Here is a 144,179-nt window from a genome sequence, read left to right as displayed (position 1 = left end):
GATATTGAGGCCACCCATGATGTGAATGATGTGGATTCTTTGAAAACGATCCCTTGACATTTTAAGTTAAAACATAAATGTAATTCAGGGGATCTGAAAATGAAAGGAATTGATCATGCAAATATGGGGATCCGTCGTGGTGACAGCATACGCATTCTCATGCAAAAAGAATGCCACTGGATTGTGACGTTGGGGATAATGGTTCCTGCAGGTCTTAATGAACAGCTCAGTTTTTCGTCATATTTATGAATTAGCGTCGTCTCTACACTAATGGTGCCCTGCTTTGAAAACAATGCATCAGCTCCTCACCAACACTTCAAACCAATTGTAGCCAAAGCATTAATGCTTCGACAAGTAGGTAATTTAAATGCCAATGTCAGTGATTGACAGTGGTATTTAAATGGTTAAAGGGGATCTGTCAGTAGGATCAACATTCCTATGCCACCTATATGGACATACAAGTCACAGAAAGTTGAATTAAATGATATCTACGATTTGATGTCTTATTCCAGAGAAATCCTCATTTTTCTTAAAATGTAAATGAGTTGTTAAGATCTATGGACCGGCCAAAGTTCTCCCTGAGAATCTGCCTCCAAAGATTATTTTAAAAGAAAGATGGTGTTACCAGTGTGAGACTTGTAATGACTGACCACCTGCTTTCCCGATCTACATGTCTCACACTGATAACGCCCTCATTCCATTAAAATTTACTAGACACAGATTCTCAGGGAGATCATCCATGGATCTTATCAGCTAATTTTCATATTAAGAAAAACGTGGATTTCTCTAGAATAAGAAATCGGATCGCAAATATCAAGGTATCACTTTATTAAATTTTCTATTACCTACAGTAGCTTGTGAAAGTATTCACCCCATAGGCATTTTTCGTATTTTGCTACCTCACAACCTGGAACTTTACTTGTTTTTTTGAGGGTTTGCATCAGTTCATGTAAAGAACATGCCTACAGCTATGAACATTTGGTTTTCTTTTTATTGTGAAGCAAACAACAAATAAAACAAAATAACTGAAAACTTCAGTGTGTATACCTAGTCACTCCCCTAAAGTCAGACTTCTTTTGTGGCAATTACATCTGCAAGTCACTTCGGATAAGTCTCTATGAGCTTTCCACCTCCGGCCACTGTGATTTTTGCCCATTCCTCAAGGCAAAACTGCTCCAGCCCCTTCAAGTTAGATGGTTTCCTCAGTTGAACAGCAATCTTCAAGTCTGACCATAGATTCTCAATTGGATTAAGGTCTGGCCAGATCCAAAACATTTACGCTTTTTCACTTAAACCACTCAAGTGTTGCTTTAGCAGTATGATTTAGGTCATTACCTTTTTGGAAGGTGAACCTCCGTTCTAGTATAAAATCACTGACAGACTGAAACAGGTTTTGCTCAAGAATATCCCTGTATTTTGCACCATCAATCTTCCCCTCGAGTCGGACCATTTTCTCTGTTGTTCCCCTGCTGCCAAAAAACATTCTCAAAGCATGATGCTGCCATCACCATGTTTCACTGTGGGGAATGGTATTCTTGGAGTGATGAGCTATATTGTTTTGGCATCAGACATAGCGTTTACCTTGGTGGCCAAAAAGTTCAACTTTGGTCTTATCTGACCACAGCACCCTTCTCCAAACATTTGGAGAGTCTCCCACATGCCTTTTGGCAAACTCAAAACAATCCTTACAATTTTTGTGTATAAATAAAGGCTTTTTTTCTGCCCACTCTTCCATAAAGGCCACCTTTTATGGAGGGTACGACTTACTGTGGTCACATGGACAGATACTCCAGTTTCTACTTGCAACGCTGCAGTTCCTTCAAAGTTATCGTGGTCTCTGTGCTGCCTCTCTAATTAATGAATTCTATGTCCAGGCTGAGAGTTTTGGTGGGTGGCCTTCTCTTCGCAGGTATGTTGTGGTACCATGTTCTTTCCATTTGATGCGTATGGATTTGATGGGTTTTTTGAGGGATTATCAGAGATTGGGATATTTTTTTGTAACCTAACCATGACTTGTCATTCTTCTGAATTCAAACTCTTGATTCTGTGTAACAGGTAACACTTATTTTTCGTTTGTCTGTTCTATCACCTTTTGGATACAGCTTTAAATACCTTTCTGGTGTGTTTCCTGCTGGTGATACACTGTGTTGGATTCATTTACTGTGCTGTAGATCCTAGGAGCTGCTAAGAACATTCAGGGAAAGCCATCGTCGAGTTGGGGCACCATTGCATTACCTTAGGGTGACAACTTCCAGGGTCAGGCAAGGACAGACTAGGGTGAGAGAAGTGCTTTTCCTAGTCTGAACAGGGTCCTGTCATGTTCAGTTATTTGTCTTCCTGGTTTGTATGTTACCCGTGTGAAAGTACTTTGACAGTTATAACATTTGTTCTTCTCAACAACTTTGTCCCTGACTTGTTTGGAGATTTCCTTGGTCTTCATGGTGGTGTTTGGTTAGCGGTGCCTCTTGTTAATGGTGTTGCAGCTTCTGTGGCCTTTCAAAAAAGGTAGTGTATATACTGAGAAACATGTAACACTTACATTGCACATAGGTGGATGTCCTTTCACTAAGCATGTGACTTATGAAGGGAATTGCTTGTGCCAGAAATATTTAGGGACTTAATAGGAAAAGGAGACAATACATATGCTCATGCCAACTTTTAGTTATTTGATCCCATATCTTAGTGTTGATGCATCACTCACAAAATGTGAAAATAGATAAACAGCCAAGGGAGTGAATACTTTCACAAGCCACTGTACTTGCCCATATAGATGGCTTAGGAGGGTTGATCCTACCAACAGATTCCCTTTAAACTGCAGTGACCAAAGCTAACTCTAGTTGCTGCTGTTACAGGAAGACTACAGCTATAAATGTATTCTTTTAATTTTTTTTCTTTTAGAAAAAGATGTTTTTAGCACCAGCAACTTAAAATGTAAAAGCCATCCAGTCTGTCAATTAAAATTACCGTTTTCCATCAGATCATAGATGACGTTTCTTCTTGCGGAGAGTGACATGCCTAGCATACTAGTGTAAGGAGGCTTATAAGCCATGCAATGCTCGTTTCGTAAACTGCAGTTTTAAAATTTTGACCTTGCTTGTTTCATGTTCTGGTTACCTTGAAATGTTCAGTGTTCTGCCATTTTTTTTAAAACGTTTCCATTTTTACTGTAAAGAAAAAAAAATTGCATAGTTATTCAAAAACCATAACACATTTAATCACTTGTAATACATGGTCATGTCAAGTATGAAGGTGGAGGTTAGAACTGACTGATTCTGTACTTTTCAAAGTGACAAGGAATACAGGAACGTAAAATTAAAAATAGAATTTCATTCTGACTTCTAAAGGCAGAAAAATGCAAAATGTCTTGAATAAAGCAATAAAAAAAAGAAAAAGTACTGGGCTATGTAATGTTTCTGATTGCAGTTCTTAGTCCTGTGCAAAAATAAGTACATAGTGTCTGCTTTCATTTCCCAGACAGGTCTCTGCAGCAGCTCTGGGAACTTCTCTGTTTATAGGCAGTGAATAAAATAGCTCTCTCTGCCTCTATTACAGCAGGAAATCTTATTGACTTTTAGGATTGCTACTTCCAATAGATGGTACTAGAGCTCAATTCCGCTTCCTCTCTGAAGAGGCAAATATTTCATTTCCCAGAGGAGCATTGCATGGCTTATAAGTCTCCTTACACTGGCATGCCACTCTCCACAAGGAGAAACGTTACCCTAAGATCCCAGTCATAAGCCTCTCATACAGCCAAATCAGATCTCATGTTTTGCACTGATGAGGAGCAACACCCCGAAACATTTAGTCAGCAAATTAAGATTTTGGTTTGGCTTATATCCTAATTCATATGGCAAGGCTTGTTAAAGGATTGTTATTGCCTTTTAGAATTGCTGTTTCCCATAGTTGTGCTAGAGTTCAAGTCCTCTTCCTCCCCTAAGAGGTAATTGGCACACCATAATATTCTCTGTCAAACTAATATGTTCCGGAGTTTCAGACAGAAGTAGGTGTAGGGTTATTTCCCAGACGCTGATGTGATTTCACAGTTAAAATAAAATTAGTTATAGTTAGTGCTGAGCAAATATATTCGGCTCTATTCGTTACTCGCACGAATAGTACTGTATTCGGGCTATTCATTACTTGGCGAGTAATTTGCTGTTCACCTTGGCATATTCGAGTGACCCACTCAGCATGTTTGGCACTTTATTTGCTTGCCAATAACAGTAATGCCGGCACCATCTTTGGTGTGGCATTACTGTGATTGGCTGCCTGAACACCAGGTGTTTGTTGCACTGTCATGTGTATGACAGTGCGGCAAACACCGCTTCTTATCGGCGGTGAAATCTTCACCGCCGGTCAGAGAGCCGCGGTTACCACGCTGTCAAAAGACAGCATGAGCGTGCATCTGTGATCGGAGTATAAAGTTCACCTCCGGTCACTGGGGTCAGCTGATGGAACTACAGCTCCCATCAGCCGACGCCTGTTGCCACTAATAAGAGTGAGTGCAGGAATGGCTGATGGGAGTATTCACCAGCCAGCTCCTGCACTATAAATAAATAATTTTAAAAAATGGTGTGGGTTCCCTGTATTTTTGATAACCAGCCAGGCAAAACTCGCAGCTGGGGGCTGCAACCCTCACCTGTCAGCTTCAGCAAGGCTGGTTATCAAGAATAGAGGTTGTCCCCATGCCTTTATTTTTTGAATTATTTAAATAAATAATTTAAAAAGCGGTGTGGGGTCCCCCCATTTTTGACAACCAGCCTTGCTAAAGCAGACAGCTGGGGGCTGGTATTCTCAGGCTGGTAAGGGGCCATGGATATTAGATGCGCCAATTCTGGCATTTTGCCCAGCTCTTCCCACTTGCCCTGTAGCGATGGCAAGTGGGGTTCATATTTGTGAGGTTGTGTGACCTTTGTTTTGTGAGGTGACATCAAGCCCACGGATTACTAATAGAGAGGCATCTATTCATTACTAATCCTATAGTTATATGGTAAATAAAGATGCCAGAATAAAGTCTTGTATTAGAAATAACACAAAACACAATTTTCCACTTTTATTTAAAAATAACAAAACACAGTTATACTTACCTAACGCCTAATTCCACTGAATCCCTTGTTTCCTGTAAGAAAACAAAAATAAACAACAACAATATCCCTCACCTAGTTATCATTATGTCACACGCTGTGGTCCATGTCTGGGGGAAAAACAGTTTTCAACCTGGACAGTGCCAAGATGCAACCGTCCAGGCTGAGAACCACTGGTGAATGAGCTGCTGCGAGCGCAGCCTCAGTGACTAGTGGTGTTGTCATCAAGGTTACCTCCGGTCACTGAGGCTGTGTTCTCAGCTGGGCTGAACTGCAGTGACCTCAGCACTGTGAGAAAAGCTAGTGATGAGGTCACCACAGTTCAAGCTCAGTGTCTTCACAGTAGATCACCCCTCTATTCTTGATAACCAGCCTTGCTTACACTGACAGCTGAGGGTTGCAGCCCCTAGCTGTCAGTTTTGCCTGGCTGGTTATAGAAAATACAGGGAAACCCATGCCGGGTTTTTCATTTATTTATTTATTTATAGCATAGGGGCCGGCTGATGAATATTCCCATCAGTCGCTACTGCTCTCACTGTTATTAGCGGCAGCAGGTGTAGGCTGATGGGAGTAATAGTCCCTGCCCTGCTCGTACTGATCGCCGGCAGAGCATGGGAGAATGATGAGAGTCGTCTTCAGTCTTCAGCACTATGCGCTGAGTAACAGTGCTTACTGTACCACTGCTTCTCTGGAGCTCGCCGTGTGGTACTGATGCGGCACTCGGTTGCCAAACGTGTGACACTCGTATTACACACATGGACACTGACATCTCCGATACCAATTTGATGTTATCGAGAGCGCTGTGGGAAAATTTCTATCAGCGCTCGTGCTAATGTCAGATAAGTGAAGTGGGTTCATTGGCTGTGAACTCCCAGGACCTTTCAGATGGCACTGGGAACTTTTTCATGCTTGCGGTGACGTCAGACAGGTCACCGCGAGACACTGGGCAGTGATAACACATGCTGTTCAGTGTCTCTGCTGGATGATAGGCTGTATGGTCGCATCATGCAATCATGCAGCCTGCCATCTAGATGTGGCAGAGTTAGACAGAGCGCGGGACAAATGGATTATCATCTTCTCTGTGGAAAGGTGAGGAATATTGTTGTTTATTATTTAAACTCTTTTGCAGAAGACAAAAGAATGGACAATGTTGTAAGTATGGTTTAATTAAGATTTATTAAAGGAGTCTGTGTCATTCTTTCAATTAAAGGACTTTTTTCTGGGTGTCTGTGTTTTTATACAATATGACTATGGGGTTAGTAATGGGGGCGTCTTATTGACACCCCTCAATTACTAACCTCTGGGCTTGATGTCACCTGACATTACAAAGGTGACATCAACCCCCCCAACTATCACCCCATTTGCCACCGCTACAGGGCAAGTGGTAAGAGCGAGGCTAAGTGCCAGGATTGACACATCTTAGACATGCGCCTTTTCTCGGCCGGCTGAGAGCTGATGTTTTTAGCCTGGGTGGGCCAGTATCCATAGCCCCTTCCTAGGTTATTAATATCAGCCCACAGCTGTCTGCATAGCTGTCATGCCCGCCATGTCTGTTATGCCGCATGAACCCTGGAGCAGTGTGCACGTGCACTGAACTATCATGCCCGTTATGTCTTATGCTGCAAGATCCCTGGAAGCAGTGTGCACACGCACCTCGTGACTGTTGTGCTGTAAGATGCCTGGAGCAGTGTGCACGCGCGCTTCATCTCATGGCTGCCTGCCAGTGCACATGTGTGTTTTATCTCATGGCTACACGCCATTGCTGTGTGACCAGCCGTCTCTGCTCTGCCTGCAGCAATCCTCTATGTGGTCCTGCCCCTGATCATGTGACCTTTCCTATGTTCCAGCACTGTCTGACCCAGCTAACCTCTTAGTGTTTCTGGAGCCCCTGATCATGTGACCTTCTCTATGGTCCAGCCCAGTCTGATCTAGCAATGCTCGCTATGATCCTGGAGGATCTGAACCGGAAGTCCTTCCCTGGTCCTGACCCAGAAGTGCAGGTGCTATGGTGCTATATCAGACCGCCCCTTCCTATGGTCGGGGCCTGAGTATCGTGTTGCTTCCCTGCATGGCTGCTTTGGCTGCTTGGTCTGCTCGGTCGCTCCCTGTATTCTGTGCCCCTGCACTCTGCCCTGTAGTGCTTCTCTGCACATGCTCTGTGCTTGTATTCTGCCTCTTGTCTCGCGCCATGTCTTGTGTTGTCTTTTGTGCCATGTTTTGTCTCTGCTATCCTTGGACTTGTAGTACTTCCTATGTTCTCTGCCTTTGCCTGTTTTCGCCATGTCTTGTCCTTGCTATGCTTTGCCTTGTAGTACTTCCTTTGTTCTCTGCCTTGCCTGTTTCACCATGGCCAGGACGACAGGAGAGGCCCAAGAACTGTGAGATGGCTGAATAACTCCCAGTTGTTTAATCTCCTCCAGTTCGTTCTTTATCATGCCTTGAACAGCCTCTGGAACCCGGTAGGCAGCCTGCTGGATGGGGCGTTGTCCGGGGGTTTCCACATGGTGGCTGGTTAGAGTAGTCTTCCCCGGCTTTGAGGAGAAAGCAGCAGCCCTCGGCTATAGTATGGCAACAATATCGTCCTTTTGTATATCCGATAAATGGGAGCCCAGGGGCACTTGTTCCAGTGATCCTCCCGCTTGGGCAACCTGGAGGAGATCTGGGAGATACTCGTCGGCGGCGGTATCACTAGGGGGTGGCAGACAGCTAGAACAGGCAGAGATCGGTCGTGGTAGTCTTTCAGCATGTTAATGTGGACGGTTTTCTGTCGTCGACCACTAGAGTCCAGGGCAATAACATAGTTAGTGTCATTAATTTTCTTGACAACCTGATAAGGGCCTTCCCACCCTGCTTGAAGCTTGTTGGCAGGGGAAGCAGTAATCATGAGCACTTGCTGTCCTTCCATAAATTCCCGGTTCCTGGCATTACGGTCGTACCAGGTTTTTTGTCTGGACTGGGCCATTCGCTGATGTTCTTTAGCAAAGGTAGCTAGCTGGGCGAGACTGTCTCTGAGCTCTAGAACATAGGGAACGATGAGCATTCCGGTATCTAAGATGTCTCCCTCCAAATGTTCTTTCAGAAGAGTGAGAGGCCCACGGACCTTCCGGCTAAGCAGTAGTTCGAAGGGAGAGAACCCTGTGGACTCTTGGGGGACCTCCCGATAGGCGAAGAGGAGATGTGGAAGGTACTTTTCCCAGTCTTTTTCAATGTCAACAAAAGCCCTCAGCATATTTTTTAGGGTTCCATTAAAGCGTTCACATAGTCCGTTGGTCTGCGGGTGGTATGGGGTGGTGCGAATGGCTCGAACACCACAGGTATGCCATAGGGACTGGACCAGATCTGACATGAACTGAGTGCCTTGATCCGACAATATTTCACTAGGAAACCCTACCCTGGTAAAGATGGTAACAAGGGCCTCGGCTACCTTTACTGCTGTAATACTGGACAGGGCCACAGCTTCAGGATACCTAGTGGCATAGTCCACCACGGTCAGGATATATTTTTTCCCCGACCTGCTGTGGTGGGCCAGAGGACCTATGATGTCGACGGCTACACGTTGAAATGGTTCCTCAATTATGGGCAGGGATTGCAGGGGTACCTTATGTCGAGCTCCTGGATTCCGCATTCGCTGGCACACATCGCAGGTGCGGCAATAATGGGCTACCGACTGCGAGACACCCGGCCAGTAAAAACTTTGGGTGAGTCTCTTTTCAGTCCTTTTTCTCCCTTGATGCCCAGCCAAGGGGATGTCATGGGCCAGTTGAAGTAGATGTGCCCTGTACTTCTGAGGGACAATGAGTTGCCTGGTCGTTGCGTCAGGGTTGCCCTGGTTACTGCCCTTTGTTACACGATAATACAGTCCGTTTTCTCGAGTGAAGCCATCCCCATTATCTCCCATGTGCCCAGTTTCTGCCTTTCGCCTAAGGGCTGCTAAGGTAGTGTCACCCTCTATTTCTCTCCTAAACTCCTCTCTGTCCCAAGACTCTCCCAATGTAGTAGCAGGGAAAGTATTGCTTACTGACTCTGATGCGGTTCGTGGTGGTTGCTCCCCAGTGGGGTCCGGATGACGTAATGCTTGAAGGGCCTGTAGTTGGGTGACTGCTCCCACAAATTGGCACTGTAACTCCCCAATGTCGTTCCCAAGGAGGATATCTGCAGGAAGTCCTCCCATAACTCCAATCCAACACAGTTTTTCTCCACAACCATAATCCAAACGCACAGAAGCTCGCTGTATATATTTGCGGGCACTCCCCGCCAGGACAATGGGAATTCCCGGACCCTGGTAAATTGCCTCGGGTCGAACCACACGGGGGTCAGCGATAGTCAAGAATGCCCCCGTGTCTCTAAATCCTGACACTTTGTATCCATCAATAAAGATATCCTGCAGGTGGCGTTGCCGTTGCTCTGAGTAGCTAAAGGACAGAGGCCGGAGTCCATACACTCCAGGAGGGGTATCTATGGTGCCGTGGTCGGTGGTGCACTCTGGTGGGGGTGGGGGTGGTGGTAACTCTTCCTCAGGTGTGGTGGAGTGTACAAGATGCACTGGACGAGGTGGGGCTGCGTGAGGCTCCCTCCGAATCCTGGAGGGAGCCAAACAGAAAATGTCCAGGTTACCCACACCCATAACATCTCCTATCTGTGATACCCCCAGGTCGTGGTCGGAACTGTTGGGGCCTAGGATTGTGAGGCGTGATTGTCATTGGCTTGCGACTAGGTGGAAGGGCAGATATAATTGGAGGGGGACGGGGCGCGGGAGCAGGCCGTGGTTCATTGTCCGGAAGCCTCCTCCATTGCGGCCGGATAGTAAGGGCTTCATCGGCCAGGGCTGCAGCTCTATCCACGGTACATGGCGTGCGCTCCCGGACCCATTCCCGTACCTCTGCAGGGCACTTGGCAAGAAATTGTTCTATAAGGAACATCTGTATAACATCTTCCACAGTAAAGGCGTTTTCTGCTTCCAGCCATCTCCGACATGCCTCGGACATCTTATGTGCATACATCCTAAACGATCCCCCCGTGGTGCATGGGAGGTCTCGGAACTTGGCCCTATATGAGTCTGGGGTGATAGCATGGTAATCCAGGATAGTCCGCTTTACAATGTTATAATCCCGGTTCCGCAGTGCATCAATGGTTCGATAAGCCTCCGCCATGCTTCCGTTCAGGAGCCCCACTAACAAACGCATCCTGCTAGAGTGGGGCACCTCCATCACAGCACACTGCTGCTCAAAGTCTTTGAAGAACCCCTCCACATCTCCAGAAGCCTCATCAAATGGCTTAAACTCTGTCTGGGTGATCCGTACAGGCTCCCGGATTGTTGGGGTTACACTCCACATTGCGTTACTCCCTCTTTCAAGCTCCATTGCTTCCTGTCTCCGCTGTGCCCGGTGGGCAGCCTCCTCCTTGTACTCCTGAGAGACGCCGGGGCCCAGAACCGCCATCTCTTCTTCGTACCACACCAACCACTGGCTTTTCTGGAAGGGGATCCCTGTCTCCAGTGCTCGTCCTTCAGACATCTGGGAGGAGGTGGCCGGGTTAGCGCCCACCAGTAGATCGATTAAGGCCTCTTTAGTCAGTCCCTGGTAGTCCAGGCCCAGGTCTCTGGCTCTCTCCTGTAAACTGCATACAGTCCAATTTCTGTACTCACTCTGGGTGGTTCTCCATTGGGTTACGCTCTGTTGATCCCACTGCTGCCACCAGTTGTCACGGGGTCCTTCTCTGGTATCACACAATCAACAGAGCAAGCGAAGAGTGAACAATTCCAAGACCTTTATTCAGGCAAAAATACGAAAGGGTCCATATTCAGTCCACCACACAAAGGATAAGATAGTCCAGAATAAGAATGCAGTCCAGTAACAGGATAAAATGTCCAGGGAAACGAGATTCCAAAACTCTAGCACCAGAGGATAAAATGGGTCCTTCTCTCTCTGAAGTGCTGTCTGAACACGATACTGTCCACTCCGGAACTGACTTGCCCAGCTCCTGTTCTCCCCCGACCCCCTTCCTTGTCCAGGGAAAGTCAAACAAGTTGAGGCGGTTTCCAGGCCCCCCAGAGAAGAACAAAGGGCCTTAGGGATTAATGCACTAGAGGGGGTCATCAAGAGACAGATACAGTGAGGCTGTAGACTTACAATGTAATAAGAAAAACACTATGAAAATAACTGAAATAGAAAAATAGGAATATACAAAAAATGACATCCACATAACATATCACACCATCACAACCAGTATAATAAATTCAATCAGCTAGGACCATATTTTTTGGACCATAAGACGCACCTGACCATAAGACACCACCCAAATTTTGGGGTGGAAAATAACAGAAAAAAGATTTTTATAAGATGGGGGTCCATCTTATTGTCCGAATTTAAGGTATCTTACCTGAGGGCCATCAGAGGTAGAGCGGGGTCACAGGATGCATGGTTCCTTCCTCAGGAAGCAGGCGGTGTCAGAAGTGGGACAATGCTGCAGTCCAGGGGTGTGATGCTGCGGGCCCGGTGTCAGCGGTGAGGCAGAGCATGGAGCAGGGTCCCTTCCTCAGAATCCCGGTGGCAGAAATGTGGCGATGCCCTGGCCCGGTATCCACGGCGAGCAGAGCCAAGTGCGTCACCGATTTCTTGGCAGCCATCTTCCTAAGACCGCGCGTGCGCAGATTAAGATCTCGGCGGCCCTGGGCTTCAGGAAAATGGCCGCCGAGATCTTAATCTGCGCACGCGCAGCCTCCTGCGACCATTTTCCTGAAGCCAAAGACCGCCCGCCGAGATCTCAATCTGCGCACGCACCGTCTCCGGCAGCCCACGGCTTCCGGAAGATGGCTGCAGGGAAACCATTGATGCACACCGCACTGCTGACACCGAGTCTCAGCATCGCCACACCTCTGCCGCCGATTCCGCTGCTTCACCACTGCCGCAACCCCCCTGGTAAGAGTGCGTTCGGACTATAAGATGCACCCCCCATTTTCCTCCCAAATTTTTTTGGGGAAAAGTGCGTCTTATAGTCTAAAAAATACAGTGTTTAGGATCATGCTAAGATTTCCTGCTGTGAAAGAGGCAAAGAGAGAAATTTTATTCAGTGCCTACGGAGACGTCCCCAGAGCTGCTGCAAAGACCTGTCTAGGAAATGAAAGGAGACACTACGTACCTATTTTGCACAGTACTAAGAACTGCAATCAGAAACATTACATATCCCAGTACTTTTTACTTTTTTTTATACAAGACATTTTGTATTTTTCTGCCTTTAGAAGTCAGAATAAAATTGTATTTTTAGTTCCGTGTTCTTGTATTCCTTGTCACTTCGAAAAGTACAGAATGAGTCAGTTCTAACCTCCAACTTCACACTTGACATGACTATGTATTACAAGTGATTAAATGTATTATGGTTTTTGAATAACTGCGATTTTTTTTACAGTAAAAATGTAAAAGTTTAAAAAAAATGGCAGAACAATGAGCATTTCAAAATAGCAAGAACACGAAAAAAGCAAGGTCAGGATTTTTAAACAGTAAACAACCATTTTTCACATATTAATTGCAATTTGCTTACGAATAGAGTTGAGCGATACCGTCCGATACTTCAAAGTATCGGATCGGAATGGATCTGCCGATCTTTAAAAAAAGTATCGGTATCGCCGATTCCGATACCGGAAGTCCCATTCAAGTCTATGGGACTTCCGGTATCGGAATAAGAAAAACCCTGTTTTTGCCTTGTACAGCCTCTCTGGGGTCTGTACGGGCCTTTCGGGGGGCTGTGCCGGCCTGCCAGGGGGTCTGTGCAGGCTCCGGTGGTCTGTGCCGGCCTGCCGGGGGGGCTGTGCCGGCCTGCCGGTGGTCTGTGCAGGCTCCGGTGGGCTGTGCCGGCCTGCCGGGGGGCTGTGCCGGCCTGCCGGTGGTCTGTGCAGGCTCCGGGGGGCTGTGCCGGCCTGCTGGGGGGCTGTGCCGGCCTGCCGGTGGTCTGTGCAGGCTTCGGGGGTCTGTGCAGGCATCGTCCGATGGGACTACAAGTCCCATCAGGCGATGCCTGCTACCATGACAGTGATTGACACATTAGCCAATGATGGGACAGTAGTAGTCCCATCATCCGGCTAATGTGTTAAATGTTAAAAAAAAAAAAAAAATACTACATACATACTACATGCATGCTACATACATACTACATGCTACATACATACTACATGCTACATACATACTACATATATACTACATGCATGCTACATACATACTACATGCTACATACATACTACATGCTACATACATACTACATATATACTACATACATACTACATACATGCTACATACATACTACATACATACTACATACATACTACATGCATGCTACATGCATGCTACATACATACTGCATGCTACATACATACTACATACATACTACATACATACTACATGCATGCTACATGCATGCTACATACATGCTACATGCATGCTACATACATACTACATGCTACATACATACCACATACATACTACATACATACTACATACATACTACATGCATGCTACATACATACTACATACATGCTACATACATACTACATACATACTACATACATACTACATGCATGCTACATACATACTACATGCTACATACATACCACATACATACTACATACATACTACATGCTACATACATACTACATATATACTACATGCATGCTACATACATACTACATGCTACATACATACCACATACATACTACATACATGCTACATGCTACATACATACTACATATATACTACATGCATGCTACATACATACTACATACATACTACATGCTACATACATACCACATATATACTACATACATACAATACATTCATACAATACATACATAGACATACAGTACATATAACATAGAGTAACATACTTACCAATACTTGTCACATTGTTCCCCGAAGCCATTGTCTTTTCCGGAATAAATATTAACATAACAAACCACAAAAATACTCACCCACGATCCGAAGCAGTCCACGAGTGTGTCCCACGACGATCTTGGGTAGAGAACTGCAGCATCAGATGATGCTGCCGTTCTCTACGGGCTGCAGGAATCCAATGACGGAAGGTAGGTATCCTTCCGCACTGTATTCCTCCGCCACTTAAAAAAAAAAAAGTCCCTAGTCTCACTTTATGCCATTGCTGCGTGGGAAATTTTTAAGTGGCGGAGGAATACAGTGCGGAAGGATACCTACCTTCCGTATTGGATTCCTGCAGCCCGTAGAGAACGGCAGCATCATCTGATGCTGCAGTTCTCTACCCAAGATCGTCGTGGGACACACTCGTGGACTGCTTCGGATCGTGGGTGAGTATTTTTGTGGTTTGTTATGTTAATATTTATTCCGGAAAAGACAATGGCTTCGGGGAACAATGTGACAAGTATTGGTAAGTATGTTACTCTATGTTATATGTACTGTATGTCTATGTATGTATTGTATGAATGTATTGTATGTATGTAGTATATATGTGGTATGTATGTAGCATGTAGTATGTATGTAGTATGTATGTAGCATGCATGTAGCATGCAGTATGTATGTAGCATGCATGTAGTATATATGTAGTATGTATGTAGCATGCATGTAGTATATATGTAGTATGTATGTAGCATGTAGCATGTATGTAGTATGTATGTAGTATGTATGTGGTATGTATGTAGCATGTACTATGTATGTAGCATGCATGTAGCATGCATGTAGTATGTATGTAGCATGCATGTAGTATGTATGTAGCATGCATGTAGTATGTATGTAGTATGTATGTAGTATGTATGTAGCATGCATGTAGTATGTATGTAGTATGTATGTAGTATGTATGTAGCATGTAGCATGTATGTAGTATGTATGTGGTATGTATGTAGCATGTAGTATGTATGTAGCATGCATGTAGTATATATGTAGTATGTATGTAGCATGTAGTATGTATGTAGTATGTATGTGGTATGTATGTAGCATGTAGTATGCATGTAGCATGCATGTAGCATGCATGTAGTATGTATGTAGCATGCATGTAGTATATATGTAGTATGTATGTAGCATGTAGTATGTATGTAGTATGTATGTAGTATGTATGTGGTATGTATGTAGCATGTAGCATGCATGTAGCATGCATGTAGTATGTATGTAGCATGCATGTAGTATGTATGTATGTAGTATGTATGTAGCATGCATGTAGTATGTATGTAGTATGTATGTAGTATGTATGTAGTATGTATGTAGCATGCAGTATGTATGTAGCATGTATGTAGCATGTATGTAGTATGTATGTAGTATATATGTAGCATGTAGTATGTATGTAGCATGCATGTAGTATATATGTAGTATGTATGTAGCATGTAGTATGTATGTAGCATGCATGTAGTATATATGTAGTATGTATGTAGCATGTAGTATGTATGTAGCATGCATGTAGTATATATGTAGTATGTATGTAGCATGTAGTATGTATGTAGCATGCATGTAGTATATATGTAGTATGTATGTAGCATGTAGTATGTATGTAGTATGTATGTAGTATTTTTTTTTTTTTTTAACATTTAACACATTAGCCGGATGATGGGACTACTACTGTCCCATCATTGGCTAATGTGTCAATCACTGTCATGGTAGCAGGCATCGCCAGATGGGACTTGTAGTCCCATCGGACGATGCTTGCACAGACCCCCGGACATCAGCACAGCCCCCCGGCAGGCCGGCACAGCCCCCCGGCAGGCCGGTACAGACCCCCACAGGGTGCACAGACCACCGGCAGGCCGGCACAGCCCCCCGGCAGGCCGGTACAGACCCCCACAGGGTGCACAGACCACCGGCAGGCCGGCACAGCCCCCCGGCAGGCCGGTACCGACCCCGGGCAGTCCACACAGCCCCCCGGCAGGCCGGCAGAGACCCCCGGAAGGCCCGAAATGACGGCGCATCATGATGCGCACACACCGCGCATCATGATGACGTCAGGCCGTCAATCAACTTTGAACTTCCGATTCCGATGCCGAATTCCGATATTGAAAAAATATCGGAAGTCGGTATCGGAATTCCGATACAGCAAGTATCGGCCGATACCCGATACTTGCAGTATCGGAATGCTCAACACTACTTACGAAGCCACAGCAGTACATTACTAATCTCTCAAGCCAAAGGTGACTTGGATTAAAGGGAACAGGATTGTGCTCAGTAACCTACACACACTGTCAGGTCGAAGCCGCTATACTGAATAAAATGATTCCTTTGTTGATGTAATTCGTCTTGTGGTTGTTGTTTAATCTTTACTCTTTGCTCTGATTAGTTATTCATAATACAGCCTGCTGACAGGTTACTGATCCCTCACTGATCTGCCCCCTAGTTTGCATAATGAATATTACATATATATATATATATATATATTGAAAAAAAATAAATCACATTCAGCAGGCAGGTGCCGTCACCGGCTCCTGTGCTGCAGCATGATCGCATGTATAATGTGCATTAAATTGTTTCATTTAGTCATATATATTTATTCTGAAAAAAATAAAGAAATCTTTCTCAAAATAGCGCCGGCCGCACCTGCGCAATAACATATATCGACGATACGATTGATGCTACTACGCAGGTGCTGGTGGTGCCATTTTGTTACAGGAAAACAAATTGTCTCCACCTAGTCCCTGGAAGGTGCAGACGTCAAGGTCACGTACCTTGCCTTGCGCCTATCTTAAACCTTACCTGTTCCATCCTTCAGTCGCTCCTATCTTAAACCTTATCTATTCCCTCTCCCACCCAGGGAGGTGTGAGGCTGAAGTGTATAGGCCTACACTAACCAGACAGACAGGGATGAAAGAAAACTACAATTATACAAATATACTCACAAAACAACAGAATAGAACACAGGGGCGGGATAGGTAGGATAAACCAAATAGGAGAGGCGGAAGATAAGCATGCAAACAAACTGCATGCAGGAAACACCTGAGCAATTCTCCCACCATCTACTCAAAACACAGAATTTCTCTTTCAACACCTAACCAGGAAGTCAGAACTATCAATGGCATTCCCAAGTGCCAGTGGCCAGCATATAACGTATAAATGAGGGGAGTGGCAGACAGTGAACGGCTGAGGCAACTCATCATGGAGAGCTGTATATCAGCCCTGAAAGGTGGTGGCCTTACTTCACATTGGCAAAAACTGGTGACAGGTTCACTTTAATGATATGCTCATGCTCCGGGTCGGCCTTTGGGGGGTAGGGTCTTCATGTGGTGCTCTGATTAGGTATTCAGCTATACAGGGCCGGTTTTAGGCAAAGTGGGGCCCTAGGCAAAGTTTAAAATGGGGCCCCAAATGCTAACATATTGCACATCACACAGAAGCATTTCGATTGTATTTACATGCGCTGAGTTCAGGCCGCTAAATGAGTGTGATAGACAATATTGAAGTCGTTCAATACTTGTTTCCCGGCCTCTTTCCACCATCTGAGAAATAATGATGGGGACAGAACGATCACTAATGGATCACTACTAACAGATCACCATACAGTATCGTGTTATCAGCAGCAGATCTACAGTTTACACCCCATAGTCATCCATATAATATAATCTGCCCCATAGTCCTCCATATAGTATAATACACTCCCCATAGTCCTGCATATCTTAAAATACACTCAGTCCTCCATGTAGTATAACACACTCCTCATAGTGCTCCATATAGTATAAAAAAATCCCAGTCATCCATGTAGTACAATTCACTTCCCATAGCATAATGCACCCCATAGTTCTTCATATAGTATAATGTATTCCCCATAGTCATCGATACAGTATAATGCAGCCACCCGATAGAGCATAATGTAGCCACCCCACAGAGTATAATGCAGCCACCCCAGAGTATAATGCAGCCCCACCATACAATATAATGTAACCTCCCACAGAATATAATGCAGCCCCCCTCTTATAGTATAATGCAGCCACCCCTTAGAGCATAATGCAGCCACCCCACAGAATATAATAACCCCCCATAGAATATAATGCAGCCCCCCATATAGTATAATGCTGCCCCTCCATAGAATATATGGCAGCCCCCTCATAGTTTATAATGCAGCCCCCCATTGAATATAATGCAGCCCCTTATATAGTATAATGTAGCCCCTCCATAGAATACAATGTAGCCCTCCTCATATAGTATAATGAAGCCCCAATAGAATATAATGTAACCCCCTCATAAAGTATAATGAAGCCCCCATACAATACAATCTAGCCCCCCATAGAATATAATGAAGCCCCCCATAGAATGCAATGTAGCCTCCTCATATAGTATAATGTAGCCCCATCATAAAGTATGATGCAATCACCCCCATAGAATATAATAAATATAATACAGCCCCCATAGAATATAATGTAGCCCCCCATATTATATAACACAACCTCCCCCATAGAATATAATGTATCATGTACCCCCCATGGTATATAGCACAGCTGCATAGTATATAACACAGCACCACATGGTATATAGCACAGCCCCACATGGTATACGGCACAGCACCATGGTATACAGCACAGCCCCACATGGTATATAGCACAGCCCCACATGGTATACAGCACAGCCCCACATGGTATATAGCACAGCCCCACATGGTATATAGCACAGCCCCACATGGTGTATAGCACAGCACCACATGGTAAATAGCACAGCACCATGGTATATAGCACAGCCCATATGGTATATAGCACAGCACCACATGGTATATAACACAGCACCATGGTATGCAGCCCAGCACCATGGTATATAGCACAGCCCCACATGGTATATAGCACAGCACCACATGGTATATAGCACAGCACCACATGGTATACAGCACAGAACCATGGTATATAGCACAGCCCCACATGGTATATAGCACAACACCACATGATATATAGCATAGCACCACATAGCATTTAACCCCCCCTCAGAGAATGGCCCCATAGTCCAGTACTCACTGTTACATTAAAAAAACAAACACAATCCTCACCTGTCCTTGTGCCCACACTGCTCCCGGCTCCTGTCTCCTGCACTGCCTGGCATGAAGTCCTTGCGCACCCGCAGTGTCAGAGGCAGAGTGGGGAATGATGGGAGAGGGAGCGTCATCTGACGCTCTCTCCTCCGTCATTGCTTTGAACTGTAGTGGCATCTATGACTCCGGTATAGTTCAATGCGGCGGCGGCGGAGTTGGCGTTGGCGGCAGGCGGGCCCCCCTGCCTCACAGGGGCCTCATAACGGCTGGGTGATGTGCCACTAGCTGGGAGCCCCTGGGGGAGCAGGGGCCCTAGGCAGCTGCCTGGTCTGCCTGCCGCCAATGCCGACCCTGCCTCTATATGGCTTCTGAAAGATCATTAATCCATCAGTCACCTGCCCCCTAGTTTGCATAATGAAAATTATATACAGCTCTGGCAAAACTTGAGACCACCACATCATAACCCTGTCATGGGCAGCCCATTCTCCAGACCTGAACCCCATTGAAAACCTCTGGAATGTAATCAAGAGGATGATGGATAGTCACAAGCCATCAAACAAAGAAGAACTGCTTAAATTTCTGCGCCAGGAGCAATGTGAAAGGCTGGTGGAAAGCATGCCAAGACGCATGAAAGCGGTTTTTAAAAATCATTGTTATTCCACAAAATATTGATTTCAGAACTCTTACTGAGTTAAAACATTAGTATTGTTGTTTCTAAATGATTATGAACTTGTTTTCTTTGCATTATTTGAGGTCTGAAAGCATTAGTTGTTTTTTTTTAAATTTGACTATTTTTCTTTGTCAGAAAAGAAGTACAAAATTTATTGCTTGGAAATTCGGAGACATGTTGTCAGAAGTTTATAAACTAAAAGAACAATTTACATTTTACTCAAAAATATACCTATAAAGAGAAAAATCAGACAAACTGAACATTTGAAAGTGGTCTCTTAATTTTTGCCAGATCTGTATATAGCTTGGAAAAAAAACAACCTTGCCTGCACTGCTGCATGATCGCATATGTAATGTGCATATAATTAATTTGTTTGACGGAATCCTGATATTTATAAAAGAAATAAATAAAAATCCGTTTGAAAATGGTGCCGGCTGCGCTTGCACAGTAGCTATCCTTGATCTGATAGCTGCTACTGCGCAGGTGCTGGTGGCCCCATCTAGCTAGAGAAAAAATAATAATTTTCTTCTCCAAGATGGCGCCGCCGGTGCCTGCGCAGTAGCAGCTATTGGCGATCCTCTAGCAAGACGACGCCACCGATCCCTGTACAAAGGCAGCTATTGATGATCAATGAGTGACCTTCCCCCTATTTTACATACTGATTATTATATGTATTAAAAAAAAAAAAAATCACACTTAGCAGGCAGGCGCCGGATCGCTAATAGCTGCTACTGTGCAGGTGCCGCTGGCGCCATTTGGGTGGAGACAACTTTTTTTCTCTAGCAAGATGGCGCCGCTAGAGAAAAAAAATTATGTATGTAATAATAATAATGTAATAATAATTTTCTCCTCCAAGGTGGCGCCGCCGGTGCCTGCACAGTAGCAGCTAATGGTGATCCTCTAGCAAGATGACGCCACCGATCCCTGTACAAATGCAGCTATTGTACAAAAATGGAGCCGCTAGAGAAAAAAAATTATGTATGTAAACTAAGGGGCAGGTTACTGAGGGATCAGTGACCTGTCAGAAGCCCATACAGAAGAATACCTTATCAGAGCACCAGTAACAGTTGGATGGGTGAGGGTGCCGGGTGTCGGACCTCCATTGATTTGCAATTGATGACCTTTCCTATGAATAGTTCATTTATAACTTTTAACCCTTATGGTATTTTAACCCTTATTAACATCCCATAGATGTTTTTTATAGTGTCCTCATCCCATTTTACCCTAGGGCATTGGTGCAGCTCTATGGTAGTCTCTCTGCATTGCAAATAATCAGAGAATAATGCAAAACAAGAAGGCAAAATGCATCATTACTAAGCGGCCACTAAAAGATTATAAATAATTTATTCGCTGAAGTATCTGGTAACTAAAACACTTATATGTTTCTCTTTTATTATGTCCACAAAGCACTTATGCAAAAGAAAGAAATTGGGTGCAGAAATGTTCTGTGCACTTATATTATACATTGATCTAATTTACATATACCATAGTTAAGTTTTATTGGTTTTCTTCTGTTCTGTCATTGACAAAGATTCTAGGCAAATATGAATAAAATACATAGTATTTATGAAGTACACAAAAGAAGAGCAGGAGAGATTTCTGAGCGTGCTCGCATCTGCACAAAAGCCATCAAGAAAGAAAAGGTTGGAGGTGAGCTGTGGCATCAGCTGTTGTGAATGGTGGATTTTCTGTTATTTTACTGTATGTAGAGGTGCTACCTGTAATCCTAGCTGGAAGGATAATGAGACTGCTGAAAAGTAATCTGTACAAAACATAAATGGAAAAAATATATAAAATATACCGTTAACATTATAGACCTGATAGGTCATTTAACGATGACACATTCCCTTTAATTGAGTGTAATCTGAGATTTGACAGCCTATACCTACTGCTAAATAAATAATAAGGGATGAAAGCACTAACGGGCTCACTTTTCTATAGCCAAGTTATTCAGCTGAGACGATTACTGAGCAGCTAATGGCCTGAAGTTCTCGGTATGTAACACGAATCTCCATCAGCGCCATCATTCCAAACCACTGCCTTCTACAGCATAGTTCCTTTACGGGTAATTTCCATCTTATACATTTATAGCATACCTACAGGATGTGCCATTAATGTCTGATGGATGCGAGCCCCACCTCTAGGACCTCTCTCTAGAACGACGCTCTTTTCTTGTGGTCAGTGTAAATGAGGATGTGCATATGCTGCTCCCTGTATTCACTTCTCCATTTGTCATCCCTTAATCCAGAAATTTGGATAATTCGGTGCAAATGGCAAACATTTTTTTTTTTTTTACCAAACTCAATATTACACTTATGTCAACTCCAAACAGTTATTCCTATCACACAATGTAAAAGGAAAATCACTAGAATACACTATCACTTTGTCATCAATGGGAGTCCACCTGATAGGGCCCTCAGAATCAAGAAGCCACAGTGCCCCTATAATAATGTCCCCATCCTCGGCCCCTTCCTGGTATAATATCCCCCCCATCCTGGGCCCTTTCCAGTAATAATGTCCTCATATTGAGCCTCTTCGTGTAATAATCTTCAAAGCCTTCATTGCAATGGTTTAATACATTGGCTGAAATCCTTTCGCCTCCTTCACTGCAGTATTGTAGCTGCGACCGTTCATAATGTTATCTACAATAGAGAATTTGGATTTTATCGGACGTTCATGGAAGCTGGATTTTTTTTCTCAATATTACTTCTTATTGCGCCACAAGTTCCCGTGCCTCCAGATTATCCAGTAGGTGACATGATTTTCCTCTTGTTACATTTATTTCTTTACTGTGACATCATTTATTGCATTATGTCCGTAAATAAATGAAACACAAACAGCACTTGGTGGAACGTGATGCGAAAATTGGCTATGGTACAATGGCCCTTGAAAGCTTTGTTGTGGAGTCTCATGGTGGTTACATTGCTCTATATATGCCAATGCCTCCCCTCTATCAATGATTTTACTGTGGAAAAGTATTAACATTGTAATTACATTGTTAGGAGCAGAACAGACCCCCAAACACCCTGCAATACAAAGGATCAGGTTAGTGGTAAAGATGCACCATTGGGTAGTAGTAGTAAATGCAGCAATATCTGCGTGGATATTTCTGCCGTTAATTTGCTGTGGGATTTCCATTGTAGAAATTATGCAGCAAATACATTATGTGAATGTCCCCACTAATAGTGGTGGGGGGCCTAGATCACCTAGGTATCACATTGGAGTCATATTGAAAGAGCTTTCCCTCACATCCCCCCATACACTTTTTACGAAAATCTCTCGGCCACCTATAAGGTGATTACTTTTAATGAAGGGCCTCATTTTGTTAGTAGTGGGGGAAGAAAACTTTTAGTCAGTCAGGGGTGATACAGGGAGAGGGGCTCAGTCAGTCAGGGGTGATACAGGGAGAGGGGGCTCAGTCAGTCAGGGGTGATACAGGGAGAGGGGCTCAGTCAGTCAGGGGTGATACAGGGAGAGGGAGCTGTCAGGGGTGATACAGGGAGAGGGGGCTCAGTCAGTCAGGGGTGATACAGGGAGAGGGAGCTCAGTCAGTCAGGGGTGATACAGGGAGAGGGAGCTCAGTCAGTCAGGGGTGATACAGGGAGAGGGCTCAGTCAGTCAGGGGTAATACAGGGAGAGGGGGCTCAGTCAGTCAGGGGTGATACAGGGAGAGGGAGCTCAGTCAGTCAGGGGTGATACAGGGAGAGGGGGCTCAGTCAGTCAGGGGTGATACAGGGAGAGGGAGCTCAGTCAGTCAGGGGTGATACAGGGAGAGGGAGCTCAGTCAGTCAGGGGTGATACAGGGAGAGGTAGCTCAGTCAGTCAGGGGTGATACAGGGAGAGGGAGCTCAGTCAGTCAGGGGTGAAACAGGGAGAGGGGGCTCAGTCAGTCAAAGGTGATACAGGGAGAGGGGCTCAGTCAGTCAGGGGTGATACAGGGAGAGGTAGCTCAGTCAGTCAGGGGTGATACAGGGAGAGGGAGCTCAGTCAGTCAGGGGTGAAACAGGGAGAGGGGGCTCAGTCAGTCAGGGGTGATACAGGGAGAGGGGGCTCAGTCAGTCAGGGGTGATACAGGGAGAGGTAGCTCAATCAGTCAGGGGTGATACAGGGAGAGGTAGCTCAGTCAGTCAGGGGTGATACAGGGAGAGGGGGCTCAGTCAGTCAGGGGTGATACAGGGAGAGGGGGCTCAGTCAGTCAGGGGTGATACAGGGAGAGGGGCTCAGTCAGTCAGGGGTGATACAGGGAGAGGGAGCTGTCAGGGGTGATACAGGGAGAGGGGGCTCAGTCAGTCAGGGGTGATACAGGGAGAGGGAGCTCAGTCAGTCAGGGGTGATACAGGGAGAGGGAGCTCAGTCAGGGGTGATACAGGGAGAGGGCTCAGTCAGTCAGGGGTAATACAGGGAGAGGGGGCTCAGTCAGTCAGGGGTGATACAGGGAGAGGGAGCTCAGTCAGTCAGGGGTGATACAGGGAGAGGGGGCTCAGTCAGTCAGGGGTGATACAGGGAGAGGGAGCTCAGTCAGTCAGGGGTGATACAGGGAGAGGGAGCTCAGTCAGTCAGGGGTGATACAGGGAGAGGGGGCTCAGTCAGTCAGGGGTAATACAGGGAGAGGGGGCTCAGTCAGTCAGGGGTAATACAGGGAGAGGGGGCTCAGTCAGTCAGGGGTGATACAGGGAGAGGGGGCTCAGTCAGTCAAAGGTGATACAGGGAGAGGGGCTCAGTCAGTCAGGGGTGATACAGGGAGAGGTAGCTCAGTCAGTCAGGGGTGATACAGGGAGAGGGAGCTCAGTCAGTCAGGGGTGAAACAGGGAGAGGGGGCTCAGTCAGTCAGGGGTGATACAGGGAGAGGGGGCTCAGTCAGTCAGGGGTGATACAGGGAGAGGTAGCTCAATCAGTCAGGGGTGATACAGGGAGAGGTAGCTCAGTCAGTCAGGGGTGATACAGGGAGAGGGGGCTCAGTCAGTCAGGGGTGATACAGGGAGAGGGGGCTCAGTCAGTCAGGGGTGATACAGGGAGAGGGAAATCAGTCAGTCAGGGGTGATACAGGGAGAGGGAAATCAGTCAGACAGGGGTGATACAGGGAGAGGGGACTCAGTCAGTCAGGGGTGATACAGGGAGAGGGGCTCAGTCAGTCAGGGGTGATACAGGGAGAGGGGGCTCAGTCAGTCAGGGGTGATACAGGGAGAGGGGGCTCAGTCAGTCAGGGGTGATACAGGGAGAGGTGGCTCAGTCAGTCAGGGGTGATACAGGGAGAGGGGGCTCAGTCAGTCAGGGGTGATACAGGGAGAGGGGGCTCAGTCAGTCAGGGGTGATACAGGGAGAGGGAGCTCAGTCAGGCAGGGGTGATACAGGCAGAGGGGGCTCAGTCAGTCAGGGGTGATACAGGGAGAGGGGGCTCAGTCAGTCAGGGGTGATACAGGGAGAGGGAGCTCAGTCAGTCAGGGGTGATACAGGGAGAGGTGGCTCAGTCAGTCAGGGGTGATACAGGGAGAGGGGGCTCAGTCAGTCAGGGGTGATACAGGGAGAGGGGCTCAGTCAGTCAGGGGTGATACAGGGAGAGGCAGCTCAGTCAGTCAGGGGTGATACAGGGAGAGGGGGCTCAGTCAGTCAGGGGTGATACAGGGAGAGGGGCTCAGTCAGTCAGGGGTGATACAGGGAGAGGGGGCTCAGTCAGTCAAGGGTGATACATGGAGAGGGGGATCAGTCAGTCAGGGGTGATACAGGGAGAGGGAGCTCATTCAGTCAGGGGTGATACAGGGAGAGGGGGCTCAGTCAGTCAGGGGTGATACAGGGAGAGGGGGCTCAGTCAGTCAGGGGTGATACAGGGAGAGGGGGCTCAGTCAGTCAGGGGTGATACAGGGAGAGGGAGCTCAGTCAGTCAGGGGTGATACAGGGAGAGGGGGCTCAGTCAGTCAGGGGTGATACAGGGAGAGGGGGCTCAGTCAGTCAGGGGTGATACAGGGAGAGGTAGCTCAGTCAGTCAGGGGTGATACAGGGAGAGGTAGCTCAGTCAGTCAGGGGTGATACAGGGAGAGGTAGCTCAGTCAGTCAGGGGTGATACAGGGAGAGGGGGCTCAGTCAGTCAGGGGTGATACAGGGAGAGGGGGCTCAGTCAGTCAGGGGTGATACAGGGAGAGGTAGCTCAATCAGTCAGGGGTGATACAGGGAGAGGTAGCTCAGTCAGTCAGGGGTGATACAGGGAGAGGGGGCTCAGTCAGTCAGGGGTGATACAGGGAGAGGGGGCTCAGTCAGTCAGGGGTGATACAGGGAGAGGGAAATCAGTCAGTCAGGGGTGATACAGGGAGAGGGAAATCAGTCAGACAGGGGTGATACAGGGAGAGGGGACTCAGTCAGTCAGGGGTGATACAGGGAGAGGGGCTCAGTCAGTCAGGGGTGATACAGGGAGAGGGGGCTCAGTCAGTCAGGGGTGATACAGGGAGAGGGGGCTCAGTCAGTCAGGGGTGATACAGGGAGAGGTGGCTCAGTCAGTCAGGGGTGATACAGGGAGAGGGGGCTCAGTCAGTCAGGGGTGATACAGGGAGAGGGGGCTCAGTCAGTCAGGGGTGATACAGGGAGAGGGAGCTCAGTCAGGCAGGGGTGATACAGGCAGAGGGGGCTCAGTCAGTCAGGGGTGATACAGGGAGAGGGGGCTCAGTCAGTCAGGGGTGATACAGGGAGAGGGAGCTCAGTCAGTCAGGGGTGATACAGGGAGAGGTGGCTCAGTCAGTCAGGGGTGATACAGGGAGAGGGGGCTCAGTCAGTCAGGGGTGATACAGGGAGAGGGGCTCAGTCAGTCAGGGGTGATACAGGGAGAGGCAGCTCAGTCAGTCAGGGGTGATACAGGGAGAGGGGGCTCAGTCAGTCAGGGGTGATACAGGGAGAGGGGCTCAGTCAGTCAGGGGTGATACAGGGAGAGGGGGCTCAGTCAGTCAAGGGTGATACATGGAGAGGGGGATCAGTCAGTCAGGGGTGATACAGGGAGAGGGAGCTCATTCAGTCAGGGGTGATACAGGGAGAGGGGGCTCAGTCAGTCAGGGGTGATACAGGGAGAGGGGGCTCAGTCAGTCAGGGGTGATACAGGGAGAGGGGGCTCAGTCAGTCAGGGGTGATACAGGGAGAGGGAGCTCAGTCAGTCAGGGGTGATACAGGGAGAGGGGGCTCAGTCAGTCAGGGGTGATACAGGGAGAGGGGGCTCAGTCAGTCAGGGGTGATACAGGGAGAGGTAGCTCAGTCAGTCAGGGGTGATACAGGGAGAGGTAGCTCAGTCAGTCAGGGGTGATACAGGGAGAGGTAGCTCAGTCAGTCAGGGGTGATACAGGGAGAGGGGGCTCAGTCAGTCAGGGGTGATACAGGGAGAGGGGGCTCAGTCAGTCAGGGGTGATACAGGGAGAGGGAAATCAGTCAGACAGGGGTGATACAGGGAGAGGGGCTCAGTCAGTCAGGGGTAACATAGTTAGCAAGGCCGAAAAAAGACATTTGTCCATCCAGTTCAGCCTATATTCCGTCAAAACAAATCCCCAGATCTCCGTCCTTCTAAATAACCTAGTAGCTGTTAGATACAATGTGTATCCAGACCTCTTTTATGCACCCCATGATCCTGTTTGCCTTGGCAGAAGCTGCCTGGCACTGGCTGCTCCAGGTAAGTTTGTAAGTCCTTCTCCATGTCAGATTTATCCAGTGGTTTCCCATTCAGTGTGTAATGGTGATATTGATTCCTTCTTCCCATGTGTAAAACCTTACATTTATCATTGTTAAACTGCATCTGCCACCTTTTGGCCCAAGTTTCCAACTTATCCAGATCCATCTGTAGCAGAATACTATCTTCTCTTGTATTGACTGCTTTACATAGTTTTGTATAATCTGCAAGTATCGATATTTTACTGTGTAAACCTACCAGATCATTAATAAATATGTTGAAGAGAATAGGTCCCAACACAGACCCCTGCAGTAACCCACTGGTCACAGCGACCCAGTTAGAGAATATACCATTTATAACCACCCTCTGCTTTCTATCACTCAGAAAGTTACTTACCCATTTACACACATTTTCCCCCAGACCCAGCATTCTCATTTTGTGTACCAACCTCTTGTGTGGCACGGTATCAAACACTTTGGAAAAATCAAGATATGCCACATCCAATGACTCACCTTGGTCCAGTCTATAGCTTACCTCTTCATAAAAACTGATTACGGTAGATTAGTTTGACAGGAGCGATTCCTCATAAACCCATGCTGATATGGCGTTAAACAGTTATTCTCATTGAGATAATCCAGAATAACATCCCTCAGAAACCCTTCTAGTCCAGTCAAAATACGAAAAAAATCCTTTACCCTGAACAAATTCCAAGAAAGCGTTTTATTGTTTTTTTGGTAGTATTACATGTAGGGAAAAACATACTAAAAGTTTACCAAGATAGGGTTACCACAAAGGGTCCAAATGTGACGTCAAAGAATATGGCCGCCAAAGCTGTAAAATGTTAAATGCGACTCGCCTTTCAGTGTCTATCATATTTCTTTTACAATTACCACTATTATTATATTTATTATTTAACGATTTATTTATCTTCTTTTACAGAGCTGAGAATGATGGAAAGTCAAGAAACTTGCCCCTTATGCAGCCATGAAGTAAAGGGTGACGGAGAAAGAGTGGTGATTGGTGCAAAAGGAGCTGAAGGGATCAATAAAGCCAGTATTGAGAGGGGCGTTAGCACTGTGGTAGCTGCTGAAGCAGTGGTGCACAACAGATGTCGTATGAACTACATAAACAAGAAGCAAATAGACTTGCATAAGAAAGCTACTTCCGTTCATCGTTCACCTGCCAAGAGAGGTACACGGCTGTCTACTGGATCCTATGATAGCACAACGCAGTGTTTGTTCTGTGGACATGAAGTGGTGAAGACAAAATCTAGTAGTGATTTCGATGACTATAGCTTTGTTAAAACGGATTTATTTGTAAGGTCCATCTTGTCACATTGCAAACAGCGTAATGATGACTGGGCAATCACCATTCAAGGGAGAATCGCGTACTTTGGGAAGGACTTACATGCTGCAGACTGTCTGTATCATCGTTCATGTGACATTAACTTTCGGACAAATTACGGAATTCCTATGCGACATGGTGGTGGATCTACTACAAAGAAACCGCGGGAGGTAGGGAGGCCGATGAACATGGACCAAGAGCAAGCGTTCTTGAGAATGTGTGCATTTCTCGAGGACAACGATGAAGAGCAACTGACTGTCACAGATCTTGCAAATAAAATGACGGAGTATCTTGTAGAAGGAGACAGTGCTGCCTATAGTAATAAATGGCTGAGGTATAGGCTGGAGGAGAGGTATGGCGATTCGCTATTCATAGCAGAGTGTGAAGGGTTGCCTAACATTCTAATGTTCCGTGAAAAGACCAGAATAATCCTGAGGGACTATTTCCGTAGTCAGGAAACGGATGAAGAAGCCCAGAAGAGAGCCATCATAGAGACTGCGGCCAAACTAATCAAGAGCGATATCAAGTCTAAGATCCCATCTTCAACCGATGAATATCTGAAGACTTCTTCGCTTTAATGTCAGTCTGCCTTAGATTATCTCCCCGAGTTTGCTTTGCTTGCTTGAAACCCTCTTCGTTGGAAAGGATATTCACAGGAAGGTCGCAAGCATTGGACAATCAGTTGTTCAGGCTGTACGTCCGCCACATGCAGATTAATTTTTCTGCACTGGTGTACCACACGGCCAATCCCTGATTGTAGGCTGGCTGTTTCATTTGGTATTTATGCACCTGTGCAGCTGCCATTTTACTTGGGTCCGCTGCACCCTGGATTAGTGCAGATGCATTTCGGCCTGTCTGGTTTGTAACTGAATTTTTTGGAGGATTTTTTTACTCTTTTTGAGGTTTTCACTGTAGTAGCTCCATTGCAGCTTGGGTTAGCAGTCCAGTTCCATCATCATTTCAGGTCTCGATTTCTTGTAGACAGTCTCTCAGCCATGGGATATTGTTAATCATATTCGGAAGTTCAGCGATTCGAGGAAAACGCTGCCGCTTCTGTTGGCCAGGATGTACTCGGTGGTACCTTAGACAGACTGGATACGGCACTGCAATTCGCTGTGGACAACGTCGATCATAATATCATCACGTTAGATGGGAAGGGGACTTTCCACGGCATGGGGATGGTAGCTACTGTGACTCCAGGAGGGAAGGTCAGTCGCACTGTTCTCAGACGGAAGACTGCGGACTTGGAGATAGTTGAACAAAGCAGAGTTGATGTAAGGGAATACCGTTTCACAAAACACACTCGCTGAAACATAAAATTCAAGCCCTTGCCATTTCTCGACGCCATTGACCATCGTGTTGATGTATTGTGGGAGATCTCTTTACGCTTCAAACAGCCTGCACCGAGCTGGAATGGAATGATGCACATGCTACATAAAGACTGTGATCATCCGGGGTCGTCTTCGTTAATCTTCCTGCCCATCATTGACATGTATTTCGGAGACAAGTCATGCATCTTCTCTACTCTTGAGTATCTGTGCAACCTTGCTGATAAACATCGATCCGCTGCAGTTGTTACATTCGATCAGCCACTCTACTGGATAGCGTCAGAAATCAAACACGAGGTGCCTGAAGACGAGATGTTGTCCTGATGCTCCGGAGCTTCCACACATTGATGAATCTTATGGGTGCCATAGGAACGTTGATGGATGGGAGTGGAATCAAAGAGATCTTGGGGACAATTTACGGTGACAATGCTGTGCAACACATCATGACTGGAAAGGCAGTTCAGCGTGCAGTTCGTGGCCATCTAGTCCTTGATCAGTGTCTTACTCAGCAAGTTGCAGACAAAGTACTTTGCGACCATCTCGGTTTTGCAGACCTGTTGCAAGAACTTGAGCAGTTGTATGCTCGGACAATGACAGGGGAGAGTGACTTGAATTCAGTCATCACTTCTACCTGCCTTAGTGAAATTATCCACCTCTTGTCCACCAAAAGAAACGGATTATCCGCTCACTCTCGCACCAGTAAACTATGGCTGAATTACCAACAGATGGTTGGAATTGCAAGGGAGCTTATCGAGGCCGATCGTACAGGATCCTGGCTGATGCACCTTCATGCTGTAGCAGAATGTTTGCCCATTCTTGCAGCTGCTGGGCATGGGAACTATGTGAAGGCCGCCTACCTTTACCTCCAGTCTATGACCACTCTGGAAGATGATATGCCATCAGTCTTCCATAGATTTATGAATGGCTTTCATGTTGTAAGGCGGACTGATCAGTACTGGGCAGGCCTGGGTTGCGACCTAGTCATCGAGCAAGCTCTGATGCGCTCCATAAAAACTGCAGGAGGACTCACCAGAGGAAGTGGAATGTCCGAACATCAGAGGGCCTTGTGGACTCTGTCTGTGCCAGTGTCCTCTTCTTACAGTGAGGCAATGCAGGATTTCACTCACCAGAGCTTTGTCGCCAGTGAACAACACAAGGAGGCAAGAACGTCAAGGACGAGAAGAGATCATGAAGACCTGGAGAAAATTGCAGATAATCTCGAGACCTTTTCACCTTTCTCTGATGAAGTGTCTCTTCGCAACATTATCACCGGTGTCAATGCAAATAAGGATGTGAATGTCCGTAACCTGTTCATCATTGGCAGAGAAATAGTGGCAACAATGGAGGGTCAATCACTGTTTTCAGTTAAGTACAAGCGGTCAATGAAAGCCAAGACCCTGGCATCCAGTGAGGCTATTGACGTTGCTAAGGACAAAACAATAGACCCCGCTCTTTTGTCCCAAAGGTTTCTTGTGGTGTCTCAAACTGTTGATCTATCCCTTGATGAGGTGATGGCCTATGAACTTTCACCATACCCACCATCCCTCTTTGAGGCAAAACATCTCTTACGGAAACCAAACAAAGCATAACTGATGGCTGCTATAAAAGAACAGAGTTCAGATGACGCAGTACTCAAGGATGTACCAGAAGTGGAACATTATGTTCTTGACGAAGGTTCTCTTCTCCATCGACTGAAGTGGTCAGAAAGAAAGACATATTGTTCAGTCGCTGAAGACTATGCATCTTTCACACTAAAGCACTATGGCAAGGCTACGATAGTATTTGATGGTTACATTGGAGGACCAAACACTACCTATATTGGTACCACATTTGCTATGCGCCAGTCCTGTGGAACAGACCCCATCACTATAGAGTCCCTAAATATAAGAAATAATGGCTTGTCTATTACATAACTTAGTTCTCTTAGTACTTGTGGGTGTATGCCATCCAGGGTGATTCAGGGAGAGGGGCTCAGTCAGACAGGGGTGATACAGGGAGAGGGAGCTCAATCACATAGGGGTGATAGAGGGAGAGGGGCTCAGTCAGACAGGGGTGATACAGGGAAAGGGAGATCAGTCAGATGGATGATACAGGGAGGGGGCTCAGTTAGTCAGGGGTGATACAGGGAGAGGGAAATCAGTCAGACAGGGGTGATGCAGGGAGAGGGAGCTCAGTCAGACAGGGGTGATACAGGGAGAGGGGCTTAGCCAGTCAGGGGTGATACAGGGAGAGGGAAATCAGTCAGACAGGGGTGATACAGGGAGAGGGAAATCAGTCAGACAGGGGTGATACAGGGAGAGGGAGCTCAGTCAGACGGGTAATACAGGGAGAGGGGCTCAGTCAGTCAAAGGTGATACAGGGAGAGGAAGCTCAGTCAGACGGGTAATACAGGGAGAGGGGCTCAGTCAGACAGGGGTGATACAGGGAGAGGGGTTCAGACCGGGTAATACAGAGGGAGAGGGGCGCAATCAGCAAGGTGTGATACGGGGACTGAGGCAATACAGTGAGTGGGGCACAGTCAGTCAGGGATGATACAGGGAAAAGGGGAGCAGTCAGTCAGGGGTAATACAGAAGAAGGGTGCAGCTAGTCAGGGGTAATACAGAGGGATAGGTATGCAGTCAGAAGTGATAAAGGGGAGGTGGTGCAGCCAGGTGTGATAGAGGGGAAAGGGACATGGGGGGATACAGGTGAGGGGGTGCAGTCAGGAGTGATATGGGGGAGGGCACGCAGTCACAGGTGATGTAGGTGGAAGGAGTGCAGTCAGGGTTGAAAGGAGAGATGAGGGTATGGGGCCCTCATTCGTTTTGAAGTGACTTAGCCAGGGCTGTGGAGTCGGAGTCGTGGAGTCGGAGCTCACTTTGGTGGATTCGGTATAAAATGGTCCGACTCCGACTCCTAAAATATATAATAAATTGGGTACAGTAGTTCAATGCAGAATGTGCTGAATATTTTTTCATAGGAATTTGGGAAAGTTATGAAATGTCCTCTAAATGGCTGTTCTGTTCCTGATCTAAGGTTACATTCACACACAGCGTTTTTGCTGCGTTTTTTGAGGATACGTTTTTCAACTGCAAAAGCAGATCAGCTTTTTAAAAAACCGCATCACCTGAAAGGTTTTTGAGCTCATAGATAATGTTTTCAATAGCAAAAGCAGATTACAAATCTGCTCTATCCATTTATCCATATCTGTCTATCCATATCTTATCTGTACCAAAAAGAATGAAAGCCGGGTAGCACACAGACTAACACTCCTTTTTTTTTTAGCACCAGTCAGGTACAACTCATAGCTGCCCAAAAGGACGCCCAGGACAGGCATTGCTCGTCTTCAGTAACACATCAAAATCAATTGATAGTTGGAATAAATAGACTGCATTCACATCTTAAGGTGCAGGCTTTATTTTCAAGTGTAGGGGTGTGCAGTATAAGGTTCTGCAGCAGCTGGGGTGTACAGTATGATATTCTACGGAACAGTATGAGGTTCTGCCCCCCCCCAGTTTTGATCCTGGCTAAAACCGTTTCTTATAGATATGGCGAACCCTCAGGTAACCCTAAATGAAGGTCAATGGACACAGGTGGCTGAATTGAAGGAATTGCTTAATCACCTATTTACCGTGACTAAAAAATTACAAGCTGAGGATTTAACTCTTGGCATTTTCATAAGGGAGTGGAAGAACTTGCTATTTTGCCTGTCCCAAAGAGGAGATTTTATCGCAGATGGCATTTCTGCTTCAATGAAACGGAGAGAGACACAGCTATTGGAAAATAAAATTTTTCTGGCAGCTGTTTATGTGGACCCAAGTCATCGTATATTGCTTGATGATCAACAGCTTACTAAAGGAAAAGAAGCTCTGACTGAGGTAGCAGTTAGGATGAGTGGCCTACAGGAGGACTGCCAGGCGCAAGAGGACTTGGGTCCTGACAGTGCTACTGCTGCCATATCTTCATCCTCATCAGATGAGGAGTTTGACTTTGACAAGTATTTGGATGATATGGAGCAGGTAAAGCGTTGCTGCAAGGAAAAAGATTTCACTCCATCTCCAATAGCAAGCAGATTGACCATATTTCAGCAAAATGTTTAACTTGCTCTCAAAGAAAAATTCAACCGTTCATCAAAACTGACTGTGCATGAGGCAAAATTCCTTTATACTTGGAAATTGTTAGAGATGTTGCCCATGTGGTTACGGCTTTGCCTCCAACCCAAGTTACTGTAGAGAGGTTGTTCTCTGGCCTTATAATTATTAGGTCAGATTTTAGCTCATCTATGAAGGAGAATCTGATGGAGGCAATTCTATTTCTTAGAACAAATTCATGGACTGCACAAATGTTATTTAGTATGTTTTTGTTGAAAACTGTTTTTTGCCACTTACATAGTGTTATATATATATATATATATATATATACACACACACTGTATATATATATATATATGTAATCGATATTGCATATTTACAGTTTCTTAGTTTTTTGTGTTCTAAAGTTGTATTCCAATAAATATAATTTATGTTCTATCTAAATATCTTGATTATTGTATCATAAAAATGATTAAATGTCTGATGTCACATTGTACTACAATAAATTTTTCACTTAAATATAAGCAATATATGTTGGAGTCGTTGGAAGGGAAATTGAGGAGTCGGAGTCGCAGGTTTGGCTTACCGACTCCACAGCCCTGGACTTAGCCCCTTCCACCTCTATTTCCCCGGACTAAAGGCTCCTATTTGCACTTACTGTTAAGGGCCTTTTACACATAGCGATATCGCTAAAGTGTGACTGATTTTGTGACGCAGCAGCGATATCGCTACATGTGGCACTCACCTCTGACCCGGCTGCCCGCTGGCTATCGCTGATCACGCGAGATCGTCCTGGTCCATTTCTCGTCGTCGTCTTCCTGCTGGCGCCGACGAGCGAAGCATGGACACGGGCGGAAGACGTCATCATTGCTGCGTCTGACAGGTAACGACCGCCGAGCATCGCTGGTGAGATCTGCCTGTTTGGCAGCTCACTAGCGACCATTTAGCGATCCTGACCGGGTTGTATCGTGGTTGGGATCGCTGGTGCATCGTTAAATGTAACGGGACCTCTAGACTGGAGAGCAGGGGCCTCTTTCAATCATTGCAGCTGCAGGAGGGAGCCGTCTACAGGTGCATCTCAGAAAATTAGAATATACTCAAAAAGTTCATTTATTTCAGTTCTTCAATACATAAAGTGAAACTCATACTGTATATTCTATAGAGTCATTACACACAGAGTGATCTATTTCAAGTGTTTATTTCTGTTAATGATGATGGACAGCCAATCATTATTAGTCTTCTCAAGAGCTGCACCACTCTACTTGCTTGTTCAACGCAAGGAAGAGCGGTGACATAAAAAGCCATCAGGGCGCAACAGCACCGTTCCTTACAAATAGTGAGCTGCAGTCTGCACCAAGCGAGTGCGTCATCAGTGACGCGGACACTGCGCTCTCGGGTTGTCCAAGTCTGGGAGGAGCCGTAAGTAGTGACGTACACGCTGGGAGGAGTCGTGACGTACTGCTTGTGATCCACCCAAAGTTAAACAACCTGGGAGTGCAGTGCACACGTCACCGCTATCACTGATGACAGCGTGATTATGCCCTGATGGCTTTTTATGTCACCGCTCCTCCCAGTTGGCATCAGGGAGAGCAGTCAGTATGCGCATTGCTAGCATGTGACTTATGCTCTCTGTGCCAGCAGATCTTAGTGCTTGGGTCCACAGGAAAATCCTCTGGTGGGCCAGTCCGACCCTGTTGGTGACTACTGTCCTGGAGAAATAAGCTTGTTTTCGCACGTTCCTACTCTTCCAGCACTGAACCCAGAGTACAATCCTCAACATTAGAATTGCACTAACAAGAAAGGGAAAAATAGAAACTACATTTTTAAAACATCTTGATTTATTCACTGTGGAGTACGAGCCCCTCGCAGACCTCCCGGCAGGTACACGCCTTGGCTACTATCAGGTTATTAATGGTTGTCTGAGGGATGTTCTGCGGCACAGAAAGCAGTTGGGCAAATCATCAAGATCCTCTGCTGGCAGCTGCCTATATAATTGCCGACCAATGACGTCCCAGACGAGCTCGACGGGAGACAAGTCTGGAGACACTGAATCCGCGGGAAGAGGTTTTGTAATCTATAAATATTCCAAAATGGTCCCGGTAACAGCTGCAGCTCATCATTCACAGATCCAGACCTCGCAGAGCGCCACTGCTGAAAAAGAATAAAGTTATGGGACTAAGGCAACGACGACAAAAAAAAATCATTTTTATTATTGCAAAGTAGTGAATTTTTTCACATAATGTAAAATATAATAAATCCCTCTACAAGTCTGCCGTAATCACACCGATCTGAGGAACCGCGCGGCCGGAGCAAATCTCCCCCACAATGAAGGCCGTAAATGCGGAACCCCACCACCAAACAAATAAAACAATTTTATCTAAAAAAAAAATAATCCCCTCAAACTTAGAAAAATAAAAAGTTCTGACCTTTTGAATGAAGGGGAAAAAAAAACACCGTCAGGAAGGGGTTAATTGCTTTGGTAATGGCGGGGTAGATGGACGCTGGCAGGTTGCTAGGGGCAACAAACACAGTTTCACTGCTTTGAAAATGGCCGTGTCCGGGCATGCTGGGAGTTGTAGTTGCACAGCATCAGCAGGCTGCAGCCCCCGTGTGTACGGTGCGGGCAGCGTCACATCGCACAACGCCCCGAGCCTTCGCTCTACTCCGTGCACTCTGTCCGTCGCCCGCCGGATGCACGCTGTGACGTCATGACGCGGGGGCAAGGGGGAGGCGTGACGCCGCGCGGCTTCAGCGTCAGGAGAGTCGGGGCCGCGGTGCTGCGAAGTTCAGGGTACGTGACGGGTTTTACCGCTCTGTGGTGTCACTCTGGCGGGAGGGGGAGCGGCTGTGGACGGAGCAGGTGGGCTCAGTGCTGCCCGGGTGAGGGCTGGTCTGCGTACAGTTGGGTGACCGCCCCCTAGTGGCAGCAGGTGTATGGCATTGTATAGCGGTTTCCACGTTGCACCGTCTGTGCCCACAGTGCGCCGCCCCCCAGCAGCTTATACTGGGCTCTCCTGGGGATCAGCTGCTTTAAGGCTGTGTTCACATGACGTTTTACCCTACACTCAGTGACTCCATTATGGCTTCCTCCTCAACACCGCAAAACTGGACGAGGGTGTGTGTACCGTCATAGCCTGTAGCGCTGCCGGGCGTCATTTCCAGCCTTATACGTCGAGTTGAGGCAAGATGTAGCTGACTGCATCAATAATAATCATATACGGCTGATAATCTTTATTTTTATATAGCGCTAACATATTCCGCAGCGCTTTACAGTGTGCGCACATTATCATCCCTGTCCCCGATGGGGCTCACAATCTAAATAGATGGCGCACGACCGAACACACCGACTGCATCGCTGGCCGACCGACACCGGCCGTATCCCGTATGAGATTGTAGATGTACAGATTGGACGGACGGCGACCCACGGACTGATCATAAAACCGTGTGTTTTCTTTAGACAAAGCGTGTTTTTTTTTCTCATTATGGCCTGTGTTTACTGAGACTGACCTATGGTCCTCCATCAGAGAGGGGAGGATATTTGAGGCCTTGTAAAGGGGTTGTCCGAGACTATAAAGGGAATCTGTCACCTACCCTTTGGCGGGCGATGAAAACGAGGTCGGTCCGATGTTCCCGATGTGTGCCGCCTCCCCATCCGCAGGTTATTACTGAATTGGAGTAGGTGTACGCCCATTTTTTGCACGTGCGCTAAGCATTCATAGCTAGCGCATGCGCAGTATGCTTTGCCCAACTGCGGGCAAAGCCGAAAAGCCAGACTGCACATGTGCCGGTTAACTAAGCCCCGGAACACAGCAAACTACTTTCGGGGCTTAGTTAACTGGCGCATGCGCAGTCCGGCTTTTCGGCTTTCCCTGCAGTTGGGCAAAGCATACTGCGTGTGCGCTAGCTATGAATGCTTAGCGCACGCTCAAAAAATGGCGTACACCTCCAATTCAGCAGTAACCTGCGGATGGGGAGGCGGGGAACATCGGACCGACCTTGTTTTCATCGCCCGTCAAAGGGTAGGTGACAGATTCCCTTTAAGGCCGGGATCACATATGCGAGGAACACGGCCGAGTCTCGCATGTTAATACCCGGCACTCGGGAGCGGCGCCTGAGGCCGCATAGCAATACACGGAGCCGCACTCTCCGCTCGCGAGTGCCGGGTATTAACATACGAGATTCGGCCGTATTCCTCGCATGTGTGATCCCGGCCTAACACTGATGGCTTCTTGTTAGGACAGGTCACCAATCTCTGATCGATGGGATGCGACACCCGGCGCCCCCACTGATCTGCTCCTGGTGTCGGCCAGCACTGCTCAGTTACGGCTTTGCACAGCTCCGCCATCAGACTAGTGGCTGCAGAAAATCTAATTATTTTTCATCCCTCTGGAGCCCATGCCGCCTTCCCTTGCTACTTGAAACTTGACAAGTGAAAATCAGTACTAACATTACAAATGTGACACTGTGAAATCAAAATGTTGCAAAAGTGCTGCAGGGAAAATAAAAACTTCTCTAAAGCCGCGACAATCAAGGAGAATTTCCAGAAACTTTTTTTTTTTTTTTTTTTTCATTTAACCTGGGTGGTGTGAACATCGCCTATGTTGGATCCATCTGTTCGGACCAGAGCAGGACCTGCCACAACTGACATGCACCAGCTTGGTGCGGAAGGTGGATTAGACTGGTGCACGCTGCAATTTTTGTTCAGATGAGCCTATGGTCCTTATCAAAAAAAATTGGACAGCTGCGAGACATGCAGCCGCAGGGACTCGGACATAGTATCCGAGCACGCCGAAGACACTCTATAAGCACTCGAGCATGCTCACACATCACCAATGCCCATGTCTCTAAGGCAAGGTTTCTTGACCCCCGTCCCTAGGCTGTTTTTAGAATTTCAATTGAAATGAGTGGAGAAATTTTGCTTAAGCCTCTTTCACACTTCAGATTTTTGCATCAGTCATAATCCGCCAAAGGGACGGATGGCGGATCCGTTGTAGTACTGATGACAACGGATGCCACCCGTCTGTTTTTTGACGGATCCGACAAATGAAGAATTTTAAAGGAATCGCAGCCTGGAAAAGGAGAGAGAGAGAGAATTTTTTTTTGGTCCGGCAGCCAGAAAGAATTTCGGGTTAAAACAGTGTCTGGAGGATCCGCCAGAAAAAAAAACGTTGCAAGCTCCGTTTTGAAATCTTTGAGGATGATAACGAACAGCAACTTTTGGCGGATCCGCAAAAAAAACGGATGCAACGGACGGCAATCCGTCACAATCCGCCCATAATGCAAGTCAATGGGGAAAAAAACGGATCCTCAAAAAAAATCCGTTTTTTTCAAAACCTGGCGGATTGTGACTGATTGTAAAAAACTGAAGTGTGAAAGAGGCCTTAGTGAGTGATAAAAGTGAATAGAGACATGTCCACATGCTCAGCCACCTCCGGCGATGCCCACAGTGGGAGAGGTGTATAAAGCGTGTGTAGCCGCGCATTTGTTCCTCCTTTTGGTGCTGCTGATTTGCCAGGAAATAGCGCTGAGCTTCCTCGTCTTGTCCTGGAGTGGCGCTTTGCAGGGTCTTTCGCAATCTGCTTATGAACTGTCAGTCTGACAGAGAAGTGTGAAATTACTGGTGGGGCTCGTAGCTGGGACCCCCACTCTTCCTGAGAACAAGTCTCCTGGTGACTAATGTCATTTGTTGATGAGAATAGATTTTTGTTCATACATACAGTAAAATGCTTGTTATTGGCTCTCACATGTGGACCGTCGTCTTCTGACTGGCTCCGCATTACTAGCATACATTGGGAGTTTGTGTGCCAGAATTCGCTCCGGGAGTATGATCATGAGCACAGGACAAGGGCAGGACGTTGCACGTGTGCCAGCTGTGCGGTGACTTGTGCCAAGTTTATCATGCGATGTGCAGCATTCTTTTAAATTTTGCACCATTTTTGTTGGCTCTTTAATATATGCATTTTGCAAACCAGTTGGATATCTTCAACCAGCAACCCCGTATTTAGTAATATAAAATGTAGTGGATGATTTACATTCGTATGTAAGGAGGTGGACATATTGCCCCCGTTTCCTCCTTGAAGAACAAGTGTGTTATATTGTGAATTGTGCAGTGTGTTAATGGTGTTTGATAATGTTTGTTGTTTGACAGCAGAGAAAGTAAGTTTTAATGTTTGGGACTAGCCTAGAGTGCAGGGGTTAATCTGAATGGACAGACAGTTTCCTGGCAAAAAAGTCCCAAAGTGCATAGTGAGAAGAGCTAAGGTCTGATGTGAGCAGTACCACATGACGTGGGTGTCCCTAATGAGAGAGGATACCGAGACAAAGTGTGTAACGTGAAGAGCGTGCCTCGGGCGGGAGTTCTAGAGCCTCAGAGACAGAGAAGATAAGTACCGGCCATACTGGCAATATAGTTTCCTAGAGGGGAAAGAAGACGCGGAACTGAAAGTTGAGACTAAGTGTCACGGGATTACCATGATAGAGAGGAGCTAGAAGACCACAGCATCTGATTTCTCCTACTCTTGCACTGATTAGAAGCACTTCACCTTTTTAAACAGTGTAAATTTCTTTTGGCAGGGCAGAGGTTGCTCGGTTGAGAGCTCTTGGAGCATTTAGCGCCCTTTTACATTTAGCGATGCACCAGCGATCCCGACCACGATATGACCCGGTCAGGATCGCTAGTGCATCGCTAAATGGTCGCTAGTGAGCTGCCAAACAGGCAGATCTCACCAGCCACAAAGCAGCGGTCGTTACTTACCTGTCAAACACTGCGATGATGACGTCCTCCGCCCGCATCCACGCGTCGCTCGTCGGCGCCAGCAGGAAGCCGCCACCGACAAATGGACCAGGCCGATCTCGCACGATCAGCGATAACCAGCGGGGGAGCTGGTCAGAGGCAAGTATCAGGCTGTGTTCACACACAGCGTTTTTTTTTCGCGGTTTTCACTATAGAACCGCTAAAAATAAGCTTCCCAGTCATTTCTATGCATTTTGCTCTTTCTGCACATTGATGCGTTTTTTTACCGTGAAAAAACCACATCGTGGTAAAAACCGCAGCATGCTAATTAATTTTGCGGATTTTTCTGCGGTTTTGGCTTCTTCCATGCGGCTTGAAACCGCTGTGGAAAAAAATGCATCAAAAACGCATCAAAACCGTGCAAAAAACGCGCAAAAACCGCCGCGGAAAAATAGGTGCGGGTTCTGGGAAGGGATTCAGGTTTTTGAGCAGAAATTTTCTGCAACGTGTGCACTTAGCCTCACATGTAGCGATATCGCTGCTGCGTCACAAAATCGGTGACGCTTTAGCGATTTTGCTAATGATATTGCTATGTGTAAAGCCCCCTTTAGGCTCTCAGCTGTGCACTGTTAGCCAGGGCTGTGGAGTCGGTAAGCCAAACCTGCGACTCCGACGCCTCAATTTCCCTTACACTGACTCCGACTCCACGACTCCGACGCCCACATATATTGCTTAAATTTAAGTGAAAAATGTATTCTAGTACAATGTGAACATCAGACATTAAATCATTTTTATGATACAATAATCAAGATATTTAGATAGAACATAATATTTATTGGAATACAACTTTAGAACACAAAAAACTGTAATAAATTGTAAACATGTAATACACTTTGCAATATCGATTACATATATATAGTGTGTGTGTGTATATCACTATGTAATAAACTATAAGTGGCAAAAAACAGTTTTCAACAAAAACATGCTAAATAACATTTGTGCAGTCTATGAATTTGTTCTAAGAAATAAAATTGCCTCCATCAGATCCTCCTTCATAGATGACCTCAAATCTGACCTAATAATTTTAAGGCTAGAGAACAACCTCTCTACACTAACTTGGGTTGGAGTCAAAGCCGTAACCACATGGGAACATCTCTAACAATTTCCGGGTATAAAGGAATTGCCTCAGGCACAGTCAGTTTTGATGAACGGTTGAATTTTTCTTTGAGAGCAAGTGAAACATTTTGCTGAAATATGGTCAATCTGCTGCTATAGGAGACAGAGTGAAATCTTTTTCCTTGTGGCAACGCTTTGCCTGCTCCATGTCATACAAATACTTGTCAAAGTCAAACTCCTCATCTGATGAGGATGAAGATATGGCAGCAGTAGCACTGTCAGGACCCGAGTCCTCTTGCGCCTGGCAGTCCTCCTGTAGGCCACTCATCCTAACTGCTACCTCAGTCAGAGCTTCTTTTCCTTTAGTAAACTGTTGATCATCAAGCAATATACAATGACTTGGGTCCACATAAACAGCTGCCAGAAAATTTTTATTTTCCAATAGCTGTGTCTCTCTCCGTTTCATTGAAGCAGAAATGCCATCTGCGATTGAACACCAAAATAGCAAGTTCTTCCGCTCCCTCATGAAAATGCCAGGAGTTAAATCCTCAGCTTGTAATTTTTTAGTCACAGTAATTGTGTGATTAAGCGCTTCTTTCAATTCAGCCACCTGTGCCCATTGACCTTCATTTAGGGTTACCTGAGGGTTCGCCATATCTATAAGAAACTTTGTAGTTGATCAACAATTGCCCTTTTCCAGCACCTCTCTTCAAGATGGAATCAATTTTAAGGGTTCTGGCGGCAATAACCGATTTCCTCAGTTTTCCAATCCGATTTACAGCATGTCCCTCTTGCAGACTATCTCTTATTGCCAGCTGCAGCGTGTGCACAACACAGCACATGTGATGAATAGGAAAGTGTTTTGAAGCAGCTTCAACAAGATCATCTGTTTCTACAGTATAATTTTGCTGTTCTTCTGTAGTAATATCTCTTTGTTCCTCAGTTACATGAACAGCACTGTGGCCTTCCATCTCAAACATACTGAATCCTAAATGTTCCTCTAGCTGTTGTTCATTACTCTCATTCATCAGTGTAATTGTACTTATGTTTGAAGCATTGTCCGTTACAATAGCAAGAACCTGTTCTTTTTTGAGTTTGTAATCTTGCAGATCTTTTTCCACTAAGGTCTGGAGAAACTGGCTGCTGTGATGACGAGCTTTAGTATCTTTTACTGCCAGCGTGTTGGTAACAGTTTTTGTTGTCACAAACATATCGAACATTGATGGCAAAATAGTTCACTCTCTGACGTGTGCAGGCATCCATTTTAAGAATCATGAAGCGTCTTTTGAGTCTTTTTAAGATCTTCCTTTTGTTTAAGGGCTTCTTCAATCACTAATTTTCTAATACTTTCTCTTTCCAGAGAAACACCAAGTTTGGGGGCCATTTCTCCATTAAGAGCTGTAAAAGCTGGTCGTGCAAATAATGTTAATGGTACACCGTCCTTCACAACAAGCTGTATAAGCTGTCTTTTAGACATATCTGCTGTCATTGTTACAGTAACTTTGTCACTTACAAAATATCTTGTTAATGATGTTTGAGACGCTCTTTCCTCCTCCTTTGCCTGGCAGGAAGTGTTATGTGCTACCCAGCTTTCATTCTTTTTGGTACAGATAAGATATGGAGACAGATATGGATAAATGGATAGAGCAGATTTCTAATCTGCTTTTGATATTGAAAACATTATTAGCTCAAAAATCTTTCAGGTGATGCGGTTTTTTAAAAATCTGATTTGCTTTTGCAGCTGAAAAACGCATCCACAAAAAACGCAGCAAAAATGCTGTGTGTGAATGTAGCCTTAGATCAGGAAATATTCAGCACATTCTGCATTGAACTACTGTACCCAATTTATTATATATTTTAGGAGTCGGTCTATTTTATACCGACTCTGACTCCGACTCCACCAAAATGAGCACCGACTCCAACTCCACAGCCCTGCTGTTAGCCACACCCATCTCTTATAAAGCTAGTCCCTGGCTAGCACTCATTGTCAGAGATATCTTATGCTGCATGCTGGAGGTGGTTGTTGGTTTATAGGATAAGGCTTTTGGTGGGTTTATCTAAGACTGTTGCAAGGTTTTGAGTGTGTGATAATTCCCTTTCTTCTACTTTGGTATAACCCTATCCTCCACTCCCTGTGGTTTTCTTCTGTAACGTGCATGAGTATATTTGTATGTTTGGTATTTTCAATTACCCCTGTTCATATCACCTTGTTAGTCTGGTTGGTGTATTACGGTACACTCTTACTTCCCTCTTCCCTGAGTGGGGGAAGGGTACAGAATGAGGGCGGATTCAGAAGTTAAGGCAATGTACGTGGCCCTGACATCTTCACCATCAGAAGTAATCCGGGGAACAGGGTGAGCTAGGGTGGCCCTAGTGTTCGGAACAGGGAAGGAGACCTAATTTATAGCTCGCCAACAGTCAGACTTCTACAATCACCTCAACGAAAACAGCAGTGATACAATAATAAGCTTAGACTTTTCAGAGAACTGTTCCTTTGTTTTTCAGGAAGAAGCAGTCAGACATAAAATACAAATGTGTAGTTCTGATATCTGAGTGCTTGATTCATGATTCAATAGCTGTTTATTTGTTCAAAACCAATTGATTTCAGGGATCAAAACTGGCATTCTATCAAGTTTGAGCAAGGTTTACTGTTATGAATGGGTCACCGAAGAGGATAGGAGGCCTATGCTAAGCCACAGAAAAACCAGAGAGGTTGGAAACTAAGTGGATTGCAGACCCCTGATCCTGTCCACACAACTAGCAGTAGCCGTGGAGCGTACCTACGATGATCCTAGATGCCTCGGCAGAGCCGGAGAGCTAACTAAGCCTAAAGCAAGAAAGGGGAAATCTAAACTGCCCCAGAGCAGACCGCAAAGGAATAGACAGCCCCCAAACATATATTGTCGGTGAGACCAGATGAAAACACAAACGCAGGCAGAAAAATAGACTGAATAAATGATGGGGCCCACACTGACTAGACAGGAAAGGAAAGACAATGTCTGCAATCATGCAAAAAACCCTGCAAAAAGTCCAACACGTCTGATGCACAAAAACACTGAAGTCGCACGACTTCGCCCCCACTATATCAGCACTCTGGTATATTCTGAAAGCAAAGCAAAAAGAGACCAGTATAACAGGGGACAAAACAAACTGGCACAAGCAGTAACATATAGGCGGTGATTCAGCACAGCCCCAGCAGGAGCTGGCTGACCCGCACAAAGCAGAGATAGACAAAACCAGATCAAATGCAAACAGAATAGCAAATGAATCACTTATCACTTAGCTGAACATGCAGGGACAGAGCTGGAGAATTCAGACCTCAGAAGGAACAAGAAGCAAATCACCAGCAGGGATAGAGGGAGTCAGCTGTCTTAAATCCCAATCAGAAACCCCAGATCTCCAATCGTCTTCCTCATTATCAGGTGGCAAGCCTCTGTCAATCAGGTCAGCTCCACTACCTCCAGTAACCACCAGAGGGAGCCCAGAAAGAGAACTAGCAACCCCTCTATCAATCTGACCAGCTCCACTACCTTCAGTAAAGCCAGTGAGAGAATTCGCAACAGTCTGCTACTTCTCGGATGGCTCTTTTGCACAGTATAAAAACAGGAGAAACCTTATAAGACTATATGCACATGTTGAGTAAATGAATGCAGAAATTTCTGCATCTCTTGGCAGGAAAAATGCAGCTGAAAAAAATGCATGTTGATTTTTTTTACCTTTTATTTTTGCCCTACATTTTTTGATTGATTTGAGAGAGGTCAATGGTGAAAAACATTGGCAAAAACGCAAAGAGAATTGTCATGCTGCAGATTATTTTCTGTATCAAATCTGCAAGTCACAAATACTCAACGTGTGCATGACAGTTCAGGTTTCTCATTCACTTTGTATTAAGGATGGCGGAACACGTTAAATAAAAATATAAATAAAGCGTGTTCGCCGCCCGGGGTCCACCGTGCGGTAGGTGACAAAACCGCTGCTGAGAGAGGCAGAGCTCTAAGGCGGTAAGTGCACAAGAGCAAGCTCTGTTGCACACACACAGCTGCAAGCATAAACATATGTTGCAAAAGCAGACTGTTTCACACACAGAGCTGCAAGCATGAACACAAATACAAATGCTGAGTCTGTTAGAACTTCACAGAAGCTCAGCGACACAGACGCGGTATAAGGTCACAGGAGTCGCCAAGACTGACGGGACTGACTCCGTCTAGACCTACCGTTAGACGTTTGGTGCAGAGGCGTTGCAACCGCGAATGCACTCTGTGCTGCAACTGCAGCGCGGCAAGTATAGAGCCGCTGGCAAGGCACTGCCAGAAATGCTGGCGCAATGCAGGACGCTTTAGCTGCTGCAATGGATGAGGCTTGAGTGCGCTGGCGCTAGCGCTGCTACTGGCTGACCCAATCACTCACACATTTGTAATAACCAAGGAGGGGGATATTTAATGAGTCAGTCACCAGTCCAATCATCCGTCATCAAACATACAGCAGCAAATATGAGAATACTAGCGCATGGCGGAACAGCGTACGGGACCTGCCGGAAATCCCCAGAGCCCTGAGCATAACCAATGGAATCAGGAGTAGGACCTGAGCACCTGACTCCCGAACTCCAATGGGAGCTCATCCCATGAGCATGCTCAGAAGAAGGGACGAAGGACTTAGCCTCTGGAGACAAATGTGAGAATCTGGATTCCTGCATAGGCAATGGCATTGTAGAAACCAGATTCCTAACACTTTGCTGGCATTAGGATTGCTTCTTGTTTTGCTATCAAATCTGCATGGCAAAACCGCACCCAAAACGCGCCAAATCTGCGCAAGCCCTTAATGTATGCCATCACAAGAAAGAATTTGGTGTGGAAGCTGAATGGCACTTTAGGTTTGGGAGACCCTGTGAAATGCCTTTCTGACAGAGCAAACGCGAAACGTACGTCAGGGGTTGTGCCTGGCTCCTCGGCATCTTCTTACTATAATCATGGGTAAGGAACAATGGATACATTGGTACTAATTTCTTTTGGTCTGCAATGTCACTGTGACAGCCTTAAGGATTTTCCTATCATAGGTTTGTAGATGAACTAGATCCCTGTACCATGTGCATTGTGGCAGCATAGGTATTTAGACTAGGCTAGGCATGATTCTTTTTTACTTGCATGCTTCTGACAAGGTGCATTGGTATTTTTGTCACCAAGTTATTTTTATTTGACTACCATGATGTTTTTTTACTATGTAATGGCATTGATTCCTTGGACCCATGTGCTTTTACTAGGGTCATATGTCATTTTTCTTTGTTTCTTTGATCAATGTGCTGCTCAATGTATGTAGAAGTATTTAATAAAGACTTTGTTACCTTTTTCACAATACAGTATAGAACTCCATTTTTTGGTTTTTCATGTTCTCAAGGATAGCAGGCTCTTTCTTACCACAGCTCAGCACACACACTTCAGGAGTGTTTACATGCTCCTGTCAGTGTGTCAACAGCTGCGGGGTACAACAGTCACATCAGCTGATGTGACTGCTCTAGAAGTGATCTGAATCATCGCAGGACATTATTGATTACAGTACGTGGATTACGACGGATAGATGAGGGGTAGGTGGTTTATTTTTTCTCTTTTCCAGGTGAATTGGGCATCGGAGATTAGATGTGAAGGTCAGTATATGTTTTTTTATTTTTTACAGGAGACAAAGGGCTTCAGAGATTAGGAGTAAAGTGAGAATATACCGTATTTTTCAGCCTTTAAGTCGCACTGGATCATAAGACGCACCCCAAATTTTCAGAAGGAAAATAGGGATAAAAAAGTAATGTGTCACATGGGTGTCCATTTTACAGTCCAAATTCAGCTTACCAGGGAAGGGATCGGCACAGGTGGAGGAGTGGTCACGGGTCGTTCGGTGGTCCAGGCAGGTGCGGTGGCCTACGGGAAATCCAATCCCAGGCTGGTGAGGTGGCGGTGGTCTGTGTTGCGGTGGTGCTGTGTGCAGTGGTTGGGCTCTGTGGGGTGGCTTTGGCTCTGTTGGGCAGCAGCACTCTGTCCTGGGGCGGCAGCGGCTCTCTGTGCTGCGTGGGGGGCTTCGACGGCATTTCATCAAAGCCCGGAAGCCCCCGTAGCTGTGATGCATAGGCCTCCGGAAAGATGGCTGCTGGGGGCCTCCAGAAAGATGGCCTTCGGGGGCGGCGCATGCTCAAATTCAGATCTCAGCAACGAGATCTCGTCCCGAGATCTGAATCTGAGCATGCGCCGCCCCCAGCGGCCATCTTTCCAGAGGCCACCAAGTCACAGCAACGGAGCTGTGGTGGCTTCCAGGCTTTGATGAAATACCAGCAGAGCCCCCCACGCAGCACAGAGCCCCGACACCACAGAGCACAGCCACCGCCGCACAAGCCTGGGAAAGGAGGCTGAATTGGGACTGCCGCCTCCACAGGATTTGTAAGTATATTGTGAGCATAAGATGCACCCCCATTTTCCCTAAAAAAAAATTTTGGGAAAAAAGTGCGTCTAAGGCTAGTTTCACATTTGCGCCTTTTTGCGCAGTGTTTCATGCGCAATAGAAATGTATGTAAAAAATGCATCATGCGTTTTGCATGCGTTTGCGTTTTTTAAGCACATGCGTTTTAACCTGTTTCTAGCCATGTTAACTCTTAAAACGCATGTGTGCGCATGTCCATGCACATGCCTGCGTTCCCATAGACTGTAATGCGTTATTTTGTCACATTCTGTGCGCAAGTGTGCGAATGCATTTTTTTGACACCGTTGGACAGACCCAAAAATGCAACAGGTTGCGTCTGGCGCACACCTTAAAAAACGCATGCGCACGAAAACGCATACAAACGTGTGCAAACGCAAGACCATGCACCCCTCATGTTAAATATAGGTGTGCATGACGCTTGCACATGGACGCGCACTAGGCGCTGCGCTAAAAACGCTAATGTGAAACCAGCCTTATGGTCCGAAAAATACGGTACTGTGTTTTTTATTTTTCTGTCAATATTTATCTCAACTTTTTCATTTTTAAATTTAACACAGAATCTGGCTGGTGATTACGCCCATCAGCCTCTGCCTTATCCCACTGTAATCAGTGACAGCAGGCGTAGGCTGATGGGAGTAGTAGTCTTTCATCAGCCAACGCCTGCTGACCCGTGGAAAGCTTTTTACCGCGGGTCACAATCACATCTGTGGGGTCACGTTGGCATCTAACAGCATGACCCCGCAGAGTTCTAACCTATGTGCCGATCAGAACCGCTGTGCCGGTGGTTTTCATGCTGTCACACAGATGACAGCGTGGGAAACACCATAGGAAGTCTGTAAAAATGCAAACAAAAACTCAGCAAATCTGCAAACCTTTTTATACCTGCATTTTTGCTGCTTATTTGATTGACTCAAAGGACGTCAATGGGTGAAAAACGCAGCAAAAACGCACAAAGAATTGTCATGCTGCAGTTTCTTTTAAAAGCGGCACAAATCCAGAAAGGAAAATTACTGATCATGTGCACAACACATCAAGATTCTCATTGACTTTGCTGGCATAATGATTCATAATGATTGTGCGGAAAAAGCGCCTCAAAAACGCACAGTGTGCACACAGCCTTGCTATTTATTAAGACTAGTTCATATTTTATAGCTTGATGATTTAGTTACTGTACTGTTCTTTTTAAAAACTTGAAAAAGGACTTCTAGTGATGGAGTAACAAAAAAATTGTGTATTTAAAAAGGTGTTACAACAAGTAAATTTTTTAACTTTAGTGTTGAACATTCGATTAGGATGTGACTGTATTTAGAAAATCACACTTAGAAATCTGATCCCACTGGGATCCCAACTTGAATACCTGAACAAATGTAACCAAGAACGCAAGTAACACATATGCGTTTTTTTAAAAAATTTATAACATATAGTTTTCCTGAAATCGCCCATCAAAATTTAGAATTTTATTCCTTAAAAACAAACATATACTTGTGACATATCAAATTAAAGCCTGTGCAATTCTGAACAAAATGGTTCATCTCCCATCCGCAGGGGAAAACCGCCGGCCAATCCGCAGATAAACCGCAGGTCATTTTACCTGCAGTTTTACCTGCGGATCCCCACAGAAAAATCTGCTGGTGAATCCGCAGCGTGTGCACATAGCCTTAACCCCTTCACCCCCAAGGGTGGTTTGCACGTTCATGACCGGGCCAATTTTTACAATTCTGACCACTGTACCTTTATGAGGTCATAACTCTGGAACGCTTCCATGGATCCCGGTGATTCTGACATTGTTTTCTCGTGACATATTGTACTTCATGTTAGTGGTAAAATTTCATTCAAATAACTTGCGTTTATTTGTGAAAAAAACGGAAATTTGGCAAAAAATTTTAAAATTTCGCAATTTTCCAACTTTGAATTTTTATGCCCTTAAATCACAGAGATACGGTACACAAAAAACTTGATAACTAACATTTCCCACATGTTTACTTTACATCAGCACAATTTTGGAACCAAAATTTTTTTTTGTTAGGAAGTTATAAGGGTTAAAAGTTGACCAGCGATTTCTCATTTTTACAACACCATTTTATTTTTAGGACCACATCACATTTGAAGCCACTTTGAGGGGTCTATAGGATAGAAAATACCCAAAAGTGACACCATTCTAAAAACTGCACCCCTTAAGGTGCTCAAAACCACATTCAAGAAGCTTATTAACCCTTTAGGTGCGTCACAGGAATTTTTTTGAATATTTAAAAAAAAAATGAACATCTAACTTTTTTTCACAAAAAAAATACTTCAGGTTCAATTTTTTTTATTTTACCAAGGGTAACAGGAGAAATTGGACTGCAAAAGTTATTGTGCAATTTGTCCTGAGTACGCTGATACCTGATTTGTGGGGGGGAACGACTGTTTCGGCGCATGGCAGAGCTCAGAATGGAAGGAGCACCGTTTGACTTTTTCAATGCAAAATTGGCTGGAATTCAGATCGGACGCCATGTCACGTTTGGAGAGTCCCTGATGTACCTAAACGGTGGAAACCCCCTACAAGTGACCCCATTTTGGAAACTAGACCCCCCAAGGAACTTATCTAGATATGTGGTGAGAACTTTGAACCCCCAAGGGCTTCACAGAAGTTTATAACATAAAGCCGTACAATTAAAAAATCATATTTTTTCCACAAAAAAGATCTTTTCACCCTCAATTCTTATTTTTCCAAGGGTAACAGCACCATAAAAGTTATTGTGCAATTTGTCCTGAGTACGCTGATACCCCACATGTGGGGGTAAACCACTATTTGGGCGCATGGCAGAGCTCGGAAGGGAAGCAGCGCCATTTGACGTTTTTGGCTGGAATTGAGATCGGACACCATGTCGCGATTGGAAAACCCCTGATGTACCAAAACAGTGGTAACCCCCCACAAATGACCCCATTTTGGACACTAGACCCCCCCACGGAACTTATCTAGATGTGTGGTGAGCACTTTGAACCCCCCAGTGCTTCACAGAAGTTTATAACGCCGGGCATGAAAATAAAAAAATTCGTATTTTTTCCACAAACATGATCTTTTAGTCCCCAATTTTTTTATTTTCCCAAGGGTAACAGGAGAAATTGAACCCCAAAAGTTGTTGTCCAATTTGTCCTGAGTAAGCTGACACCCCATATGTGGGAGAAAACTACTGTATGGACACACGTCAGGACTCGGAAGGGAAGTAGTGACGTTTTGGATTGCAGACATTGATGGAATGGTCTGCGGGTGTCATGTTGCCTTTGGCGAGCCCCTAATGTACCTAAACAGTAGAAACCCCCCACAAATGACCCCATTTTGAAAACTAGACCCCCTAAGGAACTTATTTAGATGTGAGGTGAGCACTTTGAACCCCCAAGGGCTTCACAGAAGTTTATAATGCCAGGGCATGAAAATAAAAAAATCGTATTTTTTCCACAAACATGATCAATTAGTCCCCAATTTTTTCATTTTCCCAAGGGTAACAGGAGAAATTGGACCCCAAAAGTTGTTGTCCAATTTGTCAGGAGTACGCTGACACCCCATATGTGGGAGAAAACTACTGTATGGACACACGTCGGGGCTCGGAAGGGAAGCAGTGCCATTTTGGAATGCAGACTTTGATGGAATGGTCTGCGGGTGTCATGTGCGTTTGGAGAGCCCCTGATGTACCTAAACTATTGAAACTCCCCACAAGTGACCCTATTTTGGACACTAGACCCCCCCACGGAACTTATCTAGATGTGTGGTGAGCACTTTGAACCCCCAAGTGCTTCACAGAAGTTTATAACGCTCGGACGTGAAAATAAAAAAAATCATTTTTTTCCACAAAAATGATATTTTTGCCCCCAATTTTTTATTTTCCTAAGGGTAACAGGAGAAATTGGACCCCAAAAGTTGTTTTGTAATTTGTCCTGAGTAGGCTGATACCCTACATGTGGGGGTAAAACACTGTTTGGGCACATGGCAGAGCTTGGAAGGGAATGAGCACCATATGACTTTTTCAACTCAGAATTGGCTGGAATTGAGATCAGACGCAATGTTGCATTTGGAGAGCCCCTGATGTGCCCAAACAGTGGAAACCCCCAATTCTAACTCCAACCCGAACCCCAACACACCCCTAACCCTAATCTCAGCCCTAACCCTAGCCCTAACCCTAATGGAGAAATGGAAATAAATACATTTTTTTAATTTTATTATTTTTCCCTAACTAAGGGGGTGATAACGGGGGGTTTGATTTACTATTTATGGCGGTTTTTATTTTTGGCAGCTGTCGCACGCTGAAAGACGCTTTGTATTGTAAAAATAGTTTTTGCATCACCACATATTGAGAGCTATAATTTTTTCGTATTTTGACCCACCGAGTCATGTGAGGTCATATTTTTTGCAGGACGAGTTGACGTTTTTATTGGTACCATTTTCGGGCACGTGACATTTTTCGCTTTTTATTCCGATTTTTGGGACGCAGAATGAACAAAAACCAGCGTTTCATGAATTTCTTTTGGGGGAGTGCGTTTACACCGTTCCGCGTGCGGTAAAATTGATAAAGCGGTTTTATTCTTCGGGTCAGTACGGTTACAGCGATACCTCATTTATGTCTTTTTTTATGTTTTGGTGCTTTTATGCAATGAAAACAATTTTATATAAAAAATAATTATTTTTGCATCGCTTTATTCTGCGAGCTATAACTTTTTTATTTTTTCGCTGATGATGCTGTGTGGCGGCTCGTTTTTTGCGGGACAAGATGACGTTTTCAGCGGTACCATGGATATTTATATGCGTCTTTTTGATCGCGCGTTATTACACTTTTTGTTTGGCGGTATGATAATTCATTATTTTTTGCTTCGTTTTTTATTTTTTAAGGGGTTCGCTAAAGGGGTTAACTAATGGGACAGTTTTATAGGGCGGGTCGTTACGGACGCGGCGATACCTAACGTGTACTTTTATTGTTGTTTTTTTTTTATTTTCAAAAAATGAATTTATTGGGGAATATTTTTTTTTTTTTTTTTACTAATTTATTTGGCGATTTTACACTTTTTTTTATTTTTTTTTTACTTTATTACATAGTCCCAGGTGGGACATCACTGTCCTGTGACAGATCGCTGATCTGTCACATCACAGATCACTGTGACAGATCAGCAATCTGTCACAGGCATTGAAGAAGACTTCCTCTTGCCTGCGCTTTGCAGGCACTGAGGAAGCCAGCTTCCTGCAGGCCCCCGTCGCCATCTTGGATTCGGGGGCCTGGAGGAAAGGAGTCCCCCGCAGCAGCGCTGCACATTGCGCTGCCGTGGGGGGATCAGGGAAGCACAGAGGGAGCCCCCCTCCCTGCCGATGCTTCCCTTTAACTCCCGGTACACCGCGATCGTGACCGCCCCTGACACATTGTGCCGGGTGTCAGCTGTGATAATCAGCTGACACCCGGCCGCGATCAGCGGCGCTCACCACGTGGGCGCCGCTGATCGCGGTAGACGTACTATCCCGTCCATGGGCATAGGGGCCCGGGTCCCATGGACGGGATAGTACCTCTCATGTGAGGAAGGGGTTAAAGGGAAGGTGCCATCCAAAAAAATTTTTTTTTCAGCAATTGAAAAAATGTAAAGAATTAATGTTTGCATTTTCTTAAAAAATATTATCATTTGGTTTTAATTTTGTAAAATATGAAAAATAATTTTAAAAAGTTTGGCATTTCCACATGTTAACACTAGGGGGAGCAGCTACTGAAATTTGGCACAAAAACCTAGTGTACAACTAGCTCACATTACTGCCCTGCAGTAATTATGGGCGGAATCTGCTGACATGGGTGTGGTGTCTCTTCTCCAATTCTGGGTGTTTCCTAAGGGAAAAGAGAGGATGACATTTAGGAACACAGTGAGCAGCCATTTTGATGGGGCCTGCAAAGTTACTGACTGTCTTTGCATGCAAAGTCCGGATCAGAACAGGTCAGCAATCAGCAGAAATGTTTCCTGGATTTCTGTGGAGCAGAAAAGCAGACGGTCCATCCATGTGTATAAAACACAGTGCTCTATGTACAATCCCTGGCACCGAACAGGGTGCCCCCCATAGACCAGCACACTGCTTTCCTGAAATACTCTGCTGCTGTCACCCTGCTCTTTCCACCATATATCTGGCCCCTGTCGCCTCGCTTTCACACATCGCCAGGATAGGATCTGAGGAGAGGAATGGGGTCTTTGGTCACCGAGGATGGCAGGCAGCAAGGATTCTGGTAGCAGGGTGACAGCAGCACAGAGTATTTCAGGAGAGCAGTGTGCTGGTCTATGGGGGGTCACAGAGGGAGATATATGGGGAAGGAGCAGGGTGACAGCACCACAGAAATCCAGGAAACATTTCTGCTGATTGATGGCCTGTTCTGATCCAGACTTTGCATGCAAAGACCCCATTCCCCTCCTCAGTTCCTGTCCTGGCGATGTGTGACAGCGAGGCGACAGGCGCAGTCCGGGGTGACGCTGGGAAGCAGGATGGGGGGAAATCTAGCCATACAGTAGCGATAAAAAGGAGACCCCTCTCTTCAGCTGCCTCACCAGCCCATCCCTGACTGCACCTAACTATTACCCCTGACCCGTGTGCAGGTGCTCAGCAAGAACCACCCTAGAATGGGTCCGCTTTTAGCAGATAATACTGCCATAGTGTTCTCACATCATACTGCCATATACTTCACACATAATACCACCATATAGTTCATACACAATACCACCATTAGAAATACACAGAGGCCCAATACTTTCAGCAGAGCAAAGGGCGGTAAACCCTGAAAATAAACCGCCATAACAATAATAGGTTCCGCTCCATAAGCATAAACAAAAGAAGAGGAGAAAAGAGGAGCAATCAAATCTGAAATAATATAAAAATATCAAAATCTGTATTGAGTGCGGGCACGAGCCGTATATATAAATGACCAGCAAAATTGCAGGTGGCAAATTAACACCAAATGACAGGATGGATAGGCAAAGGGGAGAAACAGATGGAGTGCACTTATACCTAATTTAGCCAAAATGGCTTATGAAGTATGCCGACATGTCCAGAGGCTGGCACAAATACCCATATAGCCAGATCAATTCTGAAAAATTACCCTAAGGGCTGGCCAGTCAATGTGCAGTCAGGCAGCAATGCCAATGGCAGTAAGCTCAATCCGTAACGTTAGCATTTACTGCGTCATATGACGCGCCAAATCATAAAAGGAGGTAGCTTACCAGGTGGTGCACGGATACCCTTAGCCGTGGAACAGACCCCCGACGTACGTTTCGCGCAAAACAGGCGCTTTCTCAAGGAGATGAGGCTGAAATGGGCTGAAGGACCTTTTGTAGCCCTGGTACCGTCACATGCATAGTCATGTGACTCATATCAGCCAATAGAAACTGCCATAGCGGCGCATGCGCCGTGCAACCGCCAGGTCTTCCATCATGAGGCGGGCGTCCAGCGTCAGAGCGCACGGGCAGGGAAATTAACCCCTGCACCTGCGTCCGAGGCAGAAAGACACCGTTTCCATGAGGAAGACAGCTGAGGAGCACGGATCGCATGCGCATAGCCAGGAATGGGGACAGTCATCTCAACTACACTACAAATCACTGGAGCACATGAAACAACAATATATAAATAAATCAGATATAAACAAATATATATAACACACACAATTACAAATACATAAAGGGTGCAGAGCTGAGACCGTAGGGTCTGGCCAGTGACACAGGCATGATCGGAAATATGGAGATTATAGATGTTGATAACCGCATGTCTAATATCCCCAGTACATATATATATATAAAAAATGTCCATGTATCCACAGGGGGCAAGACAATGGGTCCATATCCAGAATGGCATCTTCGCAAAAGTTGCATTCCGACAGAGCCGCAGGTTCGGCCACAACATCCGCAGCATAAGTCCCAAAATGTCCCATTAGTCCAAGACAGCCAACAATAAAAATAACTATAAAGATGAAAAAGAACAAATCAAATTAAAAACAATAAAATAACCACGGAGCTAGGGGAAATATATGCAATGGCGGATGCAGGAGAGACACTAAAGGTGCAACTATAAAAAGGAGGCAAAACTCAGGGACTCATTAAGGCCTTTAGGGGTCACTGTATCCAAGGTGACAATCCACTTAGTCTCCCTTTGGGCCAGAATTTTCTTATAATTCCCTGCTCTAACCCCCAGGTGGATACAGTCAATTCCTCTCACCATGAATGCTTTAGGGTCACAATCATGAAACATCTTAAAATGGCGAGTGATGGTTTTGAGGGAAGAGAGGTCGGCCACTGCCTTGGCCGCACGAATGTCTTGCATGTGCTCACGCACCCTCACACGTAGTTCTCTTGAGGTCAAACCAACGTATATCATGAGGCACCCACATGTCGCATAATATATGACATTGGTACTGCCACACGATATACGCTGGACAATCTGAAATTCTTTGGACCCATCTGAGGTGTGAAATGTAGAGCACCGCAAGACATTCGAGCAGGCAAGGCAGTGGCCACAGGGAGTGGATCCAGCCATCGGGCCCCTGGAGCCAAATGGATTTGTACGTGCTGGAACATAATGGCTCCTAACAAGAAGATCTTTTAAATTCTTAGACCTTCTAGAGGTCATCAAAGGGCGATCTCCGATGGCCGAACGTAAAGCTGGTTCAGAACTCAGGATGGTCCAATGTTTAGAGAGAATCTCCCTCATATGGTCCCACTCATGGTTAAAAGTTGAAATAAACCGAGTAGGGCCAGTAAAACTGGAAGTACCCCACCACATACACACCATTTCTACCACCACAATCTGCCCGGGGATATAGCAAATCCCTATGTGCCGTTCTCCTCGCCCTGTCGTAGCCCCTCCCTATACACCTGTTACTATAGCCTCGGTCTTGAAACCGTGTCCGCAAATCACGGCCACGGTTTTCGAATCTATCATCAGTGGAGCAGATTCGCCTCATCCTGAGGAATTGACCCACCGGGACGGCTTTGGTGGAAGAATTGTGCGCAGATTCAGCGTGCAATAAAGCATTAACCGAAGTCGACTTTCTGTATACGTCAGTCTGGATGTGGCGATCATGATCCACCTCCAGAGTGACCTCCAGGAAGTCGATAGTCTTGAGATCGTATTTAAACGTAAGTTTAATGCCAAAGTCATTAACATTAAGCCACGCCATGAACTCCCCTGAGCTGCTGCATCGTCCCGTCCCCAAAAAAATATATCATCAATATAGCGGTGCCAGCACAGCACATGGGAAGCGGCTGTCGCCAAAAATAAATCTCTCCCACGTTTCGAGGAAGAGATTAGCGTACGAAGGCCCGCAGGCCGCGCCCATGGCGGTGCCGCACCGCTGAAGATAAAACTGATCTTTAAATACAAAAAAGTTATGGGTAAGGATAAAGGGCAGCAGCTCGAGGAGCAAATCGCACAGAGAGCCGTCCAGGTCGGACATCCTCAGTAAGAGGCGAACCGCATCTAGACCCAGGGCATGATCGATACAGGTGTACAGGGATTCGACATCGGCAGTGACGAGGAGAGTGTGAGGTGTCCTTGTTGTATGAAGGTAATATTTCAACCAGAGGTTTCAAGTAGTAATCCAAAAATTTGCATACCGGATCACAAAGACCCTCTATGCCGGACACGATCGGATGCCCCGGGGGGGTCGGCGGCGTCCTTGTGGATTTTGGGCAGGAGGTAGAAGGTGGGTGTCCTGGGATTCCTGACCATTAACCCCTCAAAAACTGCCTTTGTAATGATGTTGAAATCCAGCGCACGAACCAGAATGTGCTGGCATGTGAGCGAGAAGGAGGAAGTTGGATTGTATGACAGCTTTTCATAAGTATGGGGATTTTTTTTAGCTGTCTATACACCTTGCGTTCATACATGCATATGAGCCAGACCACGATGTTCCCTCCCCTTGTCAGCGGGTTTAAACAATACTGGGATAGATTGTAATTCTGAGATCGCCCGCCGTTGTTTGTAAGTTAAATTATCTAATCTCCGCCGGGAGGATAATTTTTAAAAATCCTCTGTGACCAGCTTTGTAAAGATGTCGATGGCGGGACTCAATGACAAGGGGGGGAACCTCGTGGATCTAGGCACAAATACCACCATGTAGATCACACATAAAACCAGCAGGGTGACAGCAGCACAGAGTATTTCAGGAGAGCAGTATCACACGGGATAGGATTAGATACACGGCTCAGCAGACAGTATCACATGGGATAGGATTAGATACACAGCTCAGCAGTCAGTATCACACAGGATAGGATTAGATACACAGCTCAGCAGTCAGTATCACACAGGAGAGGATTAGATACACGGCTCAGAAGTCAGTATCACACAGGAGAGGATTAGATATACGGCTCAGCAGTCAGTATCACACAGGAGAGGATTAGATGTCCATCAGATGGCCAAGTGTTTTGAAAGAGCAGGGAGCAGCTCCTCCTTTTTTTTGCAAGAGCAGGGGCAGCAGCTGGTCTCCAAAAGCTTGTCCTGTATCCTCTCCTGCAGCTGGTATGTGCAGAGTGAACATCCAAGCCCTGTTATGCTGGAACAGTACAGCATCCAGGGCTTGCAACAGAGTGTAAATGGAGCTAAAAGGAAAGCACTGGGCTCTAAGAAAATGGCGCCTGGCCACACCTACAGCTGTGAATTGAGCTGCCCACAGAGGCGTGCCCAGTTCACAGCTGATGCTGCTGCAATGATACAGATGGGGTCGGGAGCCGACTCTTGTCTCTTATGCCCTGGGACTGCCGTAAATGAGCATGGAAAGTGTTGTTCAGCAGCCAGAAAAGTAAGCTGGCAGCCCCCAGTGGCTGCATTAATACAGTAAAAAAAAAACCCATACACACCACTGATTCAAGCTTAGGGGACAATATCTTTTTATACTATTTTCTTTTTTACATTAAATTATGAAAAAACACCGCACCTTCCCTTTAAGTGCAATTACCTAACTCTCTTTCATGCCTCAGTTCCTATTGTAAGGTAAACTGTTAGTTTGAAGCAATGATCGTATTATTGTTGGAAACTCTTTGGGAAACATCATGTTTGTGTGATTAAATAGGATGGTGTTTGCTTTGTGTTATGACATGAAGAAGACCTGTTCTCTCTGGACATGTATTAGTACACAAGGCCGCGTAGTTGTTAAGTTAAAGGGAACCTGTCACCTGTTTTGGCCGCCATGAGATACGGCCACCGCCTTTCAGGGCATTCTATAATGCTGTAGATAAGCCCCCGGTCCGACCTGAAAGATAAGAAAAATAAGTTTTATTATACTCACCCGGGGGGGGGGGACAGTCCGATGCTGTCCGGTCTGATGGGTGTCACAGGTCCGAGTCTGGTGCCGCCCATCTTCTTGCGACGACGCCCTTCTGCTTGCTTTGTCGCTTTCCGGCATCACACTTCTGCACAGGCGTACGTCTCTGCCCTTTTGAGGGCAGAGTAAAGTACTTCAGTGCGCAGGCGCTAGACCTCTCTGACTTTTCCTCGTGCTTGCGCACTGCAGTACTTTGCTCTGCCCTCAACAGGGCAGATAAGTACGCCTGCGCAGGAGCGCGATGCCGGGGAGCGATGATGCACCCATCGGACAAGACCGCATCGTACCGCCCCACAGGTGAGTATAATAAGTTATTTTTCTTATCTTTCAGGTCGGATCAGGGGCTTATCTACGGCATTATAGAATGCTAAAGATAAGCCCTGAAAGGCAGCGGCCGCAGCTCATAGCAGCCAAAAGAGGTGACAGGTTCCCTTTAAGGGTCAAGTTCCGACTCATACTAAATAAATATCAAATTAACAAAGTATACAATACTTCTGACAGATATTTCTTTTTCCGAGGGAATCATGGCCATATAAGTTTAGCTCTGAAACGCTGCGTCTTCTCCTGTCCGCTCCCCTGACAGTGACAGGTCTCTCCCTCCGTGTGAGTACAGGAAACTGTGTTTAAATCGATAAATTTACAGTTTTTCATAGTTAAACATATATAGTGGAAATTATGCAGTCAGTGTCTGATACAAGCTACCCATAGATCAGGCGGCATGTCTCTGCTGTCAGGTTCCCTTTAAAACATAACTCCACTTTCACAAGAAAATGATTATAGTGCAGGACTCGGCATTATGATTATATTTCTAAATTGATCTATTAGCGATTTTTGTGAAACACACGCATTTTGGACCGCTGTAAGTTAGTTGTGCTGGTTGCACTAAAATATAGAGAAGAGGTCTGTTCACCATTGTAGCCTATTTCTCCCCAGAGCTCGGAGCAGCGTCACTGCCAGGGATGGAAACAGCCATAGTATTCTAAGAAAAATTCTTGCTCAATGGTTACAAAATCTTCAACTTTGTTGGTGAAGTTATAAAAACATCTTTACATCCAAACACTGTTCATCTTTACTCATGGCAAAGATGCCGTGTGCACCAGAAACACGTTTTCGCTGATGGACAGTGATTCATGATTAGCCGTGCTGGTGAGACGTCACCTGTACTCCGCGCAGATGATGTCATGCCAAGCCGGCCAATCAAATTCCATGCTGAGGAACCCAGAAGTTCAGGAATTTCTTTTAAACTCCCCATTGTTTTGTTACTCTGTTAAAGGAAATCTATCACCACAGTTGGCCTTATATCAGATGCCTTATTGTTGATAAATTATAATTTATCACTTTATATAAATTATCTCTTCTAGGCTCTGGGGAGGACACTGCCTGGAAAATAACTCTGCCTCCAGAGATTATTTTACACGAAAGGGAAGTTACCAGTGTGATGGCCGCTCTCTGCACGTCTAGTCTCACTGCAGAGCTTTGTGTGATTATAAGGCCGGGATCACACTACCGTGTGTGATGCGAGAAACTCGCACGAGTCTATCGCATTAACACCTGACACTGCTGCCGGCACTCAGGACCGGAGCTGTGGCTGCATAGAAATACTATGACACATCTGCAGGTTCTTCTCAGCTTCAGCTTCCATCTCACAGGCAGACAGGGCTGCAGTATTGTAGAAATACAGTGCTGAGAGAGAAGAAACAAATGTGTTTGCAAGAAGTCAAACTTAATTTCTCCTGTTCTACGTTAGTTACTTTTCTTACAGTGGTAACTCTCCTTCATGTAAAATAATCTCTGGAGGCAGAGTTATCTTCCAGGCATCGTCCACTCCATAGCCTGGAAGAGGACATTTATATAAGAAAAATGTGGATTTCTCTGGAATAAGACATTGAAAACAAGATATCAAGATTTCACTTTGTTCAGCTTCCTATATAACCTACAAGCCCATATAAACTTCTCAGGGTGCTAACATTTTAACATTGGAATGGGTAGGAGAAGCTTTGCAATTATATTGCAATATATTTTTTTCATATGAGAAACTCACTCCTGAAACACGACAGTAAAAACTGAAACCCTGAGCAAACGCTGAAAATCAGAATGTTTTCTTTACGGCCACTGATGTCTGAATGAGTTTTTGGTTTACGCTGTTTATAAAATTAGACTGACCTATTGTGTGAGTGAGATTTTACAAAGCATATTTGTTTAGCTGCTACTGTAAAACTTTGCCCGTCTCTTGTGAACAAGCCCTTATACATCCTGAAAATGTGGGAATAAGATGATGTCTGGAAGTTAAAGAAGCTGCCAACTACTTGGACCCCTCGCTTGGCCCCGATAAAATAATAAAGCTTACCCTCACTTCCCGTTCCGGTTCTGTTCCCACGGTGACACGTGACCCCCGGCATCCAATCAGCACTTGCTTTATAGTCTACACCTTCAGACAAATCCAACATGGAGGAAGCCAGAGACCAGCTGCAGCCCGGACTTCCTCTTCATGATTGATTTGTCGAAGGCGGAGACAGTGACACCAGCGCTGATTGGATGCCGGGGGTCACGTGTCACAACACCGCACGAGAGCCCTGGGTAGAGCGACTGTTGATACCGATGGCACGAGAGGTGAGTATAGGCTTTTTTTTTTTATCGACGCCAAACAATTTGATCATGAAGGGGTTGTCCTAGTAGTGGACAACACCTTTAAAGTGACTTTTGAGGCTTAAATGGTGAAAAAAAAATGATTTATTTACCTTGAAATTGTCCCTGAGTTCATCTCTATCCAGTGATTACATTTTAAAATGTTTATTCGTTTTTTCCCAGCTTTTCCAAAAACAGCTAACATACCAATCAGTGGACCCAATGCGAATCATCGAAGCACGTCGATCTCATGACACCCTTAAGTTATATAGTGCTGTAATATTCCACAGGGCTGTACAAACAGGCGAAACCATACACCACGTCCTGACATCCTCACTGTCCTCGTCAGCATAGACCGTACTAGTCATGGCTCGAAATAAAGCTATTTTTGCCACTCATAGCTCCAGAGTCTTCTCATACCAGACACCTGCAGGTTCCCTTTAATGACAGCATGCCCATTAGCAATAAGTAATCTATTCCCACTTATTGCCCTTTAACTTTATTTGACAGCCGCTAAAACTGTTAGGATGCTGCCTAGTGATGAGCAAATGTGGTCGGATAAGGTGTTATCTGAGCATGCTCGGGTGCTAACCAAGTGACTTCGGCTTGCTAAAACAATATGTTCGAGTCCCCGCGGCTGCGTGTCTCTCGGCTGTTCACCAGCCACAACACATGCCGGATTGCCTGCACCACCCCCAGACGTGCGCCGAAGGCCATGTGTGACCCTACCCCCTCACCTGCAGAACGCGTGCGACACGTATAGATCCACAACAGATTGAGGAAATGTAGTGCAGTGTCCCTGAAAGTGCCAGGTCCCATCAAACCCGTGCAGCGTCTTCTGCAATGCAGCCCTCAGCCATCGCGCCCCGCTGCCCACATTTCACCCAATATTTCTGCAAACTTTCCTCGCTCTGGCATTTCTGTAGTGGTATTCCTTTTTGCCTGGTCATCCCCCCCTGCAGTCTGTGCCTGCTGTTTGGAAACACCTCCTCCTTCCACTGTGGAGATAATGGAAACCACCCTGCGAGGAATCCTTGGAGCAGGGAGGCAGCATGGCACTGACACATCCTCTCCGCCTTGTGCCAGTGTCTCCTCACTAGTTTCCCTGTCTGGTGGATCCCCCCCTCCAGCTCCATGCCTTCTCTCTTTCTGCATAGTAACTCCCACCATCATCATTCCCCTCCTCACGTGTGTCACAGGGCTGTATCTGGGATTTTGCCAGAGCTATGCATGCAGATAAGCGTCTGTTTCAGAACAACCTCTCTATTGTGATGGAGAAATAAAAGCTCTGCCCGTCCCAGATTTCATTCACACACCGTCCTGGTGCTGCCGGAGGAGCCATGCCTCTCGGAAGACAAGTCATGAATATTTTATTGATTTCTCTTGATTTGCTTGTGACTGTACCTGGCTGGGAGCATGCTGGGGGTGGTTGTCATTCCGCAGTGATCCCTTCTTGCTGTGGCTTTTAATGTTTTCTTTTCTTTTTTTTTTCTCCCCTACAGATGCAGTTCATGTTACTCTTCAGCCGTCAGGGGAAGCTGCGGCTCCAGAAATGGTACGTGCCCCTATCTGACAAGGAGAAGAAGAAGATTACCAGGGAGTTGGTCCAGACCGTCTTAGCCAGAAAACCGAAAATGTGCAGCTTCCTGGAATGGAGAGACCTGAAGATTGTCTACAAAAGGTGGATCCCACTCCCCTCTTCCTCCCTCCTCATCCCTGACATGAACCCCACGGATGCAGACATCTGCGTTAGGCCCGTAGGACACGTTAATTAACTAGCAGCCTCCGTCTTACAGGCCACAGTGTCTCGTTATCCGGGGGATTGGGCGCAAACGCCTTTGAGCTCATTCATCCACATACGTGTTCTCCGCCTGTGTTGTGTTTAATATGTAGCTCACTGGGAATTCTCACTCAGCTGGAGCCCCTGAGGCTTTCCATGAATACGAGATATTGATTGGTAAACTTTTTGATATTCATATATTGTGTGCCTTTAATTCAGTCGTAGGTGTTTTGTTTTGTTTTTTAATTAATTCAGTGGATTAATTTGCTTTTGAAAAACCTTTTGTAGCTATGGCAAGAATTTAGGCTAACACAAGACTAGTAGGAAAGTCCTCGGATGTCATCAGTGGAAATGTGTCCTACTGCCCTGTGTGACATCTAAGGTGAGAAGCTGAGGACCACCGATGATTTTACTGCAATCACCAGAGCTTTGTGACACTTTGTAATAACGTTTTTTCACTGCACATGTTTTTTAATTCTGAAAGTATGTATATGTAAAAAAAAAAAAAAAAAAATCCCAGAATTCAAAGCTTGTGCTCCTATTAGTATGTCTGGTGGTACCCTAATTGCTCTCATTTATAGGTTTAGACATTTACTTCAATGTTTTATAGATGCAGTTTTTTCAGTATCTCATGTTGACTTCTATTGAAAGGCTGCACGTTTTTGCCCCCCCGGTTTTCCCCCGAGAATACTGACCTCTTGTTCTTGAACCTCAGATCCCCGCTATGTATACATTTACTCAAAACCCCAAATGATCCCATTAATTATCCTCGTAGGTTGTAAGTGATTTGAAGGCAACTGTTCTAATATCTGAAAAATTTACCGCAAAATATTAATAATCCAATAACCACATTGCTGTTCTGTTAAATCCCCAGTCGTTCTAGCGAGGACGCTCCGATGCTTCCGACTGGGTTTTGTTTGCCATGATGACATGCGCGACTGCCCGGGTGAACGCAGCTGCAGTTAGTGACTATGGCGGTTTCATGGGTACTCGGACATGCCAGTATTGCAGCAGAGTAAACCAAGACCGGCGGGGCACACCCACAAACCCACACTGACCTCCCTTTTTCCTTCTCCATGCCTCAATTTTTTTTAAATATTTTAATGTAAGATAACCTTTTAAGGGGTCGGTTTAGCCGAATTTATTCTAGTGTGAATGGGGTCTTAATAGACGTATAACACTATAAAGGCAACACTTTAAATAATCTGATGGTACGGTTTGACGTGAAATCACAGATCTTGTCACTGTGACAGTAATTCTCAGGGACTCCGTCTTTGCCGTGAAAGCCGTCAATCTAAAAATATATTAAGTGACCTCCAGTCTCCGGGTCACTGAAATTCATAGCATCTGCCCCTATATTTCAGAACATAATGTATTCTCACACCAGAGTCTGTGTTTTATTACATTTGGCCCCTGCACATTATGCAAAGTCTTCATTATGGAACGGTTTTATCTTTACCTATGTTTGAGACAGAAGTATCGTGACAGCAGCACAATGGATATGAAGCGGTGCCATAAAGATGTGGAGAAACGTGTGGCTTTGATTTAAGATTTACAGAATATGATGTTACCCATGTAGGAATTACAGACATTTGTACACAGTCCTATTTTCAGAGACTCAAAATTAATTGGACAAACTAAGGTAACATCACTTTTAGAGATGGTGTGAATTAATTCGCATGATATGGACCAGCGACCACCGGACAGGAGCCCTGGGAATCGTTTGCTCCCTGCCACCCACTGCCCTTCTTTTGCGTAGCCGGCCCAGTGTGACTTCACATGTGTGTCACGTCGCTACATTGACATCACACCAGGCCGGCTAATCAAAAAAAAAGCCAGGGATGTGATATGGTAAGACGTGGTTTGCATGGGTCCATCCGAAGGCTATAGACTACTGACGTGGCCACAGGACCAGAGCCTGCCAATCGATTTACATCATCTCTACTTGGATGCAAATATATACTGTAGAATACACAAATATATACAAACTAGCCATGAACCCGTTCTGCACCTGGGTGGCGAGCATTTTTATTGGTATATGGTCTCCCATCCTGGTATGTGCTGCCCCCCTCCAGTCCTGGTGTGCATGGCACACCTCATCCCTATCCTGGTGTGCATGGTACCCTCACCCCCCCAATCCTGGTAAGCACGGCACCCTATTCCTCATCCTGGTATGCATGGTCCCCTCACCCCCTAATCCTGGTATGCATGGTACCCCCTTATCCCTATCCTGGTATGCATGGTCCCCTCAACCCCTAATCCTGGTATGCATGGTACCCCCTTATCCCTATCCTGGTATGTATGGTCCCCCTCACCCCCCAGTCCTGGTATGCATGGCTCCCTCACCCCCCAGTCCTGGTATGCATGGTCCTCTCACTCCCCTATCCTGGTATGCATGGTCCTCTCACCCCTCAATCCTGGTATGCATGGTCCTCTCACCCCTCAATCCTGGTATGCATGGTCCTCTCACCCGCCCTATCCTGGTATGCATGGTCCTCTCACCCGCCCTATCCTGGTATGCATGGTCCTCTCACCCGCCCTATCCTGGTATGCATGGTCCTCTCACCCGCCCTATCCTGGTATGCATGGTCCTCTCACCCCCCCCTATCCTGGTATGCATGGTCCTCTCACCCCCCAATCCTAGTATGCATGCTACCCCTCACCCCCAAATCCTGGTATGTATTGTCCTCTCACCCCCCCAATCCTGGTATGCATGGTCCTCTCACCCCCCCAATCCTGGTATGCATGGTCCTCTCACACCCCCCAATCCTGGTATGCATGGTCCCCTCACCCCCCAATCCTGGTATGCATGGTCCCCTCACCCCCCTTTTCGTGTTATGCATGGTCCCCTCACCCCCCTTTTCGTGGTATACATGGTCCCCTCACCCCCCTTTTGTGGTATGCATGGTCCCCTCACCCCCCAATACTGGTATGCATGGTCCCCTCACTCCCATTTCGTGGTATGCATGCTACCCCTCACCCCCCTTTCATGGTATGCATGATCCCCCTCACCCCCCAATACTGGTATGCATGGTCCCCTCTCCCCCCTTTCGTGGTATGCATGGTCCCCTCTCCCCCCTTTCGTGGTATGCATGGTCCCCTCTCCCCCCTTTTGTGGTATGCATGGTCCCCTCACCCCCCAATACTGGTATGCTTTTGTGGTATGCATGGTCCCCTCACCCCCCAATACTGGTATGCATGGTCCCCTCACCCCCCTTTCGTGGTATGCATGCTACCCCTCACCCCCCTTTCGTGGTATGCATGATCCCCCTCACTCCCCAATACTGGTATGCATGGTCCCTTCTCCCCCCTTTCATGGTATGCATAGTCCCCTCACACCCCAATACTGATATGCATGGTCCCCTCTCCCCCCTTTCCTGGTATGCATGGTCCCCTCACTCCCCAATACTGGTATGCATGGTCCCTTCTCCCCCCTTTCATGGTATGCATAGTCCCCTCACACCCCAATACTGATATGCATGGTCCCCTCTCCCCCCTTTCCTGGTATGCATGGTCCCCTCACCCCCCAATACTGGTATGCATGGTCCCCTCTCCCCCCTTTCGTGGTATGCATGGTCCCCTCAACCCCCCAATACTGGTATGCATGGTCCCCTCTTCCCCCTTTCGTGGTATGCATGGTCCCCTCAACCCCCAATACTGGTATGCATGGTCGCCTCTCCCCCCTTTCGTAGTATGCATGGTTCCCTCACCCCCAATCCTGGTATGCATGCTACCTCTCACACCCCTATCATGATATGTATGGTCCCCCTCACCCCTATTACACTACACACATACAAAAAAAATTATACTCACCCTTCTTTCCTGTGCTCCAGCGCTGTCACGTTCTGCTGGAGGCCGGGGGAGGAGTACGGCGCCGGAGCACGCGCATGCCCATAGCGCTGTCCGGTGCCATATTGCTGAAGACACACTGCAAATGTGTCTTCAGTAAAATGGCGCCGGATCGCGCTCCTGCCCCGGTCTCCGGCTGAAGAGAAGCGCCGCGGCAACGCTCCTCCCGGTCAGGTCAGTATGTAAGGCTGGTTTCACATTAGCGTTTTTTTGCGCAGCGCATCGTGCGCGTCCATGCGCATGCGTCATGCGCACCTATGTTTAACATGGCGTGCGCTTGGTCAAGCGTTTGCACGCGTTCGTATGCGCATTCGTGCGCATGCTTTTTTTAAGGTGTTCGCCTAGGCGCCCCAGACGCAACCTGTTGCATTTTTGGGTCCGTCCAACAGCGTCTAAAAACACTTGCGCACGGAATGTGACAAAATAACGCATTAAAGTCTATGGGAACGCAGGCGTGCGCATGGACATGCGCACACCTGCGTTACAAAATGCATGCGTTTTAAGAGTTAATATGGCTTGAAACTGGTTAAAACGCTTGTGCCTAAAAAACGCAAACGCATGCAAAATGCATGATGCTGCTTGTTTGTGGCCTTCAGTTTGGTATTCACCAAGTGAAAAGCTCAATCAGTTTGATCACAGACTCGCCCATAAAAGAATAGAAGCTGTTGGGTTGCTTTTGCAGGAGGTTTTTGGCTATCTGTACTGTGAAGCGGTGCTGCATTTAGTTGAATGAATAGCTCTATAGATTCCAGAATTTGTCACATCAGGTGCAGATTCTTTGGCAGCTATACATGCCCATGCCACTACACCGCCTCCACCATGCGTCTAATGCATCAGTTATGTTCCTCAATGTTACCTGTGGTTGCATCTTGTTATTCATAAAGGCAGTTCTTGATTGTAGACTGTGACATTGGTACGTCCACCTCCAAGTTAGTATTCTTGACTTGGCTAGATGTTGTAAAGGGGTTTTTCTTTTTGCGACCTTCCATGTAAAGAAGCGTTTACTCTGTCCCAATTATGGGGAAAGAGAACATTTGTCTCCTGATTGCTGGCCTGTCTAAACAGCCTTCCAATCACCCGATGAACAAGCAGAGGACAGTTTCGTCGGGTGAAATGAGTTTTAAGCTTTCTGAAAAAATAATTGTGTTCCGCAGCACATCGTGCAGTGTAAGCAGGACATGTGCTGCCGAGAAAATGATGTTCTATCCACAGAACAAGTGTATCAAAGCACCACCCCAGCATTTTTTTCTGTTGCACATTTAGAGTGGTGCTTTAAATGTAATTCCCTTGTCCCCTGTCTCATACTCACCTGCTGCCGCCTTCATCCTTTTCCAGCATTGCTCTCATCGGTCTCTAACCAAAAGTGACTTGCCAGCAGCTCCAGTGTTTCATGGAGTGTGACGGAGGTCACTTTTCAATGCATCTCTATGAGAGCCTTGTTCTGACACCCTTAGCGTTGCATTGAGCTCTTTCGGCCAGTTAGAAGATGCGGGCACAAGATGGCGCCGCGGGATCGGAGCACCGTTGGTAAAAGATGAAGCCGCTCAAAGGTGAGTAAAAGTACATGGGCATTAGGGCTTACATATAAAGCACCACTCCAGCACTGAACAAAAACCAAAATCGCTGGAGTGGTGCTTTAACAATCTAATGAGTGAAGTCAGCCTTTCTTAAGGTACTGTCACACTTAGCGATGCACCAGCGATATGACGAGGTCAGGATCGCTGGTGCATCGCTAAATGGTCGCTAATGAGCTGCCACACAGGCAGATCTCACCAGCGACATAGCAGGGGTCGGGGGTCGTTACCTGTCAGATGCGGCGATCCTGACGTCCTCCCGCCCGCGTCCACGCATCGCTCGTCTCCACAGCAGGAAGCGCCGGACAAGAAACGGTCCAGGACGTTCTTGCGCGATCAGCGATAACCAGCGGGGGAGCCGGTCGGAGGTAAGTATCACACATAGCGATGTCGCTAGCAATATCGCTATAACGTTACAAAACCATTGACGTTACAGCAATATTGCTAGCGATATCGCTTAGTGTGACGGGGCCTTTAACAAGCTAATAACTTACTACTGATCGGCTTCTATGCAACCACTCGGCCGTTGTTTAATGGCCGTAGATCGGCCAGGGTGATTGTAATTTTGTTGTCTCCCATGCCTTTTCAGGTCTTTGCTGAAGTCATCGGTGCTTTCATTCGTTTTAACATTCCTCAAATAGTTGATCTGGTCACTCCTAAAATGTTTCTGCTATCTTGCTGATAACTCAGACATATACAATATCTCCTCCACTAAATACTGGTCTGTATTAAAAATTCATTATAATGGCATCATTTACCTCTCAGGCTACATTCACATGATGAGTATTTAGTGAATGTTTGATGTTTCAGATTTTGTGCAGCATTTCTGCACCTATTATCTAAGTAAAGCTCTTTTATTTGATTTTTTCATTCATGTTTTTACAAGCAATTTTATTGCTTTTTTTTTTTGTCTCCTTTTGGTGTGTCATGTTAAAAATATAGCTGGTTCGCTTGTTGGGGATTTCAAAAGCGCACCTACAACCCTACCCGTTTTGAAACTGTATTACGATGGATTTTTTGGGCACCAAAATTACTTTGTGGGAATTTTAAGGGGTTTTCCCATGAACTAAGTTACATTTTAATTAACATATTAATCAAGAGATCTTGGAATAAGGGCTGATACTCGTCTGTGTTTAAATCGGACAAGTGCAATCCAATAAAACATCCGATTGCACTCTCACTAATGTTATTGAATGGTTTTGTGTTCATCTGTGATTTTTTTTTTTCTCAGCTCAAATTGGACTGAGAAAAAAATTGCAGCATGCAATTCAAGTCAATGGGTGCGAGAGAAAAATTGCACGGCTCCTCTGACTATACATGCACCATCTGATTTTTACGCACCCATCCCATAGGAAACCTGACATTTCATCAGCCTAGTACAGTAAATTCACAGCATGACCCTTCAAAATAGAATAGATGTATAGAAAGATGTCAGTGAGATATAATTAGTGCAGTGCGTGTACAGCTTAGTTTACACATTTTTAGATAATGAATTATAGAAAAAAATGACTTGGGTCTCCCATTACTTTAATAAGCAGTTGAGGGAGAGCAGGCAGTTAGGGGCTGGTGTTATTATTCTGGGAGGGAGCCACTATTCATGGATCTTTCCAGCTTATTAATAACAGCTCACAGCTGTCTGCTTCGATTTTACAGTTTTTTTTTAAAAGGGGGGACCCCCCTCAAACATGGATGTGGGGTCCCCCCCTATTTTTACTAACCAGCAAAGGCTAAACAGACAGTTTTGGGCTGATATTAATAGACTGGGAAGGAGCCATGGATATTGTCCCCCTCCCAAGCTAATAACATCAGCCCTCAGCCGCCCCAGAAAGATGCATCCATTAGATGCGCCAGTTCTGGCACTTTGTCTTGGCTCTTCTTGCTTGCCATGGTGCGTTGGCAAGCGGGGTAATATTTTTAGGGTTGATGTCACCTGTTTTATGTTTGCTGACATCAAGCCCAGGGTGTTAGTAATTTAGAGGTGTCTTTCAGAAACCCCCATTACTAACCCCATAGTCATATATAATAATAAAGACACCCTGAGAAAAGTTATTTACCGTAATTGAAATTAACACTCTCCAACCATTTAGCCATTTACTCCCACAGAAAGCAAAGTTCTACTCGCCTGTACGCCGTAGTTCCATAATAAGGAGGTCCCACGACGATCCCCAATTTTGCCACATCTGGTTGGTGTGTTGAGCGTTGACAGTAGTAATGGAACTGCTCAGCACGGCAGGCAGAACACAGAGTACCGTGAAAAATGTGTATGTAGCAGAGTTGAGGATTGTCGTTGGACCTCCTTATTATGGAATTACGGCAAACACTGACTATTATAAGAATAGCAGGTCCCTTTGAGTATGATTGTGCCAGTAATCTTGAGAAATTTGCAGCAAAAAACTGTCTTCCACAACTTGGTCGATATTTGCTATGTATTGTGGACCCTTTCTGTGCCTTGTCCGACAAGGGGGAGTGATTTAGAGGAAAAAGAGCATGGCTTGATGGGCATATACATTGTGTAATTTCGGTCACAAAGTAAGTCAACTTATAAGTGGTGTAAACTTGGGCTAAACAAGCGAAAAGTATGCCTTTTTTTTTTTTTTTTTTTTTTAGAATGCATGAAGCCCTATAATAAATCTGCTGTATTTTAAGCCTGCCTAAGAATCTAGAGCGTCTGATGAGTGGCGCAAGCCTCTGTGCGCTACAACCCCTGAAATTCTAATCTTAATCTTCATTCCCAGTCACACCCCCGTTGTGGCATTATGCCGCTGTTCTGCCCCAGCTTCACCCATTTTGGTGGAGCTTTGAGAAACTGGAGTGAAAACATCAAAAATCTTAAACTTTTTTGAGCAACTCGTAGTTATACCAAACTTTTGCAACTCTTTAAAGAAAACTTTTCAAACCAGAACTTTGGCAAAATTGCTTTGATGAATCTGGGCCTATGTTTTTACTAGAAATTAGATGGTATTGATAAATGTGCCCCAATATAGTCCTGATAGGTTTTCACCACAATGACAAATTAGAAGAAACCACAGGAGTCCAAACCGTTATGTCGTGACCAGTGCTGTGGAGTTGGAGATGAGATGAATCTGTGCTGCACTTTATGTCCATGCTCAGTAGTGACCAGTGCTGGGGAGTCGTAGATGAGATGAATCTGTGCTGCACTTTATGTCCATGCTCAGTAGTGACCAGTGCTGTGGAGATGTAGATGAGATGAATCTGTGCTGCACTTTATGCACATGCTCAGTAGTGACCAGTGCTGGGGAGATGTAGATGAGATGAATCTGTGCTGCACTTTATGTCCATGCCCAGTAGTGACCAGTGCTGTGGCGTCGTAGATGAGATGAATCTGTGCTGCACTTTATGCACATGCACAGTAGTGACCAGTGCTGGGGAGATGTAGATGAGATGAGTCTGTGCTGCACTTTATGCACATGCTCAGTAGTGACCAGTGCTGTGGCGTCGTAGATGAGATGAATCTGTGCTGCACTTATGCACATGCTCAGTAGTGACCAGTGCTGGGGAGTCGTAGATGAGATGAATCTGCTGCACTTTATGTACATGCTCAGTAGTGAAGTATGTATGAGGGAGTTGGAGTCAGAGGTTTGGCTTACCGATTCCACCACCCTGTATGTAAATCTGGGACTAGGATGAGATACAACTCTTACTAGAAAGCATTTGCACCATCTGTGTGCCTCTGCGCCTCTCTCACGGTGCTCCTCCCTCCTCTCGCCATAATCATTGATCATAAGCCTTAGTCTGATCCCTCGGTTTGTTTGCAGTTTGTGTTCTCTTGAGCAAGATGGATTTTGGTGGCTTGCTTACCTCAATGTGTGTGACTGTGGATGCGGAGACCTTCAACTCGAAGCAATATATGAAGCATGTCTACAGCCAGGACTGCTGACCTCCGCCATCACAGTTCACAGGAAAAGACTATAAACAAGAGGGGCTCGGTTTCTGTAGAAATATCAGGCCTTTTTTTTTTTTTTAATCTGCATAGTTTCCCCATCACCAGGCAGGTGCTTTATATACAGGCTCATAGTTCCTGGGATAAGGTGAGCTGTAGACTGGACATTCACTCCCTCTTCATGGGCAGCGATGGCGCACTATGCGCGTTATGGTTGGCGGCAGCCGCACTGACTTTATATCTTTCTCTCCAATATAAGAGCAGATTCACTTTTTTAATCCCCCTCATTTCAGTTGTAAACCGTCAACCATCTGGGATTGTTTTCTTGTTTTTAGATTTTTTCTATTTTTTATAATCAGTCTCGTCCATATTTTACGTTTTTAATGCTCATCTCTTTCCTGTCTCGGTGGCAGATGGGCTGTGACTTCCCCGCGTCTTCTGCTGTCAGAAGCAATGGATATACCGTATTGATGTTGCTGCAGTAGGCGATGGCTCTTGACAGTTTGGCACATGTTGCTAGAGGTCACATTTATGTGACTTGCATTTTTAACCATACCGTATGTCGTTCTGCTCCAGTGCTCGGCGTGTCCTTGTCACCGAACCCGGATAATATATTCACGCAGGTCTCCAACATATTAGGTCTGTTATGTAATTGTGCTAGTCTGACCCTTGGAAACCCTTTAACTGGAGATTGAGAACACTTCCTGAGCCCAGTGGATAAGTAGCCATGAAGCTCATGGTGGTTTCTGTGTTTTCCATACATTTGATGGAGATCTATGTCACATAGTACTCTGCCAGATCTGGGAGGCTACAACTGTGGGACACACAATGATTATACAGTTATGGCCTATCTAGTGGTAAATACTTGTATCCCCCATTAAATTACAATTCTATAGCATCTCTTCATGACACTTTCTGTTGTGCTTTCCCTCTTTTTTTTTTTTTCTTTGAAATCTATGAATAAATTGACATCTGAGTTTTTCCAGTTGAGGGGGTGGTGTCAGCCAACACTGACTTTGTCCAATCAGTGCTGAGCGAAGTGACACACCCCAATGACAAGTGAAATTACAACACCCTATTGTCTATTTATTCATACATTCCTTGGAGGAATAAGCAAACCGTCATAAGACAGATTAGTTATACCCTACTGATGATGTGTGCATGGCTGAGGAGTCAATGGGGCAAAGCGACCATCTGTGGGATTATGACTGCACGCCTCTAAGTCAGAATCCGCCCTAAAGTCGATGAAACAACAGGGCCAAGGAGCCCGTTCCAGTCAGGGATAGCCGGGGGACCACAAGACCCTGGCGAGTAACGCCGCACGCCCCGTGACCGGAAAGCAGCCGGATGCTACATTGCCTCTCTCCTGGAGCGCACCACAAGTTTCGCTGAGAACCCGGTGCTAAATCATTTGTAGACTACCTGATTCCGTCTGGGGGGAGTTGTACGTAGCAAAGCAGGTCCCCTCGCTGCGATCGATTCAAAGACCTCCCTCCAGACAAGCTTTTGTAAATTAAAAAAAGGAAACAATTGAAAACAAAACAAAAAAAAGACACCCTGCATCCACTCATCCACCACTCACAGCACTCGGAGTATCCCACTTCCTTTTTCTGATTCTTAAATGATGGAGGAATAAGAGGAATATCAAGGACTGATGATCCAGAATCATTATTGTATGGAGAATACAAGTAATTACTGAAACATGTATCTCCTTGGAAATGTAAAGCCCTGCTGTCCCTATGATGAGCTTTCCCACTTACTCACATGGTACTGTTGTAGATGTCAGTATAGAGTTCAGTATGGAAAACTGGTATGCTTAATGATGGGATCTGATCACTTCAGTTATTGCAATACTTTACATGGAGCGGGAATTGCTAATGTCACTAATGAAGACGTCAGTCCCGGCCTTGAAGGGGTTGTTCACTTTATTCTTCAGAGAGGAAGAGGACTAGAACTCTAGCGCCGCCTATTGGAAGTAGCAATCCTAAAAGTCAATGTCGACCCTTTAACGAGCCTTGTTACATGACTTAGGATAAAAGCCAAAACCAGAATCTCAATAGGTGGCCCTAGAGTTTTAGTCCTCTTCCTCTCTGAAGAGACAATTTGCATATTTCCCAGAGGAGCATTGTGGCTTTGCCTCCTCATCTCGGCATGCTTAGCATGTCATTCTCTGCAAGGAGAAGCGATACTTCTTGGATATCTTTGTTTTAGTAAACCTTTTGGAGACTTGATTTGGTGGTGCCTAGAGCGGGTATTGATCACGTCAGCAATTTTCGCACTTCTCTTTCTTCATGTGTTCAACACTTTTTCCCTGTGTCATTTCCCATTATTACACATAATTTAATTTATCGACATCTATGGTTCGATTTCTTTCCCTTGTGAATTGGTTGGGTTGTTACTGACATCTGATGAGAATTTCATGTGAATAGCACCTTTAGAAATATATTTACTTAGAAAATTGATGACGTGTTCAGCACTTTTTTCACCCATTGTATATAAGTATCTCAGGTTCTCGTCATGCTCTTGTTATAGGAGCTTGTGACCAGACCTGACCGTCAGCCGCCTCCATTTGGAAAACATTGCCCATGGGAAAGCTGTGTTTTTTTTTTTTCTTTCCTTTTTTTAGTTGAATGAGGCTGATGGAGAGGTCTGGTCACATGCTGCTTTATTTGAAGCCATTTTGTGGCAACATAATGTCCCTAACATATTTCGGAAAATCAAAAAAAAGTCGGTAACCCATTGTCTCATGTTGTCTTCATCAGCTTCCTACTTTCTGGGGGGCGGGGCACTCCTGTGTGATTGACAGATCACCCCCGCAGCTTTGTTGTGCTGCTGGCCTTCTGTACGAGGCAGCTTTATCTCTGCAGTGTCGGTAGTGCACCGTGACCTTGGAGCAGATTTTTGGATGTGTCTTCTTTCTGCCTGTATCTTCATATGATTTACCAAGGTCTCATCTCAAGGACAAGTTGGCGATTTGTGCGATATCCTAAATTACAAGCGAGTCTTAATTGCTCTAATGAGATATAATAACACTTCTGCAGGACGAGGCCCGATCTGCCCTTTGTAGAGGAGACGATAGATGGCTTTTTGGATTAATGTTGGAGCACTCCTCAGATGTTCCTAATTATCATCTCCTCCAACCTGAGCCTCTTCCCCACAGGCCTCGCCGCGGCCACGTGTCTCACTGCTCGGTGACAGCGGCTCAGGAATTAATGTACTGCCGGGGTGAGTTTAATAGTGCAGTGGTTAGCGAGCGGGGAGAGGCTGCTGAGATGCTGCCGCATCGGTGCATGGATCAGCGCCAAGCGTCTTCAATCAGGCTCTTAGCTGATTTCTCTATAAGTGTCAGTAATTATATAGCAACACTGAGGCTGACGGATTTGGAAGGTTACAGTGTAACGGGTGTGTGACGGCTTCTTTTAACCTGTTCTCTACAGCTCCTACATCTTATTGTACCTGCTTGCCAGAAACGGACACAAGTATTTTAGGGGCAGCTTGTATTCTCAATGTATAAGTGTACCTGGGTTTAGTGAGAATGATGAGGCACAGGGCGCAAATCCCTCCTTAGTCTCATGGAGTTAGATACCAATGGAAGCGTCTGTGATGTGGCTTACCAACATGACTTCCTCTCCGCATCTTCTGCTGTGCAGGGCCCGAAAGCGATCTGCACCTTCACAGAATGCTTTAAGCACCCGCACAGTAGATGCCGCTGCCAGGGCTGGAAACTTACATGATAAGTTGCATGATAAGCAGAAGACTCAGATTAGAGACTGCAGAACGTTTAGCCAAAAAAAGAAGCATTTTTTGGGGAATTCATGAAATTGTGGATTTGAGTATTTAATCTGTTTGTCTGGGGTAGTGAATGCTAGAGATCTGGTGCAGCGCGAGATAAGACAGAAGTGTGAGGATCGTACTTTGGAAGATGTTAAGGGGGTTTTACACTAAGCGATATCGCTAGCAATATCGCTATAACGTCACTGGTTTTGTGACATTATAGCGATACTGCTAGCGATATCGCTGTGTCTGATCCTTACCTCCGACCGCTCCCCCGCTGGTTATCGCTGATCGCGCGAGAACGTCCTGGGTCGTTTCTCGTCGTCAGCTTCCTGCTGTGGCGACGAGCGACGCGTGGAGCCGGGCTGGAGGACATCAGGATCGCCTGGTGTGACAGGTAAGTAGCGACCCCCGTCCCCAGCGATGTCGCTAGTGAGATCTGCCTGTGTGGCAGCTCACTAGCGACCACTTAGCGATGCACCAGCGATCCTGACCGCGTCATATCGCTGGTCGGGATCACTGGTGCATCGCTAAGTGTGACAGAACCTTTAGATTACCAGAATATTGGAGAGCACAGTGATGGACAGATGTGTGAGGAGATGTGAGGCGGTGCAGCATTACGGAGAGCTTTATGAATGAATATGTTAAGGCTATGTTCACAAGTTGCCTTTTTTCAGCGGTTTTTTTTTTCTTTCTTTTCTTTACACAAAGCTTAAGCTGTTTACAAAAACCTGGCTTTGCTGCTTTTTTGCTGCGCTTTTATCAGGGTATATTTGTCTCTTGTGCTTGCTGATAAAGTGTATAAAAAATAATTTGATTCAACTTCACAAGGTTTTGGCACAAAAAAAGCTCAGCAAAATCTGATACATGCGTTTTTGGCAACGTATTTGTACTTACCCATTGCTTTCAATGGGTGAAAGAAGTGACTTGCAGCATTTTGCAAATACCAAGCTCTTTGACAAAACAGAAAAAAGAAAACAAGCTGCGTGTACGGAATTTCTGAAATCTCATAGACTTTGCTGGTACTGTGAAACGCAGCTGAAAATTTGCTTTAAAAAATAGCTGCAAAAAAATGCAGCAAAAACGCAACATGTGCACATAGCCTAATGGTCCACGATTTCTACAGGCGTTGCTAATTTTGCCCTGAAAAATATCTGACTTTCCCCCTGGCATAAGGCAAGTAAAATGAAAACACAAGCTACAATTTTTTTCCTCTGATTTGGAGTCCGGTGATCCATAGGCGGACGTCCCAGAGTATGCCACGTAGGCCTAGTTTACCGTATTGCGCCTGTGCCCTATCGGTTCTCTGCCGCCAGCCTTGTGTGTGCCGCCCTTTATAAAGCCGCTCCTGCTGAAAACAATTCTTCTCTCCAGGTACGCCAGCCTTTACTTCTGCTGCGCCATCGAGGACCAAGACAATGAACTTATCACCCTGGAAATAATTCACCGTTACGTGGAGCTTTTGGACAAGTATTTTGGCAGCGTGAGTTTAATTGCAGCCTTTTCGATTAAATACCATGTATGAGGACTGGCTTCCCCATGAACACTTCAGGACAGAGTAATCCTGTTATTTAGAGCTGACTCCTTCCTGTTCCTTGTTACTTATAGGTTATTTCCTGTTGCCGGGAGGAATGAGCCAAATACGATCACTTTCACCTTCTTTTCTCCCCAGAGTCCTCAGACATGGCCCCTGTCCCCACCATGTCATGGTCAGATTACTAGGGCTACATGATATTCGGATCTGCTCTGTATTACAGAAAGTGGTCTCATCAGTACTGTCATTCTGATTACACATCAGTATTCTGATTATGTAAACCTAGCGTATCTTTGGGTATTGTTATTATTCCTTACAGATAATTTTAATGTATAACTTGTATTCTATAGATTTTTACTACTATAGCAATTCGTTTGATACATGTTTAGGAAATATTTGCAAAAAGCAGGTTTCTACCTATTATGGTTCCTCAAATATAATTGGACCTCTTTTCCATGTGACCTAGGTACAGGAAGTCCCTATCATTACAGGACATATTCTCTGTGAACTCTGTACAGGAAGTCCCTATCATTACAGGACATGTTCTCTATGTGAGTTCTGTACAGGAAGTCCCTATCATTACAGGCCATGTTCTCTGTGAACTCTGTACAGGAAGTCCCTATCATTACAGGCCTTGTTCTCTGTGAGCTCTGTACAGGAAGTCCCTATCATTACAGGACATGTTCTCTATGTGAGCTCTGTGCAGGAAGTCCCTATCATTACAGGACATGTTCTCAATGTGATCTCTGTGCAGGAAGTCCCTATCATTACAGGACATGTTCTCTGTGAGCTCTGTGCAGGAAGTCCCTATCATTACAGGACATGTTCTCTATGTGATCTGTGCAAAAAGTCACTATCATTACAGGACATGTTCTCTATGTGAGCTCTGTGCAGGAAGTCCCTATCATTGCAGGACATGTTTTCCATGTGAGTTCTGTACAGGAAGTCCCTATCATTACAGGACATGTTCTCAATGTGATCTCTGTGCAGGAAGTCCCTATCATTACAGGACATGTTCTCTATGTGATCTCTGTGCAAAAAGTCACTATCATTACAGGACATGTTCTCTATGTGAGCTCTGTGCAGGAAGTCCCTATCATTGCAGGACATGTTTTCCATGTGAGTTCTGTACAGGAAGTCCCTATCATTACAGGCCATGTTCTTTGTGAGCTCTGTACAGGAAGTCCCTATCATTACAGGCCTTGTTCTCTGTGAGCTCTGTACTGGAAGTCCCTATCATTACAGGACATGTTCTCTATGTGAGCTCTGTGCAGGAAGTCCCTATCATTACAGGACATGTTCTCTATGTGAGTTCTGTACAGGAAGTCCCTATCATTACAGGCCATGTTCTCTGTGAACTCTGTACAGGAAGTCCCTATCATTACAGGCCATGTTCTCTGTGAGCTCTGTACAGGAAGTCCCTATCATTACAGGACATGTTTTCCATTACAGGCCATGTTCTCTGTGAGCTCTGAGCAGGAAGTCCCTATCATTGCAGGACATGTTTTCCATGTTAGTTCTGTACAGGAAGTCCCTATCATTACAGGACATGTTCTCTATGTGAGCTCTGTGCAGGAAGTCCCTATCATTGCAGGACATGTTTTCCATGTGAGTTCTGTACAGGAAGTCCCTATCATTACAGGCCATGTTCTTTGTGAGCTCTGTACAGGAAGTCCCTATCATTACAGGCCTTGTTCTCTGTGAGCTCTGTACTGGAAGTCCCTATCATTACAGGACATGTTCTCTATGTGAGCTCTGTACAGGAAGTCCCTATCATTACAGGACATGTTTTCCATTACAGGCCATGTTCTCTGTGAGCTCTGAGCAGGAAGTCCCTATCATTGCAGGACATGTTTTCCATGTTAGTTCTGTACAGGAAGTCCCTATCATTACAGGACATGTTCTCTATGTGAGCTCTGTGCAGGAAGTCCCTATCATTGCAGGACATGTTTTCCATGTGAGTTCTGTACAGGAAGTCCCTATCATTACAGGCCATGTTCTCTGTGAGCTCTGTACAGGAAGTCCCTATCATTACAGGACATGTTCTCCATGTGAGCTCTGTGCAAGATGTCCCTATCATTGCAGGACATGTTCTCTATGTGAGCTCTGTGCAGGAAGTCCCTATCATTGCAGGACATGTTTTCCATGTGAGTTCTGTACAGGAAGTCCCTATCATTACAGGCCATGTTCTCTGTGAGCTCTGTACAGGAAGTCCCTATCATTACAGAACATGTTCTCCATGTGAGCTCTGTGCAAGATGTCCCTATCATTGCAGGACATGTTCTCTATGTGAGCTCTGTACAGGAAGTCCCTATCATTGCAGGACATGTTCTCTATGTGAGCTCTGTGCAGGAAGTCCCTATCATTACAGGACATGTTCTCTGTGAGCTCTGTACAGGAAGTCCCTATCATTACAGGCCATGTTCTCTGTGAGCTCTGTACAGGAAGTCCCTATCATTACAGGACATGTTCTCCATGTGAGCTCTGTGCAAGATGTCCCTATCATTGCAGGACATGTTCTCTATGTGAGCTCTGTACAGGAAGTCCCTATCATTGCAGGACATGTTCTCTATGTGAGCTCTGTACAGGAAGTCCCTATCATTACAGGCCATGTTCTCCATGTGAGCTCTGTGCAGGAAGTCCCTATCATTACAGGACATGTTCTCTATGTGAGTTCCATACAGGAAGTCCCTATCATTACAGGACATGTTCTCTGTGAGCTCTGTACAGGAAGTCCCTATCATTACCGGACTTGTTTCTATGTGCTGCCCTGACATAATGGGGTGACAGATCTGCTTTAAATGTGATACCATTTCATGTGATTAGGCTGATTTAATCAGATGAGTTTGTAGCTCCAGGTCAGCTAGGGTTTCCAGTAGATAGTTAACAATACCCATTTTGATTATTAGTTTACGACTTATTCTCTCTTGATTTGCCTTTAGGTATGTGAACTTGATATCATCTTTAATTTTGAGAAAGCGTATTTTATTTTGGATGAATTTCTCTTGGGAGGAGAAGTCCAAGAGACGTCGAAGAAAAATGTTCTAAAAGCCATTGAGCAGGCTGACCTGCTGCAGGAGGTAAGGAAAATGGAGTTCTCGGCTTCATGCATATTTATACGCTTCTTGTACGTGACCTGCTACTTATCGCTCAATGATGGGCATCCAAACCTCTGGCCGGCTTCCACGCATCTCCTAAACAGCAGTATTCTGTATCGCAAACTTAACTTTAACATTCTCAAATTGTGGAGTAAATCAGCAATATATCGGGCTAATAAAAAGTTTGCTTACAATAAAGCATTTACTGTGACCACTGTCAGGGCTATACCCCATGAAGGTATACACTTAAAGGGAATCTGACATCAGATTTTTGCTATGTAATCTGGGAGCAGGATGATGTAGTGACTGAGACCCTGATTCCAGCTATGTATCATTTGCTGGTCCAAATGCTGTCATTTTAATACAATCCCTGTATTCTCTGCTGCAGATGTCGCCGAACTCAGAATGCTGAGCCCTGTATAATCCCACCAATTAGTGACCGCTTCCTGTGTACAATGTACATAGGGTGAAAGCTGCTAATCAGTGCTGGAGGCGGGGTTTAATCAGGAGGAACAAGACACCTAGTCCTGTAGTAATAATCTCCTGCTGATAAAACACTGATTGTACTGACCCAGCAACAGAGCCTAATAAGTGGCACATCGTTGGAATCAGGCTCTCAGACCCTACATTATGTTGTTCTCAGATTGCATAGCAAAAACCTGCAGACAGATTTCCTTTAATGGAGCTGAAAGCAGTGTGCACTTAGTCTTAGACACCCGTCCTGTTGCTGGTACATACATATTCTGCAGGCCTCGGTTTGGATCCCCTCATTAGTACTATGCATGTGTTGCATGCAACTCCATCTTCAGTGTCCGTCTATGTCTGTATTGTGGCTATGTAATAGAATCAGACTAAGGCTATTGTTTCCCTCTTGCCTTGGTGGCTCGGCAGGTTCCTTGTTTACGCTTTGTCTTGTAGTTTATTGTTGTTACTGTGTGTTGTGTCTGGTGTCCACATCTGATACACGTGTGTGCTTCTCTACTCTCTCATTGCTGAATTCCAGAAGCTAGACTCTCTTCTTTGACACTTTTTCAGGTATAGTTTATCAACCCTAACCCTTCTAAAACTACCTATGCAACTTACCTACTAAACCTTACTAACACATAACCGCTCTGATCAAGGATTTATATATCACAAGAACCCTCTCTTTTCTAATGAGCTGAAATGTCCAGACGTATTCTAGGCTTAAAAATAGACATTTCAGTGTTATGTACTACTAGGAGGCAAATTACTTATTTTAATGGGTTTTTCAGACTTGATCTAGTGCTGTGGGTTTAGTTTGGATCATCTCCAATATGTGTCCATTAGTGATGAGCGAATGAGCTCAGATAACTTCTTATCCGAGCATCTGGGAGTGCTCATACATTATGTTCGAGTCCCTGCGGCTGCATGATTTGAGGCTGTCTAACAGCTGCAAATTATGCAGCTGTAGGGACTCAAACATGATATACGAGCATTTCCAGATGCTCGGATAAGACGTTATCCGAGCACATTCACTCATGACTAGTGTCCATGCTTCACTGTCTACTATTGCAGCTTAACAGTATATAGGCCATAGAAGTAAATTCCCCCAAAAAACTCCCGAAGAGTTTTTGCAAACTAAGAAAGGGTTGTCTAGTTTCCAGTTTTCATATCAAGAAACCAATTCTCATTTTCAGACATGTTCGTCCGACAGCTATTTCTCCTGACTTCTCCATACACATACATGCTCGGTTTGACGGAGTGTGTATGTGTTCAGTGGACAGGAGAGTAAGCTGCTGCCGAATGCCAAATCTTTTTTGTTCCCAATATCTGTCATGGATGGTCTAGACTCTAGAGGACCCCATACACAAAAATGTTATTGGCAGATTTTGACAACGTTTCTCTTACGTGGGCACCTTCTCATAGTCAGCCATACCCTAAGGTTTTATTTTCTACAATTTTTTATTACATTGACAATAATAGTTATAGCAGTATGTACAGTGGTTTCCATACACATGCTAACTAGACATGGCCTTTGAGCATCCCTTCTTCTTAGAAGGGTCACAGGGTGTCCTGCTCCTGGGATCACTGGTAATCACTCATAATATGCAGGGGAGCCTTGCAGTAAGTGTTCATTTTCCTTGCAGCACCCCCACAGGAGAAATTAAGCATTGCATTGTGCCCACTGAAATCATTGAGCAGACTATGTGATGTATAAATGGGCTGGGTCCTACAGAGGGAAGAATTTCTTTGTAGCCACTCTCCATTTGCAGTCATCTTTTATGGAGAACACAAATGAAGTATTCCCCCCCTCCTATATCCCGGAAAAGCAGATTGCCCAATAAAATAAGCTGAGTGTCTACTGCACTAAATAGTGTGAATTATGCATACAGATGGGGCTCAATATACAGACCGTTACGTGAACCTGTCCTTACATTCATGCTGCTCATGGTTCAAAGTCTGACTATGCGATAACAGCCAGGTATGTTTTACCCTGTAATGCCCCTGGAGTTTCAGACTAAATATGCATTGAAAAGTCATCGGGGGACTGTACTGATGCGATCCCCAGTCTGCCTCATCCCATCTACTTTGTACGTAGAGAGAGAGATCTTACTAGTCCAATGCAATTCCGAGCCGGCCTCTTCCTGCCCACTATGTACATAGAGAGAGATCTTACTGGGTCCAATGTAATTCCGGGCCGGCCTCTTCCTGCACACTATGTACATAGAGACAAATCTTACTGGGTCCAATGTAATTCCGGGCCGGCCTCTTCCTGTCCACTATGTACATAGAGAGAGATCTTACTACTCCAATGTAATCCCGGGCCGGTCTCTTCCTGCCCACTATGTACATAGAGAGAGATCTGACTAGTCCAATGCAATCCCGGGCCGGCCTCTTCCTGCCCACTATGTACATAACGAGAGATCTTACTAGTCCATTGTAATCCCAGGCCGGCCTTTTCCTGCCCACTGTGTACATAGAGAGAGATCTTACTAGTCCAATGTAATCCCGGGCCGGCCTCTTCCTGTCCACTATGTACATAGCGAGAGAGCTTACTAGTCCAATGTAATCCCGGGCCGGCCTCTTCCTGTCCACTATGTACATAGAGAGAGATCTTACTAGTCCAATGTAATCCCGGGCCGGCCTCTTCCTGCACACTATGTACATAGAGAGAGATCTTACTAGTCCAATGTAATCCCGGGCCGGCCTCTTCCTGCACACTATGTACATAGAGAGAGATCTTACTAGTCCAATGTAATTCCGAGCCGGCCTATTCCTGCACACTATGTACATAGAGAGAGATCTTACTAGTCCAATGCAATTCCGAGCCGGCCTCTTCCTGTCCACTATGTACATAGAGAGAGATCTTACTACTCCAATGTAATCCCGGGCCGGTCTCTTCCTGCCCACTATGTACATAGAGAGAGATCTGACTAGTCCAATGCAATCCCGGGCCGGCCTCTTCCTGCCCACTATGTACATAACGAGAGATCTTACTAGTCCATTGTAATCCCAGGCCGGCCTTTTCCTGCCCACTATGTACATAGAGAGAGATCTTACTAGTCCAATGTAATCCCGGGCCGGCCTCTTCCTGTCCACTATGTACATAGCGAGAGAGCTTACTAGTCCAATGTAATCCCGGGCCGGCCTCTTCCTGTCCACTATGTACATAGAGAGAGATCTTACTAGTCCAATGTAATCCCGGGCCGGCCTCTTCCTGCACACTATGTACATAGAGAGAGATCTTACTAGTCCAATGTAATCCCGGGCCGGCCTCTTCCTGCACACTATGTACATAGAGAGAGATCTTACTAGTCCAATGTAATCCCGGGCCGGCCTCTTCCTGCCCACTATGTACATAGAGAGAGATCTTACTAGTCCAATGTAATCCCGGGCCGGCCTCTTCCTGCCCACTATGTACATAGAGAGAGATCTTACTAGTCCAATGTAATCCCGGGCCGGCCTCTTCCTGCCCACTGTGTACATAGAGAGAGATCTTACTAGTCCAATGTAATCCCGGGCCGGCCTCTTCCTGCACACTATGTACATAGAGAGAGATCTTACTAGTCCAATGTAATCCCGGGCCGGCCTCTTCCTGCCCACTATGTACATAGAGAGAGATCTTACTAGTCCAATGTAATCCCGGGCCGGCCTCTTCCTGCCCACTATGTACATAGAGAGAGATCTGACTAGTCCAATGCAATCCCGGGCCGGCCTCTTCCTGCCCACTATGTACATAACGAGAGATCTTACTAGTCCATTGTAATCCCAGGCCGGCCTTTTCCTGCCCACTATGTACATAGAGAGAGATCTTACTAGTCCAATGTAATCCCGGGCCGGCCTCTTCCTGTCCACTATGTACATAGCGAGAGAGCTTACTAGTCCAATGTAATCCCGGGCCGGCCTCTTCCTGTCCACTATGTACATAGAGAGAGATCTTACTAGTCCAATGTAATCCCGGGCCGGCCTCTTCCTGTCCACTATGTACATAGAGAGAGATCTTACTACTCCAATGTAATCCCGGGCCGGTCTCTTCCTGCCCACTATGTACATAGAGAGAGATCTGACTAGTCCAATGCAATCCCGGGCCGGCCTCTTCCTGCCCACTATGTACATAACGAGAGATCTTACTAGTCCATTGTAATCCCAGGCCGGCCTTTTCCTGCCCACTGTGTACATAGAGAGAGATCTTACTAGTCCAATGTAATCCCGGGCCGGCCTCTTCCTGTCCACTATGTACATAGCGAGAGAGCTTACTAGTCCAATGTAATCCCGGGCCGGCCTCTTCCTGTCCACTATGTACATAGAGAGAGATCTTACTAGTCCAATGTAATCCCGGGCCGGCCTCTTCCTGCACACTATGTACATAGAGAGAGATCTTACTAGTCCAATGTAATCCCGGGCCGGCCTCTTCCTGCACACTATGTACATAGAGAGAGATCTTACTAGTCCAATGTAATTCCGAGCCGGCCTATTCCTGCACACTATGTACATAGAGAGAGATCTTACTAGTCCAATGCAATTCCGAGCCGGCCTCTTCCTGTCCACTATGTACATAGAGAGAGATCTTACTACTCCAATGTAATCCCGGGCCGGTCTCTTCCTGCCCACTATGTACATAGAGAGAGATCTGACTAGTCCAATGCAATCCCGGGCCGGCCTCTTCCTGCCCACTATGTACATAACGAGAGATCTTACTAGTCCATTGTAATCCCAGGCCGGCCTTTTCCTGCCCACTATGTACATAGAGAGAGATCTTACTAGTCCAATGTAATCCCGGGCCGGCCTCTTCCTGTCCACTATGTACATAGCGAGAGAGCTTACTAGTCCAATGTAATCCCGGGCCGGCCTCTTCCTGTCCACTATGTACATAGAGAGAGATCTTACTAGTCCAATGTAATCCCGGGCCGGCCTCTTCCTGCACACTATGTACATAGAGAGAGATCTTACTAGTCCAATGTAATCCCGGGCCGGCCTCTTCCTGCACACTATGTACATAGAGAGAGATCTTACTAGTCCAATGTAATCCCGGGCCGGCCTCTTCCTGCCCACTATGTACATAGAGAGAGATCTTACTAGTCCAATGTAATCCCGGGCCGGCCTCTTCCTGCCCACTATGTACATAGAGAGAGATCTTACTAGTCCAATGTAATCCCGGGCCGGCCTCTTCCTGCCCACTGTGTACATAGAGAGAGATCTTACTAGTCCAATGTAATCCCGGGCCGGCCTCTTCCTGCACACTATGTACATAGAGAGAGATCTTACTAGTCCAATGTAATCCCGGGCCGGCCTCTTCCTGCCCACTATGTACATAGAGAGAGATCTTACTAGTCCAATGTAATCCTGGGCCGGCCTCTTCCTGCCCACTATGTACATAGAGAGAGATCTTACTAGTCCAATGTAATCCCGGGCCGGCCTCTTCCTGCCCACTGTGTACATAGAGAGAGATCTTACTAGTCCAATGTAATCCCGGGCCGGCCTCTTCCTGCCCACTGTGTACATAGCGAGAGCACTTACTAGTCCAATGTAATCCCGGGCCGGCCTCTTCCTGCTCACTGTGTACATAGAGAGAGATCTTACTAGTCCAATGTAATCCCGGGCCGGCCTCTTCCTGCACACTGTGTACATAGAGAGAGATCTTACTAGTCCAATGTATTCCCGGGCCGGCCTCTTCCTGCACACTGTGTACATAGAGAGAGATCTTACTAGTCCAATGTAATCCCGGGCCGGCCTCTTCCTGCACACTATGTACATAGAGAGAGATCTTACTAGTCCAATGTATTCCCGGGCCGGCCTCTTCCTGCACACTATGTACATAGAGAGAGATCTTACTAGTCCAATGTAATCCCAGGCCGGCCTCTTCCTGCCCACTATGTACATAGAGAGAGATCTTACTAGTCCAATGTAATCCCGGGCCGGCCTCTTCCTGCACACTATGTACATAGCGAGAGCTCTTACTAGTCCAATGTAATCCCGGGCCGGCCTCTTCCTGCACACTATGTACATAGAGAGAGATCTTACTAGTGCAATGTAATCCCGGGCCGGCCTCTTCCTGCCCACTATGTACATAGAGAGAGATCTTACTAGTCCAATGTATTCCCGGGCCGGCCTCTTCCTGCACACTATGTACATAGAGAGAGATCTTACTAGTCCAATGTAATCCCGGGCCGGCCTCTTCCTGCCCACTGTGTACATAGAGAGAGAGATCTTACTAGTCCAATGTAATCCCGGGCCGGCCTCTTCCTGCCCACTGTGTACATAGAGAGAGAGATCTTACTAGTCCAATGTAATCCCGGGCCGGCCTCTTCCTGCCCACTATGTACATAGAGAGAGATCTTACTAGTCCAATGTAATCCCGGGCCGGCCTCTTCCTGCCCACTATGTACATAGAGACAAATCTTACTAGTCCAATGTAATCCCGGTCCGGCCTCTTCCTGCACACTAGGTACATAGAGAGAGATCTTACTAGTCCAATGTAATCCCGGGCCGGCCTCTTCCTGCACACTATGTACATAGCGAGAGCTCTTACTAGTCCAATGTATTCCCGGGCCGGCCTCTTCCTGCACACTATGTACATAGAGAGACATCTTACTAGTCCAATGTAATCCCGGGCCGGCCTCTTCCTGCACACGATGTACATAGAGAGAGATCTTACTAGTCCAGTGTAATCCCGGGCCGGCCTCTTCCTGCCCACTATGTACATAGAGAGACATTTTACTAGTCCAGTGTAATCCCGGGCCGGCCTCTTCCTGCACACTATGTACATAGAGAGACATCTTACTAGTCCAATGTAATCCCGGGCCGGCCTCTTCCTGCACACTATGTACATAGAGAGAGATCTTACTAGTCCAATGTAATCCCGGGCCGGCCTCTTCCTGCCCACTATGTACATAGAGAGACATTTTACTAGTCCAGTGTAATCCCGGGCCGGCCTCTTCCTGCACACTATGTACATAGAGAGAGATCTTACTAGTCCAGTGTAATCCCAGGCCGGCCTCTTCCTGCCCACTATGTACATAGAGAGACATCTTACTAGTCCAATGTAATCCCGGGCCGGCCTCTTCCTGCCCACTATGTACATAGAGAGAGATCTTACTAGTCCAATGTAATCCCGGGCCGGCCTCTTCCTGCCCACTATGTACATAGAGAGACATTTTACTAGTCCAATGTAATCCCGGGCCGGCCTCTTCCTGCCCACTATGTACATAGAGAGACATCTTACTAGTCCAATGTAATCCCGGCCGGCCTCTTCCTGCACACTATGTACATAGAGAGAGATCTTACTAGTCCAGTGTAATCCCGGGCCGGCCTCTTCCTGCCCACTATGTACATAGAGAGACATCTTACTAGTCCAATGTAATCCCGGGCCGGCCTCTTCCTGCCCACTATGTACATAGAGAGACATTTTACTAGTCCAGTGTAATCCCGGGCCGGCCTCTTCCTGCACACTATGTACATAGAGAGAGATCTTACTAGTCCAGTGTAATCCCGGGCCGGCCTCTTCCTGCCCACTATGTACATAGAGAGACATCTTACTAGTCCAATGTAATCCCGGGCCGGCCTCTTCCTGCCCACTATGTACATAGAGAGAGATCTTACTAGTCCAATGTAATCCCGGGCCGGCCTCTTCCTGCACACTATGTACATAGAGAGAGATCTTACTAGTCCAGTGTAATCCCGGGCCGGCCTCTTCCTGCCCACTATGTACATAGAGAGAGATCTTACTAGTCCAGTGTAATCCCGGGCCGGCCTCTTCCTGCCCACTATGTACATAGAGAGACATCTTACTAGTCCAATGTAATCCCGGGCCGGCCTCTTCCTGCACACTATGTACATAGAGAGACATCTTACTAGTCCAATGTAATCCCGGGCCGGCCTCTTCCTGCACACTATGTACATAGAGAGAGATCTTACTAGTCCAGTGTAATCCCGGGCCGGCCTCTTCCTGCACACTATGTACATAGAGAGAGATCTTACTAGTCCAATGTAATCCCGGGCCGGCCTCTTCCTGCCCACTATGTACATAGAGAGACATTTTACTAGTCCAGTGTAATCCCGGGACGGCCTCTTCCTGCCCACTATGTACATAGAGAGAGATCTTACTAGTCCAATGTAATCCCGGGCCGGCCTCTTCCTGCACACTATGTACAGAGTCCTGTCAATTCACTGGAACAAGAAAAAGCCTGGTGGGGACCGCATCAGATTAGTGAGGTCCTTCCTTATTGGCCCTGGCCAACTTTTCAAAGTATGTTCTCTGAAAAGCCGCAGCATAAAAAATATACATTGCACAGCCAGGCTCAAAACTACGGGAGCCATGAGTTGACTGTTTCCTTTTATGGTAATTCCCCAAATTGCAGATGGGAGATGGGCTTTCCTCAGTTTGCACTGATGATGTAGATGATGATTTCTTGTATTGGCCATTCACCCGAGAGATTTCCTTGTATTGTGTGACAACATCTGGGTTGATTCCCATTCTCACATTTGCCGTGTAGTTCTTAGCGGTGTTTGCCTTTACTTTGCAGCACTCTCACTGACGCCCCATAGACACATGCACAGTACACTGCTTTGCTGCCCAGATATCTGAGCGATGCTTTGCCTACGGAGGAGCGTGTCTCCTGTCTATATTACGCTACAGACTAGATATCTGTGCGGTACTGAGGGTTGTGAAGATTTAGGTATTCCTGGAGGAAGTCTACCTACTGAAACAATCGATAAAATGAAAGTAGAGAGCGGCCGTAGCACTATGTGACCGCTGCCAGCATTGTGTCTGTGGCAGTGTGCACTGCTGTAACCGTCTCGTGTTTTGTATTACATGTGATATAACTATCCTTTGCTGTGATTTTTTTTTGCTTTTGCTGAATATTAGTTTGCATCGCCATATGCTTTGTTCTGCCATCTAGCATAATTATAGTTACTTAGTTTGAGGTATTGCAGGGGGTGTTAATTAATGTTTAATGCCCCAAAGGAAAAAGGAGGTGGGAAAGAAAGAAGAGGGGACCTGAGACCCCTGCAGTCACATGTGTTCCTGGCTGGGTGGAAATTAGCTGCCTCTCGGTCTTTCTTTTCATCATCCAGCAAATCCCAGCAGCGTTTTCCATTGTAGTTATTAAATTCTGAACATTGCATTTGCCAATTCTATTGGACTGGATTTAGCTTTAATTTATTTTTGTTACCCCATAGGCTTGCTCTATGTGACAATAAGAAAGTGAACCCTCTGCCGCTCCCGCGTCACTTCTCCAGTCTTTGCTGACATGGCTGCCGCGGTGGCATCATAAGGACTACACGTGACCACTGCAGCTAGTCACATGGCTCCGACGCATGATCCGTGATTGGCTGCGATGGTCACGTATTGTAGTCGTGACTTCATCATTTCTGCTGTGACAGCGAAGACCTGGGGTGGCAGGGGTTAATAGGGTTCTTTTTTTTTTTTTCTTTTACATAGAGCAAGAATATGGTGTTAAAATAACCCTACTCTGGATCTTTGAAGGGGAATTTCTTGTGTTTGATTCCTGTCCTATGGTCCCATTTTGGTCAATCACCCTTCAAGGGATTATTTGGTGCCTTCTCACTTCCACATCCAGTAGTGACAGGTTCTGCTAGTGTTGCTCCAGTGACCACTTGATGGATCAAGCACAAGATCCTCAGATTTACAGCGTTCATCCTATTCCACCTGGGACAGGTGCACGATACCTTGCAGGCAGCCATTCACACAACCCCAAACACCACCTCTTACTTCCTGATGCGAAATTGAGGGGCACCAGGTAACCTCTTTAAGTAGCTCTTTTCACATGTAACACCCAAAGGCCAGGTGCATGTCTGCGTTCCGAGCTTCTGCTGCAGGTTCCATCATATCTGCTGAAAAAAATAGGGCAAAGTGTAACAAAATGCATACGTTCCTGCCCACTGTTGATATTGACCCAATACGTCTGGGGCTCGGACCCCGGCTCTGCCACTGCCTGGATAACCAAGTAGTAAGGAAGGCGATCCAGCAGTACAAACAGATTCTTCTTTATTTCAGCAAATCCATACAAAGGACATTGGATAATATTATAGCAATTAGATTAGCGCTGGAATTTGATGCTGACACTATTTCAGAAGAGTCTGTTCCTAGAGCTGGATCTCCTTCCTTACAACTTGACTACACTGTGTGCACAATTATTGGGCAATTTGTATTTTTGCTTATTTCTGTTACTCAACGACTACAGTGGTCGGTCAATGCAAAAGGTCAATAAACCCGCATATTTACAAAAAGATATTCTTATATATTTTCGCCTAGTGTTGACATTTCCACTTCTGTGTCTTGCTCAGTGGTGGCTCAGCTTCCCTCTGTCTCTGAGCACTGACCACCTTCTCTCCGGGCAGGTTGTAGTTCTGGAATATGACCGCACTGGAGGATAATGGCCTCCTGGTGGCTTCATGTTGATTCTTCTCAGATCTTTGGCAGATAATGTGCGTCTTTTTGTCTCAACGCATTGTTTGCGACCCTGTTGACTATTTGCAAAAATACTTTTTATAATTCTGTGATCACGACCCAATATCGTAGCAATTTCAAGAGTGCTGCGTCCCTCTGTAAGACTTGTTAACATATTTTACTTTTCTTAATTAAATCTCTTAGGAAAACAAGCTGCCTAATAATTCTTGCACACCCTGATAAAGGGAGATGTGTCGTTAGACCTCATTGCACAAGTACACATCACCTGTTCTGCTTCATCCAATAAGCATTCAAGTTTATACAGCGCGGAGGGAAAATCTGCATAAAAATTGTCAAAATACTGACTTGTGTAATAATTGTGCACACAGTGTAGTTTTGTGCTGCCTTCACCATGGGCAGCATGAATCCGAGCCGGGCAGTGCGATTGCCTGATATGTTACGTATGTGCACACATGGGAGAGACCTGTCAATCACCTGGAAGGGATGGGGGGGAGCCAGGTGGGGGCTGCGCTGGACTAGTCAGTTCGATTCCAGTAGTCCCCAGCCGCCTTTTCAAACTATGTTTTTAATGAAACACCGTAGCAAGATGTGCAGTCAGATAGATAGATAAGTGTATATACATAGGTGATCATCACCCCATTGTCATGAGTGCAGATATTTCTCCTCCTGGATCTTGGTGAGGGTCCCAGCCCCCCCACACCATTTCAGAATTCAGCTCTTTTTGTGCAAATGAAGAATAAAATTGATTATAAACATGATTTAGGGGGGAAAACACTGGTGTTCATCCCTACCAATAACGTCATAGTGTCTGCTCAATAACATGTGGCGGGTGCCTTATTCTGGATGAATCGGACTGGCAGCGTGTGTTATTTTAATTGGTTGCCAGGATTAGCCACGCTCCGTTGTTTCACCCCCCTCAAATGTAATATTTTTGCTTTCGCAAAGCCCAAAGTAATTAACTCAGCCTCAGCTTAAGAAGAATTGTGAGCAAGTCAGAAAAGCAAATATTAGACTTTGTGATATTGTGCAAATCCAACTGGCTGGTTATTGCAAACACAGCACTGACGGAGGAAATATGCTATGTGGCTAAAAAGCTGTTTGAGGGTAGAAAACCAAGGCAGTCTTCTTCCAACAAGGCCACTCTTGTCTACGGGTTGCGTCTCGTATTGTAACCAATTCAAGTGAATTAGTTGCGATATCAGAAATAACTAAAGGATGGGAGTGGCACTGTTTCTGGAAGAAAATTAACTATAGGGTCATAATATTTAGGGCATTAAGACTGATAATGCAGTAGTGTGAAAAGTGTTTGCCCCATTTCTGATTTCCTATTCTTTGGCATGTTTGTCACACATAAAGGTGCTTCTCATAAAATTAGAATATCATCAAAAAGTTAATTTATTTCAGGTCTTCAATACAAGAAGTGAAACTCATATATAGTCATTACAGAGTGATCTATTTCAAGTGTTTATTTCTGTTAATGTTGATGATTATGGCTTACAGCCAATGAAAACCCAAAAGTCAATATCTTAGTAAATCAGAATAATTAACAAAAAACGCCTGCAAAGGCTTCCTAAGTGTTTAAAAAGGTCCCTTAGTCTGTTTCAGTAGGCTCCACAATCATGGGGAAGACTGCTGACCTTACAGATGTCCAGAAGGCAGTCATTGACACACTCCACAAGGAAAGTAAATTTTTTTGCATTTCATTTGGAAATCAAGGTCTCAGTCTGGAGGAAGAGTAGAGAGGCCACAATCGAAGCTGCTTGAGGTCTAGTGTGAAGTTTCCACAATCAGTGATGGTTTGGGGAGCCATGTCATCTGCTGGTGTAGGTCCACTGTGTTTTATCAAGACCAAAGTCAGCACAGCCGTCTACCAGGAAATTTTAGAGCACTTGATGCTTCCCTCTGCCGACAAGTTTTTTGGAGATGGAAATTTCATTCTCCAGCAGGACTTGGCACCTTTCCACACTGCCAAAAGTACCAATATCTGGTTTAAAAACAACGGTATCACTGTGCTTCATTGGCCAGCAAACTCGCCTGACCGTAACCCCATAGAGATTCTATAGGGCATTGTCAAGAGGAAGATGAGACACCAGAGCCAACAATGCAGACGAGCTGAAGGCTGCTATCAAAGCAACCTGGGCTTCCATAACACCTCAGCAATGCCACAGGCTGATCGCCTCCATGCCACGCCACATTGATACAGTAATTGATGCCAAAGGAGTCCCGACCAAGTATTGAGTGCATTTACTGAACATACATTTCTGTTATGAATGGGTCACGAGGAGGACAACAAAAAGCTAAGTCCCAGAAAACCAGAGAGGTTGGTAACTATGCAGATTGCAGATCCCTGATCTTAACCACACAATTAGCAGTAGCAGTGGAGCGTTCCTACGATGATCTAGACGCCTTGTCACCGCCGGAGGACTACATAAGCCTAAAGCCAGAAAAGGGAAAACTAACTGCCCCAGAGCAGGCCCCAAAAGAATAGACAGCCCCCACACATGTATTGACGGTGAAACAAGATGAAAACACAAACACAGGCAGGAAAATAGGCTGAGCAAACGATGGGGCCCAACTAACTATTAAGAACAGGAAAGGAGGTGGCTCAGTGGTTAGCGCCTAAGAATTCCACGGGTCCAGAGTGGAAATTCTAAGATTCCTGAGGTCCAATCGTCATCATTATCAGGTGGTAGATCTCTACTGATTAAATCAGCCTCACCACCTCCTGTCACCACCAGAGGGAGTCTGGAAGGAGAACTCACTACTGGAGGACCAGAGAATGAACTCACAACACATTTCAGTTGGCCAACATTTCGGATATTAAAATCATTTTCAAGTTGGTGTTATAAAGTATTCTAATTTACTGAGATAGTGACTTTTGGGTTTTCATTGGCTGTAAGCCATAATCATCAACATTAACAGAAATAAACACTTGAAATAGATCACTCTGTGTGTAATGACTCTATATAATATGAGTTTCACTTTTTGTATTCAAGAACTGAAGTTAACTTTTTGATGATATTCTAATCGATGATATTCTAATCTTGTGAGAAGTACCTGGAAATATTTCAGATCACCAAACAAATGTAAATATTAGACAAAGATAACACAAGTAATCACAAAATGCTGTTTTTAAATGAAGGTCTTTATTATTAAGGGAAAAAGATATCCAAACCTACAGGGCCCTGTGTGAAGGTTATTGTCCCCTAAACCTAATAATTGGGTGAGTCGCCCTTAGCAGCAACAACTGCAATCAAGCGTTTGCGATAACTGGCAATGAGTTTTTTTTACAACGCTCTGGAGGAATTTTGGCCCACTCATCTCAGAATTGTTGTAATTCAGCCACATTAGAGGGTTCCTGAGCATGAACCACCTTTTTAAGGTTATGCAATAGCATCTCAATTAAGGATTAATTTCAGGACTTTGTCCAAAGTATTAATTTTGTTTTTCTTAAGCCATTCAGAGGTGGACTTGCTGGTGTATTTTAGATAATTGTGCGCTTCAGCTTGAGGTCGCAAACAGATGGCTGGAAATTCTCCTTCAGGATTTTTTGATAGGCAGAATTCATGGTTCCATTTACCACAGCAAGTCTTCCAGGTCCTGAAGCAGCAAAACAGCCCCAGACCATCACACAACCACAACCATAAATTACTGTTGGTGTAATGTTCATTTTCTAAAATGCTGTGTTACTTCTACTCCAGATGTAGTGGGACATAAACCTTCCAAAAAGTTCAACTTTAGTCTTGTCAGTCCAAAGAGTATTCTCCCAAAAGTGTTGGGGATCATCAAGATGTTTTCTGGCAATACTGAGACTAGCCTTTATGTTCTTGTTGCTCAGCAGTGGTTTTCGTCTAGAAACTCTGCCATGCATGCCATTTTTGCCTAGTCTCTCTCTTATGGTGGAGTCATGAACACTGACCATAATTGAGGCAAATGAGGCTTACAGTTCTTTGTATGTTGTTGTGTGGTCTTTTGTGATCTCTTGGATGAGTTGATGCTGCACTCTTAGGGTAATTTTGTTTGGCCGGTCACTCCTGGGAAGGTTCACCAATCGCTGTCACGGTGGTTCCCTGGAGTCCTGAAGTTTTAAAAATGGCTTTTCCTGACTGATAGATCTCAAATACTTTGTTTCTCATTTGTCCCAGAATTTTTTTGCGGCATGATGTCTAGCTTTTGAGGTCCTTTTGGTATACTTCACTTTGTCAGTCAGGTCCTATTTAAGTTATTTCTTGATTGATAACATATGTGGCAGTAATCAGGCCTGGGTGTGGCTAGGGATTTTAAACTAAGCTTCTGAATGCTGTGATAAACCACAGGAAATTTATTTTTTAAGGGTGACAATCACTTTCACACAGTGCCCTGTAGGTTTGGATTTCTTTTTCACTTACTAATTAAGACCTTCATTGAAAAACTGCGTTTTGTGTTTACTTTTGTTATCTTTGTCTAATATTTAAATATGTTTGTTGATCTGAAACATTTAAGTTTGACAAACATGCAAAAGGATACTAAATCAGGAAGGGGGCAAACACTTTTTCACACAACTGCATCTGAAAGCCTGTCTGATCAGGTATTGTACTTTAAAACAAATATAGGGTATATTCAGATATCCGTACAAATCGCCCCCACATCGGACTGCAATGCACGGACTAGCCACGAGTTTCCCAACCCGAGCCTGACAGCTTTATGGAAATATATGAAGCTTCCACTCTCGGGTCAGGAGAGCTCCGGCCAGTCTGTACATTGCAGCCTGATCTCAGACCGATTTGCCCAGACGTCTGAATGCCCCATACTTGCACTCAGGTCTGTTCATTGTTTTATTTTTTCCGCTGTCATCTCCTGCCACAGGATTGTGAATGACTTGCGTTACTGGGATTATCATGGTGGCATCAATAAATTTACTTTGCATGGACTTTTGGTCACATTAAAGGGGTAAACGCTGCACCAGATCAATAGCGACCGGACGTCTGGAAAAATATGTTAAGAAATTAAGAAAATTAATCGGCACGGCATATTTAGATTATTGTAAAGCAATATGCTGTTAATTGGGGGGGCAGTCTCTACAGACCAGACACGGCCATGAGATACATGTGGACCGATGTGTATACATATTGGTAATGCAGCAGTTCTTGGAATGATTTTAATGTTTTGCACGCAAACCTTTTTTTTTAATGTGCGGTTTTGTATTCATAGAGCCAGAATGAAGACTGGGGAGGTTACTCAGATGATGTGTTGTGACACTGCCTGTAGGTGTCTGGTAACTACACACTGTGCACGTGTAACACTGGGTGTGTGCAGGGCCTGATGATGCATGACGGCTTACCTACCTCATGTGTGAAGAGGTAACTGATCTTGTGCTCAGGGTATTACTGACCAGCATGGCGGTGTATATGGAGTGGAATCTTATAACACGAATGATTCCTGTCCACACATTGGTCTGTACCCAGGGATAGGCACATTATATAAAAAATAACTATATATGTATATTTTTATGTATTTATTGTACTCACTTATACAGCTCCATTAATTCCACAGCGCTTTACAGACATTATCATCACTGTCCCCGATGGGGCTCACAATCTAGATTCCCTATCAGTGTGTCTTTGGAATGTGGGAGGAAACCCACGCAAACACTGGGAGAACATACTGACTTTTTGCAGGTGTTGTCCTTATATATATTGTGAGGGGTTGACCCGCTCCGCTGCTTCACAAAGGTAGACACAGAAACAGGGTGTGTGCACACGCTGCGGATTCTGCTGTGGATCCGCAGCAGTTTTTGCTGCGGTGTACAGTAGCATTCTAACCTATGAAAAAAAAAACGCAGTGCAGACGGTGCGGAATTTTCCGCGCGGATTTGCTGTGGTTTCAAAACCGCAGAAAGAATTGACATGTCAATTCTTTCTGCGGATTCTGCTGCGGTTTGCCATCTCCTCCATTGTGGAGATGAAAAACCGCAAGCTAATCCGCAGGTAAAACCGCAGGTCTTTTGACCTGCAGATTTACCTGCGGATTTTACAAAATCTGCGCAGCCAAATCTGCAGAGCATTCCGCAGCGTATGCACGTAGCCTTACAGTCCTTCACCTGCTGGTTTATTTTAGACATCATAAACAGTTGCAGGGTTCAGGAAAAACGAACAAAGCTTTTCTGGCAAAAAGGTAAAACAAAAATAAAGTCTCTCAGAGTCCTTGTCCTGCAGGCTTCACAGCAGGTAACACACGGCGTCCTTAGCTCCTAAGGGACACATGTGGGAGTTCCACCTCTCTCCCAACACTCACCCAGACTGAACCATAGGTCCAGGTGTATCATCACATGTACTAGTCATGTGATCCTGACCTCACTGCAGCTCCTCCTACACCTGCAGGTCCTGCAGGGAAAAGGGGTATGGTGAGCACCCTCCCACCCACACTGCGGGTGATCACATAAAACCGTCCCATTAAACTCTGTACCAACCTCTCAGCACCTATTGTGCTGGAAACACAAAAACATTCCGGTTTTACATCACTGACCGCTGCATGCGCAGTGACACGTTACCTCCCCTCCTCCACAAAGCCAATGACTCTGTCACAATATATATAACATATGAGAGAACAGGCAGAGCTAATACTAATGTGCTATATTTTATACTAGCTGAAGAGCCCGGCGCTGCCCGGGCATTGTAACTAACTGTGGTTAGTTATAGCAAATTATCCTCCATCCCATAGTCCCGTGCCCATATACCCATCATACATATCCACGATCCCATAGGCCCGTGCCCATATACCCATCATACATATCCTCCATCCCATAGTCCCATGCCCATATACCTATCATACATATTCTCCATCCCATAGTCCCATGCCCATATACCCATCATACATATTCTCCATCCCATAGTCCCATTCCCATATACCCATCATACATATCCTCCATCCCATAGTCCAGTGCCCATATACCCATCACACATCCTCATCCCATAGTCCCGTGCCCATATACATATCCTCCATCCCATAGTCCCGTGCCCATATACCCATCATACATATCCTCCATCCCATAGGCCTGTGCCCATATACCCATCATACATATTCTTCATCCCATAGTCCCTTGCCCATATACTCATCATACATATTCTCCATCCCATAGTCCCATGCCCATACACCCATCATACATATTCGCCATCCTATAGTCAAGTGCCCATATTCCCCTCACACATCCTTCATCTCATAGTCCCATGCCCATATACATATCCGCAATCCCATAGTCCCGTGCCCATATACCCGTCATACATATCCTCCATCCCATAGTCCAGTGCCCATATACCCATCACACATCCTCCATCCCATAGTCCCGTGCCCATATACATATCCGCCATCCCATAGTCCCGTGCCCATATACCCATCACACATCCTCCATCCCATAGTCAACCATTATGACATCATAATGAGCGGCGGCAGGGCTTGCAACCTATGATGACATCAGCGTCGCCATGGCAACCATTGTGACATCATAATGAGGGGCGGGGCTTGATATGCACACACTGTTTCCCCATTATGCAAATAGGGGCATTATGACATAATGAGGGGTGGGGCTTGATACGCGCACACTGTTTCCCCAGTATGCAAATAGGGGTATTATGACATAATGAGGGGCGGGGCTTGACGCGCACACACTTTTTCCCCCAGTATGTAGATAGGGGCAAAATTGTTTGGTGAATTGGAACGCGCGGGGTTAAAATTTCGCCTCACAACATAGCTTAGGTCGCTCTCGGGGTCCAGACGTGTGACTGTGCCAAATTTTGTGGCTGTAGCTGCGACGGTGCGGATGCCTATCCCGGACATACACACACACATACATACACACATACATACACACTTTGAGCTTTATATATTAGATGTAATGAATCAAACAGTTGTGTATATATAAGTCCTCTTGTTTACCCCTTCCCAAAATCCACTGTACATTTATGCATGTATGGCGCATGTCTTGTGTGCTGATCTCGCACCATACACGGCAGATGCTAGCTGTATTACACAGTCGGCATCTTTATGTAATGGCAGCGATTGGAGCACCCATCGCTGCTGGTAAACCCTTAAATGCCAATGGCAATTTCTGATAGTAGCATTTAAGGCATGTGGTCCAGGGCCTTGACATTCCAGGGGCATTTATTAGCCTCCCCACGATGCAAGGCAACCGGGGACATGCTGAAGGCCTCATGTTGGTATTCCTGTGAAGTCCATCCATAGGAGGCCATTGTTTTAGCTTTATACTGCAATACAGCTGCAATGCAGTAAATAGCGCAAGCTGTAATGCAAAATAAAAACAAATCGAAATACCTATAGTGCAGTTCTACTGTTTTTTTGGTAGCGACACCTGTGCAAAAAATCAATAATAAATGCCCAAAGCGTTGTATACTCACAATGCAGAAAAACAAACGCTCACTCAACAGAAAAATATGAAAAGGTACAGTTCTCAGAAACCAATTCTTTTTTTTGTTATTGCTTTTTTTTTTTTCACCGGTAAAATAAAAGTACCGGTATGTGTTTGCATCGCCCTAATCATGCTGACCTAGAGATTCAGGTCATTTTTACTACACAATGAACACTGTAAAAACGAAGACCTATTGCGGAGTTTTTTTTTTTTTTTTTTGCTATTTCACCCTACTTGGAATTTTGTTTCCTCTCATTTACAGTACGTTGTGTTATAGATGAATGTTGACATCTGGTCTACAACTCTTCGTGCAAAAAAAAAAAACAAGCCTTCATGCCGCTGTGTTGATGGAAAAATAAAAAAGTTCTGACTTTTGGAAAAGTGGAGCCAAAAATTAAAGCAGAAAGCGTTATGCATAATGATAAATGGAATCCCAAATTTAGCATCATATGCATATATAAATTTAGCTAAATCGTAAATGTAGATTTACACAAGGAGCGCTTTCCCTATTTTTGTTTCACATGGTCCTGAGCTTTGATCCAAGGTTTGCACCAATGTCTTGGTAGATACCGGTTAGGAGATCATGTCCCATGTCAATGTGTGAGCTGGATCATCTTTTCTCCTTTTAATGTGTGTTCTAGTGTTGCAGAAAATCATAGAACTTTACATTTGAGGATCTCTAGTACTGCTTTGCCGAAAAATGCTGGTGACACCAAAAGTCTGTGCCTGTTTGCTTTTTCTTTACCTTCAAGTGATGCTTCTGTGGAAATTTTTAAAGGGGTTGTCCCGGGCTATTTTATTTTTTTTACTGCGGGCCTAAAACTAACAGGCAGGTAGTTGCTATTGCTAACAGAGGCAACTAATTGCTGCTTCCACCTGGCGTCAGATCAGAGTGGTCACTGATTGCTCCTACCGGCAATACAGAAGCTCCACATCAGCAGAGAAGCTTCTCCTCTTCTGAGCTGCTCTGTTGACAGGACTAGATTGCTGACGTCATGCTGATTGACAGCCCGCTCACTGCAGTTAGGCAGCGGTGAGCCGCCTGTCAATCAGCATAACGTCGGCAGCCACGCTCCATCAACAAAGCAGAAGAGAAGCCACTGCTCTGTCGTCGTGATGTCAGCAGAAGCCGCTACTGCTGGCCGGAGCAGTCTGTGACCGCTCTGTGCTGGCAGAGATTAGTGCCGGGCAGCACAGACAGGTAGTTAGCAACTCCCTGCCTGTTAGTTATAAGGGTCGTAGGAAAAACATGAAATAGTCCTGAATAACCCCTTTAAGGTCAGTTAAAGGGGTATTCATGCCTAAACAAGTTATCACGTATCCACTGGTGACCCCCACCGACTTGTCTTCTTCATGCCGTTTCTCCGTTGAGTAGGTGATATCTTCTTCAGGCTTTTACGTGCTTTTTTTACTGCCTGCAAGGGGCAACAAAGGATCAGGAATGTTATATTTGGAAGAGCTTCTTATTACAGTGGGTACGGAAAGTATTCAGACCCCTTTAAATTTTTCACTCTTTGTTTCATTGCAGCCATTTGGTAAATTCCAAAAAGTTCATTTTTTTCTCATTAATGTACACTCTGCACCCCATCTTGACTGAAAAAAAAAGAAGAACCTCAAGATCACTGTGGCTGAGCTCCACAGGTGCAGTAGGGAGATGGGAGAAAGTTCCACAAAGTCAACTATCACTGCAGCCCTCCACTTTTCGGGCCTCTATGGCTGAGTTGCCTGATGGAAGCCTCTCCTGAGTGCCAGACATATGAAAGCTCGCATAGTTAGCTAAAAAAAACACATGAAGGGCTCCCAGACTATGAGAAATAAGATTCTCTGGTCTGATGAGACGAAGATAGAACTTTTTGGTGATAATTCTAAGCAGGGTGTGTGGAGAAAACCAGGCACTGCTCATCACCTGCCCAATACAATCCCAACAGTGAAACATGGTGGTGGCAGCATCATGCTGTGGGGGTGTTTTTCAGCTGCAGGGACAGGACGAATGGTTGCCATTGAAGGAAACATGAATGCGGCCAAGTACAGAGATATCTTGAATGAAAACCTCTTCCAGAGTGCTCTGGACCTCAGACTTGGCCGAAGGTTCACCTTCCAACAAGACAATGGCATTAAGCACACAGCTAAAATAACAAAGGAGTGGCTTCAGAACAACTCTGTGACCATTCTTGACTGGCCCAGCCAGAGCCCTGACCTACACCCAATTGAGCATCTCTGGAGAGACCTGAAAATGGCTGTCCACCAACGTTCACCATCCATCCTGACAGAACTGGAGAGGATCTGCAAGGAAGAATGGCAGAGGATCCCCAAATCCAGGTGTGAAAAACTTCTTGCATCATTCCCAAGAAGACTCATGGCTGTACTAGCTCAAAAGGTGCTTCTACTCAATACTGAGCAAAGGGTCTGAATACTTATGACCATATGATATTTCAGTTTTTCTTTTTTAATAAATTTGCAAAAATTTCTACATTTCTGGGTTTTTTTCAGTCAAGATGTGGTGCAGGGTGTACATTAATGAGAAAAAAAATAACTTTTTTGAATTTTTAACAAATGGCTACAATGAAACAGTGAAAAGTTTAAAGGGGTCTGAATACGTTCCGAACCCACTGTAGATAGAGGACAGAGAAGATATACAAGGCTCTTGAGGGCTATGGACTCCTTTCGCTTGTTTTTTGTGCATTTGGTTCGGATTACAAATTTTTAACCATTTTTCTTCTGCAGCTTGTATGGACATATACTGCAGGTTCCTGGTTACCGCTCAATCTCAATTGCTTGGCTCCCTGTCCGCTCTGTTTCCAGTCTCCATTTACTCTCATAAAGACTAAAGTCACATTCATACATCTGTGTGTCATGGACTGGCCACAGGTCTCCTCACCAGAGTTTAACGGTATTAGATATGCCTTTGAGGCTTTGGGTCAAGAGACCCACAGCCGGTCTGTGAATTATGTCAAAAGGTAACACACGGGTGTGTGAATGCTGAGTAAATCTGATCAAACAAGACATGAACTTGGATGAATGTTCAAAAGAACAAATGCTTCTCTATAAGGATGCCTGTCTCTCAGGATTGAGATTGAACAGAAATGAGCAGCTTGTAATGTCTTATTTTACATGCAATCTGAAGAACCAAAAACTACTTTTTAAAGGGGACCCAGTCAGCAAAGTTGTAGGTATTATTGGACACAATATAATAGTGGCTGCAGAGCATAATGCTGTTTTTTTTGTTCTAGATTTCATCTCTCCATTTCAGAGATATTAGCAATCAAATTATTTGGTACCTAAAGACCTTTTTTTCCTAGTCCAGCCGGATGCTATACCAGTTTTCACTTGGGGTGTATACATCTTCTCTCTGTATGATGCTGCCCAGTAAAAAGCAGGCAGTAAGAGGCAGATGAAAGAAGAACACGCCCTGCCTTAGCTTAGAGCAGGTTTCTCAGTATGTGAGATGCATAATGACAGACAGCCCTGATTGCCTGGTTTAGCCTCTTGCATGATTAGAAAGCACAGATGACTAACATCTTTCCGATAAGGGGTCTCTGCAGGGAGGGCCAGTACATCTGAGCTTAGCTGAGTCACAAAATTGCAAACCCTTCTATCTGCTCTCCTCCATTCATAGCATGGTTAGCTCTGCTGTACTGCTGACACCACCACTTCCCAGACACACACACACACACTCTGTGTGTCAAGAAATGTTTATTATCACACATTTGCGTGTCGTACTCCCTCTGCAGTGAGATCTGAGCATGGTCTCTTTACATCACACACTGGAATTGTTCAGAATACACAGGTTACTCCTCTGTGAGCTGTAATGACAGCCTGCTCTGATCTCACTGGGAGTACAAGATGAGCCCAACACACAAGTATGATTGCTGAAACACCAAGAATTGGGAGCTGATAGGAGAGTTTGTAATGTGACACAGCTATACTCAGCTGTGCTGCCCCTTCGCCCACACTGACTCCTGCAGGAGGTTAGAGCAGGAGATCAGGCTTGTATCATCATCATATCGCATACACTGAAAAACTTTCTTCAAGTTATGGTGGGTGTGTTTTTTCTTTTACCGTTGGGTCTTGCTGTTTGCTTATGATTGGTCAGCATCATTAAGGGAGAAGTAGTACACACTCGTAGTGAAAACTATCTAATAGCACCCACTTGGAACTAAAAAAACCCATAACTCATTAGATGCTAAATACTTTACTAATATCTCCATAACAGAAAAGCAAAATAAAAAAATTTCCGCTTTGCAGCCATTCTTACATCATGTGTCTAGTTCAGCATGAAACATTTGGTGACAGGTCTTCTATAAATCACCACCAGGATCCTACAGGGCTCTTAAATATTTTTGTTCACTCACCCTGTTCAAATTTAATTGTAATTATTTTCCGATATAACAAAGGTAAGAGCTTCTTATAGAGCATTGTGTGGCAAGTCCCAAGTATATTACAAAGTAACCTTGGAAAATCCTCTGTGAAGATGGATTGGTGTTGCTCCTTGGCAGACTCCATAGCGAGAGCATTGTCTGTGAGCCTGCGCCTTTCTATTTAAATTAATGATGCCTCTTGTGTTACATTAGGCGGCGGGTAAGCTGGCTATTATCACAGACTCGGATCAGTTTCCCGAAGCGACAGCTTTAGAAAAAACTATCATTATTATGGAAATGGAGGGAGCAGCACTATCTTGAATCCATGAGTGGGAAGCAGATGTACACAATATCTTCTGCACACAAATGACGAGATCTTTGTGATTTATTCTGTTTTGCTCTACGTTGCCGGCTGCTCGAGTTATTTTTCGGGATAGATTGCCAGTGCTGGGGAATTGAGAGTAAATATTATATATCCAGACATTTTGAGAATCCTAATGAAGCAATACGATTATGCGCCCCTTCCCTTATTATTCTGCTCATATTCTCCCCAGAGAAAAATGTAAATTTACAAATTGCTGTTGAACACTGAGATGTGCATGCCCCTAAAAAGCACGCTTGGGTAGTTGAATGTCAAGTATTTTTTTTGGAGTAAGAGGCGAGAGTGCCATTGTTCTTTTTTTGTCTCTGAATACGGTATTGGATATCAAGATCCATCATAAAAGGACTTGGTTGTCCACACATGGGGCCCTTCTGACATGTTGAACAATTTGACATGTTCTTTGAGCTTCAGGGAGTGTAGTCAATGTGTTTATTTTCCACATGTGGTGTATTCTATCATATCCATATATCACAGCCATTTCATGTCAGCCATTGGCGGGGAAGATAGTATTTATTAGTCCGCTGAGTCAGAGATACAGGTAAGTGGGAGAGGTGATTTAAAAAAGCTCCAATTACCAAAGTAAAGCAGTTCTTAAAATACCAAATCATCTATATTTGTATAAATATTGTAGGATGCTCTGAAAAAGGAACATTTCTGAACTTCCATTGGAGAACGGTATTCCATGCCCCTACGTCCTAAACGCACCACTTACTGTCAGCACAGAATGACTGTTGAAGCCAAGTCCAGGCACTCCATGCACCCTTGGTGTGGCCAATCTTTTAACTACACCTTCCCACCTGCTTGTTTTCCATCTCCACCACCACCTTATTTGATTGACAGCTCTGGCTTCATAGGGCCCGAGGAGGGCCGAGATTCATGTAAAACAAGCAGGTGGGAAGGTGCACTTAAAGGGAATCTGTCACCCCTTTTTGAGATATCATATAATGATATCATTCAGTTGTGTGTCACATAAGGATTCTCTTAGTACTTTTGCTTCCCCCTGACCCCGCACCTTTCATGCATAAATACCTTTTTTATATCGGTTCACATGTATGTAAACTGCCGCTGTCCGGTCCGCTGGGCGGGGCTTATTCAACTGCTCCCCCCTCCCTGTCTTGCTCTACACAACAAGAAATGCGTAGAGCAAGACAGGGAGGGGGGGGAGCAGGTGAATAAGCCCCGCCCATCGGATCGGACGTCGGCAGTTTACATACTTGTGAACCGATATAAACAAGGTATTTATGTATGAAAGGTGCGTTGTCAGGGGGAAGCAAAAGTACTAAGAGAATCCTTATGTGACACACAACTGAATGATATCATTATATGATATCTCAAAAAAGGGGTGACAGATTCCCTTTAAATGATGGTGCCACTTGGTTTCAACAGTCATTCTGTGCCGACCGAGTCCATTGAATAGAGTATAACTGTCGCAAGTGTAGATCACATTTTTGAGTTTGTCAGTGAACGCCTATTTGGGACCCTATTTTTAGGACTACACCTAATGGAGGTTATCAGCCCTCAAAAGAAACGTAAAAAGGCTACAAATGTTGTTAAAAAAATGAATACCCTGTCGATCCAGTCCAGTCACTCTGATCGTGTCCCCAGTCTTTGTGTGTGATCCTCCAGCATGTGACCGCTGCAGCCAGTCAGTGGCCTCACCATTGGGTCACGTACTGTACTGCTGGCAACGAGGCTTTGTATGCTGTGATGCCAGGAGTTTCGGAGGGGAATTGGAGACTTTTTTTTTTTTATTGTGCTGTTTTGACTTTCTTTCCCACGGTTAGGTAACATTCCTAATCGAGCCGAGTTATTTTAACCCAAATAAGTGTTAAAATAACAAATTCGGCTTTGGTATTTCCAAACAAGATGCAGGTTGTGATAGTAGAGCAGCCACCGTACTTCTAGTAGTTCATTTATGTCATAGCATGGTTATAGAATTTTGCCATTAGGCTATAAAGTATATAGCATTTAATATATTGGATCCTTAGGCCAGGGATATGTGCAATGTATAACTTGTTTGGGAAAGGGAGTGCTTCTGAAATCCTAAGGGTGCGGCCATACGTTGCGGCTGGCCACGCGGCCAAATCCCTGCAATGGTTCATTATCTGTGAGCGGAGCGTCCGCCATGTGGCCGCACCCGATACTTCTCATTACTCAAACTTATTAACAACAATCAGGGAAATTAACTTAACCCTTTCTCCTAAATCCGATGATTTATTGATTCTCTTCCTGCTCCGTCTTTAGTGTCTCTCACCCAACGGTTGACGTTGCATTTGAACCTGCCTTTCTTTTGTAGCCCCGGCATGAGTACTTTAATGTGCCAGTATATTAATTGGCCGCACACTTCATGCATGCAGAACATCAAACGACTTTCATTGGGATTCATCTTGCCATTGAAGTAGTGGAAACATCCATCTTGCGGAGAATATTTTTTTTTTTTTTTTTTTTTATATCATTTCATCTTTTATTGACTGTATCTCTGTATTCCTTGTTATGTGGCCTTGTGTGACCAGTTACTTGACGTTATAAACTTTGACTCGTGTTGATTAAAAGAGAAAAAAAAAATGTATATATTAGTTTAGAGCACTCCGTTATTGTTGTCTTTTACTTTTGTCTTGCAAATTTTTTTTTTATGTCCTTGGTTGTCCACAATAAAAACAAAACACAAACTTGCCTACAAGACATGACTGCAGCTTCTTATAGGGAATCTATCCCCAGGTTTTTGCTACCCCATGAGTGCAGCATAATGTAGAGCCAGAGCCTCTGATTCCAGCAATGTGACTTACTGGGCTGCTTACTGCAGTTTTGGTAAAATCGTTGTTGTCTGCTGCAGATCTAGCAGTTCTCTGAATGCTGAGCTCTGTATAACCCCGTCCACACCACTGATTGGCAGCTTTCTGTGTACACTGCGCATAGTTAGAAAGCTGCCAATCAGTGTGGGGGTGAGGTTATACAGGGCTCTTGAATATGGAGGAATGCATGGCAGCAGGATTACTAGTTCTCTAGTGAACGGGGATTTTATAAATACACCAAGCAGGCCAGTGAGTGACACATCACTGGAATCAGAGTCTCTGCCCTGACATTATGCTGCTCTCAGATTAGTTAGCAAAACGCTGCTGCCAGATTCCAGTTAATGATAATAGTGCCCCTCTCACCAGTTTCCTGTATTCTACTCTTGCAGTAGGGAAAGTTGAGTGACTGGCGCAGCCAATCAGAAACCACTGTAAGAAACAGTAGCTTGGTCTTTTATTTTACAGCTAAATCACAGAAAGGAGTAAAGCTTGTACACCAGCCAGGGCTGCGGAGTCGGTTAGCCAATTCTCCGACTCCTCAGTTTCTGTGACTCTGACTCCCTCATACATGGCTCATGTTTGAGTGATCCATTTCCTGAAGTAAAATGGTAACATCAGGCTGTTCGTCACCATTATGATACAATAAGTACTTGCCTCAGTCCTGTTTTGCTCTTCACACTAGCAGTTTTGAGATGAGCTGCAGACATTCCTTCCCAGTGCCTTTTTCCTCTGATCTGTAGGGGGGAGAAGCCTCACTACTGAGCATGTACATAAAGTGCAGCACAGATTCATCTCATCTACATCTCCTCAGCACTGGTCACTACTGAGCATGTACATAAAGTGCAGCACAGATTCATCTCATCTATGACCCCATAGCACTGGTCACTACTGAGCATGTACATAAAGTGCAGCACAGATTCCTCTCATCTACGACCCCACAGCGCACTGCTCACTACTGAGCATGTACATAAAGTGCAGCACAGATTCCTCTCATCTACGACCCCACAGCGCACTGCTCACTACTGAGCATGTGCATAAAGTACAGCACAGATTCATCTCATCTACATCTCCACAGCACTGGTCACTACTGAGCATGTGCATAAAGGGCAGCACAGATTCATCTCATCTACAACTCCCCAGCACTGGTCACTACTGAGCATGTACATAAAGGGCAGCACAGATTCATCTCATCTACATCTCCTCAGCACTGGTCACTACTGAGCATGTACATAAAGGGCAGCACAGATTCATCTCATCTACAACTCCCCAGCACTGGTCACTACTGAGCATGTACATAAAGGGCAGCACAGATTCATCTCGGCTATGACCAAACAGCACTGGTCACTACTGAGCATGTACATAAAGGGCAGCACAGATTCATCTCATCTACAACTCCCCAGCACTGGTCACTACTGAGCATGTACATAAAGTGCAGCACAGATTCATCTCATCTATGACCCCATAGCACTGGTCACTACTGAGCATGTACATAAAGTGCAGCACAGATTCCTCTCATCTACGACCCCACAGCGCACTGCTCACTACTGAGCATGTGCATAAAGTACAGCACAGATTCATCTCATCTACATCTCCACAGCACTGGTCACTACTGAGCATGTGCATAAAGGGCAGCACAGATTCATCTCATCTACAACTCCCCAGCACTGGTCACTACTGAGCATGTACATAAAGTGCAGCACAGATTCATCTCATCTACAACTCCCCAGCACTGGTCACTACTGAGCATGTACATAAAGTGCAGCACAGATTCATCTCATCTACAACTCCCCAGCACTGGTCACTACTGAGCATGTACATAAAGGGCAGCACAGATTCATCTCGGCTATGACTCCACAGCACTGGTCACTACTGAGCATGTACATAAAGGGCAGCACAGATTCATCTCATCTACATCTCCCCAGCACTGGTCACTACTGAGCATGTACATAAAGGGCAGCACAGATTCATCTCATCTACATCTCCCCAGCACTGGTCACTACTGAGCATGTACATTAAGTGCAGCACAGATTCATCTCGGCTACGACCCCACAGCACTGGTCACTACTGAGCATGTACATAAAGGGCAGCACAGATTCATCTCATCTACATCTCCCCAGCACTGGTAACTACTGAGCATGTGCATAAAGTGCAGCACAGATTCATCTCGGCTATGACCCCACAGCACTGGTCACTACTGAGCATGTACATAAAGTGCAGCACAGATTCATCTCATCTATGACCCCACAGCACTGGTCACTACTGAGCATGTACATAAAGTGCAGCACAGATTCATCTTGGCTACGACCCCACAGCACTGGTCACTACTGAGCATGTACATAAAGGGCAGCACAGATTCATCTCATCTACATCTCCCCAGCACTGGTAACTACTGAGCATGTGCATAAAGTGCAGCACAGATTCATCTCATCTATGACCCCACAGCACTGTTCACTACTGAGCATGTACATAAAGTGCAGCACAGATTCATCTCATCTATGACCCCACAGCACTGGTCACTACTGAGCATGTACATAAAGTGCAGCACAGATTCATCTTGGCTACGACCCCACAGCACTGGTCACTACTGAGCATGTACATAAAGGGCAGCACAGATTCATCTCATCTACATCTCCCCAGCACTGGTAACTACTGAGCATGTGCATAAAGTGCAGCACAGATTCATCTCATCTATGACCCCACAGCACTGTTCACTACTGAGCATGTACATAAAGTGCAGCACAGATTCATCTCATCTATGACCCCACAGCACTGGTCACTACTGAGCATGTACATAAAGTGCAGCACAGATTCATCTCATCTATGACCCCACAGCACTGGTCACTACTGAGCATGTACATAAAGTGCAGCACAGATTCATCTTGGCTACGACCCCACAGCACTGGTCACTACTGAGCATGTACATAAAGTGCAGCACAGATTCATCTCAGCTACGACCCCACAGCACTGGTCACTACTGAGCATGTACATAAATGGCAGCACAGATTCATCTCATCTACATCTCCCCAGCGCTGGTAACTACTGAGCATGTGCATATAGTGCAGCACAGATTCATCTCCCAGATCCTTAGATCAGGAACTGAACAGACATTTCATAACTTTCCGAAATTAATATGAAAAAACTTACAGCACATCCTGCATTGTACTACTGTACCCAATGTATTATATATTTTCTGATTCGCTCCATTTTATACCGCCTCCACCAAAATGGACACTGACGCCACAGCACTGGCACAAGCGAGCAAATGTAGATCTACTAAGGTAAATGTTTTATAGGGAATTGGCATTTTTCTGGCCTTATCAAAACAATTACAACATGAGTACATCTAATATAATGGCTATTTCAACTTCATTCATTTAATAACAGAATATTCACATATGCCTGTTCAGTTTCATGAGCCATTTCTCCTTTGTCCACATCAAACACTGTGATCCCATTCTAGGTCATGATTACATACATAGGAGTGAGACCCCTGAGGTGGCTGGCCACACACAGGTGTGCAAAGTTCACATGACTTTGTTTCCAAATCATACTGCCATTGACCACCCCTGTGGGGTGTCACCCTAACAATCAGATGATACCAATTATTCAGTTCATTAAAGCATGTAGGTAGTAGTTCCCATGCACTGATATTGCTTTCGTGGAGTCATTATTGACCAAATTGGTTTTCTCAATAAATAGACGATTTATACAGTGTGTACACTACTGTCTTCAGAAAAGGGGATCTGTAGGATAGCTGAAATATCTTAAGGCCAGGTTCACATATTGTTAATGCAGTCCGTTCCAACACATAGCGTTGATGGACTGCATTAACGCTACTCCCTAACGCGATCGCACTAGCGCAGATGCTCCATCTGCGCTAGCAGTGACAGACCTTCGAACGCTGCAGACCGCGACCCAGGGTTCGTCGCAGAATGCCTGCCGCTATGTAGCAGATGCGTTAAACTCATCCCCTGAACACAATATGAACCCAGCCTAAGGCACAAGTAAAGGGACTGTAACACTAAGCGATATCGCTAGCAATATCGCTATAACGTCTCTGGTTTTTGTGACGTAGCAGCGATATTGCTAGCGCTATCGCTATGTCCCATACTTCCGGCCGGCTCCCCCACTGATTGCACGAGAACGTCCTGGGCCGTTTCTCGTCGTCAGCTTCTTGCTGGGCTTCCTGCGGCGCCGGCGGGAGGACGTCAGGATCGCCTCGTCTGACAGGTAAGTAACGATCCACGATCGCTGCTATGTCGCTGGTGAGATCTGCCTGTGTGGCAGCTCATTAGCGACCACTTAGCGATGCACCAACGATCCTGACCGCGTCATATCGCTGGTCGGGATCGCTGGTGCATCGCTAAGTGTGACAGTACCTCGTAAGATTATCCAACCAATCCAGCACAGGATTGTGGCTGCCATTGTAAGCAGAAGCCACACCGCTGATGTGATCAGAGCCCTGGGGCACGTTCTCATAGCAGTGTATGGATCATTATTTTGAGTCAGTAAATTTAGAAGCCAATAGAAGGAGTGCACGATAAACCCACACAACGTGAACAATATTCCATTATAGTAGCCGAAAACTGCAGTAGCCCTGAGCTTTTGCGGTCTTTTAATTGTTCCGTCACATAATCAATTAAACGGGTTGTCCGGTTGAAGAAGTTAGCCCCGCATGAGTACTGTGATGTGCTAGCGCTGATCATAGAGGACCAACGTTTGAGATGGGCAGAACGGAGCACTTCTATCCCCGATAGAATAGAGCTGCAGTTCGCTCCATTCATTCCTGTGGATCTGATGAGTGCTGCATTCCTCTTTTTCCGGCAACTGAAAGGGGCCTTAATAGGGAATGAATGGAGTAACTTACGGGCTTCCGACCTGCAACACAGATAAAAGTTTGCCGCTTTTACCAACAGTGGGACACCCACCAATCACCTATCCTGCAGACTACCTCTTTTATTTGCAGTGAAAAATAAATGTGGCTATTACTACTGCAACATGTGAGCGCAGCCTTACGTTTCAATCTCGGATTGGCTTCCAAATACTAATGCGAAATACTGCCTTGTAAAGGCGGCCCAAGCGTGTAACACATCCTCTGCATTTTTCTTCAGCATATACATAGATTTTTACAAAGACTGTGCCAAGGTTTGGAACTAATTCCTGCAGGCAATTTTACAAAAGGAATCTGGCTGGATGTGATGGTGCCCTCTGCATTAGTGAGTTAAAGGTTTCAAGGCATTAAGAAGTACAAGTCCTTCCTTTTATAATTTCCATTCCTATTGAACGCAGTATGGATGCAGCATTCTTAATATTGCTTCTTCTAGGTAACAGAGATGTGAGTTAATTACAATTGATTTATTGTTTGGAATTCTGTGCAATTATTCTCCGTGCCGCTTCTGCTGCCCCCGTGTAAAGTCTCCAAATTTAATTACAGTCCATACCAACAAGTCGTGGTCGTGTGAGAACTGTAAATGGAGCACAGCCGTTCATTATTTTTTGCTGGTGTTGGGTAACAGACCATGATATTGCTTTTCCCTTTACAATGTGAAGCTTGTGTACTCCTAATTGGAAACACCCAGGGGTCTTATACTTTACTGAAAAAAGAAGCATCACCCTGCGACATTAACACAATGGGACAATATTTACCCCAATGCATCTATTACAGTATGCAGATTATGTAAAGGAGCTGCTTCTCAGCAGAACACCCTCTTAGGATCTTGTCCTTTGTACATCAGGGTAAAATCGCCACTTCAGTCAGGTTGGAGACCATTGATTCAGACATAAAATGTCTTATGCCCTCTTACCGTAGGTTAATAATCAAAATCAGAATAGTAGCATTCCTCCATTCAGTGTGGATGATTAAATCCATTCCTACAGGCCATTAAATCATTGTTATCTGCAGTACATCACTGTGTAAACAGGGAATGTGGTCCTGCAAACATGACAATCTGCAGGAGAACAATCCCCCATGAGGTTTCGTCTGCCCATATGAATGGGACAATAACAAGTGTCGATCATCTTGTGATATGACAGAAATTGACCCTTGTCAATGGCCCAATTAGTTGTGCTAACACAAGATCCACATCTGGGCCCAACTTTAGCTAAGGGAAAGTTTGTTACGGCCCCGTCACACACAGCGAAATTTTGTGACGCCACAGCGATCTCACCAGCGAGATCACTGTGTGTGACGGGGATCAGCAACCGCCCCCCCCCCGCCGGGTATCGCTGACCGTGCACTATCGCCCTGGGCCGTTTTTTGATCGCTTGTCTCCCGCTGGCCAGCATGCATCGCTGCGTATGACCGAGAGACCAACGATCAATGACGCTGGTTTCCAATGTAAACATCGGTTATCTAAGCCGCACGGCTCTTAAGCCCCCGTCACTAGCGAGATCGCTGCTGAGTCACAAGTTTCGTGACGCAACAGCGATCTTACCAGTGAGATCGCTGTGTGTGACACTTATCAGTGACCGGCCCCCCTGCCGGGTATCGCTGATCGTCCTGGAAGGGCCAGGACATTTTTTTGATCGCTGGTCTCCCGCTGGCCAGCACGCATCGCTGCATGGGAGACCAGTGAGCTGGAGCTGGTTACCAAGGTAAACATCGGGTTTCTAAGCGCCGCGCGGCGCTTAGAAATCCGATGTGTACCTTAGTTACCAGCGCACTGGTGCAGGTTGCTGGTAACGAAGATACACATCGTGTTTCTAAGCGCCGCGCGGAGCTTAGAAACCCGATGTGTACCTTGGTTACCAGCGCCTGGTAACTAAGGTACACAGTGGGTAACTAAGCGACGTGCGTCGCTTGTTACCCGCGTGTCGCTGTCCTGATCGCTGGTGAAGCTGCTTGTTTGGCAGCTCACCAGCGATCATGTAGCGACACACATCGTTGTCGGGATCGCTGGTCAGTCACTATGTGTGAAGGGGCCCTTAGAAACCCGCTGTTTACCTTAGATACCAGCATACACGCTGGTTTCCAGGGTAAGCACCGGGTATCCAAGAGCCGCGCGGCTCTTAGATACCCGATGTTTACATTGGAAACACGCTTGCTCGCTGGTCCTGATCGCTGGAGGGGCTGTCTAACGATGTCTCAGCGATCCCATCCATGTCGGATCGTTGGTGGGATCGCTGGGACATCGTTATGTGTAACAGGGCCTTCACACGTGTATTGTTTCACAAGTGATTGTCCCAAACGTGGCCAGTGACCTTTATAAAGTAATTTCTTAAAATCACAAGAAATTAGACAAAGCTGTAGTAAATGGGGTAAAATAACAAAAGAGCCATTATTTATCTGAAGAATCCCGTCACTCCGGTGCTGCTGTTCTCATGCTCCCAGACGATCTCTGTCTACTCTCCTGGAATGATCACAGGCCATCAACTCATATGATAACCACAGCCAGTCACCTCACCCGCACTGCAGTATATAACTGGAGTATACGTCACTCTGTATGAAGATGCGGTGCCTGGATGGGATACTACTCCATGAATCACATAAGAAAAGAATCCGGCACTGTGGTTTTAATGAGAATCGCAATCCAAAAAGATTAAATGACACTTAGGTTAACAAGACATTCCTCGGAACAGTATGATGAACAAAAAAATAGGGGAAGAGAAGGAAAGACCAAATTTTATGTGAGTGTGTGTATATATGAAATATTATATATATATATATATATATATACAAACATGATAGAGGTCAAATTATATGGAAAATGGAAATATAGGAAAAAACACATCGGAGCAAAAAACAGTATACATAACAACTTCTAAAAAAATATAGCCATATTGTCGTAAGCCGTCTCAAGGTCTATTGAGTTACAAAAGTAACATGAGAAGCATTTCAGTATGAGATCGGGAGAATCCTTACTAAATATGATATAAGAATTGACAATAGCATGATGGATTGTAAAACATGCACAGAAGAAGTGATGTCACAATTACACAGCAGGGAAGTATACTTACCACTTTCATGCACTATATCTAAATATACTTTCACTAGATGGTGACCCGATTCTATCGCATCGGGTATTCTAGAGTCTCTGTTAAAATAAAAAATAGTTATATACTCGCCTTCTGATGGCCCCCGGACTCTCTCTCTCCTTTCACCACGCTCCCGGCATCTTCCGGTTCCAGTAAAGCTTTGCACGAAACACCGCTGATGACGTTGCGCTCTTACGAGAGTGACATCATCTTCAGCCCTTCTCGCTAAGCATTACTGGAACCGGAAGATGCCGGGCGCTTGGTGAGAGGAGGGACAGAGTCCGGGGGCCGTCGGAAGGTGAGTGTATAACTATTTTTTATTTTAACAGAGACTCTAAAATACCCGATGCGATAGAATCGGGCCACCATCTAGTGTATTATACTCCTGTTACACCCGGAGCTGCTGTCACTGTTCTGCTGTTACCTAATGTATTGTACTCCAGTTACAGCCAAAGCTGCAGTCACTGTTCTGCTGTTACCTAGTGTATTGTACTCCAGTTACTCCCAGAGCTGCAGTCACTGTTCTGCTTTTACCTAATGTATTGTTGTCCAGTTACACCCAGAGCTGCAGTCACCATTCTGCATTTACCTAATGTATTATACTCGTGTTACAGCCAGAGCTGCAGTCACTGTTCAGATCTTACCAAATGTATTGTACTCAAGTTACACCCAGAGCTGCAGTCACTGTTCGGCTGTTATCTAATATATTGTACTCCAGTTACTCCCAGAGCTGCAGTCACTGTTCTGCTTTTACCTAATATATTGTTGTCCAGTTACACCAAGAGCTGCAGTCACCATTCTGCACTTACCTAATGTATTATACTCGTGTTACAGCCAGAGCTGCAGTCACTGTTCAGATCTTACCAAATGTATTGTACTCAAGTTACACCCAGAGCTGCAGTCACTGTTCGGCTGTTACCTAATGTATTGTACTCCAGTTACACCCAGATCTGCAGTCACTGTTCTGCTGTTACCTAATGTATTGTAGTCCAGTTACACCCAGAGCTGCAGTCACCGTTCTCCTCTTACCTAATGTATTATACTCCAGTTACACCCAGATCTGCAGTCACTGTTCTGCTGTTACCTAATGTATTGTAGTCCAGTTACACCCAGAGCTGCAGTCACCGTTCTCCTCTTACCTAATGTATTATACTCCTGTTACACCCAGAGCTGCAATCACTTTTCTGCTCTTACCCAATGTATTGTACGCAAGTTACACCCAGAGCTGCAGTCACTGTTCTACTGTTACCTAATTTATTGTACTCCAGTTACACCCAAATCTGCAGTCACTGTTCTGCTGTTACCTAATGTATTGTATATGTACAGGACTGTGCCTGTGTAATGAGCGACGCAGCAGTGATGCCTTTAACGGCTGTAATGTGCCCGTACAATAAGCGATGCGGCCGTGTTGCTGCGACGACTAAGCGACTGTTGCTGATTGGTCACGACCTAACTGCCGCGACCAATCAGCGACGCAGGATTTCGGTTACAGACAGACATGATAAGACAGTTATATATATATAGATTATCACAGGATGAGTTAAAAAGATTCTGGATCCCTCCCTGGTGTCCAATATAATTGATCTAAAACCCTACGAATTTCTCATTGAATCCAACCATCGAGTGTTCTACGTTCTTCCAAATGTCGTCAAAAGACTGGATAGACCCCCCTGGCAGACCCATTGTAGCGTCCACAGTCTCCATTCTTTCACCCCATCCATTCCGTCAGAGAAGGTTCTCATTCTTCCTTCATTTTGGATGTGGATTTGTAATTTGGTCTTTCTTTTTTCTTCCCCTTCATTTTTTTCTTCATCATATTGATCTCAATTGGAAGAATGTCTTGTTGACCCAAACATCATTTTGTCTTTTTGGATTGTGATTCTCAATATAGCCCCATTTTTTTGCAATTGCAAGATTGCTGGGTTCTTTCCTTATTTCCTTCACTGCAGAGACCAGAGATTAGCTGCAGTGGTCACACGAGCTCTGTAAACAAGTGAAGATCGACAATTAATTTTTTTTTTTTTTTTGTTACTAATTGTTTGTAAACCGATTTGTGTGGTTTTTCTTTGGGCAGGAAGATGACATATCAACCCATGAGGTCTGTTTCAGTAAGAGAAATGCTACTCTTAAGCCCCCATCACACATAGCAATCTCGCTAGCGAGTCACAAGTTTTGTGACGCAACAGCGATCTCACCAGCGATCTCGCTGTGTGTGACACTGACCAGCGACCGGCCCCCCTGCCGGGTATCGATGATCGTCCTGGAATGGCCAGGACATTTTTTTGATCGCTGGTCTCCCGCTGCCCAGCATGCGTCGCTGCGTGTGACAGGCGGGAGACCAGCGATCAGTGCGCTGGTAACTAAGGTAAACGTCGGGTTTCTAAGTGCCGCGAGCTGCTTAGAAACCCAATGTGTACCTTGTTTACCAGCTCCCTGCACCAGCGCGCTGGTAACTAAGGTACACAGTGGGTAACTAAGCGACGTGTGTCGCTTGTTACCCTCCTGTCGCTGGTGCTGATCGCTGGTGAGATCTGCCTGTTTGGCAGCTCACCAGCGATCATGTAGCGACTCACCAGCTATCCTGACAAGGTAATATCGTTGTCGGGATCGCTGGTGCGTCGCTATGTCTGACGGGGCCCTTAGTCACGACCTAATTACTGCTCCTCTGTATGGAATTGCAGTGCGCTATAGTGATGAGCGCTAGTGCTCGTTACTCGAATTTGCATCGGTGCTCGGGTACGCACCAAGTATCGCCGGTCCTCCAGTGACATGTTCGAGTCCCCATGGCTGTTAGCCACAAAATATACAAGCATTGCTGACAAACACGGGCAATTCCTGCGTGTTTTGTGGCTGTCGTGGGGGACTCAGAACATATCACTCGAGCACCTGCGATACTCGGTGAGTGCCCAAGCACCTTAGGCAAATTCAAGTAACGAGCACCTGCGCTCATCACTAGTGCGCTAAAAGTTTAATATTCATTGATGTACCACCTAACTTTGTCAATGCACCCTCAAAGCTATGATCATACACTGCACTTCACATTGAAGGCACAGCGTAAAGGACAGTGTGAATACCCCTAGGCGTCACAAACCACAACTGAGACCCCAGCCTCCAGATTGCTGATCACCTCGTTTGCAACGGTAGAGAAATTACCTGTGCCAGGTACACTGTCCATACGAAAGTAATGCAGCTTTCGCCATCCGTGCCTGTTGAACAGTATGGCGGATTAACTTAAGAATTTTTTTGCATGGAGCGTGACTATGAAGTGTCAAAACATATTTAGATGCAATTTTAAAAATGCATTTACAACGGAAAACCAATGTAAATAGTTCCTAGGTCTCCCACATCATGATTCAATTAGACCAGCGACAATTGTAGAGGACATTTTTTATGTTACACAATTATTAGTAAAAAGTCAAAAATCTTAACAAAAGTAAAAAAATAAAATCAAATCAAGGCAAGGATGTAATGTGAGGCATACTCCTCCTTAAGGACATTCAGCCAAAGGCTGCACACTCCCAAATAATAATAGCCAAGAGCAGAGAATTCTTTGTGCTTAGCTGCATCTCCCTATTTTTTTCCTTGCTGTCATATCCCATGCTTAGTTTTTGTTGGCATGTGTTAAATAAAACTGTTTCTTTGCCTGTGTTTCTTCACCTTTTCCACTGATGTGTGTAGTGAAGTGATAAGAAAATGTTTGGCTCTGTTATTCACAATTTTCTGAATGCTGTTTTGATGTCGGAGCCTTTTCACATCACATCATTTATCCGTGATGAGTGAACGTGCTTGGAGAAGGCGTTATCCGAGCATGCTCTGGTGCTAACCAAGTGTCTTCGGCGTGCTCGAAAAATATATTCAAGCCTCCGAGGCTGCATGTCTTGAGGCTGTTAAGGGCCTGTCACACTAAGCGATATCTCTAGCAATATCGCTATAACTTGTGACATTATAGCGATATCGCTGTGTCTGATACTTACCTACGACCCGCTCCCCCGCTGCTGATCGCGCGAAAACAGGCTGGACTGTTTCTCGTCGTCAGCTTCCTGCGGCGCTTCCTGTGGAGAGACGAGCGTGGAGTCGGGCGGGAGGACGCAGGATCGCCTGGTGTGACAGGTAAGTAGCGACCTCCGTCCCCAGCGATGTCGCTGGTGAGATCTGCCTGTGTGGCAGCTCACTAGCGACTACTTAGCGATGCACCACCGCGTCATATCGCTGGTCGGGATCGCTCGTGCATCGCTAAGTGTGACAGTACCTTTAGACAGCTGCAACACATGCTGGGATTACCTCTTAGGCAATCCCTGCATGTGTTGCTGCTGTCAAACAGCCGTGAAACATGCAGGCATGGGGACTCGAACATATTGTTTGAGTTTGCCGAAGACATTCGCTTAGCACACGAGCATCATATCACCATATTCAAGCACGTTTGCTCTTAACTATTGGCAGAACGTATTCCTCAGATGTAAGGCTGCCCCACAGTAGAGGCTGGTGTCAGGCGCTGTTTGGGATATCGCCCCCTGTCCTCACTGCTCCTGCTTAGTAATGAACAGTACCTTCTTCCTCCTGAAGCTGCCACTGCTACATCCCCCAACCCAGGGGGTTACATCTGCCGGCATCTGGTTATTGATGCCCAGATTCGTGTAAGAACTGCATGCTCCCAGGTTTCCAGGAAGCTTATGTGAGTGGCATAAAGGAAAGTCACATTATCGGAGCTTTGCTGGACAAAAATAAGCTCGACATCTAGTAATTCTAAGGCTCTGTCAAGGAACTTTAGCTACTTTGAAGGTACAATGACCACAAAGAAATCAGCCCCAGCGTTTGGCATCAGCTGGGGAAGAAGCCATTTATAAGCCTGACAGCTGGAACTGTGTTCCTTGCCTGCCTGGTGAGAAGTCCTGGGCAGGTCAGCTTACTTGTTGTCCTTCCTGTCGTCCTTCCCTGCCCTCACTACATGAGGTTCCAAATGTTGGCCATACAGAAGCCAAAACTAAAAACTCTTCAGTAAGAACAGAAAGTGCAAGAGTAAAGAACAGAAAGTGCAAGTCTAAAACCTTTAGTGGCCAAGGTGAAAACTGCAAGATTAGTATTTTATTTTTTCATATAGGTCATGATTTGAAGAAAATAAAAATGCTATTTTTTAATTCATGTAATACAAAAACCTGATTTAAAAATATGTATTTTTTAAATGCATTTTAGCTGTTCATAGAAATGGATCCTAATGGGATCTGCAGTTTTCTAATGTATGTTGTATTTCAGTTCTATGGCCTTTTCGAGAATTAGCAGACTCAAAAAAATATCTATTTTAAGTAAGTTCATTATGAATCCCGACTCTCATCATTATGTGACTAAAGTATTTTACATTTCTGTAGGAAAACGTAAGGGGACATCATAAATGGAGCTGCTGCTGAGATTAGTCAGACCATAACCGTAGAGGTCACTTGTCACTGGCAGCCACAGGTGTCATATCTCTAAAGTCAACGTATTATTTGTGTGGTAGGGTCATAGAAAGGGAATCGCTCGCTCTCTATCTCCCACCAGCCATCTCATTTATTTATTTTGTTTTAAATCACTGATTCTTGTAAATGAGCCCTCCACCTTCAGATGATATTAGCATGTGCTCCTGGAAGTTCCTCTAGTTACTTACAGATGTGAAATAAGTGATGTGTGATGCATATTAAGTTAGCTAAGAGAATAAAACATTTTTTTGCTTTTTTTTAAATTTTTTCTCCTGTTAGATAAATCTTAATAAATCCGTGTCCCTGCCTTTGATGCGTGCTTACATGCTGAGCCCGCATTTTTCCTCACATTTCATCCAGTGCCTCTAACAGCCGCAGATGGATCTAAGATCCACCCACTGCTGTTAACCAGTTATGCCGCTGTCATTCACTGACTGGCATTTAACATGCGCAGCATTGATCCCACCCATTGGTGCGCTCATCACGTCACTGCCGAAGACCCCCAGGCCTATCATCACGATTCTCCTGTGAACGCCAGCCATGGTATTAATTGCAATAATCTCTGGAGGCAGATTCTCAGGGAGATCAGTGTCCGGCCCATAGCCCTGAACAGCTCATTTACATATAAGAAAAAATGATGGTTTCTCTGGAATAAGAAGACATTGGATCGCAGATATCAAGGTATCATGTTATTCAGCTTCCTATGACCTACATGCCCATATAGACGGCTTAGGAGGGCTGATCCTACTGACAAATGCCCTTTAAATAAAGTAAACTGCTTAATTGTATGAGAATAAAACTGACTTTATAGCTCCCAAATCTAGATCCGAAATGGCTTTCTAAAAGGGTAAACTACAGGTTAATGCTGCTCAGCTTCACAAAGCCTCTAAAACCCCACCTTTCAGCCAATTTCACATACATTTATAGCTGAGGCAAAGAAAAATAAAAAGCTTTTTGTTAGCATAGTTGGCCGGATAAACATTTTTTGAAGGATCAAAGATTTTACCCTGTATGAGGTTCATCTAAGCCTTTTGTCTACTAATACATTGTTCTATATTTAGGTTAGTAATGCGAATTCTTGGCGTGCGACAAGGGAACATAGTTATACAAAGAACATGCACAGTTAGCTCTAAAATGCATATGCCCATTTAAGAAGAAAGGATATTTCTTCTGGATCATTGTGCTGTAGATTTCCTGGAAGGTGGTCACTGCAGATTGCAGACATGTAGGGTTGAGGAGAGGTTTGAGCTTTGCAGAATGTGTTATGGTTAAAAATAAGTACGGTAATATACAGCTCTGGCAAAAGAGGCCACTTCCAAATTTTCAGTTTGTCTGATTTTTTTATTTTTAGGTATATTTTTGAGTAAAATGTAAATTGTTCTTTTAGTCTACAAACTTCTGACAACATGTCTCCGAATTTCCAAGCAATAAATATTGTTTTTTTCTGAAAAGTAGAAATGGTCAAAATAAAAAAGAAACAGTGCTTTCAGATCTCCATGCAAAGAAAACAAGTTCATAATCATTTAGAAACAACAATACTAATGTTTTAACTCAGGAAGAGTTCTGAAATCAATATTTTGTGGAATAACCATGATTGTTAATCACAGCTTTCATGCGTCTTGGCATGCTATCCACCAGTCTTTCACACTGCTTCTGGCGCAAAAATGTAAGCAGTTCTTCTTTGTTTGATGGCTTGTGACTATCCATCATCCTCTTGAATACATTCCAGAGGTTTTCAGTGGGGTTCAGGTCTGGAGATTGAGCTGCCCATGACAGGGTTTTGATGTGATGGTCTCTTAATTTTTGCCAAAGCTGTATAAATGTCTGACTAGCTGTACAGTTTAATACCTTATAAACTAAAAGGCAGTTTTATGTAACAGCCCAGATTTTTCTACTTATACTTTGGGTTATCCACAGTGATAAATATTAGGTTGCTTAGACCCATCTTTGGCCTGATGTAGAAAGAAGCTCTTTGTTATTGCTCAAGTTGAGGAATTTGTCCTGAGGGTTTGTTTGTATGTACCCTGCTGCTTTATATAACTGACATGAAAGGGGTACTCCGGGGAGATAAAAAAAAAAACTTCTGCTGTCCCTGCCCTCCTACACTATAAACATGAGATGGTCAGTGCAGTTTTATGATCTTTATAACCCTTGAAATTCCATGTGACAAGAGCTGCTCCTCATTGCTCTCCCCTCCTGTCATTACATCATACACAAGTGTTCAGATCCCCCTGTAAGGAACAGCTATCTTGAGAAGAGGGGGCTGGGTCTTCTGGCTATGTCTCCCTGTCTGCAGGGCTACTGACAGGGAGCAGGCCATGCACCCTCACCTTGGACTGCAGACAGCCATTATCAGAGGGCTGGTGTGACAGGAGCTGCTTTTCCTTGCACTGCTCACCCCTCAGTCTTGGACATTACATCAGTGTGTAGCGCCCCACTGTTATCGGCCAGTCTTCTGATAATAGCTGTATCTCTACAGAGAAGAGAGGAGTGACCATGCCCCCGCCTCTCAGACTGGCTGTTCCTTATGGGGGGAGCAACACTTGGTATACGATGTAATGACACATATGGGAGGAGAGAACAGTGAGGAGCAGCTCCTGTCACATGGAATTACAAGGGTTATAAGGATCATAAGACTGCACTGACCACCTCATCTTTATAATTTATGAGGGACAGTAGAATTTTTTTTATCTCCCCAGAGCACCCCTTTAATTTAGAGAAACTGCAAAATAGCATGGCTCTTTCAGTAACTACCATACAGTTGAATGGAGTAACAGTCCACAAGTGGTACAGACGCATCCTCCTCACCACAGTGGTAGTAGTAGTAATAGTGGGGATCTTAGGGGTACAACATTTTTCAGCCACCCATGTGTATAATGCTAAGCAGAGTTGCATCCTAGTCGTTATGTCCATATCCATGAACCGGCAAGATTGAGGTGAACAGACCTAAAGGTTATTTCGGATAGATAACTATTGTGTTGAATTTTGGGAGGACACAGAAAAGAGAATCTAAATGGATAGAGTTTATCTGTCTCCACAATGTGTGCTGTTCTTCTGGATTAGAATATTTTGCTTAAATACTTTCAAAAATATCTTTAGAACATGACAAAGACTTAACATGCTTTTTATGATGTGTGGAGGCCCTGAACCAAATGTGATGTCATTTGCCACAGTTATGACTTAAGTGAAAAGAGTTTTTGTTCATGAGACATAGATTTTGGAATAATATAATACCTTACATAGAAAACTATTTCTGGTGTCTTTGGATTAAAAAAAATTGTGTTCTGTCTTTTCTTGGTGTCACACAAACATTGGATAGGCCTTTTTGGCTTTACCTACAAATGATGGCTCTATATCGGGATAGCTATCGGGATATAGTAAAGGACAGTGGTCATCTCACAGGCACATTTACCACCAATAATGGTCATTACAACTTTAATAGGATCATCATGGAGCCAAATCATAATTTTGTTGATGAACTTCCTGAAATATGAGGTCAGCTTCCTGATAACATTGGAAATATAGCAATGGAAGTGGGCTGGATGTGAGAACAAGCTGATTGGTGTTAGGTTACCATGTGGTGAAAAGGCTACCAACCACCAGCTTTACCAACCAAGGGGGTAGCATGCAGGAATCATATCAATGTGTGCTCAGTCTCTTCAAAAATCACACCCTTTGATGCATATACTCCTAATGGTATTAAGAGGTTGTTTAAAGCTGTTTTCTCCCACTTCAAAAGTGATCTATGGACCCAAATTGAGGTAATGAAAAAATATGTGGACATGTGCGGCTCTTCCGTGCTTGCTTCGAGTCCCTCACTGTTCTTGGGGCAGCAACATCTGGAGGTCACATCATCATTGCAATGGAAGAAGGCCGTTGAGAACGCAAGGTGAAGGCTGCAGTTGTTCAGCACCCCTCTAGATGTTAGTGCCAAGAGATCAGCAGGGGACTCATTAATTTATGGGAGAAGCGGCATTAGTCCCTGATATGCATATAGTTTTTTTTGTTTTTAATAATCTCATCCTAAGCCTATTGAGAATAGCTTTTGAAATGGGAGAAAATCCCTTTAAAGTTATAAAAATTGGATCTTTTTTATATGGTTTAAGATCACATTGTTTAATTTTTATGGAAAATGTTATGAGGACACAATTTAAAATTGACTGCTTAAAATGATTTCCTATTTTAATATAATCTTTTCTCCCTTTCATTGCTGTATGCCCTTCCTTGTTTTAGGATGCTAAAGTAAGTCTTCTTTTTGATGTTAATTTGAAAATTCTAAATATATTTTTAATTTTTTACGTGTTTTAATTATCTTAATAATCGCCTCATCACATAATATTACTTTCTTTAGTAGCTATTTATTTGGGATAATAGGTTATGACAGAGAAACCTTGTGTTTATTGTATTGTCTTATGTAGGGTGGTCCATGAAGAACTGGACCCTGTTTCCCTTCTTTGGTTTGTAGGAGTTAATGGTTAAGGGGGTTATTCGTCAAAGGTGTCTTACAGTAAACGGTCTTTTTTGCTGTGAGCTACAAATCGGGATTCCACTTTCATTGTACCATCATTGTAAGAAATGAATGAAGCCCATCGCATCTTTCCATGACATTCTGGTGAAAGCTCATCCATAGAAGCAAAGGATTTACAGTTCAAGCATAATTAGTATACATGTGGAACACACCAATTAAGGAAGCTTTCCGGGACTAGAAATTTTTATTTACTATGTGCCTAAAAACTTAACAAGCGAGTTCTTGATAACTACCTGCCTGTTATGCCCAGCCGCAATCTCTGTTGGCATAGCGTAGTCACAGACGGATCCGGTTTGCAATTGTGCTTGTCTGCCGCTCTGACTGCCAACAGCATGCTGATTGACAGCCAGGTTCCCGCTGCCTAAATACGGAGAGCTGGCTGTCAATCAGCATGACGTCATCAGTCATGCTCTGTAGATAGAGAAGCCCGGAAGAGCTTCTGTTACCGCTCTGAGACGGCGCCGGGTAGAGTATGCAGGTGGTTAGCAACTACCTGCCTGTTTTAGTTTTTAGACCCATAGTAAAAAAAAGGAAAAAGGAATGGGCAACCTCTTTAAACACTGAATTCAGGTTTTCCATTCAGTCCCATTGCCACTTGTGTATAAAATGCAGCCATATATTCTGACTTTACAAACATTTCTGAAAGAATGGCTCATTCTAAAAACTCACTGAAATACAAAGTGATCGTATTTAAGAACCACAGCGACTCACAAAGTGGCAGCCCATATAAAGTTACAGAGCGAGATCGCTGAGGCTCATAGTGGATAAAAGTCTCCACGACTCTGCTGACTCCATAACTGCAGAACTCCATATTTCCTTTATCATTAACATTGGCATAAAAACTGGGCAAATGGAGCTTTTTGGCAAGGGTTTCCATAGTCGAGCATCTGCATGCAAGCCTTAACTCTTCAAGCACAGCACCAAGCATCGGACAGAGTAGTGTAAAGTCGGCACCACTGGACTCTGGAGCAGTAAAAACGTTCTGTGGAGTCATAAGTCATACTTCTCTATCTTGCAGTCTGATGGACGAGTCTGGGTTTGGCGAATGCCGGAAGAACTTTTATTTGCCTTGACTGCAAATAAGAGGGATAATGCAATGAGGATGCTTTTCAGGGTTTGGCCTAGGCTCCCTATTTATTGTAAAGAGAAATTTTAATGGTCCAGAAAACCAAGAAATTTTAAATAGTTGTCTGCTTCGGTGGAATTAGGTGAGGTCGTAAGTATGGTTTAATTGTGATTATTAAAGGAGTCTGTGTCATTCTTTCAATTAAAGGCCTTTTTTCTGGGTGTCTTTGTTTTCTTACAATATGACTACGAGGTTAGTAATGGGGGCATCTTATTGATGCCTCACCATTACTAACTTCGAGGCTTGATGTCACCAGGCAATACAGAGGTGACATCAACCCCCCAACTATTACCCCACTTGCCACCACTACAGGGCAAGAGGGAAGAGCGAGGCTAAGTGCTGTCTGCATAGCCTTTGCTGTTTATTAAATATAGGGGGACCCTACGTCACTTTTTTTTTTTTTTTGGGGGGGGGGGCATTTTAATAGCCAGTAAAGGCTAAGTATACATTTGTGAGCTGATATTAATAGCTTGGGAAGCTCCATGGGTATTACCCCCTTCCCAGACTATAAACATTGACCCCAGCTTTCCCTCTGCTAGTTAGGAAAATTGCATGGGAGCCCACGCCTTTTTTTCCAAAATGATCTTTTATTAAATACATGTACAGTATGCTGCACACACTGTACTAATTTACGATGTGTAATCCATCTGTTCTATCCTGTCAGTTCCTTCAGTGATTTCACACTACCGCGACTGCTGAATTGCCGGCTTTTCTTCTATCTATGTAATATAAATACATATATATGTATGTGTCACTGACATATATATATATGTATTATATGTTTATATATCTATTCTACCCTATTCTAACCTGTCAGTGTGATTTTACTGTAGCGGCACATGAATTTTACAGGAAGTAGGTTTCTTTTTTTCCTCTGGGGCACTCAACTTTATTAGCATGCACAAAGAGACACAAGTTGGCCCCAAAACTGCAACAAAAATGCACTAAAACATGCGTTTTTGCCGCAGCTTATTTCCTGCCAAGAAATCACGTTTTGCTGCAGAAAAAAACCAGCATAAACGCCAAGAGTGAACTTACCCTAAAAAGGAAAAAAGAAATTGATATCAAATGGAAAGAGGGGAGCATATCTAAAGTAGAATATAATGCTGTTTGCAGGGAATGCAGGGCAAGTGTTAGAAGAGCTAAAGCTAGTAATGAAGTAAGGCTTCCAAGGGAAACCAAATATTGAGATTCCTATTTTGCATCTGTGTTATCTAAGAAAGCAATTGTAACATTAACTGATCTTCACAGGAATAAAATAATCCACACTATTTATAAACAGAGAGATGGTGAGGGAACACTTAGCTAATGTAAATTAATTTAAATCTCCTGGTCCAGATTAGTTACATCTTTAGGGAACTGAAAGAGTTAGCAGAGGAAATTGCAGAACCACTGGCTAGAATCACTGGAAAATCCTGGAAACAATATGGATCCAGGAAATTAGAGGCCAGTGAGCCTTACCTCTATACCAGGAAAGATATTTGAACAAAGCATGTATGTAAGTACTTGGATAAGAATACAGTAATTAACCAGAGCCAGCATGGTTTTATAGCAAACAAGTCTTGCCATACTATTCTAATTCCCTTCTATGATGGAATCACTGACTGGGTGGATCAGTGAAATGCCATAGATATAGTATATCTCGACTTTAGCAAAGCATTTAGTATCTCATACTAGTCTTATTAAAAAAATAACCAAGTATGGGTTTGACAAGGCTTCGGTTAGGTGGATTCATAACTGGCTCAGTGATCGTACTCAAAGAGTGGAAATAAATGGTTCCACATCCAAGTGGAAGAATGTTTCAAGTTGAGTACCACAAGTCTCTGTCCTGGCCCAGTGTTGTACAACATTTTTAGAAATGATCTAGATTTGGGAATTGACGGTAAACTGACCAAATTTGCAGACGATGCAAAGATAATAGAGATAGCTAACACTAGAGAAGACAGAGAAAGGATTCAGAAGGATCTAGATAAGCTTGAACAATGGGCAGCGACTAATAGAATGGTATTTAACAGGGAGAAATGCAAGATTCCACATCTTTTCAAGAAAATTGAAAATTACATCTACAGAATGGGAGGAATAGAACTAAGCAACAGCACCTGTAAAAAATACTTTGGTATGCTAATAGATCACAGACTGCACGAGTCAACAGTGTTATGCAGCAGCAAAAAAAAACGCAAACACAGTTCTAGGATGTTTTAAGAGAAGCATAGAGTCTAGATCACATGAAGTAATTATTCTCCTCTACTCTCCTTAGGCTGGTTTCACATTAGCATACCGAGGCTTAGTGGAGGGCTGCGCACTTCCTGCCTGAAGCTCCGCCCACTTCCGCACTTCTTTTGTTTAGGTCCGCCTACTTCTGCATGCGTCCTGCGTACCTATCTTTAACATTGGGTACGCAGGACATGCGGATGCGTCTGTGCAAAATGCAACTTGTTGCATTCCCGTGCGGTCTCCGCATACATCCGCGTGTCCTGCGTACCCAATGTTAAAGATAGGTATGCAGGACACATGCAGGAGTAGGCGGACCTACATGGAAGACATGTGGATGTAGGCGGAGCTTCAGGGAGGAAGTATGCAGCCCTCCGCAGAGCCCCGTACGCTAATGTGAACCTAGCCTTAGTCAGGACTCATCTGGAATACTGTGTCCAGTTCTGGGCACCACATTTTAAAAAAGAAATTGAAAAACTAGCAAGTTCAGAGAAAAGTTACTAGGATGGTGAGCGGACTGCAAACTATGTCCTACAGGGAACTAGTAGGCTGTGTGCACAGTTCCGCTGACCAAGTACAGTACAATGAAACCCTATGGGGTTTCAAAAACGCTGTGCTGACGGTGCGGTTTTTTCCGCGCGGTTTTGCTGCAGTTTACAAACCGCAGCATGTCAATTGTTTGTGCGGTTTCCGCAGCGGTTTCATACCTCTACCATAGTAGAGGTGTGAAACCACAGGGCAAAACCGCAGACCAAAACGCAGGAAAACCGCAGGTCACTTTACCTGCGGTTTTACCTGCGTTTCCGCGCTGAAAAAACCGCAGCGGAATCCGCAACGTGTGCACATAGCCGTAAAGGATCTGGGAATATTTAGCTTGTTAAAAATAAGGCTAAGAGGAGACTTGATAGCTGTCTACAAATATCTGAAGGGCTGTCAGTGTAGAGGGATCACCCTTATTCGCATTTGCACATGGAAACATGAGAAGCAGTGGAATGAAACTGAAAGGGACAAGATACAGATTAGATATTAGAAAGTGAGGGTGACCAATGAGTGGAACAGGCTGCCACGAGAGGTGGTGAGTTTTTCAATGGAAGTCTTCAAACATCCTGGACAGATGGTTTAGTGAATCCTGCATTGAGCAGGGAGTTGGACACAATGACCTTTGAGGTCCCTTCCAACGCTAACATTCTTTTGTCTTTGATGTTGGTGTTGTATCGCTGCTGAAGACATGTGACCACGACAGCCAATCACCGTTCTCAATGGTCCTGCTACCGTTGGTGTAAAGTCCCAACCACAGAGTGGCCTGCCGCTGGATCCCAGAAGTTGTTTTTTTAGCCAATGATACATTTTTTATTTTGCTCGGTCAACTCCTTTGAAGAGGTAGGAAAAAAAGAAGCATAGTTACACAGGATAAGAAAAAAACTCAGGTCCACTAAGTTCAACTTTTCTTGAACAATTTACATTTAGTATTTATTCAATTTATATAACGAGAATTACCAACACAAAAGAACTACAGAACCAGAAGGCTACGTTCACACGATCAGGAAGTGCGGTGTTCTAATCACGCAGGTAAATTTGCATGTGTTCCTACTGAACCATGCGGATTTATCGCATTCGATACATATCTATTGTGGAAATTTATGGTGCGGAGACTAAAGTCTCCGTAACAGAAATTGACATGCTGTGGCTCACAAACGTGCACAGCGGGTGAGTGTGCGCAACGTTAAAGAGAATCTGTCACCCACTGTGCTTCTATTTAAAGGGAATCTGTCACCCTATTTTTCACTTGCCGGCACCGACATCAAGGGCTTATCTACAGCATTTTGCACTGCGTCCAAAATGATGCCTTCCTTGATCATGGACACAAACCCCAACATGTCACAAGTATGCTTAAAAATTTTAAGATCACTTTTCAAAAAATAAGTGCTGACACCCCAGCCAATATCAAGGCAGAAATACAGGGATATCTGAAGACTGGATTAAGGTTAAAGGGGTTGTTCCCTTTCAATGTAATCTCTCCCCTGGCTGCAGTTTGCTATAAAATAAAACAGTCCATTCTGTACTCACCATCCCCGGGTCCATTGTGAGTCTCTACCTCTTTTCCCGATGCCTGATATTTGCAGTGACACTGACATCATTTTGACATTGCATCAGCCAATCAGTGAGTTCAGAGTCTATGAATAGGGGATTGGTCTACACAAGCAGACCCTGCAAGAGCTGCTGAGCTCACTGATTAGCTGCCACACTGTCAAGGTGGCATCATCTCCGCAGTCAATGCAAGACATCGGGAACAGTGGCAGGGATTTGTTGTTGGATCCGGTGAAGGTGAGTACATTGCAGTTTGTTTTAGTTTTTTTATGACAAACCAGCCAGGGGCAAAATCTAATTGAAAGGGAACACCACCTTTAAGCCTAACAGCTTATCCACAGTTAACCCTGTCTGCACAAGAATGGCACTCAACTGACAGGTTCTACCTCTTCATTTTATCAAACAGTGGGGTCTTTGCACTCGTCCACCCACCAATCACTGACATGCCAAAAGATTCATGAAAGTCCAGTAACATGAAGTGGTCTCCCACCCCAAGACACAGCACCAGTCTTGTCTATCGGCTGTATCTAGTATTGTAGTCCAACCCCAATCACGAATAATGGCAGTCATTACATAATTGTGCAGAAAGTGAAGTCTTTACGTGATGTTTCTTTTTGCCTGTTACACTGCAGTTTTGCATAAAACCAAACTGTGAACCATTTTCAAAAACTGTAATTAGGGACTGTTCATTTTAAAATAGGGCCATGACTGCACCAAATCTGAGGTTAGCTCATGAGGTTATATTACTGCCGCTCTCGGCCTCAACACCATGTGCCCAAGTCTGAGTCCTTATATTGCAGCTCTCATTTCAGGAGAACTTGAAGCAGAATGTCTGTGTCTGCCTCTGTCTCCTCCATCCTGCGCCTCCCCTCTCTATACAACTTTATAAGCACCAACTGTCATCTCCCATCTCAGTATTGGGAAAGTCTGTATTCACTGAAGACAGATTTTACCTCTGGACTGGGAGTGGAAGATCAGTCCAGGAAGAGAAAGAAGCAAATTTATCCAACAAGATATATTACAAAGTTTTTTATTTTCATGTCTACAATTGACTTATGGAAAAAAAATAATTAAAATGACTGTTACTCTTTAAATTCAGTATTTTTTAACTATTTTTTCAACGCAGTAGTCATCTTTTCGCAAGCATGTGCCCATTCTCACATCGAACATATTAGTTTATCATATCTTGAATACAAATATCTGGCTACTATATGCCATGTGTTTGTTATTATATAGTATGTAAACACATAAGTTGCATTTTCAACATTTAATGTCACAAAAGTGCTTGAATACAGTAAGGGTTTGGCCCTCTGCTCTTCTATTGGTGAAAGACTTGATACTTGGGACATGGCTTTCATTCAGTACTAAGGATGTGTATGATTTCCGGCACTGATGTAGAGGGATACTAGTTCACATTTTTGACTGAGGTGCTAAATGGGAGTAATGTCAGAGAACAGGAGCTGATGTTCAGCACTAGGCTGCGGCCGATGTTCTCCATTCAGTGCTTATGTCCAGCCACCCCCCGGAGCTGGAAACAGCTGATGGATTGGGGTGACTAAAGTCAGACTCCCTCCAATCTGATACTGAGGATCTGTCCGAAGGATAGGACATTAGTAGAATATGCTTGGACAACTCCTTCAATGTATGTCCACGCGGTGTGGGGATTTCATGGCTGTAGGCATGAGTTCTTTCATGTTTGTTAGCCATTGTAGTGGTAGAATTCACAAAACCCTACTAATAAGAAAGGTGTCCATATATTGTTGATCATTTACAGTGTATTTTCCTCTTACTAATTCTTTTGTGGTGATGTTATGGCCTGATCTTATATCAATCAATCCTACTTGGTCTTTTGTTACGTCTGTTACCCACTTTAGGGTTTGGAAACCCTCAGACGGTTAAAAGGAGTGACTTGTCCATGGCGGAAGCCACCCGCTCTCTATACTTGAAAGTATAGGGCAAAGATGCTGGCAGTGGAGCCTTTGCAAAAACAACATCAAAGCTACCACCCCTATCTTCTAGGAGTAGTTTTTAACAGGGCTGTGGAGTCGGTAAGCCAAACCTGCGACTCCGACTCCTCAATTTCCCTTACACCGACTCCGACTCCACGACTCCGACTCCCACACATATTGCTTATATTTAAGTGAAAAATTTATTGTAGTACAATGTGAACCTCAGACATTTAATCATTTTTATGATCCAATAATCAAGATGTTTAGATAGAACAGAATATATATTGGTGTACTACCCGGTTTTCATTCTTTTTGGTACAGATACGATATGGATAGACAGATATGGATAAATGGATATATAGATAGAGCAAATTTCTAATCTGCTTTTGCTATTGAAAACATTATCTATGAGCTCAAAAACCTTTCAGGTGATGCAGTTTTTTTAAAAAGATGATCAGCTTTTGCAGCTGAAAAACGTATCCTCAAAAAACGCAGCAAAAACGCTGTGTGTGAATGTAGCCTTAGATCAGGAATATAACAGCCATTTATAGGACATTTCATAACTTTCCCAAACTCCTATGAAAAAATATTCAGCACATCCTGCATTGAATTACTGTACCCAATTTATTATATATTTTAGGAGTCGGAGTCGGTCCACCAAAATGAGCTCCGACTCCACGACTCCGACTCCACAGCCCTGGTTTTTAAACAATTGAAAAAAACGTGTTCATTACTCATCCTCCCCGGGTCCAGCGCTGAATCTCTGCTACTTCCCCTGTGAATCTCCGCTACTTCTTGTCTGTTGAGGTCACATCGACAGCAGTGCAGCCATTAAATGAGGTCAAAACAAAAAAACTGAACTGGAGTAGAATTGAATGACATGCATGATGTAAAAGCATGTTCACACTGGCCATAAAAGCAAGCAAAACCAAAAGGAAAAACAGTGTGTATATACCCTAATGAAAATAAATAAGTAAAAAAGCAAGTGCATTAAATAACAGGGTACTTGGTAAACACTATTTTGATCAAAAAAGTATAAAGCTGTCCCACCACGGCAAGGTGTACCCATTTGAGACAGTAACTACACTAACGGTTAAAACCTACCTAGTGTGAATAGTGGCAGAGTCTCTGAGTCCCAAACGGACATCCAGCTTCAGGGGGACTATATGTGAACTACACAGCTCAGTAGAAAGGAAGCCACATCCTATTTGTACTGAATACAAAAATGCTGAAGAAAAGACAAAAAAAACTGAACTGGAGTAGAATTGAATGACATGCATGATGTAAAAGCATGTTCACACTGGCCATAAAAGCAAGCAAAACATAGGGTACCCTTTGTTATTTAATGTACTTGCTTTTTTACTTATCTTGCTTTTTTACTATTTTCATTAGGGTATATACAAACACTGTTTTTTCCTTTTGGTTTCATTAAATGAGGTAATCAGCATTGGGCAGCTTGTGCCGTCAAATTGGGCAGCTGCCAGTTATTATTTGCAGCACTGTGGACGTTACATCGGTGATGCATAAAATAACAGACATAGGGAGCAACGATGTATGTTTTTATTTTTGGGGGGGGTTACCAAACCGCAGCTGATAGACAAGATGTTTGGTTTTTTTTTCAAAAGCGGAAACGCCTTCTAGATCAGTTGTCCAGAAGAACAGAGATTTTGCATTGTGTAGTATAAGATGTTAAACCTCTTATGAAATAATTCATGCATGCTGTTTTGAACAGCTTCTTGAAGATCATAAAAATCCTCTTGCCGCTTTTTTCAAAAATGTCATAATTCAGTTGTTCAAACAAAGCTTGTGTGAAATAAAGGCTGTCTATGTTCCAGAGCACATGACACCGATCCTGGGTTAATAGAGACTCCATAGTCCACCAAAGAAGTTCACAGACGCTTTCATTCCTCTGTTAGGATTAGAAAGATAAAGGCCTGTCTCACCCTAAACTCACCCCCAGAAGCCGGATTTAAGGAGTTTGTCAAGTTCTGTAGAAATGTCTGTTAGTTCTATGAGAAATTTAGTTATGTCTGTTGAATCGAAAGTTTAGCTTTTTCTCAAGGCACATTTACTAGATATCACAAGGCCCTACACAATACCCTAACATGTTAAAGGGAATCTGTCACCCCTTTTTTGAGATATCATATAATGATATCATTCAATTGTGTGTCACATAAGGATTCTCTTAGTACTTTTGCTTCCCGCTGACCCCGCACCTTTCATGCATAAATACCTTGTTTATATCGGTTCAGCTGTATGTAACTTGCCACGGTCCGGTCCGATGGGCGGGGCTTATTCAACTGCTCCCCCCTCCCTGTCTTGCTCTACACAAGAAGAAATGCGTAGCGCAAGACATGGAGGAGGGAGCAGTTGAATAAGCCCCGCCCAGCGGACTGGACCGCGGCAGTTTACATACCGATGTAAACAAGGTATTTATGCATGAAAGGTGCGGGGTCAGGGGGAAGCAAAAGTGACACACAGTTGAATGATATCATTATATGATATCTCAAAAAAGGGGTGACAGATTCCCTTTAATTACTCCCATCTCTTTCCCATTTTGGCGCTGCATCAGGCGGGCTGCAAGAAAGCAAATGTGGCTTCAGATCATAATCATTCTGAACATTGGGTGCCTTGTGAGAAATTATATTTAGAGCACTTCGGTCAGTTATTATATATTTTAGGTCAAATTCAGACATCTGTGAAACACTGTATGTGTACGGTCTCTGACCAGAACCCAACTGTCCCATATGCCTATAAGACTGTCAAGTTCGAGTCAGAAGACCTTCAGTTACTCTGTCCTCGGACCATGTTTCATGGTAGTCAGAATGAAGCCTTAGATTGGGGGAGGTGTGACAGCTGGGACCCCACCAATCCTAAAATAGGGTTACGAGATGTCCACCTGAATGAACGGGAGTCGAACATGTGCATCCATTCATTCTCTATGGGGTTGGTGAAGATAGATTAACACACCTCTCCCATTCTCATGGTTCCCATAGAAAATGAACGGAGTGCTAGTGTGGATACCAGGCCTTTGCTATATGCTTGGGATACACAGCCCCCTGAGGAAGCCCACGTGAAACGGCGTTGGTGCTGCAGTGTGGGTGTTGTACTTGGACCTATATGGGTAAGAGCTCCCCCTTTGATAGCACTATGACACTTTATTGATTCGAAGTGTTTATACTGTTCACATATGGTAAAATTACCAATGATGACCTTAAACTTTGTGTTATACTCAACTGATAAACTTCTCCTTATTATGAGTTGCCACATTTATATTGGGACATTTTAGTGCAATATCTATTCACTTTGGCCTTTTATTGGGGTGTGCATTACCCAGTCCATATATATAAATTTTGTATACCATCCACTTTACACTGTTCGTGTCTTTCAGTTTTTGAACAATTTTGGTCCATATTAATTTTATATTATATGTATTATTAATAAAATTGAATTTTGTATGATATTTTAAACAGGCTTCTGTACTTTTTTTTCTGTGGTATGCTATATGCTTGGAATTCTCGCCTCATTCTTAAAGAGAACCTGTCTGCACTTTTTTGTAGCATAAAGTAAAAACATGGCTGTAATACGGGTTACATTGATCCCTTTGGTGAAGAAATCCACTTTTTTTTGTTTTTCTGCAACCAGTATTTGAAGTTTTCTACTAATTAGGTCTTGTCTTCCCTGTGTGTGATTTCCCCGGCCCCTCTGCTGCCTTCGGTCTGTGAATGACCGATCACTACTGAGATTTCTAACAGAGAAGGCAGGTCATACAAAGAGGGCAGGCAGGGGAATCACAGAAAGGGAGCAGAAGACCCAGTGCACAGTCTGGCCCCTGTGCACCAAAATCCAATAGAAAACTTCAAGTGGTGACTAACCCTTTCATCAGTTGGGCGATTTTCTTTTTTTATTTCATCCACTGAACTGTATAAGGACTGTTTTTGAATGGTGAGTTGCACTTTTGAAGCACTCATTTTCTCATGTGGTGTACTGGACAGTGGAATTCCAAGTGCCATAAAATTGCAAAAAAAAAAAATGCAGTTTCACAATTGTTTTTTGGGTTTTTTATTTGCCATGATCACTATACGGTAAAATTGACCTAGCAATATGATTCTCCAGGTCAGTACGAGTAGGCAGACACCAAGCACATACTGGTTTTGTTTTTTGTTTTTTTTTTTAATTTAAAGGAAACCTGTCACCGGGAAAAAAACTATTATCCTGCAGATATGGGGTTAATGGATGGATGGCGCCTGCACTTAGACTAATGCTTTGGAGAGAAAATGAACTTTATTCTCCCCGTTAGATTTCGGGTTTCAATGACGGGCGGCTCTGGCGCGGGTTTAGCCACCACTCTTAAATATACAGAGCGATGGCCGTAACCGCTCCCCCAGCCCTGACTGACAGCCTATCCTAATGCAGAGCCAGTGTCAGTCAAGGCTAGTGGCGCGATTTCAGTCTCGGGGGTGGTGCCTGCGCGGGTTCAGTCACCGCTCTGAGAATACAGAGCGGCAGCTGTAACCGCACTCCCAGCCGTGACTGACACTGGCTCTACATTGGGGTCGGCTGTCATTCAGGGCCGGGCGTGCGGTTAAAGTTGCTGCTCTGTGTTCTCAGAGGGGTGACTGAACGCGCACAGGCACCACCCCCGAGACTGAAACGGGAACACTGCTGGGGAGAATAAAGTTCATTTTCTTGTCACAGCGTTAGACTAAGTGCAGGCGCCGGCCAACATAATAACGCTATTATTAGCCTACAAAATTATCCACTCGGCTCAGCGGAGCGTACCCCTAGGCCATAACATAGAAACAAAAGGGAAAATCTCAGTCAAAAGGGACTGTAAATAATGTGATCTGAAGTATATAAACCATATATTAAAAATAGAGATAATCAAACTTGAGGGGTAAACTAGCAAAAAATATATTTTATTATATTAAACACTGAACATATAAATATCACCAAATAAGAGTAATGTGGGATAAAAGAAGAGAAGCAGCTAAGAGACTGATGTGGGAGCAGATGGAATAGAATACTACATCAAAAGAAAGGCAAAAATGTCCCACTAATCTTACGCTCCTTGCACTGATAATGATGAATGATTAATAATCCATCAAAGGTAATGTGGATAGCAATGATGGTGAAATATGCTACTGTAAGGGCATAGCAAAATATAAATCCAGGGGCAGTATCATTAAGTGGTGATGAGGAGAGCCCACACAGAGAATTCAGTATAGAAGTTCACAGTAAGAGAAGGTATTGACATAAATAGTCATCATCATAGTCACTATGATCACTACACATATGACAGGCATGTCTGAGGGTAAGAGATCACAGTATAATAAAAGTAAAGTTATATATAGAGTGAATTTACCTAGAGACATGATGTATAGAGTGCAGGAGCGTAAGGGGGATACAGCTGGAGCCTCGACGCGCGTTTCACTGCCTTGGCTTTGTCAGGATCATTTTGGGGTAGCTACAATGTTTTGATTTTTATTGCAATGTTGCAGCAGCCCCCCAAAAAATAATTTTGGTGTTTCTAGTTATTTTCTTGTTATGTCATTTACAAGCAGATTAATTTACTTTGTGCTTTGATAGATGTGAGTTTTACAAAAACAACAATACTAAATATGTATATTTTATTTTTTTGTCTAGTTTTTAATTGGGGCAAAAGGAGAATGACTTGAAGTTTTGTATTTTTTTCATATTTTTTAAAACCTTTTTTAACTTTTTACCTTATTTATTGGTCCCCTTAGGAGACTTGAAGCTGCGATCATCTGATCGTTTGCGCTATAGATAACAGTGCATTAGCACTGTTATGTATAGAGAATATCACTAGGCTGGTTTTCACATGAGAAGACATGACTAGCACAATGACCCCCCAGTTATCATGGCCACCCAATGGTGCCCCGCGATCATGTCATGAGTGTTCCAAGGGGAATGACCCGTCCCCCTGCTGTCACGTGTTAAATGCTGCTGTCAGGGATTGCTGTTAGAGAGTGAGGATGGCTCATTAAATCATCTGCCAGGAAAGATGAAGGCTCACTCACCGGGACATGACATATGATGTAAATGTACGTCATGTGTTGTGAGGGAGTTAAAGAAGAACTGCAGAAAGCAGATTTCTTCACCATAGGTATCAATTTAATGAGTCACAACTAGAGTTGAGCGAAACAGGTCGGTCAGATTCAAAAGTCGCCGACTTTCGCCAAAGTCGGGTTTCATGAAACGAAACCCGACCACAGTGTGAAGTTGGCCATGCGGTCGGCGACCCAAGTGTCAACGTCGGGTTTCGCTGAATGCTCGTGACTTTTTTCAGCCAATGAGAGAAGCGTAGCTGGAGTGGGGGAGAGAGAAGAGAGAGATTTCTTCGCTTCTGGGGTTAAAATTCATGCCAGGTGTGTTTACAGTCCTCCACTCACTGCCGACTTTTCTCCCCATTGACTTGCATTGGGTTTTGTGTTTCACGACTTTTCCCTATAGTCGGCCGATTTAGTTCGACTCGACTTTTGAGAAAGTCAGGTTTCATGAAACCCGACTCGACCCTCAAAAAGGCAAAGTCGCTCATCTCTAGTTACAGCGCCGTTACAGCCATTCATTTGCTTTACATTACAAAGTTGTGCTGACAGGTTCTCTTTAAGATCAGTTGGGGTCCCAGTGGCCGAATCCAGTCTGATCTGCGAGATATGACTATTCTAAGGACTTTTCTCATGTCAGACATCTATGGCATATTCACAGAATAAGTGTTTAATAGATGGGGGTCCCACGGCCTCTTTCATTGGAGTGGTGATCGCTGATGTCGGCCTCTCCCCATCGAATGCTATTGGATTTCTGAAAAACTTTGCAATATAGATGTACAATGGCATGTAAAAGTTTGGGCATCCCTGGTAAAATTGCTGTTATTGTAAACAGTTAGGGTGTGTGCACACGTAAGCGTTTTTTTTGCGTTTTTTACCGGCAAAAGTGCTTACAAGAAGCATCCCATTCATTTTAATGAATTATGCACTTTTTGTGCATATTGATTCGTTTTTTTGCGCAAAAAAAGCGCATCGCGGTAAAAAACACAGCATGCTCATTAATTTCGCGGAAAAATCGGCATTTCTAACTATTTTCTATGAGACTGGGGACGCTCCGGAAAAAAAAGCATAAAAAAATGCAAAAATCGCACGGAAAACGCGTGTTTTCTGGGAAGGAGTCCTGTTTTCAGTCACAAATTTTCTGCATACGTGGGCACATAGCCTTAAGCAAGTTAAAGATGAAATGAAGTTATCTTTAAAAGGCCTAAAGCTAAAGATGACACAATTCTTATTTTATTTTTGGAAAGAAAAAATATATATATATACATTTTTTACATTTTAAAAATTGCAAAAAAGGTAATGGCCCGATGCAAACGTTTAGGCACTCTGCATGGTTAGTACCTAGTAACACCCCGTTTTGCAAGTATCACAGGTTGTAAACACTTGTTGTGGCCAGACAAGAGTCTTTCAATTCTTGTTTGAGGGATTTTCATCCATTCTTCCATTAAAAATTCTTTCAGTTCTACGAGATCCCTGGTTCGTCTTGCATGCACTGCTATTTTGAGGTCTAGCCACAGATTTTCAATAAATTTCAGACCAGAGGACGATGAGGGCCATTGTAAAATCTTCAGCCTGCGCCTTTTGAGGTAGCCTATTGTGGATTTTCATTCTTGTTTAGGATCGTTATCCATTTGTAGAAGCCATCCTATATTCAACTTCAGCTTTTTTTTTACAGATGGTGTTATGTTTGCATCAAAAATTTGTTGAAATTGAATCCATTCTTCCTTCTACCAATGAAATGTTCCTTTGGCTGTAACACAACCCCAAAGCATGATTGATCCACCCCCCTTCTTTAATGGTTGTCTAGATGTTCTTTTCCTGAAATTCTTTGCCCTCTCTTCCTAACATGTAACAAAGAGTTCTATTTTAACCTCATCGATCCACAGGACTTGTTTCCAAAATGCAACGGGCTTGTTAAGATGTTCTTTTGCATACTTCTGGCTCAGAATTTTATGGTGAGGACACAGGAGAGGTTTACTTCTGATGACTCTTCCATGTAGGCCTTATTTGTGCAGGTGTCTCTGAACAGTAGAACAATGTTCCACAACTCCAGAGTTTGCTAAATCTTTATGAAGGTCTTTTGCAGACAAGAGGAGGTTCTGATTTGCCTGTCTGACAATCCTACAAGCATCTGTCACTGAAATTTTGCTTGGTCTTCCAGACCTTTTCTTGACCTCCACTGTACCTGTTAACTGCCATTTCTTAATTACATTTCGAACTGAGGAAAGGGCAAGTTGAAAATGCTTTGCTATTTTGTTATAGCCTTCTGCTTTGAGGGCCTCCACCATTTTCATTTTCAGCTAGGCAGCTGCTCTGCAGAACCCATGACTCCTGTTTTTGTCACAAGGTTAGAGGAGGTAATAACAAACCATCCAAAGCACAATGTATGATAGAACACCCACTCTACCCATATCAGTGATAGGTAATAGAGGGCTTCCACAGGACACTCCACATTAGAACTTGATAACCAAAGACACCATAAGGAGTACAAAGTCCAAAGAATATAAAATAAGGTTAGAGGAGGCTGGGTTTTTGAAGCTGGGAAATTTACATCACCTGGCCTTTCCTAACAATGATAGTGACTAAAAGTAGGATAATAATAATTTTAAAAAATGGCTAAAATCAAGAAGAACATGTTGTTTTTTGGTTAAAATAAGATGTGCGTTCACTTTAATTGTTTTACTCAATAACTTTGTGATCAAATATATAAATATATTGTACATGCATATGTGAATTCACGGCAGAAAAGTAATAGACAGTATTTACAATACAATACCTACAATATTGAGCCTTTTTCTCTCCAAGAATAGCCACATGGTCTACATGGTGCACTGCTGCAATGTGAAGTGCTATCAGAATTAGCCGGTAGGGCATAAGTCAGGGCTCTCTTTCCATTGTCATCGTCACATTTCGATATCTGCCCTCACTTTTCTTTGAATCAAGAAGTAATGTAACTTTGGTCAGCATGAAGAAGTAATATGTAACTGTCTGGAACTGACTCTTTCACATCTTGTGTTTCCTCAACAGGAGGCAGAGACACCACGAAGCGTCCTGGAAGAAATCGGACTGACATAAACCTCGGCTGCTGTCACCTGCGTCTCTTTGTTGTCCCATCAATGTTCACTGCCTTCACCTCAGTGTTAGACCAATAGTGTAAGATGCCGTCTGTCAGTATTACTGTACTGCTAAGCTGCTTTATTTAAGTCTTCACCGGAAACTTCTCCATAGAAAATCTACCAACATAAAAGGGACTTGTACATCGTAAACTGTAGCATGTGTGACCCGTCGTAAGAAAACTTTTTTTGTTTTATTTAGAAAACATTTTTAGCTTTTCGTGCTTATCGGAGGGAACATTTACACACATGACGTATCTGGCTCTGATACTGCCTTTACACCAGAACCATGTGTGTGAATCAGATCCGCACGATGGAGCCCAGTTTCTGTTTTTTAACAACCAAAGACTGTGCCCTTATTCACGATAGGCCATTTTTTAACACATAAAGGGATTACGGAAACCGTTTACCGCTAGAATTAATTTTTTTGTAAACCAAAGAATTTGTATGAGTGTTAATAAGACCTGTCCCTCTGTTCTGATGATGTCCGATGTACAGGAGTAGCTTCAAGCAGCCCGTCCTCATGGTGTGTTAATATTAAAGTTCCAGACACGACGTGACTCACTCTATTGCTTTATTTCTGTCCTCTGGGAGATGTCTGATCAAACCCTTGTTCATCCCACACACCGGCCTCCATCTCATGGTGCAAGCAGCAAAGAACCCCTAAAATAATAAAAAATGAGTGTTCTGGTAGATGTGGTAAAAGGTAATGCACCCGATGTATAATGTACAGATACACCCTATAGCCATCTAGGTACCGCACTATACCCCACACAGCTGTCTAGGTCTCGCACTGTGCCCCACACAGCTGTCTAGGTCTCGCACTGTGCCCCACACAGCTGTCTAGGTCCCGCACTGTACCCCACACAGCTGTCTAGGTCTCGCACTGTGCCCCACACAGCTGTCTAGGTCTCGCACTGTACCCCACACAACCGTCTAGGTCCCGCACTGTACCCCACAGCCGTCTAGGTCTCGCACTGTACCCCACACAGCCGTCTAGGTCTCGCACTGTACCCCACGCAGCTGTCTAG

At 44.7% G+C, this 144,179-nt stretch overlaps 1 protein-coding gene and 1 long non-coding RNA gene across 5 annotated transcripts; one reads left to right on the top strand and one right to left on the bottom strand.

Moving 5' to 3' along the window:
* Positions 1 to 35,163: 35,163 nt before the first annotated feature.
* LOC141079091 (uncharacterized) lies at positions 35,164 to 36,724 on the bottom strand. The gene is made up of 2 exons (XR_012228202.1): positions 36,498 to 36,724; positions 35,164 to 36,222 (listed from the first exon to the last, which is right to left on the bottom strand). It is a non-coding gene; the product is annotated as an uncharacterized lncRNA (long non-coding RNA).
* AP1S2 (adaptor related protein complex 1 subunit sigma 2) lies at positions 36,724 to 143,703 on the top strand. Of its 4 annotated transcripts, XM_073565275.1 has the most exons (6): positions 63,356 to 63,662; positions 63,807 to 63,985; positions 78,557 to 78,665; positions 81,659 to 81,796; positions 82,818 to 82,849; positions 108,146 to 108,529. In XM_073565275.1, the coding sequence occupies exons 1-5, from the start codon at positions 63,645 to 63,647 to the stop codon at positions 82,836 to 82,838; spliced, it is 465 nt and encodes a 154-aa protein (XP_073421376.1). In that variant the 5' UTR covers positions 63,356 to 63,644; the 3' UTR covers positions 82,839 to 82,849; positions 108,146 to 108,529. The 4 variants fall into 4 exon arrangements, with proteins under 4 accessions (XP_073421372.1, XP_073421376.1, XP_073421367.1 ...); XM_073565271.1 differs by lacking the exons at positions 63,356 to 63,662; positions 82,818 to 82,849; positions 108,146 to 108,529 and adding exons at positions 36,724 to 36,862; positions 143,063 to 143,703; XM_073565266.1 differs by lacking the exon at positions 82,818 to 82,849 and having other exon boundaries at positions 63,358 to 63,662.
* The last annotated feature ends 476 nt before the right edge of the window (positions 143,704 to 144,179 follow it).

Source organism: Dendrobates tinctorius, unplaced genomic scaffold (genome assembly GCF_039654945.1).
Source record: "Dendrobates tinctorius isolate UK_male_01 unplaced genomic scaffold, ASM3965494v1 ptg000016l, whole genome shotgun sequence".
In the NCBI taxonomy this organism is placed as follows: Eukaryota; Metazoa; Chordata; class Amphibia; order Anura; family Dendrobatidae; genus Dendrobates; species Dendrobates tinctorius.
Note: the sequence above shows the minus strand (reverse complement) of the source record. Positions and strands in the feature narration are given on the sequence as shown.

What these genes read in the sequence shown, in the direction of transcription:
- AP1S2 (XM_073565265.1), top strand. An exon ending in CTGAAGATTGTCTACAAAAG is followed by an intron (nt 63,986 to 78,556) that starts GTGGATCCCACT and finishes TCTTCTCTCCAG; the next exon opens with GTACGCCAGCCTTTACTTCT. An exon ending in TGGACAAGTATTTTGGCAGC is followed by an intron (nt 78,666 to 81,658) that starts GTGAGTTTAATT and finishes ATTTGCCTTTAG; the next exon opens with GTATGTGAACTTGATATCAT.